At 38.5% G+C, this 144,179-nt stretch overlaps 4 protein-coding genes and 1 long non-coding RNA gene across 9 annotated transcripts in view; 2 read left to right on the top strand and 3 right to left on the bottom strand.

Moving 5' to 3' along the window:
- The first annotated feature begins 20,555 nt into the window (after nt 1-20,555).
- LOC136716061 (uncharacterized) lies at nt 20,556-25,651 on the top strand. Its single transcript, XM_066693543.1, has 6 exons — nt 20,556-20,713; nt 21,396-21,463; nt 21,731-21,839; nt 22,263-22,375; nt 24,081-24,192; nt 24,984-25,651. Exons 1-6 carry the CDS (start codon nt 20,662-20,664, stop codon nt 25,163-25,165), a joined length of 636 nt encoding a protein of 211 aa, XP_066549640.1. The 5' UTR covers nt 20,556-20,661; the 3' UTR covers nt 25,166-25,651.
- An 8,208-nt stretch (nt 25,652-33,859) lies between these two features.
- On the bottom strand, nt 33,860-46,759 carry LOC136715878 (coiled-coil domain-containing protein 172). Of its 3 annotated transcripts, XM_066693278.1 has the most exons (8): nt 46,532-46,759; nt 43,877-43,962; nt 41,425-41,541; nt 41,024-41,189; nt 38,982-39,083; nt 38,370-38,472; nt 34,701-34,788; nt 33,860-33,943 (listed from the first exon to the last, which is right to left on the bottom strand). In XM_066693278.1, exons 1-8 carry the CDS (start codon nt 46,668-46,670, stop codon nt 33,899-33,901), a joined length of 846 nt encoding a protein of 281 aa, XP_066549375.1. In that variant the 5' UTR covers nt 46,671-46,759; the 3' UTR covers nt 33,860-33,898. The 3 variants fall into 3 exon arrangements, with proteins under 3 accessions (XP_066549375.1, XP_066549374.1, XP_066549376.1); XM_066693277.1 differs by lacking the exon at nt 33,860-33,943 and having other exon boundaries at nt 34,440-34,788; XM_066693279.1 differs by lacking the exons at nt 33,860-33,943; nt 34,701-34,788; nt 38,370-38,472 and having other exon boundaries at nt 38,516-39,083.
- Nucleotides 46,760-49,415: 2,656 nt separating this feature from the next.
- Nucleotides 49,416-50,800, bottom strand: LOC136715950 (uncharacterized). The gene is made up of 2 exons (XR_010805104.1): nt 50,499-50,800; nt 49,416-50,275 (listed from the first exon to the last, which is right to left on the bottom strand). It is a non-coding gene; the product is annotated as an uncharacterized LOC136715950 (long non-coding RNA).
- An 8,931-nt stretch (nt 50,801-59,731) lies between these two features.
- Nucleotides 59,732-126,943, top strand: LOC136715819 (GDNF family receptor alpha-1). Of its 2 annotated transcripts, XM_066693195.1 has the most exons (10): nt 59,732-60,833; nt 61,535-61,837; nt 63,450-63,533; nt 74,694-74,822; nt 105,651-106,002; nt 108,799-108,908; nt 109,185-109,319; nt 115,797-115,987; nt 123,117-123,164; nt 124,085-126,943. In XM_066693195.1, the coding sequence occupies exons 1-10, from the start codon at nt 60,794-60,796 to the stop codon at nt 124,232-124,234; spliced, it is 1,542 nt and encodes a 513-aa protein (XP_066549292.1). In that variant the 5' UTR covers nt 59,732-60,793; the 3' UTR covers nt 124,235-126,943. The 2 variants fall into 2 exon arrangements, with proteins under 2 accessions (XP_066549292.1, XP_066549293.1); XM_066693196.1 differs by lacking the exon at nt 74,694-74,822 and having other exon boundaries at nt 59,736-60,833.
- Nucleotides 126,944-142,684: 15,741 nt separating this feature from the next.
- Nucleotides 142,685-144,179, bottom strand: part of atrnl1b (attractin-like 1b) — a 300,343-nt gene continuing 298,848 nt past the window's right edge. For both annotated transcript variants that reach the window (XM_066693672.1, XM_066693673.1), the window contains exon 30: nt 142,685-144,179. This exon is cut by the window's right edge and continues 2,468 nt beyond it. The gene's annotated coding sequence lies outside the window, so the exon portion shown is untranslated.

Raw genomic sequence — 144,179 nt, 5'->3', positions numbered from 1 at the left:
CAAATTATTCACTTCCATGTCTCTGGAAATAAGATCCAGAATTTTGTACACATCTCATGAAATATTACCATATATTGGCTGATGTTGACTCCAATGTGCTCATAACTGTATAACATTTCAGATTAGATGCAGCACAAAATCTCACTAAAAGCTCAGGCATTACTATACATACTTACATTCATACATACATGTATGCATGCATACAAACACACATGCAGCCAATCATAGAACAGCAAGAGATGTATAAAAAAAAAAAAAAAAATTAATCTCTACTTTTCTACAGATCTTTGCTTTCATAGACAGATCTCTTATTCACGGTTAGTACATCATGTTACAGCAATCCAGGAGAAAGCAGAGTCAATTCTAATGGCAGCCATAAAGTCCTCTTTTCACTGACAATGTATAGCTTTCAAGGACACACAATTTAAATAAACACGTATTATTCACCATTAAAATTATGGTTTATGGCTACCTTTCTCCTATAAGAGACTATACAGAACTCAAGGCGCCGTGTGTGTGGTGGTAAGCAAAACATGGGCTCGATCTAACTAAAAATGACAGCTCTGCAAGGTTATCTGAAAGAGGACAAGGGAAAAGAAATTCCTGTAAAAATTGCGTGTTCAAATAATGTAGGAGCTCAGGGAGAGAGGGAACTGTATTTAAAGGGAGAAAGATGATAATTAGGTGGGGTTCAGGGCTCCCACTAGGGCTGTACTTCCTAACAGGCTCTACATCTTGCTAGAGGAGCGTGAGAAAAAAGAAAAAAGAAAAGTAGGCCAGAGATCAAATGCCCAGTACTAATGTAAAAAGCAGGAACCAACCTGTGCATGCTACACAAAACCCCAGTCAGGCTAGTTGGGAAACACGTAGGGCCAGAAAAACATATACTACACATCACAAAAAAAAAGACCAACATCCCCAAAACACACACAGGAAAAACAAAATATACAAAGACATGCATGACAGGTACACTAAAATCACACACTGTGTCCAGTACATGATGTATTCATTAAATCCATAAATAATTTTTAAATAACATGTACAGCATATATAAGCCATCGATTGATTGAAAGCGAGCCCTTGCCAAACCAAATGAGTGCAAACACTGTTTTGTACACAACACAACAGTGGCCCCTGTGGCGATCGATTACTTCTGTGTATTCCAGTTTTATCGCTTTCTTTATAATTTACCGCAATTGTTAAAGCTTTCGGGATTTGCCTTGCGAGCGCAACGTCTGGTGTGCACTTGTAAATTTAATGGTTAATACGCAGCCGATTCTGCAGTGCACTAGCGCCTTTCAAAGCCGAGACTTAAATCGTGCTTTCTGGCATGTGGACGTTCAGGCTCGCACCCAGGGTCCGCGAGAGCAGGCTGATTTACTGATACATTAGCCTCTCCAGCCAGGGAGCAGTTAGCTGTAGTGTGCGCTGATGAAATACATCCCATCAATATGCAAAGACAGAGCAGTAATAATGCTTAAGAATCCAAGTGCAAGAGAAACAGCATTCAGTGGCATTTCAGGGATGGAGGGGGCAAGTGGAGATGGAAACAAAATAATGTATAAATACCCTACAATGTTAAACAGACAGCGGTTTGATTAGCTTGGTTTTATTTTCATGTTGTCAATTGTTATTTCCTTGGCCTGTGCATCCACCCATTTTTTTTTTGTCTATTTATTAAGTGAACACTTTGCTTTCAGTTTGAGAAATGCATTTGTAATATTGAAAGCCCCTGCTATTAAACTCTCATGAACCTGCTCTCCACAGAGGCGAAAAGGCTGGTGTCTGGAGGAAATATTCTCAGAAAGGTTTTTCACAGATGCAGTCAGATAATGTTTTGCCATCATTTTGTTTGGTTAGCACTTTTAAAGTTGTATTTTACATGCTGGTTTTTATTTTCCTGACTTTGATGGAGACCAACTGCAGGAGGCGGAAATTCCCATAGGTTAATTGTCTGTAATGAGAAGAAAAGTCTATATCGTGCTACAGGCTGAACAATGACCATTGATTTTTGCTTGAGCGCCCTGCCACTAACCTCATCTACAAAAAATATATAAGCACTGTAATTAAAGCGCTCGAGCATAATCTGAAAAGTCAATCAAAACACTGTGACACTCGTGACTTCCACAAAGCACGCCTGCTGACATGCAGATCAAAAGCGAAGGCTCCTCGGATACAAGATCTCATCCTGCCTGGAAACACGTGCACACACACACGCCCCTTTCGCTTTCACATCACCAATAAAACATTAAAAAAACACAAAGAATGGAGAGAAGAAAAAAGTGGAAAGACTGCAGATGACAGGGCCCTTGAGTGCTTGGATTTCAAAAGACATCCCACTGCCCCCTGCTGTTACTCAAACAAGAAGGATTAAAATGCAGCCAGTCACAGATTCATTCTTATAAGATTCAGTCTTATTCCTGTGCCGATGCATTATCTTTTAGCAGGCACTACATTCGGCTCTAAGCTATAGCTGCTCTGTATGCTGATAATTACCTGAAAACCAGCACAAAATCTTTCTTCCATTTTCCAAATCCTTAAAGATATAAAACCTAAAGAAAATTCAGAGATGGAATTATTACTTTTTTATTAATCTCCCCTGTTGCTTTTATTCAACCATCTCTTTTTTTCAGGTCTCTCTCTTCCTTTCCTTCCACCTCCCAGGCAATTCCCATTCAGCTCACTCTCATGCCTCCATAGCACCTTCACTGCATTAAATTGAACATCAGCTTTTAAAAAACATTGTATTTTCTTCAAACAGTCTTTCACATCACCTTTAATTAATCACCACTGCTTCCTGTCTTGCTGTCCCCCCAGCAGTTGTCTCCCACCCCCCCAATCTTGAATTCCTCCTCCCACACTTGCACACATATTTCTTCAGACAGCAGTTTGCTCACCTCTTTTTGGTGTCTCTGATTCGGGTTTCCCTCTGTAGAACTGTAAAATTGAGGCAGGTGGGATTCCCCAGTGAAAACTGAGCCCTGTACCGAGATAAGAATGCACACTTTGGATGCAATATACAGTGCCTATAGAAAGCCTACACCCTCTTGAACTTTTTTCACATTTTGTTGCATCAGTGCCTCAGAGTTTCATGCATTTAAATTAGGATTTTTTCCCACTGATCTACACACTATACTCCACACTGTTAAGGGGGGGGAAATATTGTGAAATGTACATACATTAAAAATACAAAACTGAAATAGCATTACTGGATAAGTCTCCACCCTCCTGGGTAATTACTTGGTGGACACACCTTAGGCAGCAATTAGAGCTGTGACACAGTTGGGATAGGTACCAATTTTGCATAACTAGATTTTTACAACACTTGACCATTCCTCTGTTCAAAACTGATCAAGCTCTATCCGGTTCCTTGGGGAGCACTGAGGTACAGAAATCTTCAAGTTTCCAAATGGATTTAGGTCAGGGCTCTGACTAGGCCACTCAAGGACATTTACCTTCTTGTTCCTTTGCCACTCCAGTGTAGTTCTGGCTGTGTGCTTCAGGTCATTGTCATGCTGAATGGTGAACCTCTGTCCCAGTTTCAGCTTTGTTGCAGAGGGCAGCAGGTTTTCGTGACGGACTTTTCTATATTTTGCTCTATTGGTTTTCCTTTCTAGCCTGACAAGTGCCCCAGTCCCTGCTAATGAGAAACTTGCCCATAACATGCTGCTGCCACCACCGTGCTTCACAGTAGGGAAGGTGTTCATTGGGTGATGCATTGTGTTGGGTTTGTGCTAAACATAATGATTTGTATTGAGGCCAATTTAATTTTCCATCAAAGTTCCAATTTAATTTTGTCAGACCAAATATCTTTTTGACACATGGCTACAACATCTCCTGAGTGTTTGGCTTAGCTTTTCCTCAGTAATGACTTCCATCTTGCCACCTTACCATACAGGCTGTAGAGTGCTTGGGGTATTGTTGTCCCACACTTTGACCAGTCTTGGCCATAAAAGCCTGTAGCTCTTGCAACATTGGTAGCCTCTCTAATCAGTCTCCTTCTTGCTCAGTCATCCAGTTTGGAGGGACGGCCAGATCTAGGCAGTACCTTGGTGGTGCCATACAACCTCCACTTCTTTATAATCGTCTTGACAAAGCTGCAAGGGGTATTCAAGGTCATTGATATTTTTAATACCCATCCCCTGATCTTTGCCTTTCAACAACTTTGTCCTGGAGTTCCTTTGAAAGCTCCATGGTGCTCAGGGTTGAGTCTTTGCTCTGAAATGCACTACCCAGCAGAGGGAACCTACAGGAACTGCCAAATGTATCCTGAAATCATGGGAGCCACTACAATGTAACACAGGTGGAGGCCACTTAACTTGATTCTGAAGGTGATTACTTACACCTGAGCTAATCCGGAATTGCGAAGGTGGGTGGACACTTCTCCAACCAAGTTCTTTCAGTTTAAATTTTCTAATTAATTTTTCACTTGGAAGTTGTGGGGTAGGACATGTAGAAAAAAATAAAACGAATACTTTACTGAATTTTAATTCCAGGCTATAAGGCAACAAAAGGTGGAAAATGTGAAAGGGAGTGTACACTTCCTATTAGCACTATATTTTCCAGATTGCCGGGATCAAATAGAGCCACTATGCTATCTATGTTCACCAGGCAACTATTACTAAGGATTGTTAAACCAGCTCAGAGCACAGACATTGCCAAATCAAAATTAAGGAATCATTGTTTATTTTCAGCTCCTTTCAGTCTTCATATCCCTTGACTATGGCCCAATCTAGTATTTAAACCCTGCATTAATTCAACAGTCCAAAGCTCAACAATAATAATGGACAAAAAAATGACAGAACAATAAATTGCAAATAAAACTCCAATCATGGATGGTACTACTTACAATAATTACAAGACACTGAGGTTCAAATCAAGACCATATTTCATGCACCCCACACAGGATGCGGTTTTTCATCTCTCCTATCAGTTTCAGCCCAATACAAATAGAGGAATGGAAAACAGGCTTGGTGTACATTTAGAGAATGCAAATTGGTCATTTAGTGCATGTGAAGCTTTTGACTGCTCCTCCATTGATTTGTATTATATCAACAGACCCCTTGTCTGAACGTCAGTCTGTTGGATTCATTACAGTCTTTTCCAATCAGTGGGAGACAACCTCTGAAAAGAGACCATTGATTTATAAGCATCTTTTTAATGGACACTATTTATCAAACTGAATGAATCACTGAATGGTTTTGAATAAAGGGTATGAATACAGTGGACTACACCTTTAGCCGTGTCTTTATGAAAACTGTTGCGCTGATGTAGAGGAGGAGCTTTAGATATTATTTTAACAACTGAAAAAATCCTAGAACGGAAGGAGGAGGATAGTGTGAGATCTAGTTATTTGCATTTCAGATCAGATAGTTTGACACATGAAAGCTCTGACACCTGCAACAGCGTTCGTCTGAACCGATCTGGCGAATCGAATGTGTTTCTGCGCCTTCTCATGTGCGCGTTCACTTACAAGAACTTAATGACACACAAGCCTGCATATAACACTGGGATGTGCCCATTTCACTTTCTGGCAACTTAACACAGGCAATTAATTAAACGGCATGGCACAGAAATTCATTTGAACCTTCCCCTCCTTGATTTGTTTGAAAGCAGCATCATGTTTCAGCACAGTGACTAGGGGAAGCTCTCTGACATTTCTCACTGGGAGACTCTTAAAAGAGATGGGGAATTTAAGAGCAGCTTCAACAGAACAGTAAAAATTGATCAAAGGAAAGAAAAATAATAGTAACTCCAACCAAAATGGCAAGGTATAGGGAAGCAAAATGGTTGGGGGAGCTCTTTAGACATTACGCTTTCACTGCAGTCCTAATGCAAAACACAGTGTTAAAGCTGTATTCACTTAAAAATTAAAAGCATCAGATAAAGCTTCAAAGTTGAAAAGTTCATTAAATACTAATTTGCCTCTAATAAAATATCAGATTAATATCAGTGCATTATACATTATGCAGCAGGAATGCTGCCCAAAGACATTAATGTCTCATCAGACAGCTGCAATGTTTCAGTTTTACTGCAAAACTGAAAAACAAACCAACCAAAAATGTATGTAAAAGAGAACATCAAAAGTGTGTGTATTGGCTACAATGTTGCATTTAAATTACAAATAAACAATTAACGCTACAGTGTAGGATATATCTGCAGTTTTTGATCATGCAGAGAATGTCTATGAATAATACTTTCTGCAGCAAAATCAAAAATATTGGACAAACTGCCAAGAAAAGAGGTATTTGTTGAAATGTATTGTGTACTACCGCTGTTTTTCCAAAGGCTTGAGTTACTTCAGTACTTTTTTCACTGAATTTTAGGTCACAAAAACTACTAATCTTTATCTAAAAAAATGGAAGAGGGGATCTAATCGCTTACTGAACACAAGCTAATGTTAAATTATTTTCTATAGCATGGCATTTTTATTGGACATTGTGCTTTATTCAAATGGGGTTCATCTGAACCTGGGTGAAGTCTGAAATTAAACCCATAATTCAAATACCCATTAAAACTAAAATTGTGAGTGTGGATATTTATGGGGTTTGGTTAATTATCATCAGACTGAGTCTAGCCATCCTATGGTAAGATCTATAGGTTCTGGGGCAGCGGGTTTATTGGAGGTTTTTTGCGTTTTAGTACACTGGCATTAGATTGTCTCATGTTACCTGTATGTTGGGAGACACAGAATAAATCCAGTGCCATAATAAATAAATAAAACGAGCTTTTATTTTTACGCCTAAAATGATATATAGCCTGCTTACTCAACCAGAGAGCTCTCCAGGATCGGTGAATCCAGTGTTGTGGTTCAGATTTGTTTTCTTCTTACTGTCCGACACATTCATTACTGTAAAATCCACACAAATCATTGTAGGGACTCAGCACACGTTCAAATCTAGTCTGCGTCTCATTTCTGCAGGCAATGAAGCCATCTACCACTCTGCACTAGTCGGAAATGTGGGATTTATTTATATTTTGTCTTTTACAGCTACCTTAGTTTCAAGAATCGCATCAGCAGTCATGGCAAGCCCTCAGATCAGCACTTTTGTAAAATGCTTCTAGACTGTCGCATGTGTTGCCTCTGTCTGCCTGTGAAATGTGGCGTCATGCTCTTATTGTGTAGACCTGATTACTGCAGTTGTCACAATATTGATCAAATCTTTCTCCCCCATTACCACAGATATCCACCTTAGATTATTAGAGCACTTTCTTATGCCTTTACATTGGTACTGGCCCAGGGTTTGCTGTCCTTTAAGGGCAGCAGGCAATGATTGCGGTACTGCCCTGGGGATTGGCAAGCAGGAATTAACAACAGTAATTCAAATCAATACTTTCCACTCTGCAGGAATGGCAGTCTATCGCATTTGCAAACTGGAACTTCAAACATTCTTATTATTCACTCACCACATCCTTTCTGACAGGATTACCATGTGGTTAAAATATTACTGTAAGCTGAAAGAGCTTCTTCAGCTCTGCCTCTGAGAGTGCTGGTTAGAACAGAAGCGCTGTGTTGTTGAGAAAATCTACTTTAGCGACAAAATAATCTGATAGGCAACATGTTTAACATTCAGACACCAAGCAGCAAGGAATAATACTATACACCGATCTTTAATATGACATGGTTATTTACATACCATTACAATGCACAAGTCAGCTACTGTTAAATATTCATGGATGTTCTACTTAAATCTTCCTATAGGTTTCTGCCACTAACAGCATGCAACTAAAATTATCTGTGCAGATACATAATATTGCTTAACTGCCATATTCTTATAGGTTTCAAATGAACTGAACAAAATCTCAGAGGTTCAGCTTTCTAGAATGTAAGGGGATCAGCCATTCTATAAATCCAGAACCTCTTTGGTGGTGGTTGGCTTCAGTGGAACAAATTAATCTTTTCCAAACATTCAGGGCATTAAAACTGCATTGCCCAAACCTTCAATTACACTCTAAAACAATATCCATCCTAATTGATGGAAGTTGTACTTAATGGGTTTGTATTTTAATAGTTTTCCGATTTTATTCCGAGTTACCATGTCTTTTTCAAAATAAAAATGTATCACTTACTATTTATTAAGTGATATTTAGTAACTATAACTTAGTAAATCTTGCTTTGGGACTTTGTTGGTTTCTATGAAATGGATAAATTGCAGGTTCACACAAAGCCAGCAGGATTTATGGAAAGGTACCCTGATAATTTATATAGTGTTGAATATTTGAAACACTCTTCATGAAGAATTTATGGCCATTTCTTGCCAGTGTGAGAGGAGAACTCAGCAGGGTTTTGAATAACTGGCCTTTACCTTTTTCAGTCTGCAGCAGAATGGACAAATTCACACTTCACCCCGCCATAACCAGTACCATGCTGTTGGTTATATTTTTGGATGTGGATGCTTATGCAAATCAAGGTTTTCTCCCAGGATGCTTTTTTCTGAGATAGGTGACACAATACATGTTTTTAAGTTTGGAATTGGCAGATATTTTCCTAATTCCAATTGTTCAAACTGCCAACTGTGACTCAGCTTGACTTGTGTAGTAAGTTGTGGGAGAGGGAATCGGCTAACACACAGTGCTCAAAACGGGCAGTGTCAGAACAGCTGAAAAAGATTAGATTTAGTGTGGCATTGTGGGAATCTGGTAAAACCGTGGGCTCATGGGCAGTCGGTCAGACACAGGAGCTGCTACTGTTGAGACATGTTGAGAAAGCTGATAACCTGGCTATATATCTCTCACAGATCTCAATATTTCAAGCAGCACTGTCTAGCCTATTGGGCTCCAAGGGGATGCCTTTACTGGGATCTCTCTAGAGTCTAATTATTTAATGGAACACATAAGGTATATATCTTCGCTCCAAATCAGAGAAATTAAACCTGTACCCAGCTGTAATGAGCTGCATTAATTAATCCTCTACATTTACAAACACTGCTGCTATTCATGCATACAGTGCTGTACATTCCTTCGTGGGTGGACGGAGGAAATGCACTTTGAGTCAAAATCCGTGGAACATGAATATTTATAAGCATTGAAATAATTGAAGTTCTCAGCCGTGTTGTTTGGCTTACATTGTAATACATTTTCACGCTTTGACAGCCTTGAGGAAACACTTTTTTTGTTTAAGTAGTATTGATTGCAGGAAGCCCTATGGAAATGGGAAAACTCTCAGCAACAGAAGTTTGACTTTTCACAGGTTACAACAGAAACTTCTCTAATGCTGCCATTGTATTGCACCGGATAAGTCCAAAGCTTCAGACCAGGGCAAGTCAATATCCCTTCGTGAGACTGCCAGACAGAGACAGCCAAGCCCTGGGCATTTACGTGGACTTTTCCAAGAAACTTTAGTTATGATCACTGGCATACCACTTGGCATTTCTGATACAGTGCGCCTTCATTGTGTATTCTCAGGGGCAGTGTCCTCCACAAATAATCTTACTTTTGAATTTCACTCCAACCTTGAAAGGACTCTGTTAATTTAAATACAATTATACAGCAGTGCAGAAGTCTTCACAAGGAGTATTTTACAGCTGGCTGAGGAGGGGGGCTCAGTATGAGAAATACCATGAGTCGTAGGTAGTAGTTACACGGATGGAATTCAGTGTCAGTGAAGCATTGGAATTGAAGAGAGCAAGTTTCTGAGAAACCCATTTGCATTTGCATAAATAATCCAAAAATGAATTTCATAATGTGGGGGAGAAAAAAAATCAGAACGGTTTAGTTCTTGTTGTAAAATTGATTGATTCAACACTTCAGAGGGTGTGCTGGATATGCATTTAGAAACCTCCCATGGATTTTTCGCCCTGACATTCCCAAGCTTTGCTCATGGGAAGATAAGGCTGTATGATTGGATAAATTAAATATTTAATAGAGAATGAGAAAACAGAAGCCCTTCTCCGTACAAAAGTGGCAGGTCGCTCTCAAACTGCAAATTAATTTCTTCAAGTGCAGTTTTGGAGCATTGGCCCCTGCTGCTTTCTTTGGCTCATACTATATGTCTAGGAGCAGTAGCTGTGGTTGATAGCGAGATACATTTTCATCTGGATTGGTGTCTTTAATCAAACTAAGGAAAGAAAAAACAACAACTAACCTCACACACACTACAGCATTAGAAACATGCACCAGATAACAGTGAAATGAGTAACATACAGACTCATTAGACTCAATAGTATCTCTCTCGAAGAAACACGACCGAATGGCTGTACAAATAAACAGATCTGGCTGCAGAAACCTCCAGGTATTCAGAGATGATTATCTAATGTTCAAATCCAAATCGCCGTATAAAGGATGCATTTCAATTATCCAATCCGACTCCAGGGAATTCATGATGATTTCAGATCACATAGCATTAACATCACACTGCAGAATGCACAGTTATATATCCACTATAAATTATTGTATCTCATAGTAAACCACAATTGCACAAGGCTTATCGGTTCCTTTCCACAGTGATGACTCCTATAGCTGGCATGTTTCTTATGAGCGAGTGATGCAAATTTGAAGGTTTGTAAATTAGTAATTAATGGAACAGGATCATTTTTGCAAGTTCTGTGCAAATCACAAACCTATCAGCAATCTGACCAATGTATAAAATGCTAATATACAGTATGACTGATGAATATATGGTTACACGTAGATACTTAATAATACACATTTCAAGCTCCTACTTGCCACTGTCGTAACCCACATTTCTTATTTCAATTTGCATCATGGTTTGTCTAAAATTATTTAAATTATTTTTTTTATAAAAAAAATTGTCACTATGCCAGAACGACTGCCTACAAATTTGCAAAAAAAAATAAAAAATAAAAAATAATAATAATAAAAAATAAGTAAATGCACTTTGTCGTTCTCTTTTCTCAAACAGTAATTGATGTTCTGGCGATCTGTTTGTTGAGGGGGTAATCTAAATAAAAGTATATAAGGAAAGGGTTATAACAGAAGTTGTTTTTATTCTATTTGTTAATTAAATGAGTACCCCATGTCTTTAGCTTTCACAATATTAGTTATTAGCCTCCAGTCCAATAGCACCACAAGTCACTGTGCCAGGGCTAATGCTGGAAGAGCAAATTAAGAGGGTAGCTAATTGATATGCATGTTTTTAGTGCTTGCTTGAATGCATCTGGATTTCAGATATTTGACTCCAGTGAAAAGGCTGCAAGAAAAGACATCTGCTCTTCAAAATTAAAGATGGATGGTTGTGATATGCCCTTCTAAAGGGAAACCATGGCAGACAGGATGCATAATGACCACTGGGACCATAACAATTACAGGGGATATAGTATTTAAACAAGTTATTAATTATTTAACATATTGACCTGTTACATCATAAAGAAATGCCATCTTCTAGTTTAGTGAATGTAATGTGGTGGTAGTGCTCCTTGTTTTTAAATGTGCGCTTCATTAAAATTGTAATCAAGAACATTTCAGCAGGACGTTTAGTGCAGCAGAAGGGTTGCCATGTCTTACTTACTGTAGACACTGACACAGTCTCTCACAGTGAAGGAATGAACACAACCAGAATGGCATCGGCTTCTAAAACATAACTCTGCTAAGCAAATTAACTGGGACTCATTTTGTATTACAGTTAGTTACAGCAAAACATGTCTGGTTGTTAAAATATATATTAACATGGGACATTTAAAAACATTTTGATTTTCATTTGAGTTGCAAATAATATATACACTCACCTAAAGGATTATTAGGAACACCTGTTCAATTTCTCATTAATGCAATTATCTAACCAACCAATCACATGGCAGTTGCTTCAATGCATTTAGGGGTGTGGTCCTGGTCAAGACAATCTCCTGAACTCCAAACTGAATGTCTGAATGGGAAAGAAAGGTGATTTAAGCAATTTTGAGCGTGGCATGGTTGTTGGTGCCAGACGGGCCGGTCTGAGTATTTCACAATCTGCTCAGTTACTGGGATTTTCACGCACAACCATTTCTAGGGTTTACAAAGAATGGTGTGAAAAGGGAAAAACATCCAGTATGCGGCAGTCCTGTGGGCGAAAATGCCTTGTTGATGCTAGAGGTCAGAGGAGAATGGGCCGACTGATTCAAGCTGATAGAAGAGCAACTTTGACTGAAATAACCACTCGTTACAACCGAGGTACGCAGCAAAGCATTTGTGAAGCCACAACACGTACAACCTTGAGGCGGATGGGCTACAACAGCAGAAGACCCCAACGGGTACCACTCATCTCCACTACAAATAGGAAAAAGAGGCTACAATTTGCACAAGCTCACCAAAATTGGACAGTTGAAGACTGGAAAAATGTTGCCTGGTCTGATGAGTCTCGATTTCTGTTGAGACATTCAGATGGTAGAGTCCGAATTTGGCGTAAACAGAATGAGAACATGGATCCATCATGCCTTGTTACCACTGTGCAGGCTGGTGGTGGTGGTGTAATGGTGTGGGGGATGTTTTCTTGGCACACTTTAGGCCCCTTAGTGCCAATTGGGCATCGTTTAAATGCCACGGCCTACCTGAGCATTGTTTCTGACCATGTCCATCCCTTTATGACCACCATGTACCCATCCTCTGATGGCTACTTCCAGCAGGATAATGCACCATGTCACAAAGGTCCAATCATTTCAAATTGGTTTCTTGAACATGACAATGAGTTCACTGTACTAAACTGGCCCCCGCAGTCACCAGATCTCAACCCAATAGAGCATCTTTGGGATGTGGTGGAACGGGAGCTTCGTGCCCTGGATGTGCATCCCACAAATCTCCATCAACTGCAAGATGCTATCCTATCAATATGGACCAACATTTCTAAAGAATGCTTTCAGCACCTTGTTGAATCAATGCCACGTAGAATTAAGGCACTTCTGAAGGCGAAAGGGGGTCAAACACAGTATTAGTATGGTGTTCCTAATAATCCTTTAGGTGAGTGTATATATACACACACACACATATATACATTTTCTCTACTTCACCATACCAACTTAGTCATTACTTTCAAACTGCATTACAATACATGCCCACTGCTTCACAGCAGTTCTCACGACGGGGCTGTGACACCACTGATCTGTCTTGCAAACAAGTTCAGAGACCACAACACAATTAAATAAATTAGGGAAATTCACACAGCCCACAATGGCACTTCCGTCTGGGCTTTTAGTGACGATGACTTGGCCATCATGCCTCAAGATTCAACCATTTCAGACAGTTCTAGGTCTTCCAGCTGCAGGTACTTTGCACTGTCATGCTCATTTGTAGACACTTAGCCCACCAGTTCAGCACATCCATTTGCATTTCAGTCCTTAAGGCACCTCAAATTTACGCCAATTTTCTTAATCTACTGAGAATTCCATTGATACTACTGGACAAATCTGCAATCAAAGCGCAATCTACTGAATCATTAAATAATCATTATTAATCGCACTGAATAGATAGCGTCGCTTAAATGTAAGCTTTGCGTAATTGATTACCGAAACATTTAAATCGTTGTTCAAATACTTCACATAGCATCACTCATTTTTCTCATGAAAACGCCACCAGTAATTCCTCTGAACATAATTTGAAACCCCATTAATGTACTAATTAAAGAGCAATTTCATTCTACTACCATATTGTAGATATCATGTCTGAGGGTATTGGGAGATAGTAAACTAAATGTACCACAAAAACGAATAAAAACAATTCAAATATTAACTTCTTAGGCTGCTAACTGCCTTAAGCAGAGTGGCTATAGAGCCCAGGCAGTGTGGGGCATGTTTAGGCAGATTGACGTTCTTGATGGAGCATGCAGTGCCACTAATAACTCTTCTGAAGGTGGACAATCTATTATAGATGCGATCTGTTGTGGAAGTGACAGTGGAGATTGGGAGGGAAGGTAGACCAATAGACCATTTGAACACATGCAGAAAGCGCATTGAAAGGGAGTTGTGAAAAACTACTGGGAGATATTAATCACTTTTCTTGTCTTGCTGTTGCAAACTCAACATGTATTACTCCCCATGTTGGAAGATTGAAAAGGTCAAGAGTATACAGAATGATATACTTCACATGCTTAAACACATCAGCAGACAACCTACTTGATTGCCTTTTCTTGCCCATGTCTCTTTATAAAGAGACATTGCGCATGAAATTTGAATAATTTGTCGTTTTATCTAATCAAACACACATACACACACATATATACACACGACAAAAATCCTTTCAATATTAATAAACCATTTTTTCTCAATCTTTGAATAATTTACTTCTCCCCTTCCCCTTTGATCATCCATAATAAATGTAATTTATCATGCATTATTAACACACTCATGTGTTTGTTACTAAATAGATCCCATTGGCCATTGCTTAAGTCAATTCCAGTGTCTCGCATCTTGACAGTTTAATGGCGAACCATCTAGATGGATATCGTAAATCCTTTTCTGGGCTGCTGGATATTTGGGTTGTTGATTTTGCATCCCCATCTCTGCAAAAGTGTGTCTTCAGATCTTTCAATTTGATTGGCAATGCTTCACAGCAGGGGTTCTGAATGAACATTCCCTCCGATACCTTACTTTGATGGGAACAAAGCAGCACCTTTTCCCAGTCTGGGTGAATGTGGATGTTGCAAAAAAGACAAAGGAACAACACACAATGCAGTTCATGCCTTGTACAAAGCAGCCCTGAAATTCTGATGTTTTTCTGTTTGTTTGTTGTTTTTCCACTGGGCCGCAGAATGGGCTGAGACCAAAAAGAATGTCCATCAAGGATAAATGGGCATTAAAATGTGGGTTTTGTACTGTAAACCATATACATACATTTTAAAAAATCTGGAGACTGCAAATTTCCCCAAAATTGCAACTCACTGCACAGACACAGAGGTTACAGGCAGGCAGGAGGCCGAGACCTCAGCATCTCAGCAGGTCCTGCCTCAACACATCAAAGAAGATCTTGTAAACATGTATGCCTTGGACAGATGCTAAAACAACAAAGCATTCCTCTCCAGGCAGCCTTTGAATGTCCAGTCATGTAGGTGACCGCAACCAGGATGAGTCTCACCAGCCAAGCCATTATCACCCAGAACGAGAACAGTCTCATCTGCAAACATTTCCCAACCTTAGAAACAAAGAATTGGCAATTTCATTTTAGTAGCAAAATAACCAACTACCAAAATTATCAGTTTAATACAGGTTCTCCTCACTAAATATATAAATTTATATAAAATGGGACAAGGTACCATGACCACCTTCATTAAAAACTAAAATGACAACAGCAACAACAAAAACTCAATCAATATTCAAACAACTAAATATGTCATGTTTAGTCTCGATTGAAAAAGCATTCAGCCAATCAAATGGTAACAGAACTAACAATTAGGCTTGGATTTTGTCACAGAGATAATTGTTTTTACCTACCTGGCATAAAAAATGTTTTCTTTCTTTGTTTCTCTCCAGTGAGAGCTAATAATTGTGACGGGAATGTATTTATTAATGTGGCTGCACCAAGCCTCCAGATCATAGGTGGACTGGCCATCGGGCAATTCTGGCAAATGTCCATTTTTTAGTTCGGTGAGCTCGTCGATTCCCATGTGGGCTGGTCGCCCCGTGTAGACACTCGGACCGCACATCGCCCCCAGGACAGTACTTGGTCGGCACCCAGAACCGCACTCTGGCACCCACACGCACATTTCACCACCAACGTCAGTTCATCACCAATTTGCATATTCATCAGCATTTTGCATATTCAGTTATAAAACTACACACAAGCACTGTTTTGATTTAGAAACAAATATTCTTTAATGACCTACGATTCCAAAAAAGACTTTTCCTACAGTTACAGCAGTTGTAGTGTGTTTTTCAAATCTTTAATTTCACCCATCCCTTAGTTCTAATGTTTTTCAACACTTTAATTTCTCCTAATTTTATCGATGAATGCATCACTCAGTCAGATTGTTTACACGGGTGCGTTCACGTCACACAGACGTTCTGCAGTAAAGTGTGAAGGAAGCTGTTTACATGATCTAAGGTTGGGGTAAAACATACTGGGAGGAATACTTACACATGAACCAGCATGTAAACATAATTTGTACACCTGGTGAATATTTGTAGTTTGCTGTCACTCGATGTAAATTTCTTTATTGCACATGTTGCATTTATTTTAACTACTTAGTTAACATTATTTTGTAAGTCGCCCTGGATAAGGGCATCTGCTAAGAAATTAATAATATTAATAATAATAATAATAATAATAATAATAATAATAATAATAATAATAACAACAACTACTCGTGAGAGAAAGACAGGGAGGACGGGGGGTGTTAGAATAGGGCTATAGCATAATTATTGACGTGTTATATTTTACAACGTAAAACAGCTTATACATATTATTTTATGAACTCCAAATTTGAAATACATCTTTCACTTTTTACTTTAAACAACGTGAAGCACTTTGAAATGGCTCCGCCTGTCTATTACAACGTCTGTTGGTGTTGCATTTAGTAACCTGGCAGTGTCTGTATTCCATGTGCCCGTCTTATACATGCTGAATTGTAATGCCAACAGCAGTCTAAACGCCAGCCAGCCTGCCCTACACCCAATACCAAAAATGTAATTCAAAAGGAAATTTAGAAAATTGCTGAACCAATCAGAGGACAGGCAGACGAGCTATATCACCTGCAATTCCTCAAATGTTTATCAAACTGTGTGCATATACAGTGAGGGAAAAAAGTATTTGATCCCCTGCTGATTTTGTACGTTTGCCCACTGACAAAGAAATGATCAGTCTATAATTTCAATGGTAGGTGTATTTTAACAGTGAGAGACAGAATAACAACAAAAAAATCCAGAAAAACGCATTTCAAAAAAGTTATAAATTGATTTGCATGTTAATGAGGGAAATAAGTATTTGACCCCTTCGACTTAGTACTTGGTGGCAAAACCCTTGTTGGCAATCACAGAGGTCAGACGTTTCTTGTAGTTAGCCACCAGGTTTGCACACATCTCAGGAGGGATTTTGTCCCACTCCTCTTTGCAGATCCTCTCCAAGTCATTAAGGTTTCAAGGCCGACGTTTGGCAACTCGAACCTTCAGCTCCCTCCACAGATTTTCTATGGGATTAAGGTCTGGAGACTGGCTAGGCCACTCCAGGACCTTAATGTGCTTCTTGTTGAGCCACTCCTTTGTTGCCTTGGCCTGTGTGTTGTGGGTCATTGTCATGCTGGAATACCCATCCACGACCCATTTTCAATGCCCTGGCTGAGGGAAGGAGGTTCTCACCCAAGATTTGACGGTACATGGCCCCGTCCATCGTCCCTTTGATGCGGTGCAGTTGTCCTGTCCCCTTAGCAGAAAAACACCCCCAGAGCATAATGTTTCCACCTCCATGTTTGACGGTGGGGATGGTGTTCTTGGGGTCATTCTTCCTCCTCCAAACACGGCGAGTTGAGATGCCAAAGAGCTCGATTTTGGTCTCATCTGACCACAACACTTTCACCCAGTTCTCCTCTGAATCATTCAGATGTTCATTGGCAAACTTCAGACGAGCCTTTACATGTGCTTTCTTGAGCAGGGGGACCTTGCGGGCGCTGCAGGATTTCAGTCCTTCACGGCGTAGTGTGTTACCAATTGTTTTCTTGGTGACTATGGTCCCAGCTGCCTTGAGATCATTAAGATCCTCCCGTGTAGTTCTGGGCTGATTCCTCACCGTTCTCATGATCATTGAAACTCCACAAGGTGAGATCTTGCATGGAGCCCCATACCGAGGGAGACTGACAGTTATTTTGTGTTTCTTCCATTTGCGAATAATTGCACCAACTGTTGTCATCTTCTCACCAAGCTGCTTGGTGATGGTCTTGTAGCCCATTCCAGCCTTGTGTAGGTCTACAATCTTGTCCCTGACATCCTTGGACAGCTCTTTGGTCTTGGCCATGGTGGAGAGTTTGGAATCTGATTGATTGATTGCTTCTGTGGACAGGTGTCTTTTATACAGGTAACGAGCTGAGATTAGGAGCATTCCCTTTAAGAGAGCGCTCCTAATCTCAGCTCGTTACCTGTATAAAAGACACCTGGGAGCCAGAAATCTTGCTGATTGATAGGGGATCAAATACTTATTTCCCTCATTAACATGCAAATCAATGTATAACTTTTTTGAAATGCAGTTTTCTGGATTTGTTTGTTGTTATTCTGTCTCTCACTGTTAAAATACACCTACCATTAAAATTATAGACAGATCATTTATTTGTCAGTGGGCAAACGTACAAAATCAACAGGGGATCAAATACTTTTTTCCCCTCACTGTACATAAACAAGAATAAAAAATAACTTTTTGCAATAAAATGTGTAAACTAATGTATAACTCAGTATAACAGCGGCCCTGAACTGCAAGTTACGGAGAGGGAGGGTGCATTGCAAAATATATTTGACTTATGCCATTGGACAGCAAGCAAGTCACGTTGGCCGAGCTTGCTTCTCCAGAAGAGTCAACAGAATTTGAGAAAGGGGCACCAACTGCGGAGTGCGCGAAGACTAAACACAAGTGGTAAGTATTCATATTAACATTTTTGTGATCTTCTGCTCTCTATCCACTTTGTGGTGACATATTAATAGAGTTAGGGCTGTCCTAAAATAAATTGTTATTTGTATTGTCTACTCCTTTTATCTGACCAATTTATTAATTGTATTCTATTGTGTGAATAAACTTTAGGGCATCATTTTGAATTGCACTTCAATATTCTTCCTTTAACCGAAGGGGTCCTGTGTGGGGTGGATTCAGAATTTGTTAAATACTCAATTTCCCTTATACACAACATCTTTTTGCCAAAATTAAAACATAAATAAACTAAATAAGAACTAAATAAATAGATGAATAAAAAAAAGAAATAAATCAAAATATATCCATTTAATTTTTTATTTCATTTATAAAAGTAGGACTATGTTTTTCGTTATTTATTTAGGCACAAATAACCCTCCATATGTATTTACTTAATTGACGGGATCCCACTTTCACGCGAGTCTTCTTAAGAAATGACATCAGCTACAATCGTTGTTAAAGGCAGGTAGGTAAACAATTATCTCTGTGACAGAAGTCGTAGCCCTACTCATTATCACTCCCTCTTAGGAGGACCAGTGACACCTGATGTCCAAGAGGAGGAGGACACTGCAACGGTTCTTTAACGGACCCAAACAGCCTTTATTTTCCAAATTGATAGATGGCCAAGATTTTAAGATTAGAACCCTGCTCAGCACGTATCTGTCTGAAGTCAAAAAGGGGAACCTCAAAGATAACAACTTGTCACGGTGAAACAATTACAGCAGCTAGAGAAGAAAAGCTAAACCCTTGTCATGATGAAACATGCCACTTTGTTTAATATCAAACTAAAGCAGACAACTGAAGGATAAATGGGATAAAGTTAAAACTAATTTGGGGGGAAAGAGATTAGAATCTCTGTCTAAAACATAAAACATGGTTATAAACTGGCAATTTGGAGTAGAAATCCAGGAAGACTGGAAGGCACCAAAGTAAAAATCCAGAAAGGAATCAGGACCAGAACTTCTCCACCAAAAACATCCTGGAAGCTTGGTGGCCAAGAGTCGACGCAGTCTGCCAGCCCTCCCCGCTATCGAACGTTTTCATAAATGAACCTCAGTAAACCAGACAGGTAGTACATGTCTGTGTACTATTCAAAGATTAAATAAATTGCTATACTTTTATTTTATTCTGTTTACATGTCTTGTGCCTCTAGTCAAACCTGGAGTATTAGGTAGATCTCCCTTTTAATCTTATCAGTTTTCTTTTCTTTTGTTTGGGTTTGTGTTCAGTTTGCAAAATGAGCTTTGGCTAGATCCGTGACACTAGGTGAGAACACAATGAAACTGACACACCAAAGCAGAAATGGGTCTCTTTTATAACAGGATAATGGCCCCTGTGCAAAAACTAACATTCCACTAATGAGGGGGAGATCAGTCTGGGACCAGGCCGATACCAAGAGCTTTTAACAGCAGTTGTAGACAAGCCTTGTTTTATGGAAGTAAGGGGAGGAGGTTCAAGAGGTCTTGTTCATATGTCGAAAAATTCACTGCGCTTACTGTATACCGATCATCGAACCTGTGCTGGAAATGCACTTCAATACACTGTCTACTGGAAATCTTTCACATGCTTGGAAATGCAAATACTTCATGTATAACAAAATAAATGTATTCCCGGAAAGAAAGAAAAAAATGAAAAAAGTGCAAGAAGCTCATTCTTGCACAACATCCATCTCTGCTGGCAGGACACACAATGACAAGAAAATAACTGTCGCTTGCCTAGCAGGTACACCTAGTTTCAAGGGTTATAAGTAGAGAACAGAGGTGTTAATTACATGAAGTGTGTGAAGGAGAAGCATGACTCCCATTACAAATCAGAGCTCTTGCAGCGCTGTTCCATTATTAGAAACATCATGACAAGATTCAGGAGAGAAGAATATAAATTAACATTCACTGGTACCATTTTCCTGTTGTTATTTTTGATGTCATTGAGCTCTTGCAACATTATTTACACAGACTTTATCTGTGCTTCTCTGTGTGAGCCAGGTTTTACACAATCCTGCTTGCTGAACTTTGGGCAACTTCAGTCCATTCCCGGCAGGATATAAAGTTAAATCCCCACACGCAGTTTATTCAACCACAACTGTTTTTTAAATAGAAGTGCTTCACACAAGTGTTACAACTGCTAAAGGAAAGCATGGCTCTAAAGGAGATCACTGGGTTGTTGGTTTGCATCTTCTTATCAAAAGGTAAGTACTGTTGTAGGTTGTAAGCAATAATAATTTAGAACATTAAATTACTTGATAATGAAAGTTTAATAACATGATCATGTTCTGGGCACCACACTTCAAGGCATTCAAGATGGAAAACAGGAGACACTTCTTCACACAAAGAGGCGTCACAATCTGGAACAAACTCTCCAGTGATGTGGTTGAAGCTGAAAATTTGGGAACATTCAAAAATAGACTGTATATTTATTTATAGACTTATTTATATTATGCAACTGGGTAAAAGTGAAGTGTTCTTATGGCATACATGTTGACATTTCATTCAAATACTTCTGACCTTACATTAACAATGTCAGCTGGTTGTGCTACTGCATTTCAATTTTCCTTTAGTATCATATTGAACTATTATTGAGTAGTTCAATTGCTTATCAATTGAATATGTATTTCATATTAAACAAGTCTCACAATCTAAAGCGATGCCTACAAAAGTTACAGTTTCAGGTTTGTTCCAAGCGTACTGTCATGGTACACCCAAATTAAGTGGAATCGGTCTTCTGGTTCTGTTTAGTAGCAAGAAACATATACCTATGAAAAACCTCTACCAGAGTCCACAATTCTACCTCCAAAAAAATGGCTCAATAAGGCAGGTGAGTATAAATAGTGAGGTATAGATTGTGATAAGGAACTTGTGCTTGAATTGCAGTTTTCACTTCACCTGCGGACTGCCCACCCACTTCCACAGATTATGAAAGCCTGTCTGCAACACTGAAGGTACATATATTAATGATATAATTTCCTATATATGTGTTCATTGTCAATTACAGTACATAGCGACTCACGTACAGCTCAAAGGCTGGTTTAAACTACACATTCACCTGTAACAGATTAGGCAACTTTAACACCAGGACCTGTGGGTACGTGGCTGTCTAAGAGCATTACTGTTCATAATGCGGTGATACACTGAGATGCATTTATGTATTGTTCAATCATTTTATTCTGAAATGATCTCATTTATTTATTTTCCTCCCAATCCATTAGAATTTCAATGAATGTTTTAAATCGGACACATGGAAGAGGAAAGAGATTGATTCTTTCCTGGGCACCCTGAAAACAGCTACTGATCTACTACAAATAGAGCAAGAAAAAAGTAAGAAAGCTATAAATGTGCCTGTAATTTATATCAATGCATATGAATTTTAAAGATATTATTGATATGTTTAAACAATTTAATTAATGAAATCCTGTAATTTAATTACAGAAAGTGTAGGACAGACAGGATGTTGGTGATAACTCTGCTCACATCCCAGCATGCCCCATTTTAACAGCAGCAAAAACAAACCATAGCTGAGCCTGATGTGCATTGTGGGTTCATGTCTGCATTTCCATTACTGTGTCCTTCTTCATCCAAACTTTGCTTGCCTTTTAAAAAATAAAACCCAGGAAGGCATTTACAAATGACATCTCAATGCTGTAAACCAGAGGAGCAAGGTTGCCATGACATAACATGCCCACAATTGATGTTACCTCTGTTGCTAAAAGTTGAAGCTAATTCCAGAATGGTTATGCTCAGGTTGTAAGAACTTCACTCCGGAAGAGTGCCCTGTCCCGCAGGTGCCCAGTGGGGGAGGCCTGCTGTGTCTCACCCTAAACAACACGCGCTTCTGCAAACCCATGTGCAATCAGGTATGAACACTCTAAAAACACAGCCAGGACAGAGAAAGCTACACGGACGGCTTTTCCAACACAAGCCCTACAGTGCCACCTACAGTCCAGTCCGGGAAAAGGGTCTTAGTTGAGCCACACAGAAGTAATCCTTTAAAAATAAATGTCTCCCTGCAGCTTTAACACGCACATTTTCAAGCAAGAATCAGTAGATGAAATGTCTCCCCACACCAGTACAATTCTTGCGACTTCTCCTCCGCTCTCGGCATCTTCATCTTCAGCATTCAGATAAATGTTTTAAGGGACAGATAGGTCACAGAGGCAATCCCGACCCCATTGATGGCTCTTTAGTATTACATTCAGGAAGACACAGTGTCTAGAAAACAGAAATAACACGAATAGCTATAGGGATCACCACCAGTGTTACATAATCAACCTACCAGCAGGCAGCCTAAGAGTAGGTCGGGTTTTGCAGGAGTATTGCAGTATTTTTTCAGACTCGTCTTTCGGTGTTTGTCAATAGCAACTGAATGTAATTAATAGACAGCACTAGAAACCACAAGAGGTATGTCCCCTTTCAGGCATGAGGATGGTGGGTGACAGATCTTCAAGATGAAGTTGTAAGAAATTACCGCTGTGAAGAACTGAAGTGCCTGGTGTCGTTTTTAGAAAACCCTTCATTTCGTGCTTGCTCTCGCATTTAGACTCCCCGTATAGACCCCTTAAAAGGTAAAACTAACCTCCTCGGGGTGCATAACCCCTCCAGGCTATATTTATTTCACTCAAAAGAACTGTAATCATGCATTCTAATTACACCTCCTCGGATGCCTTCATCTCCACTTCTATCCTGACAGCCAATCATCTGAAGTAAATCTTTAGTGGCCTTCACCCGCACAGGGTGGAGGGGAATACAGAAATAAAAAATAAAGAGATGAGGCAACAGCTTTCGACCGCTTAAGTGTTTTCTATCTAGGTATGAGTCATAATCGCTATCTGGAAAATAAGTGGCAGCTCATTATTAAGTGAATGGCATAATGCAACTGGAAGAAAGAGAGAGGTATAATTTGTTTGTATTAATGTGAGGGATGAGCTTTTACTGATCCGACACAAGGCTCTAATACTATTAGAAGGACTTCTCCCAGTAATGAGGAATGAAAGGGAACATCATTCAAGTGGCTCTCTCCTGGTTTTGCAACGTACAGGGAGAAGAAAGGGGTTCATTCTACCACCTGTGTCTCTTTTCCAAAAAAACTCTATCCAGGAAGGTGGCTTGCTTGTGTGTATGTTTTCACCCACAGCTTAAAATGAAATTGACGAGCCCATCTCCCTTGCCTTTGCGTCTGCGTGTTGACAGGCTCTGTGCAAAGCTCTCCTGTGACGATCTTCTCCATCACTTAATGATCTGCATTCTCTCTCTCTCAATTCAACAGTAAATGAATCTTATTATTAACACGTGAGGAGGGGTCAAACTTTTTCAAGAGAGACATGTGGCATTGCTAAATTGACAACGGTTCCGTCATTAACACATGTACAGAACAGCGAGTCAAGTGGCTGGTGAATCTGTTGGTTGGTTTTCTTTCGGCCTTAACCTCTAACTCCTAGCCAAACAGTGATGTTCACAGAGCTGCAGAGGCCAAAGCATATGATAGAAATGGTTTTGAGTCATTTCTGAGCTTTGCAAACATCTCATTGCTTGACAACTTGCTATTCTCCTGGCTGTTTTTAGGGCTATGACTTTTCATTCTTAAGAAGAAGCCGTCTGTACGAAGAATGTGGACATCTTAGCAAACAATGGACCACTCAGTATGTCGGAGGAAACACACTGGCAGTCTGTCAAAGTAGGTGTCATTAATATGCATTTTAAATTTAGGAATATTTATGCACTTTCCAAATTTTTGAAGACTTATTTTCTCTTGTAGCAAGGTATTTGTTAAGAGGGTAAACCTGCAATTAAATAGTGATTGTTATTTCCAGAAGAAATAAAATACCTTTGCAAAGAAACTAAAAATGAGAACTGGGTTTCTGGGAAGAGAGACAGGCAATACATACCAAGTCCAAAAAAATTACTTTTATAAGTTTCCAGGACACTCCAGCACAAAAGACGACGACAATGAAATAAAACTGCAATGCTTCTTAGCTGCTTTATAATAATACATTATTCTGGCAATACAATATAACATAATGCAATTATCATATTACATAAAAAGATTGACAAATGGCATCAATAATGGTCTGCACTTGTTATACTGTGTTATGTTCTCCTTGTTAAGCTGTTATTATTATTATTTTTATTTCTTGGCAGACGCCCTTATCCAGGGCGACTTACAACATAAGTGCAAAAATACAGAGAAGTACAAGGCATCAATCATTACAAATTCAACTTAGCTAAAACATAGCAATTCAAAATAATACATTTTACAAATTCCAATTACAATTTACACAAGTACAGTAAGAGACTTCCCTATGTTATGCCCTGTGATGTTGTGCAATTGTGAAAATAACTGAGTTATGGCTGCAGGTAGCATTTCTCTGAAGGTGGCAATTCCAGCTAACATACCACATTTAGCCTATCCCCTGAAATCATCTGCACATCTTTCATTTATGCATTGTACATTTCATTTCTATCTAGAGTCCGATACTCAAATCTCCGGAGCCAAAGGCAGCTATTTTCCAAAGGATCAAGACTGCCGGAAAATGACATTTGATAACGAGGCCCAGGAGAAGATGATAAAAAGCTTTATTGATGAACTAACTTTGAGCGGTATCAATGGGATGCATTTGGACAAATATGACTGCCTAATCTGTGGATAATTTAGGAGCCGCTGGCCAAAAACATAAGCCGAATGAATCCAGTCCATAGGGCATGTTCTGCTTTCTAACACATAAAGCCTGATAAAGCAAGGGCAAAATCAGAAGTGGGCTGAAAATATATTTATATATATATATATATATATATATATATATATATTAATGCACTCAAGCAAAGGGTTTATACAAAATGTACCCATTTCTGCAGCTTAAAAAAATATAAAATATAAAAAATGAAGCAATCCTATTAAATCACTTTGGCTTCACAACTCATTGTGACCATTTTATTGTGCAGCTTTTGCAAATCATGTTTTTTGTGATTGATACAGAGCAAATGCAACAAAAATAATAACCGTCAACTTAAGATATGTTCTCTTCTTTCCATATCCTCACCGCAAATCATGTTAACAGCCCTGCTTGCTTAGAATGTTATCTGGAGTTTGTATACTGAAATACAATATTAAAAAGTTGTAATATTAAAACACTAAATGGGAATACAGAGTAGTATTTGATGGATGTCCTTGAAAGCCTAATTGCACTGTAAAGCAAAGACTGCCAAGAGAAAGAGCACTCGACCTTGTGGGAGACGCCTGGAGGAGCTGTAAATGGCAGAACTGCAATAAGGTATCTCTGGTATCAAGGGAAAAACAAGAAATCTGGATAATTCACCATCGAGTTATGAGAGTCCGAAACACAGAACAACAAATAAAAAACGGAGCACAGCAAGACATGGACAAACTACAGCTGCATCTTTATAATGCCTGGATGCACAATTATCCTGACAAACACACTGGGCAAGGGCTTGCGTTTCCACAGCAATTTGTCTGTGTCTTGTAAAACAGTGTCAAATGTGGTTCTGAAGTAAGGTTCTTTTGCAAGTAGGATAGGATACTATGTAAGCTGGGCAGATTAAAACCCAACATGTTGGCATCAGGCCCATGCATCTCCACACATCTATGTACATTGTTTGGCTTTGCAAATCTCTAACTGCAAGTTTAGTGCCGATATAATTTACCAAGGAGGCTGCGCTTGTAAAATATTCAGCATAAATGACAACATATGAAAACGATCATGATCGCAGAAAAGTGTAAATGTTTAATGCCTCGCTTTCATTGTTCCAAGACTAATAAATGTTTCAGTGCTTCAGTCAGTCAAATGTTCATGTTAGGATCGTTGAAAGCAAGTGTATGAAAAAAGCAGAGTCATGTCTGCTGCGTTCAAGGCGCTTTTGTTTCAATCTCTTTGGACCTTCTCTGACACCAGCAGGAGCTGCAATATGCTCAGCAATAGCTTCCTTCCATATTCACATTCCCAGAAACCAATGTACACAGACTTAACCTGATCTAAATCTCTTCTGAGCAGCCTTATTCATGCTATGCAAACACAGCAGGAGTTTGTTCTTCTTTTCATGCAAATATGTAACAAATACCACAAAGTGACATTTCATGACATTTGCTCTCGTATTTTGTACAGATTCCTCTACATCATTAGGCAACAGATGTTTTAGTGCCATTTTCCTTTTCATCTTAAGTTTTTCCAGGGCTGACTTGCTCTTGAGAATTTGCTGCAAGACCACTCAATTGAAACGCGTTTCAAGACTGCTACAAACGTTAAATATTATTTTCACTGGAAACAGGCATATTATAGTCAGTGCTGACATACTATTAACCTCTGTTGTTCAAATATTAATGGCGGATAATTATTTTATTCTCATGTATATCCGAGACAAAAATTAATGTAATTCGGTTGAGATTCTTTAGTGCAATTGTCAGCCACGGCTTCACACCTTCCAGATCAAAATTAAAGTTAAACATTCAAATGATTTTACAGATTTGACTGAGATAATTGCTGTGAGAATTGAGAAACCAGAATTGAGCAATTCATGCTGTCTGCTTGACAGTAGCATTAGGTTATCAGGCGAGACAAAGGAAAAACCCTCTGAATGGTTATGCAGAAATTCATGCATCTAGTTTATAAATTATATGAATATAGAAATGAGTAACAAGGTTCTTTGGAAGAATATTTAAAAAAAACACACATAAAGCCAGCTCAAATTCAATCTGCATTCTGCTAGGCAGGAGCAATTCACAAGATCATGGTTTCTCTAACTTGGTTCCTCAGTCCATGAATATGTCTGCATTATAAAGCCATTGCAGTCACATATCAATTTTGTCATTTTCCAAATTGTGTTCTGTGTGGTTTACCTTCATCACTTCACCTTCCCTACTGACCGTGAACCTGACTCTACTGATGTCCTGAATTTTAATGTTTCTTTCCAGAGCATTTCTGTGTCTATAAAAATCTGCTGACGTGGACACTAATGTATGGAGATTCTCCACTAACGTTGGAGAATCTTCAGTGTATGCACATTTGCTGATGTCCTGCAAATATTTGGCCTTGTAGATTTCATTTAACATTAATTATTTTTAGAATTTTGCCCAAAGTTTAATTAAACCTCCTGCATCAACCAATACCCTGAAGTTACCGCCACTGATTAACTTACAGTGATGTGCCCTAGAATACAAATCTGATTCCATAAAACCAACAAAACCTACACTTAAGTGTATATAGTAGCTATTTTCTGTCTGCATGTGTTCTCCCTGTTGCACATATAAATGTGCTCATGTGCTCCAGGGGAACCTATTGCCTCAGGGAGCATCTTGTATAAACAGCTGAATGTACTGGAGAACACTTGAAAAGCTGCAGCAATGGGGAAGAAATCTTGATATCGGCCACATAGAATTTTAATGTTCCACAATGGCACGTTTTCTTGGAATGTATATTACATCTCAACTCTCAGCTGCCGTCTCCCTTTGGGTGTGAAGGACACACGACAGGTTATTTGCATATCATTTTGTGTGTCAGTGTGTGTGTGTGTGAGAGAGCAAATACATTTTGACACCTGGTAAGAATATAATATATGTTTAACATTAAGAAACTTAAGTGAAGACATTTATAGACTTGCTTTATAAAATTCTTGTTGTACCAAACAAAACTAATTAAGTCTGTTTAAAGAACAGGATGTTTTAATAGTCACAGTGAAACACTAACGTGTGTGCATTTAAAAGGTATATCTTTAAAGAATGCAATTATGCTGAAAGTGCAATGCCAAGGAAAACAATTAACTCTTATTTAACTGCAAATTCAATGCATTGTCTCCTATATATGCCAAGTGACAGACACAAACAGTTAATCAATGTTTGCTGTATGTATTCAATAGCTTCTGTATGTTCTGTATGCGTTAAAAAAACCTTCAGATTTTCTTATAGCTTTCTCTTCACTGGATTCTCGTAAATTAAGTTCATACTATCAAAACTGCAGAATTGTTGTATTTTAATTTACATTTTCAACAATTTAGGTAATCACATTTCACAAATGAAATACACAATAAAAAACACAATACATAAGCATGCCCCTGAAGAAGTAAAATCCACAATTAGGCAAATAATTGTAATTGCTCCACTGACTGCAGTGCATGAATAATTATTCTAATTGAGGGAAGCAGATTTATTCAGTAATTACTATAATCCGTACAAAATGTGGCACATTTATCATGTTTCAGTGAGTGATTACGCTCAATGAATTGTTCTTCAGACTATGAAGAATAAAGCTATCACCAGTGTCACCGATATAGCATTGTACTGTGTGTGGGGAGTTGCATTATGCGTGTCTGCAATAAGGCAAAACGATATGGGTCGCTTAGAGAGCAAACTTGGAATGCAAAACAGCATGCTATTTTAATTCCATTTATGTATTAAAAAAATATATTAAAAAAGGCTTTAGTTTAAGTGGCCAAGCACTACATTTATTTAACAAAAACACATCTCTTGACTTCTCCCCTATTTCTATAAAGGCTTTTGGAGAAGAGTAGATTGCAGTGTACACTATTTAATAAACAGCTAAAAAGTACAATGTTGTGGGTATTAAAATGTTTAAAAAGAAACAGCAATGCCCTACTAAACACAGTTTATTAGTACACAGTCCACAAAGAGAAACAATAACTGGGTTAGAAATTGTACAGTAGATTGGCATTAAAACAGCATTAAAAGGGAAGAGGATCGGGTGGCTGCAGATTGTTGATTTGAATTGTTACAAATATAATGAATTCCTGAAGTGCTTTGTAACAAGGCTATTTTGCAAAATAATGTTTAGATATCAACGTATTCCTCTATACTCAATTTCAGCTGTACTGAACCTTGGATTGAATCCAAGCAATTATACACTGCTGCTCCCTGCATGAAAGTCACAGACACACACAGGGGAACTTATACGTCTTCAAAAAGGTACCATTAATTTTCCTTGTCAATGTTCTTTTTTCTCTTTTCTTTTTTAAGAAGTGGTAAACTCAAACTCCATCACAACCACTATATTCTTTGCCTCCTAAGTTGTAAATTGAGAGAGAGAGAGAGAGAGAGAGAGAGAGAGAGAGAGAGAGGAAAAAAAAAACGGCCTGAACAGGAGACATTATCTCTGGAGATTTTTGCTTTAAGAATAAAACCAAACACATTTATATGGAGACAAAACTTGTTATCATCGTGTCACTTTTTCCTTTGTTAAATCACTTCACATCAGCACTTCAAATGACACCGATAGTGCTAGATTGCAAATCTGTTTCAAGTCAGTCCATGGGGATTACAAGAATCATTTCTCTGTGTGTTCCCATTCCAGGCAACAACCTTTATGCTATTAAACCAAGTACTTAATATGTCCACTGGATGGCAGTCTTGTATAACCTCATTTCCCTCATAGTTGATTTCCTGTTCTGTTGGGAAAAGTGCACCTAGTAATGTGAATACATAATACAAATGGACAATCCTGTGCAATATGGTGGCAAACTCCATTAACAACAATGCTGTAAATATCCTTAGTTTCCGAAATAACTGAATATCTCCAATGTGCTAATTCTTCATTGCAGACACTTAAAAATATTGTGTCCTTTCAAATGTACTAACTGAAACTTTCAATTATATATTCTACTTATATGGGTCAAGATGGTGAAAACTGCAAAATGCACCTCTGTATCAAAAAAAATAATGAAAAACACTCAACAGGGCTATTATTTATCTAATAGTTTTCTACAAAATACTTATTTTTTTTATCCCAAGAACAACATATGATGGCAATCAATTAAACAAACTAAAGAAATATCCCTCTTTTCCTGCATACTGAAGATATTTTCTTCCCAAGCAACCTGTAAAATACAATTTACAGTAATATTTAAATATGTTAAATAAACATTTGAACTATCTTATGTAAAACGATAAGAATAAGACTTTATGACTACCTGTATTTAGTTTCCCTGCTAAGATGGCTTGCAATTTGAATAGCTCGTGGAATACAAAAAACACATAAAATAAGAAATATATATATATACGATTTAATTGTCATAGCACTTTTGAATGGGAGTTTTTAAATGCTGAAAACACAGAAAGTTTGGTATTCTATAATGCTGCCTGCAATGCCAGCACTGTCCACAAGGTGTCTCTCTTCAACATACTATTATATGACAATTTAAAACATTCATAGCCATGCAGTACAGTGGAAATTCTCAAAGCAATAAACACCACACTTATACTTCAGCTTCAGTGCCAAAAAGCAAACCTGACCATTTCAATTTATACTTAAAAAGTTACTAACCATTAAAACAAATTGCAGGACAGAGCTTGTGCATTTCCTGACAACATTCGAGTGAATTCCTGCTTCAGCGTCAGGGCCACACAAGAGACCTATGTATAGCTTCCTGCCGGATCCAAACCACACAGAGACAGACTAATAGCCAGTGACCTTCTCCATGCATAACTCACCCTACATACCACAAGATACACCTCTGAGCATGCCTTGCTCGGCTTTCATCTTACATTCACCGACTCCTGACCAGCATGAGACGCTATAAAGCACACGCTGGATGGGGGCACGCTGAAAGTCAAGTTAGGCTTCTGTCGTGTCACTTAAAATAGACCCATGCGCTGCCATTACTTGGAAAGTCAGGTCTACACAGCATTTCAAAATGGATGCTGTGGAAAATGGCCTTGGTATGGTTCTGCACAAAATTGCTAAGGATTTATAGTTTTATTCATAAAAAGTATCCTTTGAAATGGAAAGGAATTGGATTTATTCCAAGATAATCAGTGAAAAAATTCTGCTGCTCAGAATGAGAGTGGCTAAACCAATCAGTTTTATGTCTGTGTTATTTAAATGTATTTATAATATTTCTTAGCAGACGCAACATACCCAGCAGGATATGTAATACATCACATTATTTTGACATTCAATTAACCATGTATACAGCTGGGTTTTTACTGGAGCAATCAAATTGCATACAACTGAAGTGTCCCCCACCTGGAACTGAGCCCACAACCCTCTGCCCAGGAGATAGCCCTGACCCTAGTCTTAGTCCCAATTATCTCAAAAGAACATTCTTGCTCACTAAACCAAACAGATTCAGAGTAATAATATAAAGGTTTTTACTCAGGTCTTGGCTTCAAGAAAAAGTCTCTCTATCCCTTCATGGTCACAAACGAGTAATCATCAAGGAGTTCTCTCACATTTTAATAATTTCTTATGAAGTCATCTGCTGTCTGTCTCAATATTTTATTATGACAAAATAATTAATGAGCTTTCCATCTGGAAAATAGATAGAGTGGAGTTTAAAGAACATACCGACATTTAAGGTAAGTAAAATTGTAGTCTTTCTACATGGTCTTTCCTGGGACTACATATTCATTTGAATATTTAAAGTCTTCAAGTTTATGATATTAAATAAAAGGCTTTCTCACATTAAAAGAATATATATATCATAGATATAGATAGATTGAAGATACACATAGAAGATGGGAACCTTAAATAATAAACTTTGCAGGTGTGACATTTTAAAGAAAAGCCATAGATTGAAGCAAGTGGAAACATCTTGTGGAGGCCTTCATCCAACAGGGGATCAATATAGGCTGATGGTGATGATATATTATATCAATATAGATATTCAAATATTATATTAAAGGTATGATAGTTTTAACATCTGCATTAACTGCTGCTGTCTACCATGATTTACAGTGGGGGAAAAAAGTATTTGATCCCCTGCTGATTTTGTACGTTTGCCCACTGACAAAGAAATGATCAGTCTATAATTTTAATGGTAGGTGTATTTTAACAGTGAGAGACAGAATAACAACAAAAAAATCCAGAAAAACGCATTTCAAAAAAGTTATAAATTGATTTGCATGTTAATGAGGGAAATAAGTATTTGAGCCCTTCGACTTAGTACTTGGTGGCAAAACCCTTGTTGGCAATCACAGAGGTCAGACGTTTCTTGTAGTTGGCCACCAGGTTTGCACACATCTCAGGAGGGATTTTGTGCCACTCCTCTTTGCAGATCCTCTCCAAGTCATTAAGGTTTCCAGGCTGACGTTTGGCAACTCGAACCTTCAGCTCCCTCCACAGATTTTCTATGGGATTAAGGTCTGGAGACTGGCTAGGCCACTCCAGGACCTTAATGTGCTTCTTCTTGAGCCACTCCTTTGTTGCCTTGGCTGTGTGTTTTGGGTCATTGTCATGCTGGAATACCCATCCACGACCCATTTTCAATGCCCTGGCTGAGGGAAGGAGGTTCTCACCCAAGATTTGACGTTACGTGGCCCCGTCCATCGTCCCTTTGATGCGATGCAGTTGTCCTGTCCCCTTAGCAGAAAAACACCCCCAAAGCATAATGTTTCCACCTCCATGTTTGACGGTGGGGATGGTGTTCTTGGGGTCATTCCTCCTCCTCCAAACACAGCGAGTTGAGATGATGCCAAAGAGCTCGATTTTGGTCTCATCTGACCACCACACTTTCACTCAGTTCTCCTCTGAGTCATTCAGATGTTGGCAAACTTCAGACGGGCCTGTACATGTGCTTTCTTGAGCAGGGGGACCTTGCGGGCGCTGCAGGATTTCAGTCCTTCACGGCGTAGTGTGTTACCAATTGTTTTCTTGGTGACTATGGTCCCAGCTGCCTTGAGATCATTAACAAGATCCTCCCGTGTAGTTCTGGGCTGATTCCTCACCGTTCTCATGATCATTGAAACTCCACGAGGTGAGATCTTGCATGGAGCCCCAGACCGAGGGAGACTGACAGTTAGTTTGTGTTTCTTCCATTTGCGAATAATCGCACCAACTGTTGTCACTTTCTCACCAAGCTGCTTGGCGATGGTCTTATAGCCCATTCCAGCCTTGTGTAGGTCTACAATCTTGTCCCTGACATCCTTGGACAGCTCTTTGGTCTTGGCCATGGTGGAGAGTTTGGAATCTGACTGATTGATTGCTTCTGTGGACAGGTGTCTTTTATACAGGTAACGTGCTGAGATTAGGAGCACTCCCTTTAAAGAAAGTGCTCCTAATCTCAGCTCGTTACCTGTATAAAAGACACCTGGGAGCCAGAAATCTTGCTGATTGATAGGGGATCAAATACTTATTTCCCTCATTAACATGCAAATCAATGTATAACACTGTTAAAATACACCTACCATTAAAATTATAGACTGATCATTTCTTTGTCAGTGGGCAAACAAACAAAATCAGCACGGGATCAAATACTTTTTTCCCTCACTGTACTTGTGCCACAACAGCCCATTGATATTGCGCTGTGTAGCCCAAAGGTTGATTTCTGGAGCACTTTTCTTTTCAATGTTTTTGCTATGGCTGGAATTCGACACAATGTACAAACCTCTTTTTCATCTGGAATTACGCCAATGTATCTTCAAACTAACGACAGCTGTTCAATGACTGAGGATCCCTTTGTGAAAGTTTCTGCAAATACAAAAAAATGTGAAACACAACACATATTTTAAAACATCTGAACATATTGAAGCTCAGACCAAATCAACATTTTAACACTCGCACAAATTTCAATTTTTTGTATTATTTGCTATTGCCAGGTGGGTCCAAACTTTTGATTTGGTATGGACAGCCAAGACATCCAAGAAATGATTTTCAGATGTCTTGGTACAAGTTCTCTCAGGTCTTCAGACTCCACATGTAGCATATCAGTGTCTTCTCGGAGATAAAAAAAAACAAAAATGAGCTGGACATTCAGATGCTTTACACATGGAAGTGGATTATATTACAATAAACCCTGGTGTTAATAAGGGTTCTAATAGGTAACACTATTAATCTAAAACTGGGCAGGAGTGCTCTGGAGCAGGTCAGGCTGTGGAATTTAAGAATGGGATTAGTCTGGAGGAAATGAGAGCATTCTCTGGCTTTAGTAGAGAGAGAAGCATTTGCAAAGGTTTATTTCATCTGGCATATTTATACATAACGTGATTGCAGATATGCCTTTCTAGTAATTCCTCCAATTTCATTTCCTAATAACACTCATCTGTATTTCAACTCTCTTCTGTTTATAACTTTACTAGCCAAATTGATTTTAACCATCGAGGAGTCACAGCATCCTTACAAGACCAGATGTAAGATCATATACAAAACTGCACCTTTTTGATGCATGTCATGTACTTGTTGGGTTACATTTGTTATCGGCCATCGATCTTAAAAGAATAATATATACCATTTGCAGGAAATGGATTTCAGAGTGAAGAGCTTCCCTGGTACTCTCTAGTTCCCCATCCTTGTACCCCTCCAGCTCCTTTTTGAGCCTAAACAGAAACAGTAGAGAACATGGACCATTATCAGATGAAAGAAAATATGGAATACATATTAAAAAAGGGGAAGTACTAAAAACACTTATGATTCCACCACATACAAGCATCCTGGCATAGAAAACCATTGTGTATTTTTCATGTTTCAAATTTCAAATTATTGTCCCTGGCTAGCAATCTTTCTGTCACTTTGCTCCCTTCCATATCCAGAACTCTGCGGCTCGTCTGGTATTCTCTCTGCCCCGATTCGCACACGCTACTCCAATGCTCCGCTCCCTCCACTGGCTCCCGATACCGGCACGCATTCAGTTCAAGACATTGACTCTCACCTACCACTGTCTTGAGCACACTGCACCAAGCTACCTTCAGACACTCCTCTCCATACATCCAGACCACTGCGCTCTTCAGGTGCCAGAAGACTAACTCTGCCTCCTCTCCACTCTCCTTCCTCCAGAGCCGCTCCTTCTCATCCCTGGCCCCTAAATGGTGGAACGAATTGCCCACCGAAGCCAAACCCGCAGAGTCCTTGACCTCCTTTCCGGCGCTTACTCAAGACACATCTTTTCCAACAGTACTTGTAATATTAGTCCTTTATCCCTGCTAGATAGCACTTCACAGTTTTATTATGCTTCTTGTGTTTTTGATTTGTTTTCCTCCTTGCTCCCTTTCCTGTAGCCCTTGACTGTGACCCTACATCTTGACAGCACTTAGCTTTACCATCCAGGATGTAGGACCTCACTTACTGTACTTGCCTGCGTAAATTGTAAATTGGAATTTGTAAAATGTATTATTGTATTATTGAAATTGTAATGATTGTTGCCTTTTACTTAACTGTATTTTTGCACTTTGTTTTACACTTATGTTGTAAGTCGCCCTGGATAAGGGCGTCTGCCAAGAAATAAAAATAATAATAATATCCAGTCTTCCTTTATAGGTACCACCATGGCCGCCTCAGAATTCCCAACAGGCTTTATTATTGGGGCTCACCAGGCATGGGGCACCACTCAGTCATTACTGGACTTTTCAAATGGACCCTATTATGGATACATAATTAAATCTAGGAGGATGAAACATGGGAACTGGTCAATTCTACATGACTACACTACTAAGCAAGGACTGTGAGAGCAAAGCAGGATTGCATGTGCAGCAGCCTTCAATCAAGCATAGGAGGCATTTCTACCTTAACTATTCTCAGGAAGACAAGTAAACTATGGTTCAGCAGTCCTAAGCATCTGTGGATGCTGATCTCACAGCATGCCTACAGGAAAGGAAGCCACTTGGGGCCAAACATGTCTATGTGGTCGTGTGACTAAGAATACAAAGTGCAGGTTTTTGAGGAGGGGACTGAAAAGTGGCGCTATCCGTCAGCAGTTCAAATAAGGCCAAAATATAAAATCCACATTCTTGATTGTCCATCACACTCTCCAGACCTGAAAATAATAGCTCACAGTAAAGAAAATGGCTCACAAGTGCAAACCAAGGAACCTGAAGGATCTGAAAGGCTTTATTTTTTAATCTCCCCAGAGAAGAACATTTGAACGCAGACGGACATGGAAAGCCAATATTCAGCCTGAAGGAACAGTGATTCCAATAATCAATACCTTAGTTAAATGATATTCTGTTTAGTGCGCATTATACCTGTGATTAATGAAAACACTTAAAAAGAGTTATCATAACATTACGGCACACATGCTTCACAGAATCTCAAACTTCAGCACAACCTGAGGCCATCCCAGTAATACAGAAGATTTGTGAGGCAGCTGTACAGAAACTACCTCTCTGTATGATTTAAAAGGACAGGCTTCATTTACTTCCCACTGCAAATTTAGTATTGATTTCCCTTTCATTATGTTCTTAACATGCTACACGAATCTTGTTCTTTAAACTAATATGCAGGCAACACATCAAACACTTAATTAAACAGATGGAGCTAATGTTGCCTTTTTACTTGCACATCCTGTTCTTAATTGCGCTACAAAGCTGAACATTTAACACTGCAATTGCAGAAAGTGCTATTGAATTTTTTTAAAGTGTACAGTATAGTCTCATGTACATAATTATCAATAACCTCACAATAATTAATTACTTAAATTCAATGTAGGCCTGTCAGCTGCATAAGACAACATTTTCCTTACTTACAATGTCTGCCTGTATTCTACTTTAATTTTCTCAGATGAAGCTAAATGCATCAAAACACGTACACGGCAAACATTTACACATTGGTAATTCAAAGGGTTTACAAGAGGGGTTTCCCAATGTCTGGTGACGGAAAGCCAATTTCCAGAGGTTACGTGGGATGGGGGGGTCACAGTTGAAAATGAACCACCGATGAAAACCAAATATGTCCCAAATCACACCATTTTATGAACTTCGTTGTTTTATTATTTTCCCCCAAATTACATGTGCAATTTGTAACAGATAATCATCATAATCTGTAAAAAATTTGTAAAGATTCAGAAAGGGGTGGTTGAAGGTTGGCTTTTGGGGGACGGCACCAAACATCCTCAAGGGCCGCACTTTAGGAACCCCTGGTTTAAAACTACTTATCAATGCCAAACTAAACAAGTAAAATAATGTAAATGTCTTTACTAATGTAAATGTTTATGTCTTTACATTTTAATAAAAAAATTGAAATTAACACCAATTTAAGCTAACTGGAAGGAGAACTTCTCTATTTAATCCATTATGATAGAATATACCTAAAGAGACCTAACATTATTTGATGCATTTGTACAGTTAGCATATCATTGTCATGTTCATTTCATATTTAAAGAAAGTATTTTAACCAAACATGAAAGTGCACAGATTTTTGTGAAGCACACGGTATAAAACAAACTATGCAACCAAAGACATGAACTACATGAAAATATATCAAACGCATCCATGATAGTAACCCTGCTGCGCACCTCAAAAGAAAACTCAACAGAACGTGACTTTACTACTATAAAAAGCCCAGGAAGAGATGCTGTGCTTATAGATAATTAATGTAGCAACTCAACTGGCAGCTTAGTGGCAGGCGACACATTTCAGAACGACTCAGAAAGGGTTTTGCTTCAGTGCAGCACCATCTCCAAACATACTGCAGCTCATTTGACAAAATGCGATTTCATGCAATAACTACAGAAAAGGAAAGGAGGGGAAAAAAAATGTATTTTGAACAAGCTTTTCACAATGGATCTGTGAATTGATCTGGGATTCAGAAATAACTAAAAAGCTACACCCGAAACTCACAGTGAAGGCTTTAAAATATTGTGTACTTTATGTATTAATAAATGCCTTGAAGAGAATGCTGAATCTTTTGATGTGAAAAATTACAAATTTAACAAGAGAATAAAATTTATTTCAAAATGTTGAACAAAACTTCAAAAATATGAAATGTTCCACCCTAATATATATAAATCATCATCACTTATTCCACCATTACTTTACATTACATTTACCAGTAATTGTGTTTAAGACCTACGAATGTTAAAAGGTTTCAGTAATAGAACAGCTTTATCAGTCATCATAGTTGGAAAAAAAAAAAATCGCACTCTTAATTTGCTGAATTGCTGTTGAGATTAACTGTGCCTTCTTACCTTACAAATTCACTGTCTATCTGTGGCCTCCGGCTGATTTTTAATTCTTCAGCTCGCAAAGATTCAGTGAACATTTTTGCTTCATTCAGTTTTCTTTCAAGCTCTGACAGTGGGAGACAAATCAAAATAATAGTGTGAACAGAAGGTTACTTTTCCATTTCTTTATTCAATGCTCATAACTGCTGAAATATATGCATTGGACAGTCAGGATGAAACAGAGCACTAGAAGTGATTCTAAATGGATTTACACGCAAGAATATCAGACATTCTCCCCCAAACTGAAAAACCATAGGAAACAGTTTATTGTAAGATAAACAATGAATAAATTAGCACATTTATATGCCTGTCTGTCTAAGAGCAGGCTTTTCATTAACACAGGTTGAAAATTGTTGTCAAGTGCAATAAAGTCATTTTTCTCTCCTATTTTATGATAAAAGCTACATATTTTTCATGACTTGGTTTGCTAACCATAATATTGTTGCATTACAGCAAACGTGAGAAGAATGTTTCTTCAAAGACTGTACATGCTCTTCATAAGTTATCATACAAATTGGATTTCTTTACTCAAAGAATCATTCAGGTCAGAGCCCAAAAACCTGCAAAGTCAATCACCTCTCATTTGGTGTTCAAGCCCCGCCAGCTGTGATTGAAGCGCTCGCTTTTCTGCCTGCAGAGAATTCAATTGAATATTTCTCTGTTCCATGCTCTCCATTTCTGAAACGACATGGGAAGAAACATTTTACTTGTTTTGTAAAGTACCTATCACATAATACCGTTAAGGTTCATTGCATCATACTGAAGTGCGTAAGGTGTACCTCAATCCAAAAGAAAGTACACAGGATAGCATTCTGTGTGTGGATATAACAGACACCCCATAGATTAAATATTTCCCCAATGCATATGGTATTATTTTATATACTGGTGCATTTCAGAAGCACTTTTCTGTATAACCTTCTTGCTTTAGTGTACGACTGTCTGCTGCCTTCATTCAGCTGGGTTTTCCTTTAATAGTGTATCAAATAAATGCAGTTTTTGAATGTGGAAAAGGTTAAATAGCTTCCCCCTTTATTTTCTTTACTACAAAGAAAATCTTATTACTGAGCTTGTTAGAAAAGAAGCCATTTAGACTGTTTTTAATACATTTACTGCTGACATCAAAGACAATTACAGAATATCGAGGGGAAATATGGAATGCAGTACCATTAGGTAGACCTTTATAGCATGTTGGACCAAATTAATGCTTTTTCATTCAAGTTTGCACTGTTGATTTTCCTGAGCATTTCAGGTTTATAGCGTGAAGATATTTGACTTCCTTTTTAAAGTAAGACTGTAAAGTATTACTATGATTCATTTAATTACATTCTCAATGAAAGTGATGAAATTGCTATTTTTATGACCAGGTTTATTGTGCAAGCATGCATGCTGATCTACAACATTACTGGGGAAATGTAATCTCTGTTCCCCAACAGCACTGGCATTCTCAAAGCCCTAATGCATCATCATAATGTCATCTAACCACCACATTTTAACTGCCTTCTTACATGACCTTGCCACCCATCTCTCCCACTGGCAAACCATACCTATCACTATTAACTGTTATTTCATATGCTACACCAAATCTATGGGAAACAAATTCATTTCTGGAATGCACTTGCTCTTGACTGCAGTTTTAAATATGACCTCTTCAGGACAGATCCTGTCAGTGTCTAAATGTACACATCACATATGGCCCTTGAGACAATTATTCATGTGGTTACAAAATGGCCTTTGTTACAAAGAGACCAACCCCAGCTCTTGGGTTTTCTTCAAGAGGAACGATACTAGATGCTTCACGAAATAAAAGCATCTTGATTGCTGCTCTTAACAGGAAAGTGAAGTATTGTTACCCTCCAAAGCAGAAGCAGGAATAAGGCCAGCACACAGACGTATTGAAAAGGAAACTCAAAAATGTTCTTCATGCAGTGCAAATGTTTATTCTGCTAGAGGTGGCAGGATGCTGCATCTCCAATACCCCATGCTAGGAAACCAAAATAATGAAGCATGAATGAGCACTTGGATACATATGGCTTTAATGCTGTCTGTTGGAGGCAATGCATGAAACAGAAAAAAATTGCCATCATTTATCAAAAACGGTCTATTTAACGTGAAAGACATTAAATCTGAAAGCACTTTTTTGAGATTAAAAAACTGGCTAATTGAAAAAAAAGTGTGTGTGTGTATATGTATTTGTATGTAGATGCATACTAAAGTTGTTCTAAATAAAAGATTATTGTTCGAATCAATCATCTATTAAATGATCATCAAATATTTTAATCGCATGGCAGCCCAAATAAATAGTGTTGATACTAACAAGTCTCTTAATTAGTTGATCGAACATGAAGAGCAAATAAGCAAATAGCAGAAGTTGAAAATACATTTGCCTTTCTCCTCTTGAAATATTTGAAAACGATTTTTTTATGAAGGGTAGCTATACTTCCCATTCTCTCCGTCTACAACAGGTGCCTCCTACCATGTAAACTGGTCTCCATTTTAGAATATTTGTTCAGGAAACAGCAAGATATGCAAGTTGTAATATGAAAGTGCTGCAGCTTTCCAACTCTCTTCTAATCTACAACAGGTATTCTTTAGTATAAATGTAACTAATGTTGGTATACCCGTGTTTAAAGAGCGTTCTTCCTGTTCTAGCCTAAGTATCTCGGACTTGGCTCTGCTTTCAACCACGGCTTCTCTGTTGCTCAGCAGGTTGTATTTGTTGTTGAAATCTGTGATCTCCTTAAAAAACTTCTCCTTCTCCTCAGAGGTCTTCTGCCTTATTTTCTCCTTAATAATAAATAATCAACATAGGTTAATACACATAAATACAGGTAAATACAAATTATTTATTTAAAAAAAAATGAAGTATTTTTCCAATAGAATGCAATTCCTAAAACTCAGATTTCCAATAGTTTTACCTTTGCCGATTCTTTTGTTTCTTCGCTCAGGAAAAGCTTGTAAATTGAAATATGAGGGCTAACATCATATATATGGAGGCAGTATTCAAACCGAATAAACATACCAGTGTTTCTATGAGATTACATTGCTGGTTTAAAAGTTCGGCTTTCTGCTTTTCAGCGCTATCTTCGTGTTTCTTCAATAGCTGAAACTGGAGGACAGTCTCAGATAGGATCTTGTCCTGTAAAGATAAGGATTGGATAAGTTACAGGTGCTGTATTGTAGTGTGTTTTCTGGTAAGGATAGTTTTGGCTTAAACTATTACATTTATTAATATTAAATATTGGATGTAAAATCTATTGTAACTTTAGAGCATAGTAATCCAAGATCACTAATTTAACTGTGAGGAATGAGTGAAAATGACAATCTAATGGATGAGCATAAATATAAAACTGTACACAACTGAAAGATTAAGCCTCACTTTTCAAAACAAAATGTGGCAAAAACTAAGAAAGTATAGAAGAAAGAAATGTGCATGTTTGTTTAGATTTCATATTTTCTAGGTCATTCGGTAATTACTACAATATTGGCATTTAAACTCCACTGAATATTTCACCCTTTTTTTTTTTTTTTTAACAACTTTCTTTTTAAGAGTGTCCATCCAGCCGTGAAAGGCAAATGTTATCATTCAAGTTCTAATTACATGCTACCTGGCTTCACAGAACACAAGTAAATTAATATTTGCTAGATGCTTTCGTATGACCCCCAAGCAATCTCTGTGAAATAGCTGTCATAAATATTGCATTCAGGACTCACGTTGAATATGAACCTGAAAATAATACTGTTCCATTTGTAGCATGTTTCTTGCATTCATTTGCTCTGATCTTTTATGCCAAAATTGTTTTCCGTATAAGCTGCCGAGCCAATAGAAATGGATTAATATACAATATCTAATAGTCAAAGGCAACTGCATTGCCCTGCCTGGAGAACAGAAATGACAGGCATCAAATTAGAGATGCTGCGATGGCTTTTCTCATTAGAAATATACAATAATTGTTGCTACTTGATGGGACTCAGGAGTGGATCGTGCAAGACAGACGAATGAATCAAAATGTTTCAGCAGTGGCTCTCAGTGTTAAAGCAATATAAAAGCCTTTAGTTGTCATAAATTAGCTTAGTGAACAAGACCACAGAGTATTAGCCTAACTGGAATGTAATGAATAAACTTTCTTTACGAACAAACAGAAATCTGTACTATCTAGTTAACCGTGCAGTATGGATTGTGTTTTGTTTCCTTGGTCATCCATTGCTGCATTATTCATAATTAAAGTCAGTCAATCACAAATGCAAACATTTAAAAACAGCCATACCATGGCACATTACAATAAAAAAACCTATGAAACCCTGGAATTCTACAAAGTTAGTTCAGATCCAGATCCATTCAGATAAGATAGTTATTTTAGTTCACGAAAACTAAAATAAAACATGGTTTGTGATGAGAAGAAATCAAGTTCCTTAGTTTTACATATGAGGCCTAGCACAATATAATCATTAATTTACCCTTGACAGCTATCCTCCACACAAATTAAAACTTCCGATTTCTGTCAAACATCAACAAATATATAGTGGATAAATATTACAATAAAGTCAAATTAATCTAGCCTCATCACATACATTAACCTGAATTTAAAAGGTTTTCTAATCCTAATGTAATGCAACGGAAATCTGAAATTGATTTTGCAGTCAAGCTTGAGATTGATCCACTTGGTCTTAAATGAAGCCCTTCTACAAGATGGAGAGCTTTCGTCAAAAAACAAATCATCACTTAACAGTGCTGAAGAGTATCAATACTTCATTAGCTTTTAACAATATATGAAAGAAATTAGATTCTGTGTTTATTGGAGAATAGAGTCACTATTAACTCCAAATTGCAAATGTTCTCTCAAAGGCTCGTACTGCATCTGAATACTTCAAGATAATGTTTCCCCATTATAGAGCAATGTTACTGAATTTGTGTGTTTATAAACCATCATAAAAGAGCTCTTAAAAAACAATTAACATTAGATAACTTATCTGGCACTGGTTAGGACAATCTGAGGTTTGTCACTGCTCCACACATGATTTCAAAGTATATTATGAGGATTTTCTCTTGAATTCTGTTCAAATATGTTGGATATCTACGTGTGCCCTCTTGATTTCTTTATGAATCATAAGTAATTAAATCAGGCGACATTGTATTAAGCAATCTTTTGTTTTAATTCAATAAATGATGCCTACTTTTTTCCATTCACTTTACCTACTACAATCAAAGACATTAAATAAAAACAATGACATAAAATGGGTACTGAAAACACAGTATACAGCCTAGATCATTAGTACTTTATTATTTAGTATGTGCGTGTATCAACTACTAACTCTGTGAGCTACAGTAATAATACCAGTAATCATTCTGAAGTAAGAAATACTGAAATACAGTAACGGCCCTGAAAGATAGTGATGATATGCTTGCTGTGTTAGTTTATTCTCATTTACTCCAATGAGGACAATGAAGTAAGAGTTCTCTAGACTTGCCCTACCTTTTCATCCAGGTGATTTTTTGCCAAGTCTAGATCTTCTGTTGCAGCCTTAATTTGTTCTCGCCACTTGTTAATTTCAGCTTTAACTGGAAAAATAAAAGTTAATGAGTTATGTAGCTTTAATTACATAAGACAATTTCATTTTCATCAAGAAAATTCCTAAAAAGGAAGACATGGTTCATAATACGAGTTCCTCAGTGCACACCAACAGTGACCAACATTCAGTAATAGATATTCACATTCTGGAGTTCTATAGGTTTAGGCACATGGTACTTATGAATGATAAGGAACTTGTCCTAAAATAGCCTACAATAAACCCTTGAGGGATGGGTTTTGGATAATGCTGGTGAATTGGCTTCATAAGCTTTTCTTCCCGTCTTGAGAAAAATATGCATCAGCATTTATGTGGTGATATTATCAGTATAACATTTGTATTTTCTTAAAATTTACCACATTTTCTAGGAGGAACATTAATCATTGCTGTTCAGTGAAATATTAATTTCATACCTAAGCCTCAATCCCCAATTATGCAGATAAATGAAAAGCTGTATAAAAATAACACCAAGACGGAAGTACAATGTTTGTCCAGGGGGGTCAAATCTCTACGCTGATTAATGGGTACTTGTCAGCATGCTTAAACATCATCAAAAAACAAGGGGGAGGTATAGGGTATAATTTATATTTACTGACAAGTATTAGGCTACCTATACTGTCTAATATGATAAATATATGATTATGTTCAGTGCAATTGATAAGGACTGAAATCTATAGGATTGTGGATTTCTATACTAGCCCCAGAAGACATCAAATTTTAAAACATACTGAGCAGAACTAGGCCGAATGCAAAATATGCAAAGGAATTTACAGTTTAGTTTGATAAGTTATATAAATCAAACTAGTTCAGTTGAATATTTTCTACATGTAAAGATTCAAATCTTATGACACATAGGCCTAAATTCCACCATTTCCTTCAATTTCAGCCACTTAAACATCTCCAGTACATCCATCTATTTCTGTGGGCTGTACATTGTCAGAATCATTATTTGGATGCATAGGAAAAAGGCACTGGTATTTTTGTTAGTTTGTAAATGTAAATCATTTTGTTTAAATCACACGGAGAAAGGCATCCTTTACACAACTAGGTTAAATGACTGTACTGTGAAGGAACAATATCCACCCTCTGTGTTTAACCCCAGTATTTACAACAAAAAATAATATTTGTTTAATACAAACAGAAAAAATGCATAATCCAGCAGTTATGCAGGGTCTCATTTTTAAAATATTACATTATCTGCCCCCATGTGGTTTTAATGGGTAACACTGCTATTTTATCAACTTGCTTCCATTTCACCCTGACATTTTTTTAATTGTCTTCATTTTCTTTGTCAGATCAGACAGGCTATAATCTTTTTCACACACACAATTAGGGCAAGGTGCCAGGATCCATGTTAAAAGCAGAACTAATATGCTTAGATGTTAAAAGACAATTAATAAAATTGAGGCTGGGGTGTGTTCAAAATAGATGCCGGACACCGTTTTTCATATATACTGAAATGATTTAAACTCTTTGAGCTGTGCCAGTTAATCAACAGGAGTCAGGGCTGTAGTGGGTCAAGAAAAGTCACAAATATGTTCTTTCCAACAGGCAAGTGAGCCAAACCTACAGTTCACAATGAGGTCATGCTGCACATGCTAGTTAGAAGATTAATTGACAGCATTCTCTCTCTTCATCAATCTGCATTATGTAATAAGAGAACAATGAAGACCTCCTAGGGCACGTTTTAATAGCATTTTTTCCAGGGGTTGTATACTCCACAGTCTCTTTAATGCATCAAACAGAAACACAGCTTCAGCTTCTGATTTAAACCCATGAAGAAGGCTCTCCAGTAAGCATGCTAAGCCCCTCTGCAGCCCGCTTCTTTGGGCTCCTGGCCTTGCTCCCAGCTCAGTCCATTGCTCCCTTGACAGAACTGCTCACAATACAGATCTGAATGATGTGCACTGAGTTGCACTGGCCCCCACATTGTTATGGTGACTGCATTCTAGCTTAGCTTTGAACCCTTGCTTGCCATAACAAAAGGAGAACATAATTAAGTTTCGTCCTTAGTTGGGTGTGTTGTACTATTTCCAAACTTAAAGTGCCTGAGAAATTGCGTTATGAAACAGGTCAGTTTATTGTTACCTCAAAACGTACCAAAACTGTGAGGAACTCCTGATTTACGCGAGTCTGCTGCGCGCATTCGTGTTGCGCAGATGTCCGCAGTTCTGCGCAGGTGTGCGCTGCTCCACCAATGGGATCGGTGGGAGTCTCCAAATGTGCGCTACGCATGAGGCGAGTTTCACTGTTTTCTCCAATTTATTCGTTTACATCATTACTAATGTAAAGCACAATAGTACCATGTTAATTGTCCTGCTACGATAAACCTTTCTTTAACTCTTATTGTATCCTGTTTTTAGTTTTTTTGTTCAAATCCACTGTTAAAACTGTTAAAAGCACAGCTGGTGTTGTTAAACAATTTCGTTGTAGCAAAGAAGTAAATTATAACCGACTACACTATCAAATATATAAATATATGCCTACCCAGACAAAAAATACAAAAGGTGTCTGATTTGACGGTTATTTCTGCTGCCATAAAAAACTTCATTTGTAATTACCTTCCCGTTGGAGTCGTCTTTTCTCTGTGGCCTGCTGTCCTGTGAGCAAAATGTGGCGACACAGAGAATCCAGGCTCATTTTATTAACGTTTTCGTATATATATTTGTCACAAACCTGTTCAAAGGCTTGCCTGTACATATGTAAATAAAATAAAATAAAAACTTCCCCTGGCGGTTTCCCGGATATTCAATTGTTGTGGCGCTGTCCGCCCTGTGAAACTCACGGAAGTGCGCACAACCTCCCCCTTCATGAACAATAGACTCGTCCAAACAAATAAAAACGAGCACTGTAGATGTGACGTAACCAACGTCGTAAAGCCGAACGGCCAATCAAAACTGAGCTTCTGCAAAAAGTTATTTTTGTTTTAATTATGGACAATGCAGAATACATTGTTACAAATTAAAAACACAGAATAGATGCACTGCTACAGGGTTTCTAGCCCGAGCTAATTTGCAACCCCTTCCCATGGTAGATAAATAAATAAAGGAGTTCATCAGTACAAAACACGGGGATTACACAGTGAATTGATTTATAATATTCTCATTAATTTGCAAAAACGTGAGTTGGTAAGACTGTATTTGATGTATTTTTATTCTATTAGTATATTCGCATCCCATTTCATTGGATAGATTTGTTAGGACATTACTCCATATGGAGTATTTTTTTTTTACTATGAAGCAACTCTAATTGATGATAATATTGCAATATCCTACTTGCTACGAGTTTGTGCTGGAGCATAACATTTGAAATACAGCTTACAAAGCCAACTCGAGTTACCTTTTGTCTCCTTCTCCTCTGTTTGACCTTATCTGTAAGATAGCTTTGAAATTAATAACACAACTAAACATGGGCTTGGTTACATAATACCCACATATCTGAAATGCCAACACAGACATAATTTCCCCTGATTTCATAGGGATCCAAAATTAACTTCTATTCTGTTGTTCAGGAAATAGTCTTAGGAGTCAGTAATCATGCATGTAAACTGTAAAAGGACAATTATAAATATGCTATGTAAATCAGTAAGACATTGTACATTCGTTTTTATTCTAAATACATGTGATATACCTTTGTAAAAACAAAAAATATATATGCATATATAGCCAGTACTGTCTCTGTGTCTTGTAATGGTATTTCTGGGCATCTGAATAGAAGAACATAAGAAGAACATAAGAAAGTTTACTGAGACTGAATGTCCTCTGACAGCCTCAATGCGCGTCTCTCTTCCAGTCAACACTTTGCGCCTCATTGATGATCACAGCAACACAGATCGGGAGGCAGACGCTCTCTGTGTTTTTCAACAGTACCTGGTCAACAACCCTCAAGTGAAATCCTTAATCACAATGTGTACAGTTTGCAGGAAATGGAAAGACTGATGCCAAAGACACAGATCTAAACACCCACAATCTAAAGTATAGTCTATATACACACGCACATATTATTTCACTTGACTGTTTTAAAGAATGGGGTTCAAATGAAGATGACCAAAGATGAGATGTCATCAGTCATTTCTCCTGGACTCTCTGAGGTGACCATGGCAGATGTAAGCAAACTTTTGTTTCTGTCCTTCAGTGATAGGATTATTTCTGTTTATGTCGTTTATGGGCTGTAATAAAGAAATTATGACATAAATATAACATAAATAAATATGATTACAAATGTTAAAGACCTTTCTTAAACATCTGAAACACATATACTGTACCATTGTTTCATCTCATCGATTTTTATTTATGTTGGTCTAGGGAGTGTACTCTTTTAGTACCAGTTACAATGGGAAAACAACTGATGCTGAACACCTGTGTCTGCAGGTGCCATTGGTTTGTGAGAGGCAGTGATATACAAACTAATAGGGACTGCTGTCAATATTTTGATTTCGTCAGTGTCCCAGTGATGCTTTCATTTTATCCTACCTTTCCAGCACAGTTTAAAATCAACTTAACATCTCTATATCAGTCATAGTCTGTGTCCCTTACTTATAGAGTTCAGACCATACATGAAAAAAGAGAGAAGATTCTTGTGAGATTAAAATAGTTTGTTTATTCAGTTATCGTTCACTTCCTTTCTCTCCGCCCCCCATGCTCTCACTCGTGCTGTTGTAGTTCTGGTGGGCTTCACAGAGTGGAGCGGTGTGACTCTGTGTTTACATGTTGAGTTTTACCTGGTGGGCAGGTGTTTTTGAGGGTGGGATGCTGGGGCATGAAACTGGTCTTTTCATTGATCTCTTCATGGCTGTTATTCTCTACAGGTGCCAGGGAGCTTCCCAGCTGGCACACTGCTGACATCCTTTGTCCCGCGGTGCTGTGACCGGCGGTTAGGAAGAAGGCTGAGAAGAGCATCAGAGCACTTGGACAAATGGCTGCGTGGGGAAGGTAACGGAACAGCATCTGAATGTGTTGCTATGAGGTGAACAGCTCAGTAAAGTATGTACAGCTGTAGACAGCATTCAATTCGCACTTTACATTGCAGATAGTGAGAGTGAGTGTGTGTGTGTGTGTGTGTGTGTGTGTGTGTGTGACTAACATTGTACACAGCATAATCTTTAGGTTAAATGTATGTTTTTTCTTGAAAGGTCGGGACTTTGATGCCAGCTATGAGGAGGTGGAAGACCTGATCCACTTTATTGATGTGGATGAGAGCACCTCTGTCTCAAACACCTGTGCTGCTCTCACCCAGAAAACTGAAAAAGTATTGGATCAACAACAGGAACTCTTAGCTGTCCATGTTATGAATCTGAAGTCTGCTTCACAAGGTCATTTTCATGATCAATTTGAACAAGGACCCTGTTTCCATGTCTCACTGACGAGCATTAAATACGAGTGTGGGCAGGGAAACCGTTTGTGAATTGTGAACTGCTCTCTGCTGTGTGCATATCTAGTTTCCTCAAGTGCTTCATGCTTTTCTGGGCCTGTCCAATGGTGAAGAGTGTGAGGCAGAGCATGAGGTGGGCTGTGGTCCAGCTGGTGTTGAGGGACCATTATACTAAAAAACAGGAAGGTCTTTGTTTCATTGTGCATGACACAAGGAAGTGGCTCACTGCATAGAAGCTGATCTTTCTAAGAGCCACATAGATGACCTTAATCTGGCTTCTCAGCACCTTCTCCATGATCTGCAATATGGAGATCTGATGTTGATAAACCACCTGACCAGAGGAACACAGGAGAAAGAGCTCATGAGCGTTGTAACAAAGCACCCAAGCACGGAGTTCAGTATAACTCAAACGAACCATTACAGAATTGACAAAAGGCCTCGTGAGGATCTATGTCTCTCTTCTCTGCATAATTGACAGCGTTATGTCCTTGAACCCGTTGTACACAAGGACAGTGAAAGTCTTTGAATCCTTGTCTTCTAATATCTCCTTCCTTTAGATCATAGCATTGAGTAAGCAATTGTACATGACTGACTTAAAACAAAAGGACAATCTTTCGTGAAAAGCAATTTGTCTGTCACTCTTCCTATTCCCCGCTCTACTCATTCAAACTTTTCCTTCCACCTCGCCTTCTCTCACGTCACACCCCCACCCCCACCCCCGTCTCTCCTCCATACAGCTCCAATCAAAGGCTTCAGACTTGAGTGACAGCTTGACATTTTACGTCAGCTCGGAGCCTCTACTTCAACTCAGCCGTCTCTGGCTCCCTTGGCCCTTTCTATTTCCTCTCGTTATCTCTTCTCCCAGAATTACCATCCGGCATTTTTGGACCTGCACAGGACTGCACCGCACCCCCAAGATCAGGCAGCCACAGCAACTGTAAAACACAGACAGCAGGTAAGTGCATAGACTAATCATTCAGCTCTGTATAATCCAATGTTTCTCTTTCAACAGGTATGGAGGGAATCACAATTAGCAGTGGGGCAACAGGGAGAAAGCAACAGTCCCCAGCAACAAGGACACAAGTATCTTAATTAACCACACTTCTTATCACTGATCTGCTTTGTTATCTAAAGCCCTCTTCCACAGTGAAACTGTACCTAGCCTTTAGCAGCGCCGCCGTCCTCTGGCTTCTCTCACCCAGGGAGCCCTTCTCGGTTCACAGAGGGATCGCACAGCCACAGTCCAGCTCTGTGGATGAAGCGTGGATGAAGCGTGGATGAAGCGTGGATGAAGCGTGGATGAAGCGTGGATGAAGCGTGGATGAAGCGTGGATGAAGCGTGGATGAAGCGTGGATGAAGCGTGGATGAAGCGTGGATGAAGCGTGGATGAAGCGTGGATGAAGCGTGGATGAAGCGTAACTTTGCTTCAGGTGCTCCCTGCCCCCACCCTTGATCCAGCCTGAATAATGTTTTTGCCTGCTATCTATCTGCTCCACACCTGTTATATATGCAATCTAGCAGCACTAATTGGGACAGGCAACAGGTGAGCAGCTCTGTAGGGCATGGAGAGGCCGGCAAGGCCCCAATCAGCACAGTTATGTCCTTTTGGTGTACTTGGGTCATTAACAAAAAACAAAAGCAAAAAAACAATAAGGAAAACAATTAATCAAACCACTCAATTAGTTAATATGAAAACAAGAGAAGAAACAATAATAAGTTAGTTAAAAGAAAACAATTAAAGTGAATATAGAGATATTGAGCATTTTTTAATGATCTCTATAAAGCCAGGTTGTGTTGGAGACGATGGAGAAGCTCAGTGCCGTGTGCGTCTGAAGCAGCTGATAAGTCTCTTCCTCTTCCAAGGACTACTTGGCTTTGCTCTGTTGCAGCCAGTTCATGGAGACAGTACAGTAGCCCAGCACCTGAGCTGCGCAGCTCCTGGCCTCCTCACTGGGATCCTCCTGCATGGCCAGCTTCAGACCTGGGGAGAGGACAGGCTGAGCAACAGCACTGATTGTGTCTGAGTGACAGAGAGAGCAGCAGCAGGCTGCTCCAGGCCCAGCAAAAACTGGCTCTTTACACACAACCAGGCCCAGAGGAACATAACCCTGGGCTTCAACACCACAGGGCATTGATTGGTCGCTCCACCTGAGCTCTTATTGACCTGATTCAACTATTTCCTCACAGCAAATAGGAGACAGTTTTCTTCTCATAGGTTTTGATTTTCTAAAAAGCCTGCAGGACTGTGAGCTCTTGGGACCAGGCCTGTACACCACAGTCATATAACCTGCAGACGATCTATTTGCTTGAGGGCTGGACTTTGCATATTTGTTAAGTTTAAAAGCCAAAGCGTGTTGATAACAGATGAAAGCTGTAGTCAACAGAAGGAATAAAAGGAGAGACAGAATACAGTGGTGGCACAAAACCAGGCTTTGCCAGGCCCTTTAAAATAATGGTCAATGCCACAGTAGCAGCCTGGGAAAAAAATCAGATTGGTTGTATGAAAATTCACTTGACGAATGAAGAGTTCAGATGGAGTGAAAGTCAGAGACACTGCAGGTCCACCCCCCCGCCGCTGTACAGCACTAGATTACAGGTGTGTGGAGGGAGACCGCACCAATCGCAGCACAGCTCCCTCTGGAGGTAGAAAGCAGTACCATCCCCAGAGACTCATTCTGAAAGCTGTCCCCAGAAGGGAGAGGCAGGCGGGTCAGAGATGTGGGCCACACACTCCCCAGTCTTCACTCCTACTCTCACACTGATCAGTAGTAGTAGGTCTAGAGTAGTAGTAACTGATACTCGCTCACTGCTGCATTACCTTGGAGGATGATATCCAACTTTTAGACTTTCGAGGATGGACTCCAGGACGTATTTAACATTGTTGAAACCATCAGTCAAAGCGTCAATCATTCAGCCTTTCAGTATTATCACATCAAATGTTGCTCTCGCTTGCAGCTATTGTTGTTGCCCACACAGGATTCAAAGCACTGGCATTGGACAGTGCAGTAACTTCAATCATAATTTATGACGGGTTACATAACTTATATGGCTCGGTCCTCAGGGGTATTCAGATCAGCAGATTTCAGAGACAGTCATTCTAAAAACACATTTAATCTGTGAAACCTGAAAGAACTGATCTCTAGTTCTGCACTTATGCCTCCACAAACCTGCTTCCCACCAGATCCCCGACCTTTGCCCTCCATGTCATGCCCTATCCTTCTTGGCTGCAATCTAAACACCAAACAGATAAGCGCATGTCCCCCTGACTGCTCTCACCTCTAAGTACAGGAATATATTTTAACATTAGAAAATTGACAAGATGACATAATGCTAAAACTAACCTTTTAGTTAAAACATGAAATCTAAATGCTTTTTGAATAATGAAATGCATAATAACACTTTCACATTTGTATATATTTCTCACAGTGGTGGAAGAATCTCAATAATAGAGTTACACAGGGCAGGTGGATTTATAAATATTGCCCAATCAACATAAGCAAGAAAATGATATTGGTAAGAAAACTAAAAAACTAAAATATGTTGCTTGAACCCCCCACTAATACTTGGTAGACGTGGTGTGATGCAGCTTCAACTTCTCGACTACTGACCCAACTGTGCTCACTGGATTATCCAAACACTTGTATATTATTTTGTACCCTTTTCCTAATCTATGTATTTGTATTGCATTATCTTTAGCTTTAACTTCTGTGGAATGCAATGGTAAGGTTATTGTGTCCTCTTTAGGGCAATTTCATTCATCTATATTGCGAGCTTCCACATCACAGGGGTTGAATACTTATGCAAGCAACTTATTTCAATTGAAGTTTTTTACTTTTCTTACACATATTTCCCAACATAAAATCAATGTCACCTTAAAATAATTTATTTTGTTTTTCGGTGTTTTAAAATAAATCCTTAAACATAACAACATTTCAATGTACCATTTGTAATTCAGTATTATAAGAGAAAAATTATCTGAATACTTTTGCAAGCACTGTAATATATATATTACAAACATATGTATGTATTATATTATTCATATTATGTAATAAAACCCCTCAAAAACTAGTTTCTTTCACAATTTCAGAAATGGAGTGTAAAATTGGCATCAATAATTTAATTAGATCTTAATATCTCAATAATTTCATTAAAATATGAATTAAAAAAACGAATTATGAAAAAGATTTCAAGGGGGTTGTAAGTTACATAAAACACTATTCATGTTAATCATATTACAGCTTTATTTGATGAATTTTGAAAATGCTCATGTAGAAATTGATAAAAACTAAAATCAAACAGGGACAAATCTGCATCGATCACATTCATTCTCTGACATGATTTTGCAGAATTTATATTTTCTGCCATTTGATATATATTCACTTTGGTACATAATACATTTCATTTTGTTATTTTTGAATTTAACAGCCCCTCACAGTAAGTATGATTAATTAATGATTTCAACAATATACATTGTAGGCCTATACATTTACAAAAACAAAACAAACACCATATTATTAATAATATGTCTAAACAATCACAAAGTCATCTGAATAGATTTCCTCCACAGTAAAAAACAGTGTTAACTTAAAATAATTAAAACAAATAATGAATTAAAAGATGTATTCATAATCTAACACCAGCTCAGCTATACCACATCACAAAGCACAGTTTTATGTAGATAAGTAAAATACTTACAGATATTGCTTTAACAAACGTCAAGGTGGCAACTTCAACACTTTTGCTGCAGAAATAGTTTGGTTGATCTAAACTTGCAGAAGGCTGTGTAGCCTCAGAGATTCATCCATTTAAATGAGGATTTATTCCACTTATCTACACACCACACTGATAAGGAGGAAGAAGGGTTTTATTGTGAAAAAAACACTCTCGTTCACCACTCCCCCGCTTGTTTGCTATGGCTAAGCCCCAGCTGGAGTGAGAGCAGGGGTCTCCATCAGCCCTGGAGCTCAGGGACCGGGCCTGTCCAGGGCGGGGGGCACACGCCTGAGCCTTCCAACTGGACTGGGACAGCTCCTCCACAACGGCACTGCAGGACACAGACAGTCTTTCAGGGTATGGCACAGCAGTGAGCTCAGCACTCTTTACACCTGACCGAGGGCCGCAGAGAACGGGCCGGGCTGTCTGACACTCAGCAGCGACTCCATGACGATCACTGCAGTCAAATCAAAACACACAGATGAGCTCTGCAGCTGAACGAGTGTCTCTCACTCGAGGCACACAGACAGACCCACATGGCTCTGGAGCTGGATGCGTCTCTGTGAAGGGAGGGACATTGTTGGTCAGCTCTACCTGTGCATGTAGAAGAGGAGCTACGCCATCTTCCTTACCTCCTACAGCACAGACGCCTCATCCATCTTCTTCACCTTGTGGTGATCAAGGAGCAGCCACCTCCAATCCATGATACTATAGACATGACTAATAATGCCCTGTGAGGGGAGAAGAGGCGAGATCAGACTTCTGACTGCAGCAGATCTATCTATCAAACTGTGTTTACAGGCGGTGTCATAGAGTGTGTTATTCAGTAGCAGTTCTGGCGCGGTGTGGGGGGTGTCGGTCTTACCAGAGGAGGCGGTGTGGCCATCATGGCAGGGCACAGTGACCAGGCAGTGGGGCAGTACATTGCTCTGTAGACAATGGGATTCTAAAATAAAAAAGCAGGAGCCTCTACAGGTCTTTAATCTCTGAACAGCAGTGGATGTAGTGTTGTGTGTGCAGCCCAGGGAGGTGTGGCTGTGCGGTGGTACTGTCCAGTCAGGGTCTGTCTCTGGCCCCGGTCTTCAGTGCCTGAGCAGCTCCGTCCTCCAGGACTCTTCCTGCCTGAGGAGGTCTCGGCAGAAGGTGGGCAGGCCGAAGAGACACTGCAGTGTGGAATTTAAATAGAAGGTCTGGCTGAGGGCCATAATACATTTAATTAGTTGTTTTTGAATTTAATTCATATTAAGTGTGATTAATTAATGATTTAAATAACACACATTGTATAGCTACTGTACATTTAAGAAACAACAACCACCATATTATTAAAAATAGGTCTAAAACATCACAAAGTCATTTGAATACAGGAACAGGAAAAAACAGTGCTAACTGTTCAAATATAAAAAAAACTTAATTAAAATGCACAGTTTTCTGTAAATAATTAAAACACAGATATTGCTTTAACAAATGTCAAGGTGGCAACTTCAACACTTCTGCTGCAGAAATGGTTTGGTTGATCTAAACTCACGAAGTTGTGTAGCATGGAATCTGTATGTAAACAGCAGGGCTGTTTGTTGCTGAGGCAGCCTGGGTAATAAATTCAAATCCAAAACAAATTGCAATGACCACCCCCTTGTTATTCATTGATAAATAGGTCTAAAACATCACAAAGTTGTTTGAATACCTTTCTTCCACAGGACATAATTGTGTTAATTAACTGTTAAAAGCATTACAAAAATTAATTGATTAAAAGATTTTTGGGTGGAATGCATGGATTTTAGGTTTCAGGTATATCTGCTGTGCTGATACTGACAATAACTCACTGAGTTGCACCACATGCACATAGGTGCTAGTTTCTGGTACTATGTACTGTACTAGTACCTGTACTGTATGCTTAGGAAATTGTCAAGATTCTTATTGCAGCACTATAATATTACTATTGAAAGAGCCTGCTGCATCCATCAGTTATATGCATGTAAAAAGTTTGAATTGTTTGGTTCCAGAATTTCTCGCTAGTGAAGAAGGCATACATCATGTCATTACTGTTACTGTAAGCAAGTGAACACAACAGAAAGCTCAATAGGCAGGTAAAACACTCACTAAATTTCACTTCTCCTCCAATACATCACAGATGCATTTAAGATAACTATTAGAGGTGCCAGCTAAAGTATCGTTTGACGTGTGTACGCAAAGTCAGCAATCAATAACTTCAATTCTGTGCCATTTGGTCTTTTAAGATTTGTCACTTTATTCTTTGCTCTATTCAATTTCCTCCCTGCAATGGAAAGAATGGTTTTGAGTCAGTGCCATGAAGCACATTAAAGTGTGAACCAGACCTCATTTATATAGCAAAGACTATATCATTTTGACATTCATTTGCAAAATTAATAGTAAATATTGATTGACGCATTTCATAAAATCCAGATTTATGGTGTACACCTTCATAGTGAGGTTGGCAATCTTGTCCGGTTACACAAATGTGCAGTCTCATCAAATTACATTGATATCAAATGAATGTATTATTTTGGTTAACATATTCCTACCTGACCCTTAGCCTGATTAAAATGGATTGAGCTCATCTCATTTTCACAAGTGTAGTCGGCGTGGCAAAGACGATTAAATATGCAAATTCTATCACACCATAGTACCACGCTAATTCTGTGAGTTGAGGACTTCTAATCTTGAAATGGAACCACTTTAAAGAAATCATTTCATATTCATTTTCCAAATGATATGCGTTTAAACTGCACACCAGAGCCAGCATTTCAGAATAGATTTATGGGAATGTTGCATTTTCCAGGATGTAGCTGTAGATCTTTCAGCATACATTAGGTTTAAGAAAAGTCTACATATAGGCCTGCAAAGACTTTAGACCAGTGTTGTTCAGGTTTGGTCATTGAGGGTCAAAGGTTTGACTGTTTTTCAGTCAACATAAGATACTTGAACCAATTTAAGGCATCTAGTGAAGGTATGATTAACATATAACAAAAACAACAACAATTGAACTGTAGTAACAGGTCCGAGGAGTCGTGTTTAGATCAGTGTTTCCTAATTCTGAAAAGCAGAGGGTACATATTTAAGGATACAGTGTTCAAATTAGTGTTTCCACATGAAAATGGCTAGGATTCAAACTCTCATATAAATAAGATGTATACTGTCTTTTTGTTTGTTTGTTTATTTTAGCCACAAGCTTTTCAATGAAACATGGACACCCATCCCAACTCTACCTGAAAATTACCACATGGGAACTTGTGCAAAAGTATGAAAGAAATGAAATACCAACTAGTTGTTTTAAATTTGTACAAATGTACCTATACATCCCATATGAGCTTCAGTCTAATGTGCTTTTACATGAGAGGGAGAACACAGGGAATATTATTAATTTTGAAGGTTATATAGGCTATATATGTATGTGTGTGTCATTACTTTTCCTCTTCTAAGGGTAAACCTGTAATTTTAAGAGGCGTTGCATATACGGTGGCGTGGCTTTTATTGTAATTCAGAATGAATAAGCCCCTCGGCTCATAAGCAGTTACTTTGTCACGTTTTCTTCTGTAACGCTTTGTTAACTTGTGACACTTGTCCTCTGCTATCATGACCTCTTGTTGTATTTGTACAGTACTAAAATGTCACATTTAACAGACGGGGATGAGGCTGAAATACCCCTGGAAACAGCCAGGTGGCTCCACCTGCCCATGTTTCTTTCCGAATAATGCCTTGCTTAGTTTCAATAAGCACACCTTCCCTGGGAAAATGAAATGGATTACAACAGTCTTTTGCAGCAAAGATTGCAACAAGTTTGCACCATCGTATCGTTATATATTCACTTTGATTAGGTCTGTGCAACCCCCACAATTAAGGGATCGGTTTTGTTTACTACTTAAAAAACGTCTTCACTTCCCAGGTAACAATTTAACGTTGCAGCAATGTTGTAGCGACTTTACAGAAATAGTGTGTCAACGTCGAAATGTCCTGCTGTGACAGTGTGAATTTGTAGAGTTGTCACACCGTTACTTTGTCACCTAGCATACTACAGCTTGCAGCAACGTTGTTAAATGTTGCATAAACATTGTGTTAATAGGGTTGGCCTTCTTCCTCTTCTTTGTGTGTGTGTGTGTGTGTGTGTGCAAATAAACTGAAGAAAAGTCATCATATGACATAGCATATACTTTGTGTATTTATTTGGTCAAGGAATCGATCATAATTTAGTTTTGCATCGTTTGGATTTAGCCTGTAAAGTACATTTCAGATATTACCCATGTTTATCATTTAATCTCTGTATATTAACTTGTCATTAGTTTACACATATGCCCACTGCAAATGAAAATATGTAGCCTACAGCTATTATGAAAGTTTCACAAGCCCACATTTCTATTAGGTATGTGTTTCCATTGGGAAAGATCATTCAGAATATGGTGCTTATTGAATTGAAGGGTTTAAGATGACCATTAAACAACATGGAAAGTCAATACATGATTATACCTCTAAAAACCAGTGCACAAGCAACACCACAGTCACAATAGTATTACATAGTATTTGTATTTTAAATACATTTAAATACTATTATTTAGGCTACTTTTCATACATATATACTTGTTCTAACAGGATTGATTCAACCAAGTAACAGGATTACTTGAGTTAATAATTAAAATGACTTGCAATTATTAAAATGAAATGCTTTTTTAAGTAACTTCAATTATTATATTAAAAAATAGCACGTGTTGTGTTTACTGAACATAAGTAATAGATTTACTTCATTTCGCATTACTAGTAATTGCTACCAAATATTGCACATGACTAAAGACTTGTAGACTTGTTTCTTCATTACTAGTTATGAGGTTATGAGTATAATTTGATTAATTAATTATTAATTGAAGAACAAGCAAGTATTTTTGGTGGTGGGGGGTGCATAAAGACGAACCTATAAAGATGAAAAACATATGTTACTTTATTATTCACAGCACAACAACACAAGATATACATTGTTCCCGAAGTCATGATTATTCACTATACCTTAATATTGTGTTGGACACTGAAATTCACATTTGTTGGAGCTGGTGGAGATCTGCTTATGAAGACAACTCATAGGGCAACTCATACAACTATACTATGACATTGTGTGTGTGCCATCTGTTCCTACACTTTATGGCATATGCCACAGATTTGGAGACTCAGACAAGCCTGATATACGCAATAATAATAGACTAGAAATGAACGCCAACATCTAATCCCACAGTGGGTTATAAATGAACAGCTACCACACTGACCTTGCCTAAAAAGTGGAAGGAGTTTTAGCCCAATACGTGCACTTGAAAAAAAGAAATAACACATATTTAACCTAAAATAAGTTTTCAAGACCTCGTGTAACCCTGCAAGACCTGCTTTATAGCCTTATAACTCAGATAGCCTATTGAATAGTTTTCCGGCAGATTATGTTGATTCCTGCTATTGTATTATATCATGCACATTTTCCACTAACCTATGACGGTGTGAATTGTATTTGGCTAATGTGGCGTCCTAGCTTAGTTGAAGCCTGAAATGGAAAGGGTGGTTGGTAGTCATAGGATTCAAGGCAGCGGAGAGCTTGCATTGTTATACCCCCCCCCCCTCCACTCAGATTAGAGTCATTCTGCACCCACCATCAGTGGGGAAAAATGACGTCAGAGCTTTTGTAGAAACGGAGATCTGATTCGGTTTAGTAAAGTAGAAGGGGTCAGGCATTTCCCAGGTTGAAGTAGAAAGAAAAACTAAAAAACAAACCGAGAACGGACGGAATCGGAGCAATACGCTATTTTTGCGCACGGTCCAGCACAGATCTGGTTGATATATACATGTTTTCTTACTATTTGGGGATTTAAACTGTGTGGGATTAAATACAATGTGGATTGCTGCAAGGATACAAGGAGAGGAACTATAATATTTCACATATTACAAGTTGGCACATTTGTTTCGTGCGCAATCCTTGCTTTGGATATTTTACACGGCACCTGATCCTTTGAATAAAAAAGAGTGTTACCAAGAGTGTTTAATCATTTTATTAACTTTAAGTTGCTTTAAAATAGCAAGCTCAATATCTGTCCCCAACTGCTTGGTTGTGGGAGATAACACAGCTGCGTAAAGTACTTCCCAGCGCAGTGGGTACCGATTGCGCAGAAATTGAGCGAACAGAATAGTGCACATTTTAATTGGCACAGTCAGACGTTTTCAGTATTTCTCTGTTGGCACAGTGGAGATCCGGGAGAGGGTAAACAGAAAATAAAAAAGGGAAAGCAGCCCGATCTCTCATCTACAGATCAGCACTGAAGAGCTGAAAGGGCTTGGACTTGGAAGCTGGGTTGGGGTTACACTGCCACTGGGTGGACGCATCAGTGTGCGCTCAGACTGGAGCAGGCAATGGTGTGAGCTCTGGTTTGGAGACCGATTGCATGCTTATTTGTACCTGGCACTTCATTTCTTTGTCTTGGTGAAGTGTTCATTCTCTGCAGACACGGGACATCTTTTTTTTTTTTTTTTTTTTTTTTTTTTGTGTGTGATTTGTTTGCGAATGGACACAACACTGGATTAAATTGGGTGGGGGATCAGAATTGAACCAAGTCGCCTGGATATTATGTGGAGGGTCGGTTGCTGCTGAGAACTCAATGGATCTGACTGGGATTTGCGTGGATTCTTCTGGGGAAACAAATGTGTCCTTCTTTTTTTAATTTTGAAACAATATTTGAAGACACCAAGGATACGGGACGCAATGATTCTTGCAACTTTATACGTCGTGTTGCCTTTGTTGGGTAAGTTGAATGGCTTTTATAGATCATTTTCTTAACACAATGCCCACTTTATAATCAAGATTGATTATTGCATTCGTGAACTGGTTAGAGCAACGCATCCACATTACGAACCAAAAGAAATCCGTCGTAAAACCAACCTGAAATAGAAATGTAACCATACATATTGGGATAAATGCAAATAAGTGTTTGTGTACTGTATTTGATTCACTGCTGTCATCTACTCTGCATGGTCCAAACTGCAGTAGGCATTATAATGTAATATAATGTAACAGCTTGCTTACTGTGTGGTGTAATTCAGAGTACTACTTTATAGTAGTAGTCAATGTCAACTCCAAAGAATGTATTGCACTTTTAGTAGGCTATATTTGTTTGTTTATTTTTGTACATTACTCGTTTGCAATCTGTGTACTACTTTGCAGTGACATGATGGCATTGGCTTGTTTGATAATATACCGTTATCCTTTGCCTTCTGCGTTAGTTTGTCTAAATACGTTTGTTCTTGTTTCACAGCAAAAGCATGCATTCCCCTTCATATCCAATGCACAACAGCACATTTCTCTGATTTGCACATGATCATTTCCAGCAGCTAAGTTTCTCGGAGCTATGCATTTGCACGATTGGGAACAGACTTAGGGACCCCCTCACCTCCCACTCAAGCGGAACAGCCGCAGATTAATACAGGGCTTTTATTCCTCCTACAGATGTACTGTGGTCCGCAGACGTGCATGTGTTGTCTGGTGCTAACCGGCTGGACTGTGTCAAGGCCAGCGAGCAGTGTCTGAAGGAGCAGGGCTGCAGCTCAAAGTACCGGACGATGAGGCAGTGCGTTGCGGGGAAGGAGAGCAACTTCAGTATGGTGTCAGGACTGGAAGCCAAGGACGAGTGCCGGATTGCCATGGATGCCCTCAAACAAAGCCCCCTGTACAACTGCAGGTGTAAGCGGGGCATGAAGAAGGAAAAGAACTGCTTGCGCATATATTGGAGCATTTACCAGAGTTTACAGGGTATGCTCTCCAGTACTCCTTAAACTATGAAGTAGCCCTGCATTTAGGAGACAGTGAACTTATTTTGAGTCAGAAATCCTAATGTAAAAAAAAAAAAAAAGAAACCCCAAACAACAAAACCACGTTACTCTGGCAATGTTCAAATAATCCTCCAACAGAGATGAACTACTCTGAAAGCCAACCCTGAGTGAAAGGAGTTTAAGTAAGCTCTTTCTTAGCTGCAGAAAATAAAGTAAGCACTACACAAACAGACACACACATATACAGCCATATATATATACACACATATACATTTGTGCAGGCTGTGATCTTGTGTGTAGTTTCATAGAAGGATCACAAGTTAATGTTTGCCCTGCTAATCTTTTCTTCAGATCCTCTTTCCCTTTCAAGTGCATTTGTTTATTTATATATTCATTTTCACATCTTGTCCACTCTTTACCCCAGGGATCATACAGTCCTGCATTAAAAAGATTCCTTCAAATTAATGATGTGTGAACCCATTTGGTCACTTGCTGGCTTTGTTGAGCAGCACAGTGCTAATCAGACACGGGAGCTGGTAGGCAGGCAATGCCAGAGGGTTAGCATGCGGCCAGTGTTGCGTGACCTGCCCAGTGTGCGTAATCATCTATTGATAACACAATTGCCTAATGGGAAACACACACAAAAACAAACCACAACAACTATTAAGATAAAATAGTTCCATTATGAAATCTTCAAAGGATCTAATTTCAGAAGACATCCTGCCTGAAAGGTTATTAGTTCCTGCTTTTTTATTTCCTGGAGATTAGAGCATTTCTCACTTTTCACTCGCAAGAAAACAAATATATATATTGAGTGCCACTCGCACGCATTCACCTTGTAAGTTGGAAAAGTGCCTTTTAAATTATATTTAACATTTCTATTTCCAGCAGGGCTCTGGTGTGTATGTGTTTCTGTTGAGTACAGTGAATTGGATACATTTGCTATCAACCTGTTAGGTGTGCCAGAGCTAATTAGTGGGTACTCCTTTTGAGCCAATAAAATACAAAAAAATGAATGGGCCTGCCAATACTTTAACACAGTTATAAATAGCTTCCTGTAAGGTTCAAAAATACTATACAATCCAAATTCAATACAAGCAATCAGTTGAATCTATGTTAAAAGGTAAAAGCAAGAAAATGCATTCCTGGCCTCCCCTCCCATGGCACCAGTGTCCATCTCAACATAGGGATTCACCTAAATATATGTGGGTTTCATCACTAACCAGAATTTAATTAGAAACAATTAATGCTAAAATGAGATTGTAAAAACTGTTTCAGCTTTTTGTTATGATTTGTATCTGAAATATGAACATGGCTGCAGTTTTAGCTTGGCCATGTCCTGATGAAGCTTTGTATAGAAAGGGTTGTGCAGGTTTTCAAATGCAAGGAATGCTGCTTTATGATATTTCACAGTATTACTCGGCTCTGATAAACCCGGGGGTCAGACAGCTGAAATGCCTGATATATGAGCATGTTTTTGTTACAGATAACAACATACTGTAACGTACCTGCAGTGCACAATCAAATACTGACACATCCTGGGAAATTGATGTGCATAATGACAATTTAATCATCTGACCGTTTCATTTCAGGAAACGATTTACTAGAAGATTCTCCATATGAGCCAGTGAACAACAGGCTTTCTGATATATTCCGTTTAGCTCCCATCATATCAGGTAAGAAAGTTATGCTTATAATGTAATTGTATTATTATTTGTAAGGGGAATTAAAAAAATATGCTAAGGTCAACATTTGAATACATGACTGAAGAGAACACTACGTCCTGTTATGTTTCTGTAATGGAGTGTGGTATTTGGACGTCAATGTTTGCTGTTTGATTTTAGCCATCTCCCTTTCCCCCCAGCATGCTCACAGCGATGGAAATGTCTTTGAAACTGTTGCAGACCTGCACAAACAAAAGCATTGAATTAGCGTACTTAATACTGGGGTCCAAAATACTGTAGCAATCCCGCAGAAGCTTTATACATCAGAATCACATTTCACATTTTCTCTATAGTTCTTCATCTACCTATGAGGATGTGACAAATAAGAGGACATGCTGGCGTAGTGCAGAACTTAAAATGGCGAAAATAAATAATACATTGGAAAAGTAATAGAAATGTGGATGTGGGCAAACTGTATCTGGGGAAAACTTCAGTAGTTTGGACTGTGCCCACACACAACTGTGGTTTAACAAATGCCTACAAGCAAGACCGGAGGGACTTAGCTGCATTGCCACTGGCTCTGAATCCTGTCGGAGTTGCTCAGACGCAATTCCGGGTATGCCTCTAGGTGGCAGTCTAATTCCCTGTTTAGGAATCTTTAGGGTCCAAAGGCAAAAAATAGAAATCTGATATCTTTAATTACCTGCCAACTGTATTATGGAGGGATGGGAAGACATGGTGTCAAAAGATTGGGCGTGGGAATTGCGTACGAGTTGGGATGCTTTCACATTTGGAGTTTTGTTCCTTCAAAGTGCTTGTATCCCCCTGTGACCATTATTGGCTTCAGATCGCAGAAAGTTTCTGACATATCAAGGACATATTTGATGCACACCATCAGGCTGTTGGGATAATGTGCCATTGTTTTTCTTCCTAGTGTGGTGAATTTAAGTAATTTTAAAAGAGTCAAGCTTCGAAAAGAAAAAAAAACACTTGTCTTCTTTGTATCAGATCTTTGTAAAACCAAGTTTTTTTATTTTGGTTTGTTTTTGCATACCATTATCTAAGAATTTGCTCTGAATGGATGGTTGGACCTTTGCGTTTGGGTGTATTTCTCAAATTTCATACAGTCAAAGTCATACAGTTAGTGCCATCGCTTAACAAGATGTTCTAGTTCAGAATAGAGTTCAGTTTACTTTGTGTAAGGATATTGTGTGTCTCTTCATAAATATGAGTGAAGTTTAGTTTTTTAATTTTTAGTTTTTCTTTATAGATTATTAAATAGATACATATATGAGTAGTTTAATTGTATGTTATGTTGCTGTTTTGATCCAGTTCAAATGCCAGCTGAATCTAGTACATGAAAGTCACACGTTGGGCAAGAGTCATTTGATTTTTTTTAAACTCATTTTATTCTGCAGCCTGATTTCTATGTATGGCTCCAAAGCAGAAGCTCCATAAATCTAAAATACAATTACAAGTCGGTTCGTATTACCTTGCACCATATCACATTTTATTGAATAAAAACACAGAAGACAAGTGAAAGAAGCTCTGTGTATTTCTGCATTCTCCTGGGATGTAATTCCTCCAGTAATTGCATGCAGCCGTGTAATAGTGGAATAAGACAACCCAATCTAATTTTATGTAGCCGGAAACAAATAGGATAAGAAACCAATAATTAAAAAAAAAAAAAAAAAAGTACCTTGCTTCGATGGCTGTGCTTGGCTTTGTATTGTTGCCAATCAGATGATAAATCAGAGAAGTGTGTCTCCTTTAATTAACACAGAGTTAAAGAGAAAATTAGTACCTCAATGAAAACAGTACTTGTCTAGGCGGTTTGGCTGACAAGACTTTGGATTTGTGATGCTGTAGTTTAAAGTGGAACTGGTGAAAAAAAAAGCATTGTTCTGGAGAAGGAAAGACAATTTTTGGGGGGGGGGCAGTAAATTAAGTTTAATAATGACATATTGACCATAAGAATATATAAATATATATGCATTAATTGTGAGGTTGTTTACTGAATTACAGCCCCCCCCCCCACCACCCCCGAGAACAATAGAAGGCTTTTCAGAAAGAACTGCTATAAGCAACCTAAAGGCTAAGTCTTGTGTTTCTATTATTTAAAAATACAATGAATATACTTTGCATCCCATAAATTGTGGTTAGAACAACACTAAAAAGCCAATGCGTGCTTTTGTTTGAATATGTAAGATTTCAGCAGATTTATTTATTACCACTAATGGGATGCAATCACACTTTTAGTTGTATAGATGGCCTCTGCTGTTTAAAATAGTTGTTCACATGCTAGGATCAATTTTGTATAGTTACCAGGTCCACCCTAATCTTTTCAAAAATATGACATATTTTATGTTTTTACTTTTCTGTTACAATGTTATTCCTTAAAAATGTGTTGTATTTCATTTGTATTCCTCTGCCAGGCTAATTCAATACAAACTGAAAAAAATATATAATATAGTGTTAAACTGTTAAAATATTAACATTAATATTAAAAATACAAAACACTGACATGTACAGATGGCACTGATATTGTTTATAGTCTGTCTGTACACTTTATAGAAAGAGGCATATTTAAAAGGAAGTCCTGGGAATGTTTGGTGCTTCCAGTTCCCAGAGCTCTTGTCATTGATTGACTGCCATATATATATATATATATATATATATATATTTTATTTAACTAAATGCCGACAGGTCATACATTTCTGCACTTTCTGCGGAATTTATGACACCTCTACCATTCAGAGAAGCTGTAAATTGAAGAACGGTAAAGGTAGTATATTATGGCAACTTTGTGCACACACACACACACATATATATATATATATATATATATATATATATATATATATAAATATGTGTGTGTTTGTGTGAGTGTGTGTGTGTGTGTGTGTATAACCATTCAGCTCATTAAAAGAGATCAACGCAGTGTAGAACAAGAGTAATGAAATCAGGGCTTTAGCTGAATTAACATTTTGATACCCTGCAGTTCTTCATTTATAAAGGAAATAATTATGAGCCCCTTACTGGAATCACTGTCTAAAAGAGCTCACACAATATTCTAATTACAGACGGTATATTTGTCTTTCTGCTTTCTGACATTAGCTTTGTCAAGTACTGTACAGTATATTGTACTCTTGTAAACATTAATTGGATTAAGACATTTGTCAGACGTATAAAGCATAAACAGAACAGAATGCTGAGCCAATCTGTGTCTGTAGGTTTATCGTTTTGTTCTTTTCCCGGATGACCTCACTTCAGTAAAGTGAATGAATCCTAACAACTGAAAGAAATTTGTCAGCAAAGAGACACACAAAAGTGAGTTATGTGAACACGCACAGTGACAGTAAACCATTGGAGTTCTTGAGCATCAACCTCTACATAATAAGACCTGACCACTAATTGCCAAACAGAAAACACCTCTAAATGCACAGAACGCGCACACTTGTACTAGCATGCACACGGCACAGCGGCACGCCTGACGCAACATGCATTCTTTACAAACCTAATAATGTTTTACACCTCACGTTGAGCCCTGACATAATCCTATTCATTATGTGCAAACATGTGCACTCCTTTTCCTCTCCATTTACTTATAAAGAGTTACACACTCCCTTAATGCCTCTTCTATTGATGTCTGCATTTCCACTTGGTTAACCGATTCATTTAATCTATGCAGGTTTACCCGGCCTATAGTGTCTACATGTCATTTTTCTTCCATATTACAATTTGAATTATTTGCATTTATTTTGATTGCTGGATTTGTGAATCTTCCAAAACATTATGCCCTTTCATCTGCACTTTGGTTGATGGGATTGGTTTTAAGGATTACAGATAGACACTCCTGGGATTTTAAATCACTGATGTAAATTTTGATACCTGTGAAATAAATTATGCTATTAATCTGACATTCTGATCAACATATCCCACCTAATAAACACAGACAAGACAAAATGCCTTTCAGGTAAACTCAGAACAAGGTCAGTTGACTAAATATAATTGGACTGCACCCGGAATAACAGCTCTGACAGTTTCAGACGACTGGCCTAGGAGAATGACTCCGCTAGACCCACAGATGGAGTCTACATTTACACAACATTTGTATGTATGGTACACGGACAAGACGATTACTAACATTGTCTGACATCTTACATAACTTGTTTGAGAAGATCACAGAAATAATTTAGACTGGCCAGTGAGGACAAACCGTTTCAGGTTTATTAGAATATTTCCTGTGTCAGGTTCTTTCAAAAGTAAGACTTAAATATCTAAGAAATGGTGTTAGACTGCACAACTGTAATCTGTTCTTAAGTCGCAGAATGTGGAGCATTTATTCAGTGTAGTTGGGTGTGACCTTTTTTTTTTTTAGTTAACATTTAAGAAATAGCTCCACGCTGCAGTGATTTTATCATCTAGTAAAGCATTGATCCAGAAACAACAGTCAGAGCCAATTTTGGTAAAATTCAAACTCATTTTGCATTTCCGCCAAGTTATTTTCTACTGTCCAAAATGTAGGCTAAATAAACAGGAAAGGCAGATTCACAGTCTGAAAACAATAAATTGTTTCTTTTCACGTCAGCTTTTTAATTTATATTTTTTAAAGACACAAACTGGGTTAAAAACAAAATCCACGCAGCAAAAAAAACTGAAAGTGAAGGCAATGTTTTAGGCATAATTCAGCAGCGTAGACAGGCTTAAATACTTGAAAGGCAGGATTTTACCTTCAAACAGCGTGAACGGTGTAAAAGATTTACACTTTTGAAATTCCCTGCTTATCGCCGTGGAAAGCATGGTGCAATTGTTCAGTCTGTAGATAAAACTCCTTTAATGTCAGGCCATTGTCATTAACTGTTCTCTGCTCAGACGAGAAAAATGAAACATGAGGAAAAATGTGACACATAATGTAATAGCAGACTCTGTTAGAGATGGTTCTGGCTGTGCTGAAATTGTGCAAATGATAGGGTAGGAGGGAGGGGGGGAAATAAATAAAAAAAAGCTGAGGACATCAAACAATTTGGGAAGAGGAGCCATGAATAAAGATGAGCCTTCATATAATTTCATCATTCTCTGATGTCTTTGGAGCACACTTCCCAATAAACTGTTTGTCATTCCCACTGATGATGTGTTACAGTTCAGTGCACAAAAAGTACAATGACAAAAGGGGAAAATAAATGTTGCCATAACAGAGAAGGATATTTTTTCCCCATCCCAAACCTTGAAAGACTGCTTGAGACAACTACAACAAATATATGTGAGAATTTGTATGCAGTGGTTATACCTGGGATTGACAGATTGACCTATTTATTGACTGATTTTCTTAGTATTTTCTTGTTTTTTAAAGACACAAGCATAACAGTTTCAAACTATGAAGTATTTGCTCAAGCACCCTGACAATTTGACATCTTTGAAAATCAGCAAGCGCTCTATGTAAAAGTGATTATAGTAATATAGTAAAATAGGCCACAAAGAATTAAGCACAGTAAAATGAAAGCAGTTGTGCTATATTATATCAGATTATCTGTATGCCCTCTAAAATGTGGGTTGAATGTGAATAAGCTTGGTATGATGATAGTCTTTAAAGTTGATTTTAAAGATTCATTCTGGGCTAAAACCCAACTTAAAATTTACAAGACAATTAATTTCAAACCTCTGTCCGCTACCTCATATGTAACCGATCAATTTTGAAGTGCTTTACTCTTGACGAGAATCGAATGATGGACAGCAGTACATGAAGAGAGAATATTCCGCGATCAGTAACCAAGACTAAATCAAGCCTCACTTCACATAGACCACACAGCGCTGTAAATCCCAGTTCAGTTAGTCTGCGGGAACGTTGTCAGCACTGCTTAGGACTTATAAATTACCACACGTAATTAGCTCCATGCCAGGCAGACACTTTCGGGAGGCGGTTTTGGCTCAATCGAAAGCAGAGAATTGTGGGAAAAGGGCAGTATTTCCATCCTAGATAAGGCCTGCTAGTGGTGTGCATAGATTTGTATTACAACTCCTTAATATGAGAGTGGTTCCTTCATTTTGTAGATTGGCAGTTCTTCTTTAAGATCCAAAAAGCAGAAACAACTTCCCCCGAGAGAGTCCCTGAAGCCAGCAACACATCCATTAAACTCCTCAACTATTTGTCTTGGCAGCTTTTATATATTATTGTTATTATTATTATTGTTATTATTATTATTATTATTATTAATTTATTTAGTATGAAAAGAAAGGCATTCCACATAACACACACAATACCACAGCAAAACCCTAGTGTCCTCCCACATATCAGATTGCATTTTACCAAAACTGTAAGCGTCCTTGTAAGCAGTCATTCAAGCTGCTTATTAGGTGAAGTAACTGAATATTTCACGGTTCGTGTTTGACTAAAATTATGTAATTCATAGGGCACTCTTTGAAGTTAGGGATACAGATTTTTTTTTTTTCGACTTAAATTTCCTTTTCATATCATTTGTTTGTGCTGAATGCACCGGGAGCTGAATAATGTATTTTATGGTCGGCTCTCTTTTTAAGTATAAGCACTTTGCGTTGCTAATGACACAAAGAAAACATTGGGGAAAAGCCCAATCTGAGAGTTAATCAATAGACACCATGTTAAGGTAGAAACTTGAGGCTATATGTACAAAAAAGACCATTGATTTTGTAAATGGCAATCCTTTTTCCTTAGCTCACCACATTGGATAGATCAAACAGATCTTTCAATAATGCAGATTAAAAAATAAAATAAATGCTTTTGTGGACAATGTTCTGTTTGCTATAGTTCTTTTTTTAAATTATACTGTTTTCAAATAGCAGCATTTTGCCTTTAAATGATTTTTGTGTGAGTTACACATTAGCATTAGGATGTAGAAGAAACAGATTTTATGATCTTGAGAGGATGGTTACCTATATTTGTGATTTGGAAGCTGCAGTCTGTGTGACATGTTATTGTTAATCCTTAAAACCAAATGAATTTTGGTTGAAAAGGCAGCAATCTAGTATTTCTGGATGTTACTAAACAGGGAAGCCACATTAAGATGACAAAGCAGCTTTTTCTCACAGTCACACCTGGTTTAGTAAGACCAGTCGTAGTAGCAGTAGTATTAGTAGTAAAATTAATAAGAATACATATAGTATTTAACAGAAAATATGTTGAAAAATGTAATAACTTGGAAAAACTAACAAAGGAATGGCAAGGGAAGAAGTAAAGCACCAAACAGTTCAGAGCCAGATTAGAATTATGGTATGAAACATATTCACAAGGGTCATTGTTGGCCGAGCTCCTGTCAGTGTTGGCAAGATCGAAGAAGATTCAGTGTGCTTGAAGGTGGGCCTGCAGAGACCTTAGTGCAATAAAAAAAAAGCTATGAACTTAATTACTCTTCATTTAGATTAATCTACCATTTGCAGTCAGATCTAGTTCTTACTGCTGTAAACCTGAGTCTTAAGTATCTACTTTGTACCTGTTTAGCTCTTGGAAAGCTGGCACAGGAATTTGGCAGAGGAGGAAACCTGGAAACAGGCACAGACAAATGCAGTAGAAACAGAAGGAAAGTAGGTGCATTGTGGGAGATGTAAGGGAAAGCTGTCTCTGTACTAGTATATGAACGGACACTTTCTTATCCCTCTCTACTGATATCAAGACACACCGGCACCTGTTTGAAGCTTTTGTTTGCATGCAGACTTTGTAATGCATCCCTCAGTCTGACAGCTAGCAAAACAAAGAGAGACAGAGGGAGAAAAAGAGAGGAGAGAGAGGAAGAGATAGACACTGAATAAGAGAGAGAATGAGAGATCTTCATCCAGTGAAAGCAGTAAGTAGCCTGAAGGTTCGGAAAGATGTGTGGAAAAATATGGAAAGATAAATGAAATAATAAACGTGACTTTGATATAAACAACAGCCTCTTTCTCGGAGGCAAGGAGGTGTGAAGCAGGATGGGACTGTGGATCATAATGTGAAGATAATTAATATAATGGCTCTTCAAAGCTCCAGCAATGCAGTCAAAGACCATGTCAGATGAGCTGAGGATTGATAAATATATATTTTTCATTCCTAATTATCTCCCTCACTCTCAAGGACTTTTCTTTGTGCCGTGGCCTTGTATTTGAGTGCAGCAGCAGAATATCGAAATGTCATCTCCTCCTAATCAATGTTTTTCAAGGGCTTTCTCCCTGTACCAGTTCTGTTTTTTACACTCCGGAGATTGTTTCCCTTGAGGCAATATATCTGTACATCTGTAACTGTGTTTTGATACCAGGCTATAACCGTTTTTGGTTTTTGGTAACATCTATATATTACACTTTTCAAGTCTTTAATTTCACAGTTGTAATGGTGCAGTCTCTATCATACTGAATGGAAAACACCAAGAACTAATCAGATTTGAACCCAGCCCTGGAAAGGTGAAATGCTCAAACTTTCCCTCTGAAAATCATTTATTCAGTCGTGAAAAAGAAAATGGGGAAAAGATGAAAGATAAATGAGTCTAAAAAGAAACAATCAATCAATATCTGTAATTAAACTATTGTAATCAAGGAAGGAGACCAAGAAAAAGAATGAGTGGTTTAAAATATCAATGAACCCCAGACCATACTGGTCTAATTGTCTTATTCACTGTGCATTAAACAGCAGAGCTCAGCAACTCTGTAAGGGTTCAAAAGAGCGAAGTGCCTGTATCCAGCAGCACTTACTAGAATTTTTTGTACAAATTAATATTGCATGAAGTGTAAACACAATTCTAAGACTGAAAACTCAATCTCTTGTGAACATCACTTTATAACACTCAGTGACACTGAAACAGAAATAAAACAAAAATCAAGCTTTGGAAAACACAATCTTTCTCTCTATCTGCCAATTAAGCACACATTTGGATACACGGTTCCCTGGAGATCTTTTGTTCATACCTGTGACTTTTCTGGGTTTTTTGTTTGTTTTTTGTTTTTTGTTTTTTTGCATTTTAGACAACAATTAGTGTCACCCATTTGTGCAGATCTTCCAATCTATTTTAATGCCTTACGCTGCTGCAAATATGAAACACACAGCTGCTCTTTAATCACTAGATAATGCTTTTGATGCCAGAGGGATATAATGGTTCTTAGATTTCAACTGGAGCTTTTCATATTGAAATATTGTGTAGGGCAGGTGAACAGACTTCCAAGTCCTCAAGCGTGAGTCAGGCTTGTGAACAGCATCTTTTGGCATTAAGAGGCATTATCCTAAATTCACAACCTCTGTAAAAACACGCTCTGATTACAATTTTATCCAGATGTGAGACTTGTTGCACCAGTGCCAGTATAAATATTACTAGTGATTATGTAGTCAGAAAATAAAATAGAATAACAAAAAAACATCAATCTCACTACAAATGTAATCTCTTTCATATTACAAAGCAGACAGTATTTGTCTCGCAGAGTCTGCTCTGCCATTGTTTCCAGTAATTTTTCCAGTATGACATGACAGTCACATTTTCTCCGTTTTCCTCAGGACAATTCCCTGATTTCTATGAACTCTCTGTAAAATCTCAGTCTCTTCATCACAGCGCAGGAGTGTCTCTCAGAAGCAACTTTTGTAATACATCCGAAATTCATCTCATACATAATACATCGCCAGCATAAAACGTCAATTTTCAGCTGGCGTGCCACACTGAAATAATAGCACGTGGTCAAATGTGTGTGTTGCTGTTATTGAAATACAGGAAATATTTTAATTTGAAACCTGATACTAATTGCATTTTTACACAGAAAGCACCTGGAGCCATCTTGATCAAGCAACATAATTGTGTGAGGAAAGCGTGGTCAATTTTAACATGGTTATCAACCGAGAGCATGAGCTCAGCTTTCTTAGAAAATGCATAATCCTCTCACATATAGTTTGTGCACATATCTTATTCATCAGTATGTATTTCCTATTGATTGAACAATGTTTAAAATAGATACTGGAGTTGATTTTTGTGCTGACGTTCGTTATTAATAATGAGTTCATGTGATTTGTGTGTTCCAAGTTGAGGAGAAGTTATGGTGGCAGTGATGTTTCAAGTTTTCCTAGAAAAATCACTATATTTATTGACGTCTGTGCTCCTTGGGAGGAGAATCTATATCTCTGTGAGGCAGCTTGCTCTGATAGTAGTCACACTTGCTGGGCTTGATTTATCTGGGAGTCAGATTGGAATATCATGACAAACTCTGGGATTTCATTATTGATAATGGTGCGCTGTGCTTCTGACCAAAAAGTGAGTGATTCTGGCATATATGTTTATATTATATCATTATGAAGATGATGATGATGATGATAATATTATGTTCATCCATTTTTTTTTTTAATTACGTGCATTCAGAACAGGAACGATAAGTTTGTTAGGCGATACAGTATTTAAGGATTCGTCTTGCATTGTTACTTTCCCTTGGATATCTGTAACACATCAATAGTGAGTGTACAGTAAACTCATCCCCATCTCCGGATCAGGATGTATCGGCCTGCAACACACTGCTGTGGCTCAGTTTTTGGTATCGACTGCCTCGTGTCAGGATGTGGACTGATAAGCACAGGGTGATGCCATGTAGATTGATTTCCCGGTGTCTTCGGCATGGAGGAGAGGAGGGTCCTCATAAAAGAAAGTTGTGCTGGAGGAAGAAACGAATGCGTTGGAAGTTATATAGTGACAGGGTTTGAGGGATGGCCCAGCCCTTTAGAAACTGAGCACAGAGCAATGCCAGGCTTTGTCTCCACCAGTTCTGCATTGTGGTACAAGATCAACATTTTAGACATGCACGTGAGTGAACAGATCACTTTGATAACTTGTGAGTCTGGGGTTCAGTGCTCAAAGACAAGTGTTCCCAACTTCCCTTTGAAAGTCTTTTCTTCTCCTCTGTTCCACTTACCCCCCCCCCAAAAAAAAAAACACACCTCTCTCCTGATTAAAAAAACAAAACATATGGCTACCCAAATAATTAAGTCTTCAGGTTTATATTACATTAATGGCATGTATGCCATTAATGGGATTTTTAATATAACCTCTAGACTAAAACCTAAAATCAGACCTTTTTCTGTGTTCTTCCTTTTGTCATATTTCAAGATGCCCACTCCCTTCCCTCAGCCCTCTGCCTTGCCCTGTAACAGCAAGAGTACTGTACTGTACATTCTCATTGAGTCCTGAATGAACCCATGTCTTGCAGAGGGAGGGGACGGCAGTCACTGGAACAGCACAGTACCCATTGGGAGGGGTGTCCAGAGCAGGGTTCGAGCAGTGGAACCACAAGACCCCACTAGAAACAGGAGGGCACATCCCAATTGGGCTATCTTGGGTAAATAATCTCTAGAGATGGTTTGATGAGGTGGAAGATTGGGTATCGGGGTTCTGTAGCTGTGAATGGAACACGAGAAGATTCTTGACCTCATGTTTATTATGAACAGTCTACTGGTGACAGGGTACACTGTTTGAAAAGAGATACTCAACAGTAGAGGAGTAGGAACTACTAAATACCCAAACAAATACATAAAAAAAAATCTAAAGTTCTCATTAACCATCTGATAATGACTTGCTTGAAAGCCTTGTGCTAGTTAAAAAATATGTATGTATTAATTGTGTTAATTAATCACTGGGGTATAAATGTGTCTGTATATGGCATGTCAAAAGATGAATAACTGCGATAGATTAATTGCCATCACTTAAAATCTCCAAGAAAGGCATTGGTAAGTTATTAATATACACACTTTATTGTATAGGCTTTGTACTTTCAGCTGACAATGTCAATTTTATGCTTCATTGTTGGATTTGGAGGAAAGAGGATGAGATGCCAACATGCCCATTCATCTGGCAGATTTTGGTGCAGTGCTGTGATTTGTTGCCAGGCGGTCCAGGTTGAGTTCAGAGGAACCTCATTAGAGATCCCTGCATTGTCTCTCTGGGGCCTATATGAGAATGCAGTGCCAGGCAAATAGGATATGTCTGCATCCCCTGATGGCTATGAACATATATACAATTTTAAACCACTGTTTAATATGTAATTAATCCCTGGAGACACCAAGCAGTCACATTGTGGCTGCTCAGTATTTCAGATGGTGTTTTACAATTTAAAACAATGCACCAAAGTGACACGTTCAAGCAGCCAGTTAGCCTCTCCCGTAGTATCCTCCAGCTAAATGAAAACATAACATGATAGCAAGTGTCTGCTGTTGTAATTCACATTTACTACAGGGTTACAGTGTCCTTGGAAAGAAATGTTTAGATATCAGGTATGCTTGGCTTAGCCCTGGAGATACTGATGACAGAAGAAAAAGGGAAATTGAGATTAGAAATCACACCGTTTTCTCCGCTCAGTGACCCACTGCAGAGAGGAAACTCGAACAGTGTGACCAGAACCATCTGATATGTTAGCAATGATTTTTTTCAGCAAAAAACAGGCTGTAAATATTATGCCCTAGTAATTGAGAAATCATTTTTTCTTTTTTTTAATGGGGAAAATATTTTCAAACCTCTGTTTGTGATTAAATATACAGTAATGGTTCCCTGATTCCACATCTGAAATGCTGAAGTCCACAGGCTTTGGGTAGAAACTAGTTATTATACCTGTCTCTATGGCAGTACTCTAATTTTCCAATCTGTGCATATCCATCATCTCTCAGGAGAGACTGTGATCGCATTACTGCAGTCCTGTGGTAACTTTACAGTTAGTTGCAACTTTTCAAGTTTTTGGTGTGAAATGAGGTTTTAATACAAATATGAAAAACTGCATGTATTTTTTGTATCAGTTCAGGTTTTGACTTTGCTTGCACATTGCAAGTCTTTGCCACTATAATGAAAGAACACCAATTGGTTTTAAGAAAAAGCTTCTTCAAATACCTTGGTGGAAGACGGGCTGAAAACTCCTTCCTATTTGTGTTGATTTACCGTTGTTACTTGTACTCAAACATGTGGCTTTGACAGCAGTGTTAGGCTGGACTACCAAATATCATCCCTCTTGCAACTTCCTGGAGCCTCAGTGCTATGTCACATGGAAGACCTTATTGACCAGGTAAGCCTGGATTCATTACGACTTTCAGCACTTACAGCCATTGAGATGTTGGCTGCCGAAGGAGCTGTTGCAGTTAAAGTAATGGCTGTTCAAACCCTTCGATTCCCTCCAGATGTAACGTGACATTCATGTTTTAAACTTATCAGCACATTGTGTTAAAAAAGCACCTATATTCATGCAAGTATACCCTGTACTGCAGGTGTTAATTGGTATGATAAAGCCTACATCTGACTGAGCCTTGTGCAGGTTTGTGTCAGACGGCGTGAACTTCACAGTCACGGACGAAGTTCACTGCAAGTTAGTTATCATCTTGTTACATAAAACAGTGTTGGAGTGTATAAAATCAACCACATGCTCAATAACATCACCTTTAAGAGGTAAGGAGCACTCGAGATCAATTCTGAGCTAGTGTTTGGTTTAAAGCCCTTGCTTTGATAAAAGATCATTTTTTTTTCAATGCTGTGTTGAAAAGTCCTGAGTAGATCTGGAGAACAGAGTAAAAATGACTTTGCAGCTCAATCCTCTATCCATTACAACTGTAAGAGCTTGAAATAACTGCAGAGAAATCCTGAAACATAGTCAACTAAAATAAAATAAATAAAACTTGACTATACAGAAATGTGTTAATGGCAATTTCTAGAATGTGCTGATTCGGCAGCACATCAGTGTACCTCCGTGCCATTTTGAAATATGGAGTTAGTGCGAGTTCAACACTTCTGTAAATCCCCCCCAAAAATAATCACAAAAAAAGCAATGCAAGCCTCTATATGAATCACTGAGCAATATAGCCAGACTCGCACATCCAAGCATTATGGAAAGTGGAAGGCAACTCTGATCATATCAATGAATTTTAATAAATTTTCACAACAAAACGTATTCCATCTCTCTCACAACACTATTGAAGAAATACAATCTGAAAACATTAATGGAAAATAAACTGCAGATAAGGACGATGGCATCGTTATTCTTCTTTTCAAAGGTCCTACATACATTTCTTTATGAATAATTCATGGCTTCTATCCGGCTCTAAGTAACAAGTCCCATTTGGCGAGAGTCTAGTAGATGAAGAGAATTGAAGAGGTGCTGAGACTGTTCATGTAATTTAAGTTCTACTGTCAATTAACATTTCGATCAGAAACCTTCAATACCTCCAAACTACAAGCTGGGCACTTATTAAATAAATTAAATTGAACAAATATCCCCTTTCTTCCTCCATTGTACATTTAACAGTGGAAATATATGGTTCTTATTTAACAACAATGTAATAATTTAAACTTAATTAAAGCCCTTCATGTTATTTAAATTAAATTAAATTATTTAACAGCCTCAACCTGTGTCACCTCTTTTCCCCCCTCTATCTTAAGCATAATCACAGTTCAGGTATTGTAATTAATGTAGTCTGCGCAGTGATCAATTAAGAGATGTAAACAGAGCTTGAAAAATGAACTGGAGAGGATTTTCTTAAAGACGAGAGCCTGAATCAAATTATCCTTTAATTATTAGTTTCAAAATAACAATATTAGACAGCATTTTCAATTCATAGCTCAACTGATATGTTAGAATCACGTAACTGGAAGTGTATCCTATTTAAATATATAATAAAGCACTACTTGACGCAGGATGGCATTTGCATTTACATGTATCTGGCAGCACGCATAGCCAGGCCGTCTTCGTGAAGACTGCAACTGAAACCTACAGCAGAATACTGAGCAGCTTCTTCTGCGAAAAGCTCAAAACGCTCAGTGCATTCTCTCGCTGTGATTCAGATATCAGAGTTCAGCAACACTGTTGAGTATCAGAGTCCTCAATTGCCGTGACACAAACTCAGTGAGCTAGATTAATGCACATTCCAAGGGCTGATAATAACGCGAGCATTTTAACAGCCTGGGCGCTGGTAACTGGATGCTTGTGCTGACACCAGGGGAATTATGGGAAACTGTTAGAAGATGTCTGAGTGCTGGATTGTCGCAGGGCCCTATTCATTTTTAATTAACGCCTCTTTTGTTTTGTCCCAATACGGGAAAAGAAACACACAAATAAGGCACATAAATCGTTTAGGTACAGTTTTCCAGACCCAGATTAGCACTAGTCTAGGAAATGTTATTGTAGGTCTGTTATTGCTGTCTGTGATACCGTCTGCTAGTATACTAGCTTATTTAAACAGAGGCAAATGAAAACTGTATTGCCATTATCTGAGGTCAAGCCCACAAGGATCAATCAGTCGATCTTTATCTGGTATAAGGCCCTCCACAACAAGTTGTCACATATAGACACGTAAGTATGGATACTCCCAAGACTCAGAACAGCAGCTCCAGTGATGTGTGTGTGTGTGTGTGTGTATGTAAATGAACTGGCCTACCTCACTGCTTTTCAGACACCACCAAGTTCTTTAGATTTGCATACATCCAGCGTCAGAATATAGCAGTGGTTTCTGCAGCCAGCCTTATTGCTCAACGTAGCACTGAAATGAACACTTTTCTTTAAGCTGCTCATAAACCACACCACGTTCCTCCTTTTATAATTTGAAAAGCATTTTCAAATCTAGGACATGCAAGTGATTGTAAACGAGTGCAGATTTCTTCAATAATTAGGTGCCTGTTGGAGGGATAAAAACAAAACAAAAACAGACCTTCAAATACATGGTCAAATAAGAGAAAATACTAATTTCATAACGGCACAAGAAATTCCCTGAAATATATTCGTACAAAAGTAATGGAACTAAAGTTGAGTGCCAATACATCTCAGAGGGTTTTGGACTCCACCCAATCACTTCCCTTATCCTTGATGTGACACGTTATCCCGTTCCTCCATTTTTATAAGAGATGTATGGACACAATTTCCTTCGGGCAACCCTTGATAAAATGAGAGTGAAATCTGTCATGAATTCGATCGCAGCTGTGTCCATCAAGCAGTGTGTGCACCATAGGAGCCATTTCAGTGGTTCTTACAGAAACCAGGACGGATTTGTACATTGACGTATGATAAGCATTACCCAGGACATAAATCTTCCTCCTCAGAGTGCTGCCTTCCCTAGCTCAATTTATGGAAGTAGAGGAAAATTCTTAGACAAAATTTGATCATTTCCAGTAACTACATACTTAATTGTTAGACCATGTTTTGTATCTATTCACCACCATGGATATTAGCATCATGGAAAGCTTGCTGAAAAAGGCAACTTAATAGTGCAAATTGCTGAAAAAACATGTATGTGTCTTTTTTTCATATCATAGTTGTGCAAGTCTGGTTTTGGATTTTCCTGAATTGATTCTCCAGAGTAAGGCTCAAACCTTGGAGATTTATTTAATTGCTGGTCAGTTTGCTGTGCACAGATGCTGGTGTGTTGTGGTTTATTTGAATCTCTCTGCAGTTTACCTCCTCTCAGAATACTGCAGAATCACTCCAGGTTCATACATTTTCCTCTCAGGTGCTTGGCATCCTATTATTTTATTTATTTATTTAAAGTTTTCAGCTCTTACTCAGAGAAACACTTTTGCTTATAAACTAATTAAAAACTTAAATCCCAAAGAACAATTGTAATTCATTGTTGCATTTAATATGAAAGGAACTTGGGGGTTGCGTAATCCTTCGCTAAAATACCAAGAGTATTTTAGTATTGATAGTATTCAGCGTTATCCTTAGTAAATAGTTATTAAAAAGCATTCATGGTCTTTAATTCCTGGCCCAATGCTGTGTAATTAAATCTAAACATAAACCTCTGACTGATACAGGGGGGAGGGGACGACGACACAACAACAAAGAAAATATAAGAACCTTTCCTTGCACTGAACGGGTATTGAACCATCTTTGACAACTGGATAAGAAATACTGCTTTAATACCTTGTGCCTTAACACCCACATGTTTCCCTGACCTTGCATTCTTGCTTTTCTTCCCCCTTGGTATGATTTGTTTGTTTATATGTTCATGTTCATCTGGGGTGAAATAGATTTCCATTTGCAGAGCGTCTCTTGTAAAACAATATCAATAACAATGCCTTTTGTTTTCTGAGGTCTCGCAATCTGCAGGATGTGCAAAAGCCCCAAACCTGTGGCTCAGTGGAGGCTTGCCACAGTCTTCACCATGATACTGTTGCGAGATACTTTACTACAGTTTGTTAAGCGTAAAAACTCAGAAACCCAGCACTGTGGAGGCAGTACGATCTGTTTATTCTGCTGGTAAAGCATTTAATTTGCACGTCTGATCTGTGTGTGCTTTTTTTTTTAACGTATTTCAATTCGTTGCGTGTTTGTAATTTACACTTAAAGGGGGAACCAGGGGATCTACATGTTTTGGTTAAGCCTTACAAATCCTTGGCTAGCATCAGTCATGCCTGCGTCACTCCAGTCAAAAGCCTATTATAGGTGCTTGTAAAACAAAAGATCTATATTCCACAAGACATGGCAAGTAGTACATTTTCATCTTCGCGCATTATCTCCTGACCCCGCACGACTCTTCCCTTGTCTGTGGTGGGTGATCCCACACTGCCACCTGCCTGGGTCTTATCACAAAGAGGGAGAAATCAGAGATGAGCAAGACAACTGTTTTCTCTTTCTTTCTTGTTACCACCTACAGCTAGTGTGGACTAGGCAGCTATAAATCACTTCAAAGATCCACCCTCCCCTCTACCTCTGGATATTCTTTAGACCCTCGGCAGCGTGTCCTGGAGTGTAATTTACTCTCCGGACTGGTGGGCTCACATTCAAATGCAAGGCACTCTCTCAGAACAAGCAATTTAACAATGAGAAACACTCCTGCCCAGCCGGTAGCTGTGTATAACATCCTTAGCATCAGTGTACAGTTTGGGGGATTCATTGCACGGGATGGTAGTGTTGGAGTCTGTCGCTTCAATCTGCACCTTCAAAGAGGCACCACCACAAGAGTTTCCACCTTCTGCTTAGGCCTTTCAAATCCTAATTTAACCCTCAATATCAAGTAGCTTGAGATCAGTGATATTTCACAGTGATATTTGATCAGTGATATTTGAATATTGCTGTAAAGAAACAGAGTCACGGTGCATTTCCACTTTTCCACACGTCTCCGTAAGACTGGCGGCCTTTTCATTCTCCTCACACTTCGGATTTCCATAATTGATTACTTGTTTAGCATTCTTCAGTGAGTGGTCGGCAGGGGCTCTGCTTGTATCCCTCGGGAAAGGGCAGCCTACTCCGCTTCCATCTGATCAGTCAATTAAAATTACAATGCAACACGATTAAGGGGGTTGTTACACATGTTGATGCTTTACGGACGCCAATCAAAATGCGGCCTGAGGTAGACGGATTACATTAGAGCTGGTGTAGAGTTTATGCTGTGGACCTTCAAAAGGGAACGTTGACAAGTTTACATAAAATGTTTTAAATTCTGAACAGCATGTACAGTATAACATTTTACTACATCATCGATTTAACCCTGGATAGGACAGGCGGAGATTAATTCTATGAGTTAATTACTTTAATTTTGTTAATCTAGCAGACAATGGAAAAGACAACAATCTCCAAAACTGTGAAAGAGCTACAATTATGGCTCTTAGGTATGACATAAACCTTATTGCCCATGTGGTCAGTCTTCTATAAAGATATAGACAAACAGACAGAAAGTACAAAGTATAAAAAGACATTAAGATGTCTTAAACTTAAATGTGAAGGAAAAAACATCATTAAGAATCTAAAGTTGATTTTATAACAAAGTTTGTAATTGGCATTTCTACAAGAAACTTCACTATAGAGATCTGTATTGATGCACAGCTCTGCCAGGTCCACCTCAGCTGAGAAAAAGTAATGCTTGTTAGTGGCTAGTTTTATTGTGAGTGTACATATGCATATTACTGCCCGAGTGTGGCAGCGAGACTCCGGCCCTGTCGGGGGTCAGACACGGGGGTCTCCCGGCGTGTGCTGCTGCTGCTGCTGCCGTCTTTCACTGTCAGAACTCCAGCATGGCACCCGCAGCTCTCCCCATTTAAATCATTTATAGCTGCACACTCAATAGAGTGCTAACATACTAGTTTTGTACCTTTTTGCTGACTAAATGATGGGCAAAGCAATTTTCAACAAATGGTTCCCAGTAGGCAGCCATTGCAGAGTGCCTGTAATATTGCCTTTTAACCTTAGCACTGGCAACAGTTCAGAAAGTACTATATTGATGTTGGACTGTGTTGGATTATGCACTTAGCTTTTTAGCGACATGGTGCAGAACAATCTTCTGTGGAAAACGTATGAAAATAACAAAAATAAAAAGGTTTACAGGAAAAGGGGGCATTTAAAGGAAATTGTTGTTGAGCTTTTTCTACTTTTGGTTTTAAATTTGGTATTAGACGTGTACAAATTAATGGTTTCATTACATTAAATTAGTATTTCTTCAAAATTAAAAAAATCATATTTGTTTTGTCTAGTTGCTGTGAGCATCTCTATATATATGTTGTCTAGGTTTTTCTTTATATGGTAAGAATACCAAACAGCATGGCATAAAACCCCTATAATCTGACAGAAGTCCCAGAAACACATACAAATGGCTCTGACACATTTCAGTTTAAAAAGTGCTTAAAGGCTCATAGAACCTAAGCTTTAGAAGGTGTAAAATAATGGTAATTTAAAATTGCTTAGCTTTTCACTTCAGCAAATGGTGAGGGCAGGTGTTTACTGTGCCTGGTAACTGTCATGCCAGGAGAACGCTGGGACAGGAGGATCAAACAGGGCATTTGACAGCACTCGGAGATGCCTCCTCCCGTCGGTTCTGTTCTGTCATTAAAACTCTGCCCCGCTGAATGGAATTAGCAGAACAAACAAACCAAAGCCAGGAGTGACCTTTGGACGGCGAATGTGTTAACATAATTGGAAAAGCCCAGAGCAAAACAAAGCAAGCAGCATGTTGTGAGAATGTGGGCTCCCAAGAGGAAAACAAAGCTGTGCAAGTGTTTCAGTGCAGGATTAAGTTTTCCTTCTGGGAAACGTACACCCTGCACCTGTTCCTGAGGAGAGCAGGCGGCTGCATCTGCGCATGTGTGTAAGAAAGGGCGGCAAGTGTCCTGTCACCTTTTCTTTTTTTAACTACTTTAGTGTCCTGTTAATTAGGTGTTCCTTATTAAACTGTTTCAGTGTAATCATACCATAACAAAAAATGTCCCGGTACGGCAGACGGGGCTGTAAAGAAGTAATAGCCGAGGCCATTAAATCATTTTGGAATGTCTCGTTAGCAGAAATACAGCCTCACTCATAATTTTTGCTCCATTTCCATGACCATTAAGGTGTAGATGACTCCTGGCACAAAACCACACTCTAAAGACTCAAACTGAGATACTGAAGTCCTCTGGGGCAGCTATTTCCCTCATCCAGATTCCAGTGTTTCTCTCCGAGGATAATCGCTAGAAGCCCCACTTTGTAGAAGCACAAGGCTTTGACAGGAAAATGGAACTCAACTTGGGGCAAAATGGAAACTGAAAATCTGCCAACGAAAATGATCACAGATCCGTGAGGAAATCTCTGAGTGTTGCCGTGCCAATGAAGAAGCTCTGTAAAGCCCAGGGTATTACCTGTTTAATGGAGAGAAGCAGACTAATGGAGAAACACGGAAGTTTCAGAGAATTAGACAAGTGTGGATGACGAGACAGCAACCACAGACAGCCCGGGCTGTCACAGGAGTTACACTACAGTGAGCGCCCAACAACACAATGAGGGAGCAACAAAAACTGGAACACCAAAGGAGGAAAAGCCCAGGCACGAGACAGAGGAAGAAAATGACAGATTTAGGAAACAAAAAACTTTACAGCAAATCTGTGAAGCAAATTAGAAATAAGCAGGCTTCTAGAGATTTTCAAATGAGAGGGGGGCCATAATACATCATTGCACCAACAATGTACAAGATGTAAAGGGATTACACCAGAGTAACTGCGTTTTCTCTGCTTTAAAATAAAAGGCTTCCATCATTGGTATCTGGGGAGGCTTTTAATTATGGGTCTTCAAAGTGTACAGTTTCTACAGAATATAACGTTGCATTCATTTCTGTAAATGTTAAGTATACTTTCCAGAATATACTGGAATCCCTTACAAGACAAGACTAGTGTCGGGAGGGACTGATAGTAATGCTGATAGCTTGGTAGCTTTCAACCCCCATAAAGCAATGCAGTTGCTCCAGAGCTGCAAGGAATGTTCCCCATGGAAATTCACTGTCTGACGCTTGGGTTATTGCACCTGAAGTCCGCAATCCCTTATGGTTGCTTAGGGGAGCAATAGGGTACTGTAACTGGTGCAATATGTCTCTTTTCAGATGACAAGCTTAACAGCATACACCCCTTATTTATGTCCTGCTCCCCAATGCATGTTCACCTCTGCGTCGTATGTACACATCCATCAGCACATGTTCGTAAGCAGTATGAAGATGTATTTCTCTAATCAGAAAGGGAGCGCCAAATCCCACAGCATTTTTCCGGACCTAATGCCTTTCACAATGCATCTTCATCGGCTGCGCCATTTTCTTCCGTTGGAGGAGCATGTTGAGAACTACATATTAACGCCAGCACTACCACTGGAAAATGTTTACTAATAGCAGGAACGTACGGATGCATTATATAAACAGTTTCTAATTAGGTGGGTTGGCTCTGGGAAATACAGCTCACAACACGCTGCGTTCTGCTGTCTGCTTTTATCACGTTTTCTGAGCGGCTTGGAGGATTATCTGGAGGATTGTTCTACCTGCCATCACTGTCTGAAAAGAATAGGGGGAGGAACGCTGCGCAGTGAAGTTTGCCTCACCCCCCACCCGCCTTAACATCACATTGTTTCAACATCAAATATTCAGATGCAGAAAACAAAACAGATTAATGATGAATTTCTATTTTTGTTACATTCAGAAGGCAATTGCTGGTACAGTTAAATGCATCTACAATACAATACCTTTACTCTACTGAGGTCTCCTATGACTTTTGTTCTTCGTGAGAATTCCAGTCTCTATGTAACCATTTTGCCATTTCAGGGACTTTTCATAAAACGAGGAGCTTAGTGTGATGGGCCCTTCGCATTTTTGTGCCACAATACTGAGGTCAAACATAGGGTTCACCGTGAATTACCCATTTTGCCATCAGGTATTTCCTAAGATTCCTGACCTTGACACTGCCGGAGCAGCTTGTGAACTCTTGGATGACTAAGAGGAAGGATGGAGATGGAGTAATTCTTCCTATTAAATACATTGCGAATAGCTGTATTTCGGTATTTATCGTCTGACCCAATACATTTGTTAACACAGTGCAAAGTGCAAATGTGCTCAGTATTTCCCTGACGACAGACAGCTGATACACTGTCTACATGTTTTTATAAAATGTTATTATTATTCTGAATAATTCGGTTGCTATACTCTCTCTCTTTGTCCAGTGAGGGTTAATAATTGCAGCTCATCATATTTCTAATTTAAATCTCTAAACAATGAAAACAACTTTTACAAATCTGATTGTGTGCATGCTTGAACATATATGGCATATATATATTTTTTTTTTCTTCCAGAATCCAGGCGAAAAGCTTCCCAGTGCTTGATCAGATCCATACATATTTCAGGCACACACATAAACACACATACAGACACACACAAAGTTAGCTTCTGCATTGATTTTCCGGTGCTATTTCGGCTGTCAAGGCAATTGAAAAGTGTTTCTGCCAGCTAAAAGTTATGTACGTTATTAAGAAAATGCTCTGAAAAGGGTAGTTATAAGAACAGTAAGAGAATACTATTCTTCAGCTGGGGCACCTGATGGATTGAACACCACAGCTTTTGGAGATTGACCCACTGGCAATAAAAATGTATATGCATTTATGAGAGACGTATAGTAATTATTGTAAATATCCCTCAAGAGGAAGTGCTTTTGTCGAATGGCCGTGGTGCCATGTCTGCCGCAGGAAAATGAAATGCTGAAATCGTCGGACTTATTTCTTCTTGAGGCTATTAACCCTGTCAGTGCTGTTGAGTAAGGGAGGTTTATATAAAAAGGAACTGGGAACACTGGGATCAAGTATATTTCTCTAACAACACTTTCTAAGCACACATAATCATTTCAGCCTTCTAGATGAGGCCAAGCTACCCAATTCAGTTGTGTTTGTGTCTTTTTCGTACTTGGCATTGGGCTAGATACAGTAATATATGTTATCTTGGGTAATTTTAAAAAGGTAGGGCTCCATATTTACTTCAGTTCTGACCTGCTTCTGCCCAATTGTGTTGTTGTTGTTGTTAGAAATACATATATTTATAGTACTTTGGCACATTTCTGTATACTTGTACAACAAGTGAGAAGATATGGTCCATGCACAAGGTTTTCACTTTTATTTTTGTATTTTGTATGTATCCCTGAAACATTATTGTGGTTTTTAAAGGATTTGAAAAACATATTAACTTGACTATTATTTCCATATACCTTCTTCTTATTCCTTCAAAACACTTTTTTTTAGTCCTCGGTATATATAAATAGACAGCTGGGAAAATAGAAAATACATATTTTTTCCCCGGTAATAGGTTATTAATCATTGATTTTCACAGGATTAAGAGTCATTGTAGGACTAAGCACCTTATTAATTTCACACAGGGTCTCTAATACTGTTAGCAGCTTTGCAGAGTTTTAATTCCACACTCTTTGTGTACACACAGACTAACACTGCTTCTCAGTGGCAAAACAGCTTTTTTAATTAACCAATGTTATTACACCACACAGTCAGATAAGAAGGCAAACAGAGAAATAAAATATCCTAAGGGGCAAGATATTTAACATAGTTGCCCTAGAGAGGAGCTTACTATTTGAAATTAAATTTGTGTTAATTTTTTTGTGTGTGTGTGTGTGTGGTGAATAACCCCTTAGCTATTTCTGTAGTTCTATGTATGAAGTCAAAACTAAATGGGAAAGAAAGCTTTGTCTTTCTAAGGTTTGTTTTTAAAAATGTTACCTCCTTTAAACTCCTTGCTGTCTAGCACTGCGGGCAGGCAAACGGGGCCACGCAGAGAAAGTGGTGACAGTGATAGGAAGGGATGGGGCCCTAATGAGGGCTATTGTATTTGCGTGGCAGGAGTCAGAGGACTGGGTTTCAAATCCCAGTATAGCTTCCCATTTAACACCCAGCCCCAGGGCAGGCCACGGGGGTCAACAGTCCTCTTTCAGGCTGTGCGGGCTGGAGACCAGGCAGCCAACTGTGATTAGGAGATACAGTGTCCATTTGACAGGCCTTATTTAATCACACTTCATGCAGCAAGGCCACCCAATGAAAAAGAGGTCTAAATCAAGTCTAAAGCTTGGTTCTATAGGTTTTGATTTTATTAGGAAGTCGAGAAGGAGCCTTTGAGGGCAGGGCATGCTCGTTTTGCATTCCGGTTTTTCGAGCCTCTTAATAAATCATCCATTTGCTGTTTTTTAATGAGCGCGGACATCTGGGGTCCTGAGAAGGGATGATTATTGCGATCGGTCCTGTGATTATTGAATCGACGCACTTGCCTGTTCAGCTTGAAGTTCAACTAAGCATAAATCTAAATGTAAAGAATTTCAGATAGAACAGTTCTTTTTTTTTCATTCTTCTTCAAGACATGAACAACCTACAATGTAACATATTTCACAGTGTCGATAACTTTAATCTTTTCTACGTAATTTAAAAGTCTAAAACATTCATATTTTTAGCAATACACGGCTGGCACTCTTTTACGTCATCTGGTGCATCACCTTTTTAATGGGTAATAAATGGCGGCTTGGTCTCAAATAATTTCCAGCACTGGATTTCCATCTTCTTGTAATACCCACTATAGCCCCACACAAGATGGGCAGGGAAGCGACCCTCAAGCAAACACATTTAAAACCATATTAAAGATTAAGGGATTAACAGAGTCAGACAAACAGGTACGCTTCCTTTCAGAACGTTGCCTAACATTCTTTACAGCTGCAGAACAAATACCCGCAGATTTGTTTTTTTTTTCCTGTTTTTTTTATCATTTCCTTCTCTCCACATTCTCAAGCTAACCAGCCAATGTATTAGCTGACAACAGCACTAATAAACTGCAAGCCAGTGGGCTGATGAGCAATGGCCTATCGGCGCAATGACATGGAATGTAAAATTACTTCTCGAACGGCCACGCACATTCTCCGCAGAATAAAATATTGGCCCATCTGGATTGAGCGGTGTTGCGGCTTGGTACAGTAAAGCATTTTTATCTCTCTTTTGGTGAATGGGGGTTATGAGCTTATAAGCGTACAGAGCAACCGTAATACACATGTGGCCCGAGTGACGGACAACTCTGGTCGCGTTTGTGTGGCGCTTGGGCAGTAAATTTAACTCCGGTCAGTTGATGCACTGGGGATACGGATAAGGCAGTAGATGCAGCAGGACAGTGAAGTATGTCCGACACTGCAAAGCAGATTCAGGAAATTATAGGATAATGCCGTCTTTGTTCCCTCTAAAGCCATAGAAATAATAATGTTCAACGCAATACATGGTGCTTTGAAGTGCTTTGAATTAAAATGGTATTTTAGCAAAAAGTTAATATTGTCCCCAAACAAAGTTACTGAATTCGTTTTTTTTATATATTGTGAAGGAAATCATTTACACACAAATATATTTTTTGCCTGGACCATTTTATTGGTACTAAACGCTCTAAATTATTTTACTTCACAAGTTTGGGGGACATCATATTCCGACTAATATCCTAATTTTAATGTAATATATTGCACATTAATTTGCCTTTTCATTCTGTTTCTAAAATTTAAACTGGAACTTCTGCAAAGTATGTATTTGATGAAAATATTATTTTTCAACCTCTCACATTTGCCAAATGATGAAAACAATGTTTTGTTTTTCCACTCAAAGGACACTAAAAACAGCCAGGGCATGGGGAGGGTATACAGAAGTATATCCATAAATTCTCTTAATTAGAGTGAAGGGTCTGAAGAAGAAGCTCTCGACACAAAGCCACTCACTATAACTCACGCTACAGCCACACTAGAGTACAACTCAGTAGTTAAGATGAAAATGGACATCGAAATGTACAGGATTACAAATAGATATGGCAACATTTTTCCTAAAGTCATAGAGCCACTTGTAGCAGTGATGGTGTTAAAATTAGAAACTGCCCACTGCTTTGCCCTTACTGGCACCCTGTCCTTCCTCATTAACCGGTGTGTAGCTTCAAAGAGATCCAGGACCTTTTCATACAATAATAACTTGAGTCGGTAATGTCCCTCGGCTCCTGTATTCAGCTGTGTGATTAAGTGACACCTCAATCAATACCCCAGTTTCAAGGGTTATTCAGAAAAGAAAAAAAAAAAAAAAAACTGAAGTAGTTACAGTCCAGCAGACTACACACTCGTTTTCTTAGGAAATCAAGAGATCCAATGAACTTTTGTATAAAGTTCCTTGTGTTAAAGAACGAGCAACTTGAAGCATTTCTACTTCATGTTTTGCTTCAACTGAATCAGTAAACAGTATCGGAAATGTGTGTCCCATGGTTCATATTCTGAAAAAAATCTCAATCGCGTTTCAAAATGTTCTCTCTCACGCTCTGTACTTTTGGCAGCGGGAAGCAGCGTGTGCTACTGGGGTTCCCTTTGACCTGTGCTAGAAGACACACAAAACAACAAAGTGCTGTCTCTTAATATTATGGCCAACATCCCTCCAGTGGTATCACAAAAATAACAACCCATGATTTTGTAAGGAAGCCAAAGAACTTGTAATTATTCTTGTCTATTGTTCATCCAGAAAGGGACAAAGGGAAGACCAGGGGAGTTTACACACCTCTGTACTGACAGCACTGTAAATAAAGAAAAATATTAGTCTAAACAATTGGCAGAGACTGAATTTGTTCTTTTACTCAGAGAGATATTAATCATGAAATCAAGATATTAACCATGCAATGGAAAATGAGAGGTATGCTAGTTAGGAATAAAACTAGACCAATATGTGATGAAGTGTGTGTGTTTATGTTTTAGGAAGGTGGCTTATTGTTTCAAAATGTCTAGGTATGTGGGTCTGGAGAGCCCCAATCCATTGAGATGAATAGGTGTCTTCTATCAGTCATGTTCTTGAATAGTTATGTAATTATGTAATTTGGAGCTTGGTTGACTGTGTAGCCTGTCAGGAGCAGACTGGCCATTCCTGGACATGTATAAATTATAACTTATTATGGGCAGAGTAAATCCTTCAGGTTTCTTCTCCTCAGAAAAGGGCACATTTGTTTTCTGGCTTGACTGTAGTGACAAATCAAGTTTTTCCTTCACATAAAACAAAACAAAAAATCAACACTAAACAACTGAAAAAACCTGTAGTCATGACAGTGCATTTTGATTTATAGTTTGACCACCTCTGGACGTGCGGAATTACTTTTCTGCAGGTTGTCTTAGCAACATACACACAGAGACATATACATCCACAAAGATGAGTGATGCCCCTTCTCCCTGTTTACACTGCTTCCTAACAATCTTGATCAATTGTCTGGTCAGGTACTTCAATTCACATTGCGTCTGGAGGCTACACAGAGGTAGAGCCATTCTTCTTAGCCGAGCACCAATTCCAGCACTGGCTGAAATACATCAGAGAGTGCAAGTTTCTACAAAGCAAGTGTGACCATGTTTAGTGTGCGCCAGTATACACTCGACTGGTATCTGATTTCAGTAGCACTCACATCTTGCTTTTGTGGCTAAACTAAGTATTATCACATGAAACATTGGGATGCAGATTATAAGATGGCAAATTAAGTTTTCATGTGGTTTTGTTCCGACTGCTGTTTAATATCCCATAATCAAAGGGAGTATTAAGCATGAAGACTTGGTTAGCAGAGGCTGCCTGCTAGCCTTAAACTATCTGAAAAAAAAAAAAATCAATATCTGTAAGAGAATTAACCAAAAAGGGATGCAGACAAACCTCACACATATCCAAATAAGAGTTTCTCCAGTTAAACTCCTGTGGGTTATACTTCTAGTTATCAGCATTGAATGATTCCACCTCCATTATGAGTTCTGTAACAAAAAAGTACTAAATGACAGCCTTGCCTTATTTTCCTCACTGTATTCATAGCTCTGAAATGAGAAGGGGAATCATACAATGGCAATATTATCAGTCAGGAGCTATGAAAGTCTGTCGTCATAGTGAAGAAAACCAGGTCATTAATTCAGCACAGTCAATTTTTCATCCATGGTTGTGTAGAGTTACAACTAATTAACTATTGAGAGCCTTATTGTTCACTTTTAAGGATTTCTGAGAGAGATTAAGGAGGTTGCTTGGCGGAAAAAGTTTTAAGAGGGTAGACCATTATCCACTACGTTAAATTTGTGTGCTCGGCAAAACTTTTAAGAGCTTCAGTCCTGAGTAATGCTTTGCTTCAGAAAGCCTACATAGTCAGTGAAGCTCAGGATATATTTAATACTGCAGTTCATACATCACGCAGTCTGGCATAAGTACTCCTTCAAGAGTTCATTTATCTCTGTGTTATATAAAAACTAGATGGGGAAGCATGTGTGTTTGGACCCCTGCATTAAACCTGAAATCACCCATCAATCTTCTTTGAATCGTAGGATAAATACGTGTGAGACACCGTGTTGTAGGGAGTGTGTTTTTTTTTTTTTTTTTAAGAGATTCTTTGGAATGAGGCGAGGAGGCCTCATATTTATATTCTTAACAAATCCTATGGATTACCATCTACTGCCAACACAACATTTTCAGTTACACTCACAAACATGAATGATATCACTTTTGTGGGAAGCAGCCATTAGAGAAATCAGACTAACCAGGAGACTGTGCTGAAAACTAATTTAACATAAAGGTGGAGGCAAGGGGAATGGGGGTTGGGAGGTCATAGCTAATTAACTTTTACTCCGATCCTATTACATATATTTAAACATTTTATTTTCCCTTTGCCATCAAAATCTCAAGTACATACCTATAAATGTGATATACCTATATACCTTTTGAGCGATTCCACATTTCTGTCTGGAGCTGTATTTGTTATACAAGTTTAAAGAAAGGGTAACACTTTACATTAAGTGTCCGTAATTACTGTGTACTTACACTGTAATTACTTGGTAACTACCACTGTAATTATGCCTTTTTACACTGTATTTATGCTGTAACAAAGTAATTACAGTGTAAATACACAGTCATTCAGGACACTTAATGTAAAGTGTTACCAAAGAAAGATAAAATGTTATATAAAAACAATATAAAAACTGGTGGTCACTAGTTGTCATTGCACACTGTCTCAGGATCCCTGCAGGCTTTATATAATACAAATATCCCCAAGGTTTGTGTTTGGATTGCTGCTGAGGATTAAACTGCTTTAATATGCTCCATCACCAGTGTCACTCAAGCACACCTTAGGAAGCTTTTTAAAAATTAATGGAAAAGTACAACGTCGTGAGCAGGAAGTGCTGAGCTGTAGCTTTCATTTGTTTGGAAACACTGACTAATACTCACATCGATAGAGCTGCACACAAGGCCAATGATATGGCCAGATGAACCTCACTAACTGTACTTCAGTGGCATAGCAGGGCCAGAGATTGATAACCCCTTTCAAAGCACTGCAGCTCCTTCTGCTCTCACACACAAGGAGAAAAGACCCAGTGGGCCGGCCAGTCACAGTCCATGCACAGCATTATTCCAACTCATTATCGCTGATACATTGAACCACACACTCGATTTCTGAAGCTCTGTACAAGGACCAATCCTTCGGTGGCGTGTAAAGCAGTGGGACTGGAGATGTCGAATCTTGAAACCAATTACCAGCACTGGCCGCAAGTTTGAAGACAGTAATGCTTTCAGTTTTCATGTATGTTGATGTATTTTATTGGAACTTGATAACTCAGTGGATCACAGTACTAAGTTGTACAGCAGGGTCATAGATGGAGGCGAGTAGCTGTGATTTTAGCTGAATCCACAGGGGGTCAGAGGTATCTGCTGGCGGAAATCCTCAGCGTGGTGCACAGGTTGGCTTCTATAGTCAAGAGATCACTGGTTTGAATCTGAGCTTTTTCATTAAACCCTGGCATGGTGTTCTTGATACTTAGACAAGTCCCCTAAGATTTCTGGCCTCATCTCTGGTGTTTAAGCTGTGGATTTGCACTGTGAGAAAGAAGCCCAGGGCCCAAGAGTACATGTTGCAGAGAAAGTATGCTTGTATGTTTAATCTCTCCCATACGTGTATGAATGTTGTACAGCTTTGTACATGTTGTACATGTGTCTGGCCCATTGCCATGTTTCAATGATGACACATTTATGTTTGTTCTTGGATCCATTCATTTCTTTTTCTATCTCTTCTTGTTATTCCAAGCATACATCTTTCCATGCTTCTGTTGTCTGCAGCTTCTGTAACATCTTTGCCTTCATGCCATATATCAGGTATTCAATACATTCGCTAGACCAAGACAGAAAGTTTTATACGCTTTTAATTACATTAAGGAAATAATACTCCTCTCACACCCAGAAAATGCCAGGTTTAGTTGAATTACACAAGCAGAAATACCACACCTTGTTTAAACAGCCATTTATCCAGGATGTGGGCTATACATGCATGTGTGGGGAGCAGGAGCTTTTAAATTGACAACATCTTCTACAATCACTTGAGCTATAGCATAATTATTCAGAGCAGGTATAATATGACTTTCAAGCTGCAATGAAACTTAGAAAGGAGTCCAAAGTCAGCTTCTGTTCCAAACAGAATGGACACTTGAACCCCAACCATGTAATCATGCAGAAGTGAAAACGCTTTTAATTTGCAGTGCATTATCTGCACCAGGTATGAGGAATAATCGTTGCTTACTGGTATGCTGAGTGGGCAATGAACATCCCAAATGTGGCTGGAAATGGGGATCCTTTGTGCACGCACAGCAGGGGATGGAATCAGAGCCTCATACAAACCTGTCACTCTCAGGATACCAGCATAATGATGTCTAAATCTCCCCCATTAATACAGTTAATCAGCTTGTATTTATTTATTTAATTGATGTATTTGCAAATCCGACATGTCTCATTGTAATGACTTCATGGTGGAGCTTCACGGAGATTATAATATTACATGGTGATGCAACTAGGGCAACTATATTATTAATGTAAAGAAGAAGGGTGTCTCCTGAGGTATGAGGGATGTCATTTCGAGAGTGAGGACTGCAAAGTGATGCAAACAGTGAGAAATCACATCACGTTCTGTATGAGAAGCCATTAACATGCAGTTTTAAATATCAATATCACATCTGTCCAGAATAGTTACATATATTAATAAATGCACATTTTTTCTTATTGGTAACATTGCAATCAGTACATTGTGAATAATTTGTTGTTACTATTATTTATTTATTAGCAGACACCCTTACCCTTGGCAACTTAGTCTTCCCCTCAGTTCCTGTCTTTAATAACCTGGAGGAACTTCCTGAACCCTTTTAATAGGTTCATTAACTTTTCAGAAGGGCTAATCCACTCAGAACATCTCCAGCTCCTCTGGTTGAGGGGCTTGTTGCTTGTGTACTGCTTTTTTCACTTCATAGCACACATTTAGATTGGATTGAGGTGTGGAGGTTGTGGTGGCCAAAAAAATAAAGGCCTACACAGAGACACACATATATCAACAGATACTCAAGAAGTAAAAAATATCGTCTACCTTGGATAACAAATCAGTGCAGATTGAGATATTATGGAACAAATCAAAAGAAGAGTGAAAATGGGATGGAGTGCATTTGGAAGAAACAGTGCGCTGCTGAAAGGAAATCTATCCATTTGCCTGAAGAGAAAATATTTAATCAATGCACACTACCAGTGCTCACTTATGGATGGGAAACCTGGTCACTTAACATGCAAATCAATTTATAACTTTTTTGAAATGTGTTTTTCTGGATTTTTTTGTTGTTATTCTGTCTCTCACTGTTAAAATACACCTACCATTAAAATTATAGACTGATCATTTCTTTGTCAGTGGGCAAACGTACAAAATCAGCAGGGGATCAAATACTTTTTCCCCCCACTGTATATATATATATCACATACACACCCACACATAAATATTTCCTATTTTTCTTCATTATCAAACACAAAAATACCAAGAAAATAGAACAGAATTTATATTTCTAATTTATATTTTCTCTTTCGCTATTTTCTTTCTCTAGAGAGAAAGAGAGAATATATAATATTTTTTGTGCTCTACTTTGATGTGAATTTAAGGCACAGTTACTGCTAAAGTTGAATTTGTTCTGTTCAGAAGGAAACCATCATTTTCAATGCTGCATGTTTGCTTATAGTTCAGTCTAAAAATAGGAACTCTGCCAGTTTGAACTCATTCCACTCTATCTGCATCTTTTTCACCTGGTTCTTTTGGCAGCTTTGTATCTAGTAATCTGTTAAAATGTTTTTCAGATCCTCCAACTGTTTATACCTATGGCAATTACATATTTTTAAGCACCAAGATTTAAATTGAAATACAATTAATTAATCATTCCATTCATGATGGAATTGCTTGTAATATGTGATTGATAATTAACACCCATTAAGAATATATATTTAAATACTAACATATGGGTGCAGTAATAGCAAACCTCTTAACTAGCCTGGTTCATGCTGTTTTTATTTATTTCCTTCAGCAGGATTAAAGACAGTTAAAACAAATTTGCGATTTTCTGCCATGCATCTGGTAATCAAAAAACGAAGAACTCCAGATATGAAAAAGAAAACAACAATCTGCGAATCTCCACGTATCCGAGAGAAAATGGTTTTGCTCATACCAAACATGTATCTAGACTAACTAGAGGCTCTTGTTCCTGGGATGTACAGCACAGATTTGAAGCTGTGGATGAACAGAGACCAAAATGTAAAGGTGCTTCTAATGGTCCACATACTGGAAAGAGTGCTTCTTTTAATATGGAGACATTTTAAATCGATACACAGATCTTTAAAAATACATCAGTGGGACTCGACAATTAGCCTTAAGTAAATATCAAAGCAAATTGACTTGTCTGAAATGCTCTGCGGCTCAATTTAAAGCCCTGGAGCACTTCAGTAATAGTTTTTCAACTTGAACTGGGACACCTTTAGACTTAAAGAGAAACAACTAAGAATGATTTTGAAAGACATCCTGTTCTGAATCTGAAATGTTTGCAGTGTCGGCCTTATTTAAAAAGTGCCAGTCTCGCCTTAGTGCCAAGGGATAGAGCTACTGCAAAACTAAAATGCTGAGTTTTAGGAGTAACAGGAGTTACATTGTTTTCCAGTAAATGTGTGTTCCGTTAAATAGCAGGAATTGAAAGTTCAAGATGGGTTCCTTGTGGATATTGGTTTCTAAATGAGAAGTAATGGAAACAGAGAGCCATTAAAATACTTATTTGCAGTTATTATTATTATTGTTCTCAGTTACTGGGCCATTGAAAGATATCACATTCTCTTGTGTGTAACGGATTGTTGCTCAATTCAAGTCATATCTTTAGAAGAACATTATTCACTCCTTTGAACATGTTAGCTAGCAGTGGAAGCACTCAATTACATAGTGCCGCTTTTATAGTTACACAATTACCATCTGAATATTAGGTTCTCACCAACCCGGTACTGTATGATTGATTAGTCTCTGGACATTGACAGATGGTTTTGTTCTTCGCTTGTCAAATACAATGGACATCTGTACTTTGGATATGTAAGAAATATGTACCGCATAACATTTACATTTCGAATCCTTCGCATTGGATTACCATTGGGAAAACACCTTTAACAAAAGCAGAGTTCACACTGATGAACGAGATTCTCACATTCCTTCAGCCTCAAATACTTGTCTGCGCTTTCTCTCCCGGGGCACAAACTCGGGAGCTACATTTTTAGACTATGTAACTAGAAGCTGACTGAACTGATTAGATGAAGCTCTTGCCATTGCTGAATGGACTGTCATACTTCAATGATCAATCTAGATCAATCATGGAGTTCATATTGACATGAGATGCAGTTTTTCTGTATTCGTGTTGCTTGTCTGCATGATCAGACTGGGTACCAACAAGTCTCTGGAACAGGAGGTGTGTTAAGGCCTTTTGTAGCACCAGTAATGGCACGTATATTGTCTCAGAAGGTATCTCCATTAAATACGTCAGTTTCAGGTGCAAGTTAAGAAGTATTCATCTTAAATAAGACTGAATCACTAACTGTTTCATTATAAACAGTTCACTTTTTCTTTGGAATACCAAATTGTGTTTGTGAATGTATTTTTTATGTTCACTTAAAACATGTAATATAAGGCATTGAGGGGAATTTCAAACAGAATTTGAAGTAGTCACTGGTCCAAAAAAATGAGCTTGTGAGGTAATGTTGAAAAAACATTACAGGACTAATACATTCAACAATGGTGCTACAATAGGGAGTAAGTACAAATACAAGATAGTAAAGAGGCAAGCTTATTATGGACAAACTGGATTGGATACAATCAGAACAACACAAGGAACAAGACTTTGAAGTTACTATTAAGATTAAATTAATTAATTATTAGATTAGATTGAGAGTTGAACCTTTGCAAAAAGATTTATTTGATTACAGTGAGCGACATGTCAATGAAATAACACATCACCCTAAATTGCACAGACTGACAATCACATATGTAATCTGCTGTGTGCTGATCACAAATGAACAAATTAGTTTTGATCTGGAAAGGCTGTGAAAATTAGGGCACAATGTTATTTATTTTAATTTTCCCAATATGGATAACCATGAATAAGTAAGCAAATGGAAATATAAAATTTGAATAAAACTCTTCTAGATGCTTCCAATTTTTGTTTCAAATTCATAGAAGAATATTGTATTATCATACTTATAGCAAATTGTTTAATGTGTGCCTCGCCTCAAAAACCCTGTACAGGCGAGTTCAACCGTAATCAAATAGAAAGATGGCTGTGGAGCTTCCTGCTTCCCTCTTAACCACCCAGCCAATGCAGTGTCGAGGTTGGCAGCCTTTCAGAGTAAACCCATATTGCCAATACGGCATCCATCTCTATCTGACCCCCTTGATGTAATGTGCATCTACATCTCAGTCCTATTTCTGGACCCTTGTGGCGTAGATTGCTGCTCTGTTCCTGTTGGATGTTTTTTTTTTTGCATGTTAGACAGTTTAACGGGGCAAGAACACTGTTGTACTAAGCTGGGATCATTTGTCATCAGAGGAGGCCATTTGTGTCACAATGATTGTATTAAACATGTGTAGCTGCCCCACTGCAGCACCAGCTGATTTGGTCCCCAGTGAATTGCATCTGCTTCCTTTGAACTGCAATTTACATGGAGATAATCTCATCATTATTCACTTTATTATTAATTCTGCATGTTCCTGGGAAACGTCTTTAATTTAGCTCATGAGGAGGCTTTCTGCAAAGACCTCAGAGCTGCGGAGGAATACAGTGCACTTTCACAGCTCTAGATTTATTGATTCATTTATTGATTTGATTAGGAGCCCTTGCTTCAAATAGATAGTGTTGCAGATTTGGCTGGAATTTGGAAAGATAAGATATGGCATCTACTAAAATATGGTACCGATTCACAATGTATGAATAATAAGACTTTGCTATCCCACTGGGTAGATATATAGCACTCGAAAAGAAATACCAATCCGAATTAATTGAAAACCGGTTTTGAAGTGCTATTGTTGCCTTTTTTTAAATTATTTATAGTGTCTAGTCTGATATTGTTCACGTAACGGAGCTCCGCCAGACTGTCAGTATTTATTTCAAGACGAAACTGTATGCCATCATTCATAAAGGCCAGCCCTCTCAAAAGCAGGTTCATTCACCCCTGCCATAGTTTAGAGAGATTAGGTGTCAGCATGTCGCACTATGGAAATGTGCCACCTTCTAGTATCGATGGTCAGACTTCTGTATGAATGACAAATGTGCTGGAGAATTCGCACAGGAATAGGAAAGAAGTGGATCTATTCTAAACTATGATGATCTTTATAAGAAGATGACAACAAAATAATAAGAATTTTGTTACGCAAAATAAAATCTATCAAGCGTTTCCTTTAAGCACATGCGTTACTTATTAAAGTAATAATTTGTTCATTATAAAACAGTTAATACAGATCAACAAAAAAATCTGAATAAATTAGGCTCATAATAAAGCTCATCAAGTTGCCAGAGGTTGATTTTTTTTTTTCCTTTAATTAAAGAGATCAGGGCGTACACTGAAAGCTGAATCCACATTTTTAGACATTTACCATATAGAAACAAGTGCTGACATAAAGGACTGTTGATTTTTTTTTATTTTAAACTATAGGTTAAAGTACACTGCCTAATTCAGACTTGTTTAATATTTGTTTGCGACTGCAGGAATCTGACTGAATCCCAGGTAACCACGATGCCAGGAATTCAGTCTATTTAGTACACTCTGAGTTTCACTTTAACAGACTGTCCAAAGCTCAATTAAACTACCGCTATAGCCATTAATCTACACTAAAGCCAAAGACAATCTTAATAGCACTGCTATGGGGTGCACCTGAGGCAACAGTGACTAATTAAAATGTAATGATAAGTTTTGCTGAAGAAGCATAACAGATTGATTTCCTAGTGTCGCGCTGCCTCCGTGGTACCTCGTGATCTTAGATGTAAACGCTGCAGGTTGAGTGTGCATTTATAATACAGCCATTCTGAAGTGGGAGAAGAAAAAAAAGAAAAGCCAGGCGTTAGACTCATGCATCATCATCCATCTACAGAGGAGGAAGTCGGTGCGTGAACAGGAAAGTGTTTTATTTGTAGGTATTATTAAAGCAGGCCTGCTATCCTGCTGTTTCTCCACGCCGACCCCCAAAGGAGGCTCTCTTTACAGCCTGAGCTCTGTGCTGCTTGATTGATAATGAAAAAACAGACAGAAGAGATTCATCACAGTGTAATGCAATATCTATCTGCTAAAATACTTTATATCTTCCACAAAGTTCATTCCCCGGAGTCAGTGCACACATTTAAATGCAGCTTTTGCCATGTCAAACTTAAAGAGGAAAAAAAGAAAACAAAAAACAAAATCAAGCAATACCAAGCAAACAAACAAACAAACAAAACGCCCCAAGGATCAATTACTGGGGTCACGGCCTTGTATTATCTGATTTGCCGTAATGCCATGTGGTTTTATTGGATCGGGGGTGTAGTTCTGAAAAACAGTACGATTATTAAGCACCAGCAGAAACCCAGGGCCTTCTTCCCTATGTATCCCTCTTACTTTCTTTTTGTTTACTTTTTTGCTTCCCCTGCATTTCTAGAATGAGCCCATTAAAAGAGACAGTTGTGTTTTGCTGTTATGAAGCTACCATATCAACAAAGAGTATGTAGGTTTAAGACCTTGGTGAGCAGCTATAAAAAAAAAGGAAATGCCCTTCCATACCTGTTAGGATGCTGTTTTATGTCAAAATTATAATGGCCCCCAATGATCTTTTTAAATGCACGGATTTAAACAATGTCCAGGAGACACATTGTCTTCACTTAAGCTTGTTTTATGGTCGGTGCTGCTTAAAATGAAGCCGGTCTCAGCACATTCGTGATACAACCTTCCAAATTCTGACTGAGGGGCAAAAAAATAAATAAATAGCACTTTACAATCTCAAATTAAGCGGACACGTGGGAAATTGAGTTCAGCATTACTTGCTTTAAAGTTTTTCTCATCTAATCCAACACTTTAATAAACGCATGCTTACACCTTATATTAGTATCAGCTCCTGTTGACTATATTATTTAACACATTAATCCTGTTATACTTTGTGGCAAACTGCCCACTCAAAAGTAAATAAATCAGATGGGTGGTTGTTTGCCTACAGACATAATTGTGGACATTATTTTTTATATATATATAAAAAATAAACAAAACAGTTTTCATACCATACAGTTACTGTAAAAGAATGTACTATGAAAAACTGTATTTGCCATTTGCTTTCAACTAAACATACAGCATCTGCTCTACACAATCTGTACAATTCGGGGCATTTTCTAGCTTTTCTCCATGCTCGATTTTCCATGTATTTTTCTGTATGGTTGATTTGAGCCATTTCCAGCCCATCTTTATTCAACTAAAAAGTCATGCCTGCGAACATTTTCTAAAGCTTCCAGATGGCTATGCAAACTGGATTCATATTAGAAATGTTTCTTAATGGTTCCCTTCTGTTCGTTTAAAGACATTAGCTATTTGTCAGCTGGTTATTTATTAACAGTGACCAATTCACAACTGCTCTGGGAGGCGACTGAGAATAACTTCAGTGCGATTGCCTGCTCTTGACAAAAAAGTGTGATAAACCTAATCCAGTTCAAATTTAAGAGGGTTGGTCAGTTTTAGGATTTCAGAATGTTTCCAACGTCGGGTTTGATGTGTTGTGAAGTCAGAATCAAGTCTAATTATACTACGTAGAAAACTCACCAAACTGCCAACTTGTCAGACATCCAATTTTATACAATATTAGAGGGTGTAGTTGCTAGGATCGGTACAGGTTTAAGGAGCGAGGGACCGAGGGAAGTGGCGACACATGCAAAACCATGTCATGGACCGATTGTCCAGAAGGACGGATCTATACCGGCGCTTGGGGTCCCCAGCTCCACTGATGAGGTCTTCCAGATGGCTTCTGCCAAATTAAAGATTCAGAAATCTCAGCGTGGGTGGGAGAGAGGGACCACTGTGCATTTCTGAAGAGGATGAAATTATACGTAATAAACATACATATGCAGGGCAGCCAAGGGCTATTTATTTAGAGAATGCACGGGGCTCGGATAGAAGAGACAGCCGGCCGTCATCTAGCTTCTGAATTCTGACCCATCTGGCTGTGCATGGTGCTTGGGTTCACCATATGGGTCTTAAAGAGCTTTTTGTGCTGTGCAGTAAGGCCAGCCTCTATAGAAAGTCTCTGCCAGGAGACGGGTGCCTGGGATGAAGATAGATGTGTTGTTCGAAGAAGCAGAGAGCGTCTCAGTAGAGGTGTTGTTGCAGACGGAGGCCTGAGGAGGAATCCCAGGGAAAGTTTTATACAGTTATTATTAAAGTTTAGGGCTTTGGCTGAAAGTGACTAATACAGCACAGCCACATTCATTTTTAATGTGCTTTGAGGCACAGAATGGCACATAGTGCTGGGGCCGTGTTCGCCCGCCTTGCACATATTTATTTCCCAGTGACAGATCTAATGCTGAAACATGTTACTGAGCTGTGGCAAATCTTTTTGAGTGGGTTGTCAATTATCATGACTGCTCTGAAGAAGGAGTGAAGATGAGTTATTTCCTAATGTTCAAATCAACCCCCGAGAAGCACAACACTGTTTTCGCCGAGCAAAGTGCATCTTTTTCGTTAAATACCTACACAAAAACAAAATGTTGTCAGATGTCTTATAAACCACATTCAGTCAAGCCAATTTTATATTAGATAACTCCCGAATTCACACTTTTCACAGGCTGATTTGTAAATCAATAATTATTAAGAGTCCATACATACACATTTATCTCTCTAGTCTTTTACTGGCCATGTCTAGGGATAAGAAATTGAATAAATAATGCATTACCCTGGTTGTAGGTAATAAACTCTCAAAATCTAAGTAGATCTATTGCATTTAAATGCGCATACCGTGTAGATAGCGGTATGACATTATAAAGCTATTTTAGGTTCCGTTTTAGGATATGCAAATGTAATGTTATTGAATATAATCAAACAGGACTCTTACAAATAAAACTTTATATATTGTGACATGTATGTAAATTCAGCAGGGCAGATTTTAGTTTTTAAGAATTACAAATAAAATTGCCTTCTAAAAATGTTGTACGTTTAATCGACGATTGAGTGATAGAAGATGACAAGACCAGCAGATGATTGTGCTCTGTTTAGTAGAGATAAGACTAGTTCAGGGGTAAAAAAGTTCCTATCTGCAGCTTGCTTTTTCCTGTTTATTTTTAGCAATTTGAGATAAGTTACTTGGTTTAAGCGGAGATGCCAGTATGTGACTGTTTTCACTTCATGAGTTACATGTCAGAAACCTTGCAGCCATGAATTACAGCATGTACGTAATTTGCAAAAGAGTTGTATACAATCAGTCTTGAATTAGTGGGTGTACAAAAAACAAAAACAAAAAAGGCATATGCTGACAAGACCCCAGCACGCTCAGAAAGGTGAATTAAGGAAAACACACGAACAAGAGTCAAGCACAGCCAACCTTGATTTAGTACACATACACACAGTAAGGCAGTCATACTGAAATAAACTCATGTACGAACATACGCAAACGCAATCAGGCAAGCTGTTTAGATTAGAGCTTGTACAAGCAACCATACTTCCTCAGAGACATTCACATAACACGCAAGCCTGCAAACACATGTGAAGTACCGGTGGAGAGACAAATTGGATTACAAAGCAAAGCCAACCAAAATGTAGCGTTATATATTTCCCTTGGCAATGGTATTGCAAAGTATCTGTCATTTGTATTTCAGTTAACAGCTTTATTTTGGTTTATTTATTTATTATTATTTACTGTGAAAGATTGAGCTTTTTTTCAATCCATTTGTAGGATGTGTTTTTGGTAAGAGAGGGTGTGGGGTCTCCTTTAAACTGCTGCAGAAGAAAGAGTTTCAAAAATCATGAAAATCCAGTACTTTGGTTTGTGGTTAATGATAATATCACATCCCTCAGCTGCTAACTCAGCAGTAATGGCCCAGGAAGGCACAGGGCACAGTAAAACAGTATTTTGCATAGCCTGTTTTTAATTAATCTTTCTTTGGGAACGGGTTAAAGGGCACACCGGCAGTACATTCTGAGCTGTGCCATACTACAAACACAGTGTCTGAGAGAATGCCTCTTACAAACAGAGATAAGACTTTTAACCTTTTCGTGTCAATATGTTAAGTATGAGATGCTTAATGACAGATATATTACTACTATAGCAAAATGTCGCGAAGTAGATCCCTTGGTTCCCCCAACACTTGTTCTTTAAAGGAACTCACTATTGAAGCTTCAAGTCCTGCATGGAGCTCCAATCCAAGTCTACTAACCGAGAGAAGCGGCGAGGAACTCTTTTCACAAGCTCAGACATACCAAGTATTTATAGCAAGAGAGAGTTGTCGTGTTGTTTAAGCCAACAAACTGTGTGTGCTTGAAAAGACGTAACTAAATCACCATTAAGGTGCAACTTTATAGATAAACAGACAAGATAAATGATTGAGTCTCTCACATTAAGTTCTATTCTGGATGCCATCAAGTATCACAGCAGTAGTTTCCACACCACACCACCCACTTTTTGTGAATTGAATTGGAACTCGTTAAAATAAAAAAATAAAAATTTGTAGATGATCTGCTGATGATTTGCTGAAAAGACAAGTTAATTAACCAACCTTCAGCATGAAAGCTTCTAATTAGCAAGACCTGCTGGAGGTAAAATCTTTGACTGTATATTATTCAATTATTCCATTTTCCGGCTCCATGTATTTTAAAGAAGTGTTGCCTAACATTTAATAAGAATAAAAATAAAACAAGGAGATAATGTATATATATATATATATATATATATATGGATGGATGGATAGATAGATAGATAAAAATATTTCTGCCCTCAATCCATCTTGTCTGAAAGGGACACCGAAATAACACCGAAATACAAACACAGAAATTCACCACCTCTGTAGACAAAACTGCAATTAGCTTGTCTTTATCCTGGCTTCATCTTAAGTGTCCGAAAAAGGAATTAGAAAACAAAATTAAATTAAGCTGCGTTTAAGTGCTGTGCAAGTGCTCAGCAATCACTGTGGTGTAGTTCTGTACTAACTTTGATTAAGCAATTTAAACCTTTTTAATCTCTCTGTCCTCATCAGTGGATATTTGTAACATCAGTGGGGTTCATCTTCAGAACTGAGGAAAGAAGCTCCCCTAGAGAATGTATTTGCTTTTTCCTTTTTGGTGGATGTCCAATGACTTGCGCTTTCCTGTCAAGTTATGTTTAATGGTGGGGGGGGATTTGGGATTAAACTAATGTATTTTGTGGCGAGATTCATTAGAAATGTAATATGCCGGAGATATTGATGAAAAGTGCAGGTCTGACAAAAGAGAAACCTGGCAGATTTGGATAACCTTAGAGTCAGGTTAATTGGAATTCAGATTAATTAAATGCAGCTTTTTACATGCTCATGCCAGCTTAGTTTCCCAAATGCCCAAATGCCAACTGACCCCTTTCCTTTGCTGTTACAGGGGAGCCGGCCGTCACGAAGGAGAACAACTGCCTGAATGCCGCCAAGGCCTGCAACCTGAACGACACCTGTAAGAAGTACCGCTCGGCCTACATCAGCCCCTGCACCAGCCGTGTCTCCACGGCCGAGGTGTGCAACAAGCGCAAGTGTCACAAGGCCCTGCGTCAATTCTTCGACAAAGTGCCTCCCAAACACAGCTACGGGATGCTCTTCTGCTCCTGCCCCCCCGTGGACCAGTCGGCGTGCAGCGAGCGCCGGCGGCAGACCATCGTGCCCGTGTGCTCGTACGAGGACAAGGAAAAGCCGAACTGCTTGTCTCTGCAAGTGCTGTGCAAGACGAATTACATCTGCAGGTAAGATAGCAGGTGGCAGCGGCGTGATTAATGCGGGAGAGGAGGGAGTACCTTTTTTTTTTTCTTTATTCTTTATGAGGCGGCTGAAAATTAATAAAGATTTGGGTTTCCAGTTTCTACCAGGGTGTTGGGCAAGTTGGAACAAACAGTTCCTGATTTCCTTTTTTTTGTACAACGTATGTCTTTCTACTTGTCCATTTAACACTAATGTAACTCTTCCAGCCGTATGAGAGAAGATGAGAAAAAAAAGTTTATTAAAGGTAGGGTGTGCAATCTTTTCCAGATTTTTTTTTTGTTATACTGGTTGAAAGTCTCTTCACATCCTGATAGCAATCAATAATTGAAGTGCTCTAAATGTAAAAAAATATATATATATATCTTCTGTGGAAGGGACAGGACTAAAAAAGGATCGACCAATCATTGCATTCGGTCTGAATGTAATGATAGGATGTCCTTCCTGTCTGTCAATCTATATTTGAATACCGCCGTGCAACTTGTTCGCGCAGACAATCACACGTCATCAGCGCGGGAACCTTGACGCTGTGCTAGACGCTGTGATAGAGGGGGCGTGGCTTTGGAGATGCCTCTGAAGCGAGGGCGGGCTCTGTGCTTTCAAAACAAGCTTGCTAACTGCTGGCTTCTCAGGATTGCATACCCTAGCTTTAACCTCCATAGGATTCAATTTAACTGTCTTAATCTTAACCCGTTGGATTAGAAAAATAGAAACGAGGGCTGCTAAAAAGTAGTAGGTTGGCAAATTTAAATATCCATTCAGTTCACAGTCAAGACATATTAATTCTTCCCCTGTGAGAAGTCCTAAGCTTCAAAATGCCTGGCGCCCATAAATGGCACGATAAGATATAAAAGTTATTATTCCAGTGAATTTAATCATCCTGAAATGTGCCTTTATCTGTCCCACATTACACTGCAGCAAACTAATCCTTAAATATCAATTAGGTTGAACGAAATAAAAGTTATTAGCGGCCTGAAAGAATTCTCCTCTGCTAGTCCCTTCCTCTGTGGGATCGGTCTCGCTCTCCTGATCCCTACAGTGAAGTCTTAAGGAGATGAGTGCCACTTCTATATGAAGGAAAGCCTGATGTTGTATCCTCAATGATGGTAACCGATGTGACACAAACATTTGAGCCCTATTAATGCAGACGTCAGTAACTTTCTTCTGTCTCAGGTTCCTCCCGGTAGAATGGCACAGTATTACTCAGACAAACGCAATCACATGTATGTACACAGCCCCTAGACTGCAGTTCCCTGTGTCCTGTGAAATTGACATAGACTTCCTGTCTAATAAATGACCTCCTTACTTTTATCTTCTACAGCCTTGGGATCACTAGAGCTCACTGGCAAAACCAGAGTGTCACCAGGAGCACATGTCTAAACAGGAAACTGCTCTGCCAAACAGTCTATGCCAGTCTGAAAAAACAAAATGCTGTATTTCAGGATGTTAAGACATGATTGAAAGCAAAATATGACAAAATTACTTATTTATTTAATTGGGGGGGGGGGGAACAAAACATATGATGTTTAGGGTCTTATACACATCAGACTGGAAATCCCATTTTCTCTATAGTATTCTCAAAAACAATTAATTTAAAAATAAACCCAGAGATGGACACCCACACACAGAAAGAAAAATCTGGATTACACACATGATACAGTGGCATTACAAACAGAGCAAAGTATGCAAACTCCATTTAATCAGATGATAAACAGGCCTGTGGAAAATTCAAAAGTACAGTTTTATGAGGGATTCAATTAAATAATTCACAAACAGAATAAAAATAATATAAAAGTATGTTTGGATAGTACAGCCCTGGGGTTCTTTCAACATGATTGCATGGAAATTGAACAAAGGCAGTACGTTTTGGCAGGGGAAAGCAGCAATCCAGTGAATCCTCTTCATTTCCAGTGGTGAAAGTGCAGGGATCGAAGTTCACAGCTGATGCCAACCCTGGAGAAAGTTGGTGTCAAGGCTGTAATATTATAGTTAAGCCATTGAAGGGTTATGGAAAATAAAACCTCCGCTGGAAAAAGAAAGACTGACTGAAGCAGGATTATATCTACTGTCAGGAGTGTTGAAAACCTGATTATCCTTATTTAACTTTGTTAATAGTTGAGTGCAGCCAATACAGCAAAGTGGAGTATCAGATAGTCTTTTAGTGATGCTGCTGAAAGAGCATTTAGTAGAAGCACAGTAAGGACACAATGATATTGAGTGGTGACTTCACTGTCCTTTCACTTCAGCCCTTGGTGTTACCATCAGCTAGGTAATAGTTTTTCAGTATCGGCTATATCCCTTTGTCAAAGAGCAAAGAGCTTATTACAAGGTGAAAAACAGGAAAAGTGATTTGAATTTAAAGGGCATTGCAGTTTGGAATAGCAGGAAATGTGTAACCAATTTCCAAATGAGCTTTAAGATTAAGTCTGCTTTTGAAATCCATAAATCGCAGGTAATAAGTCTGAAACATGCATCCTTCAATAGTGAAATAGGAGTCGATTGCAGCCTCTGTAGAATTCAAATGTTTATAGATGGTTAAATTAGATGTTGAATATCTATGGATTAATTTACGACAGTATGACGGTGTATAGTGTGTATATATATATTTCATCATCATCAGCGTATATTATTGATCCACTGCTGGATGAAGGCCTCCCCAAGATGTTTCCACTTGCTTCAGGGATAAAAATGAAATCAATTGTATGTGCTTCATATATGAAACACGTACCAGAACTCTGAGGGGCCTGATTACCTTTCATTTTATGTTTTGGATTATTTTCCAGGTCACGTCTTGCAGATTTCTTCACAAACTGCCAGCCGGAGCAGCGCTCTGTCAGCGGCTGTCTGAAGGAGAACTATGCCGACTGTCTGCTGTCCTACTCAGGGCTCATTGGTAAGACATACTTCTCTGTTTATGGAAGGGCAGGAAGCTTCCGGTTTCAACACAAATGAAAAACTCCCCAAAAAAGGATTCCCCCTTAAAGCTGCTTTAAAAATGTACAGAACAGTCAGAGAGAGAAATATTACATCAGGTCCTTATGATTGGATAGAGCCTTGCATTCCTGTACAGTGATAGGACAGTACTGTCTGCCTCTGTTCCAATCACGGTCACCTTTCCATATTCAAGGGCGGGGCTTGTGCTAATCCCTTGGCTTTACTTCTCTTTCAGGCACGGTCATGACCCCAAACTACCTGCGATCCACCCAGATCAGTGTGTCCCCGTGGTGCGACTGCAGCAGCAGCGGGAACAACAAAGAGGAGTGTGACAAGTTTGTGGAGTTCTTCACCAACAACACATGCCTGCGTAAGTACAGCTACACCCTTTCAGACCCTCCCGACAGCTTCCTTCTAATCTGCCCTTTTTACGAAAACACCACCCAAAAAGCAAAGAGATAAAACAAGTAGGCTGTGGAATTTTCCAGGTCCAGCTGAGGTGCAGCTCCTGTTTTCTTGCTATCACTTTCATTTACATTTGGCGTGAAATTTGGCATAAATGAATTAAAAGTTGCTATGCATTCTCTTTCCCCAATGAGCATTATTGGCACAGTCGATGCCTGAACATTTGTCTTTAAAATTATGCTCCATTATTACTTCATTAATTCTGTACGTAAAATTTGGCGTACTGTAAAACCATTCAAACTACCTATTATTACAAATATTAGTGTACTTCCAAGGTTACCACCATCTAAGGCAACAGATTCTGGAATTGAGTGTTCAATTTCATTGTTAAAAATGTTGTGTGTGGAGGGGGAAACTTTTCATTTATTTGCTCATTTACCAATACATTGAGTGTTGACATACATTATGTAACACTACATGCTGACCTCGGTGAGTCTTCTTGTGTGCACTTTGACCTGCAGTGTTGTATGTGAGCAAGAGAGTTAGTGGGTTCGTTGGTGGACACATCCTGAATATCCTTTTATCACACTCTCGAGGCGAACAAGGCCCGCGACTTTCATTTCTGCGTTAATGCCAGCGAAAGTACAATCACTTCTGCTCACTTGCTGTGGTCCTCAGTGTAGTCTGTGGATTTCTCTTGGATTCAGGCAGAAAGGAGGCGAACGCTACAGTGGAAGCCTCGTACAATTAAAATCCTTTTTTTGCTAATGGCTGTTGAGCGATTCGAGGCTCCTGTCAGCACTTTCCCGTCTGTTGAAAAGCAAAACCTTGATTTATCTTCGGCACGTCAAGGGGCCGTGTCTATACATGGAACGGTTAATCCGGGTGCTTTGGTCCCAGGCCCTCGATTAATCAACACTAAGGTTATTTTTGGTTAAGAGCAGTTGAAGCTGACTGCTAATAATTGCTCACTCTGTTTTCCAGTAACAGTCAAACAAACCTGCTGTATCTTCCACATCACACCACCGTTTTGGGGAAGGAGAACAGATTCAGGGAAATAAATAATAATAATAATAAACATAACAATAATCGTAACAATAATGCAAAAAAAAAATCATGTTACTTACGATCTGCTGTTTGTAATAAAGCAAGCCCAGGTTGCAGTTTAATAATACAAAAGCAATAAAACAAACAAAGACTTCAGATGGCCAAAACACTTTGGTATTAAAGACATGTATTGTCTTGACAGTGAGTTATTTAAAATATTAAATGATTTCCTCCAAACTGCATTTAGGGAAAATGGGATTTTTTTAAAATATATATATAAACAGTTTTCACTGGGCTTTGGGGGGTTTGAGAATGCTTAGATGTGCTATTGAGTAATAACATTGAGCATTCATATTGCATTTGTATCCTACATGAAACATTCATGTGGATGCAAGTGAATTCATTCACATAACTGCTGCCACACTTTGGCACAAAAGTTTTACCTCTAAAATAGAGGAACTTCATCTACTTTTTTACCCTCAGCTTCCACTAACCTTAACGGTGAACACACAGCAGCTGTTAAATTATTTGATACACTACAATTGCCTTCAACTTCAAGAGAAAGCTTTCATTCTCGAGCAAGGTATTGACATACTGATATACTGACATACAGTAGTTATTTTGTTCCCCAGAGGTGGTGAAATCCAACTTCAGTTTTAGTAGCATACTTGTCACACAAGCTTTGGTCATTCAAGAAGCTGTGAGATATTAAATACCAGTTGATCGGAAACAAGGTCCACAAACTGGCCAGATTCAAATGGTAAAACTAAAACACTTCTGGAAATAGCATGGATCTATATTGTTGCTAAATATAGGGTATAATCCCATTTCCTTTACATACACACAAAACAAAAACGTATGAAAGAGAATATTCCACATTTTGTCAGCAATCTGCATGTCATCCCTAAGATTCCATCACATCAACATCAAGGTTTAAAGTAGATATATTTCCAAAGAGCAGTTTATCTTTAGCATCCTGTGAAAGACTAAAAACTCCAGTGATTCACAGACTAGCAGTATGTAAGGAAATTGCCTGAGGGGAAAGTGAATCAGTCAAGTAAATAAAGGACCTCTAGTTTGTGATGCAAGCACTAAATTGGCTGCAGGTAATAACTGTATTAATCATTCTGTGAACTACATAATTGCGTACATATTTTCTGTCTACGCCTCACATATTACTGAACACTGATGCACAATGGTATTGCATTACAGCAGTACAATGGAACTGAGCAAAGAGTGGTTTTCTCCCAACTCCTGCCATAAGCAAGTAGATCACTGACCAATATTTGGAAGATCATGATGCATAGGCAGTAATACACAACACTAAATATGAATACAGCCGTTTGTAATGAACAGCGGACAGAATAATTGGGCTGAACAAAATCAAGTAAGGGGGTTTTCAAGCTGTTCAGGAGAGAAAAGGTTACACACACCTCCACTGTAGGTGGGAGAGACAGCAAAATAATAGATTCCAAAGAAAGGTCAAATTAACCTATCAAATTGCCATTAATACAGCAGGGGGCGTATTAATTTTTGTTACCTGCGAACTCAACAGGAATCTAATTATGACCCACTTACTTCAGAGAGGCAAAGGAAACACTGACAGTGTGACGGACACTAAGTGGAAAGAGGCAGGAGCCCATGCCTAGCAGTGACTGGAGAAATGAAGGAAGGGAAAAATGCCCAGCTTGGTTGCACACAAGAAAATGCATCCACTTTTGTCACCTGTTCAGATACAATGCTCTGCACATTGTCAAAGTCATTTACACTTTGCATGCATATGGATTAGGATCTGACTTCCAGAGGTACTACATCATAATTGGCATCAATAGAAATGGATACATATCATTTAGAGAAATAGAGAGAGATCAGACTTTCAGGTTTAAGAGGGTTCTATCAATTCACATATTCCCTGTGTTGTGTACATATTATGTAAAAGCAATGGTCAGATGATCAGAATCCAATGGTAATATGAAGACAAAGCGGGCAGCTGTGCATAGAATTGTATACATTTGTATATATACATTGTTTGTTCTTCTTTAATATCTGCAATGTTCTATTCATATGCACATTTGTTTTTGTTTAAGAGAAGAAGACTGGTTATCAAAGCTACATGTCAATAATTCAGCAAAAATAAACCTCACAATACATCGGTATCATGAAACCCTATTTACCAAACTAGGATTTGCCCATTACTAGCCGGAAACCATTAAGAGGCAGTTTTGTTCGTGTTTGCACTCTACTACTCTTTATGGTGGCGTATGTGCAAATATTAGTTCATTTTCTATGGATTTGCTGTTTTTTCCTGAAGCAAAAAAAAAAAAAAAAGAAAAGTCCCATTCCTCATTCGATTTGTGGATATAAAATTCACTTTACTGTGACAAAAAACTGTAAATGAAAAGAAATGCAACTAGGATCTTGTTTCATGTTAAAAGATACTAACTTAAAGATGTAAAGAGGCAGAACTTTTTCTTGAGCGAGTCAGTAACCAGTCCAAACGATGTACATAGGTTTAGGAGTTATGGATTGAAAATAAGGGCTCTGTATGAAAACAGATAAAAGCACAGAGCTGGCACACAAGCAAGAAATGGACATGGCCTCCAAACCTACAGCCTCCATTTTCACCTCCCTTCCTCTTGCAGCTTTTATCTGCAATAAGTGATGTATGTTTGACTCCTCACATCTGTTTGACAGAGTGCTCTTTAGCGACGTAACCTAAGGCGGTGAATTTAGACACTGTGCATCAAGCTACTACACATTAAGGCATCTTACAGCTTAATGCGGATCTCAGTGTGGACTCATTAGAGGAGTCATTCACCAATGCCAACACAAATTATACCGTGTACCCAAGCAGGATATGCACTGTGACTAACAAAAAGGCATCAGATTCAAAACAAAAATGGAGACTTCCAGTGTGGGCAGGGCTGAACATATCAAATGAAAAAAAGAGACGAACAAACAAATAATAAACACAATCAATTCAAGACATTTTATGCTGATTACTCTAACTCTGACTGCCAAACTATACAATGTATAATGCCAAACAGTATAATGTTTCAGAGCTTTGCCAGGTCATGGAAGGCCTATTGGAAATGAACATCAGAAGTTCTCCCGGCTGGCAGCTGTGGCCAGTAGGCTAGAGCCCTGCAGATCTAACTTTCATCAGCAGGCTGCGGATCGGGCATTAGCCTGGCGCGATACATTAAGGAAAACGTGTGCTTTGAATTTCACATGTCTCTTTCGCATCTGCTTAGCTTTACATTTAATCACATCTGATGAAAACGGCTATTTATCAATAGCAACAACAGATTGCCAGGCCACTGGCTTTAACCCAGAGTAACAGTATGTGGCTGAAGGCCAACTGCAGCCCTTGGCAGAAAGGGACTGCTCCCCACTCATTTTAGGAAAACACATTCAGACAGAGCACTTTGGTTTGGGGATTTGCTAATGAAAGAAAATAAAACAATGTCATTCACTCCAAATCTCATAATAAATCTACCTTATTGCTCAGTCAAGACGAGTTTAAGGTACAGGAGCCTGTTTCTCAGTTGGGCCTTATGTCAGACTAACCACAACAATGCACAGTCACTATTAGATTTCTTCAGTAGTATTAACAGTCCTAAATACTTAAGCAGATTAATAGCACTCCTGTCCAAACCCTTAGGATTAGATTTTTTTCTAAAAGTCCTTCATAAAGCTCTCCTACAATGTCCCATGTTCTCTATTACAATTATACCCGAACAATCCAGTCACATACATCACTCTCACTTAACCTTAGAATAAAGTGTTGATTTTTCCATCAACACAAACACTAATCAACCTCTTCAGTTGTATGGGAGGCCCATAAACTAGCGTATCTGGGATGCCAGCTCACCTCGCCCTGGTGTCAGGACATTGTTGACTAAACCAAATTCCAGGTCCTTGATGTTATGTACAACTATTTTAATACAGAAGAAACATTTTAGTCATGCATCCTGTTTTTGGACTTTCCTCCACCACCGAAAAAGGCATCTCCATGTGATGGAGCATGCTTGTAAGATGAGTTAAAAATAGGTAAAACTGAAAAGCAAAATTAATCAATTTATGTATGTATCTCCAGCAACCTAAAGACTTCAGCAATGAGTTACACAGAAGAAAAGACTTTGCCGTTTCTTCTCATGTGAAATTAAAACAGGGCATACAACTAATTATAGTAATAATAATGAAATATCCCAATAATTGTCTCTTTGGGATAATTGAGAGGCAGCAGAGAATATTTTTTGTCGAGTAAAAAAAGGAAGATTAACTTTAATTTATCCCAGCACTGCAAGCTCTAATATAGGTCTGTAGATAAAGCAACACTTAAAAGATTTCTGAACAAATTGAGCTGACTAGTTAGGAAATATGCCAGGCCCATTTTTTCTCCACTTTATATTTCTTCTATATGCTAAATCTAGTCAGTGACCCGTGCCGAGAAGGTGTAATTATTCTCTCAGAGCTTTACTTACTATCTTCGGATCTCCCTATCTGTTCAACTTCAAAGGTGAAAAAGGTCTATTGTATGCCCATTAACTGCTACTGTAAATAGCTATGTCATCAGTTTAACTTAGTCATTATTACTGTTAAGCTATTCTTATCCCACAGCCAAATTAATAGACTTACAGCAGACTAAACGTTTATCATTTGTTGGTTAAAATAAAAGAGGTCTTGGAGGTTGTAAATACACAACTTTTATTTGTGTTTGCCTTCTGTAGATTTTGAAAATGACATTTGACTACAGTAAGGTCTCAGCTTAAAGCGCACAGATTTCATGAGCCCAGTGCTTTATTTCACAATGTGCAGCAGCAATTCATATTCATGCACTCTATGGATATGTCCTGAATTCCTTTGTATTGAGAATTGTGCCCCATTAGTTTTCCACTTATAACAGCCTTTCACAGATAATACTAGAGAGCAAATATCATAGCATAAGTGAAAAAACCTCGATACTGTTATTCTGTTAAATGAAAGATTGTCAAATCCCAGCCTAGCATATTGAAAATACTAGATTGCCTTACCTTAACATGCACCAGTCTTCCCAGATACATGCTTTTATACTACAGTGCCTACTTACTGACTAGCATTTTCTCATTGAACAAGATGTTCTGCCCCCTGATACTTAGAAATATTAACCTTTAAATGTTACTTTATAACAGCATGACCTTTTGCTGTGTTACAGTCTACTCAAATACTAAACATAATCCATCTATGCAGTGTTGAAGATGGCTCCCTGAATTAAGGACCTCTCCTTTACTTTTGTCTGTGTGTGGCAGTTGTTTAGTCTCTTCAGAACCCAGTAACTGTTCACTGCCACTTGTAGACCGTTTTCTTCTCCCAATTTTCCCATCTCACTTTTTATTGTGTTTCCTCCCTGCAGGGAATGCTATTCAGGCCTTTGGGAATGGCACTGACGTGGGCGTGTGGCAGCCTATGACCCCTGTCCAGACGACCACTTCCACCACCACACCATCCAACAAGGCCAAGTCCTCCAACAGTCTGGATTCCTTCACTCACAGCAATGAGATCAACACCCCAGACGAGGTCTACCCCTTCTGCAGCAATTTGCAGGTATGGTTTCAATCTGCATGGATTACAAAACATGCACAAAACACACACCTGTCCAAGTGTCCATGTGGGCAACTTGCCACACTCAGAGCCCCTCCACCCTGATGGAGAGTTGGGGTTGGGCCTTCCCAATCGCCTTCCCCATGACCTGTAGTCTTAATGTAAATTGAAAAATGTGGAGAAAGGTGTGTTGTACATAATTATGACCTTCAGTTGCCCTCATTTGAACGAGACCAGATCTACTGTTGTTGTGTTGCTATTATTTGAGAGCTGACAGTATTTTGCAAGGCCTTCTGTGCAGTTAGGCTGCCTAAACTCCCAATGCAGGCCTTGTAGAGGACTGTGCAGAGATTGTGTACTGCGTCCTTGTCGAGTGTTACTTATTTACATGTGTGGGTTAAGCTCAGACCAACTGGGACCAGCATGAAGAGCAGGTCGTGGTTTGCAGACTTTCTGATGAGTTGGGTGAAATGCACTCATCCTCTGCTTCCAATCCAGCATCTGCCAATGCTTTCAGAAATGTTTGCTGTTCCTCACATCCAATTTCCAGTACTTTCAGAGTGCAATAGCAGCGATGTGAAGTGTATAGAAGTGTCTGCCTATTATGTAACCTTTTGGAGAAGTGCTTTGATGTACTGCGCAGGCACTGCACTACCATTTCAGAACAATCTTCTTAAAAGCCGCTGCCTCATATACAACAGATATAAAAGCAGACAGAGAAATACCTTAAAGCATTAACTGATGCCACCTTTGTTTTAGCATAATGGATTAATGAAAATGTAGCACTGTATGGAAAGCACTTTATCCAGAGGCATTAGCGCCGGCCCTGAGGCATGCTGATATTGCAGACAAAGGCCGTTTCCCAGAGTGAACCTCGACTGACATGCAAAAAGAGGTTGTCATCAGCCCTGGTACAAGTGCTCAATCGAGTCAGAACTGATCCAAGTGTTTTTCTCCCATTATATAAAAACAAATGCATATAAAAATACTGTTTTAGTGGTGAATTATATATTTATACATTCAAATGCATGCAGTCATACACATTAATTGGTAAAACGTTATAATAAGGTGCTGCTTATGATTTAATAGATGATTAATAGATACTTTATTAAGTATTAATAATGCATTATAAATTAGTTATAACTCAGATAATCAAAAACTGCAACATCATTTAAAAGGAATCTGTCAAAGCAGTAGAGAAGTGTGCTTTATAACCTGTTCATCAATTATTTGAAATATGGACATGTTTTAGCTACCTGTTCGACTTTGTGACCATTCCATGTATTGCTAGAACGGAGTTACATATTTACAATGCATTGTTAATGCTTTATAAAGTTATATTAATAATCTATTAGACATTAATAACACATTGATAAGTAGCACCTTATTATAAAATGTTACAAATGAATCAAATGTTAATATAATTTCTAAATACACACTTAGCCCTGGCTAACAGTGTCCAGAAAACATCCATTCACAGTCTTAGGACTAAATTAAATGTTTATTGTTTCCTAAAAGTTTGCTCTTAAAATGCTGGTAAATATTCACAGTTCAGTGTTTAATGATGTTTGCTATACAGCATGCCTAGGCAAAAATGGCCTTAGATTGATTGATGGGTAAAAATGTCACTGCAATAGCTTACTTGGAATCCCCCTGCGGTTCAGACTTGGGATATTAAGCATACTGCCATTCTGCCATGTCAGAATTAATTGGCAGACATATTAACATCAACATTGACACCTTTTAGCCTTATCGTACACATGTGAACATGTTGCTGCCGTCTCACCAAATGGCCAGAGGAGAGTGGAACTGACAGAGCAGAGATGCCAGCTATTCTGGCCTGCTCACACACGCGTGCTTTCAGGGCCAAGAATGACCGGGCATTTGTGAACTAGACAATCCTTTCACCTAAAGAAAAGCTGTGCCAGTAGGAAAGCTATAACCGCCAGTCAAACTTTGAATCCAATCTAGATGGGTCCCTGTAGATCCCAACATATGTGAAAAATATACGATTTATAAACGTTGGGGCAAAACATAGTTCAATTAAATGTATTATATGTTTAATGAAAAATATTGACTATGGCAATACTGCAGCTAAGTTTCAGCGATGTCTTGCTTTGTTTTTGTTTAACTAAAGCAACCACATAGAACTAAATTATGCTCCTGAGCCAAAGTGACCACAGACTCCCACTTTCCTGTGCTCATCAGAAGGAAGTGTGAGAACAATGTATGATATTGATATTGGCAGCTGTTTTTCTGTATTGTAGCATGAACTGGGATCCCACGGACAATGTGGCTTTTGTTCTAGGTCGGATTATGATGCATCACAGCATTTCTGTAAGGTGTCGTCAAGAGTAGGAGACTTTTGACAGCCTCATTTCGAAAACACCACAGGAAGCTCCTGATTTAAACAATTTCAGGTTGGCAAAAAAGGGAACCTTCCATCTTGTGTACTGCACCTTTGTTTTGTAATGGAAGACCTGCATTTGTTTCCTGTAGTTGATTTAAATCTCCTGTCTGCTGACCCCTAAAATGGAGGTTAGAAACATTTTCACTGTTAGCACTGCAAAATGAAACCAACAAAAAAGCATATCTGGACATTCATGCCTTTTGTGAAGTTTCGAGAGAGAGGTTTCAACACAAGAGACTGGCTTAGTTTTATATAGCGGGCAAGTGGCTCACGCAACGGCTGTCTGAAAGGCTGCTGGGTTTTCTTCGTGAGATGGCAATTTAAGAACTAAAATTTCAGCACTATCTGCTCTAGCTTTGAAAATTGTTTTTTTCAAGTTTGGACGTCTTTTCCTGTAAGATTAATTTAATGGAAAATGCTTTGGGCACATTTGCAGTTATGTTCTGAGTTCCTTGTTTAATTATGTTGTGTTCCTGGCTTACAGGATATTGTTTTTATTTTTTTATAAACATCAGCATTAGCCTTGCTAACTGCAGCACCAATTAATGTGAGCTAACCTGGGGTTCTCTCAAGGTACCACAGTGGATTTAAGTATTTCACTTGGAGGCTTATCTTCTGGTACAGAAATACTCTGCATTGTAGGTTAAACATATTGAGGATTTGGTCAGTAATATGTATTGTGTTGTTTGGGATGGCTGAAATCCAAAATGGCAAAAATCTACATGTTTTAAGTGCATAACTGTATAAGAAATGAACAACCAATAGAATTGTACATTATAAGGGCATAACGAACAATTTGAAATTGATTGATGTATCGTAATGATGAAAACAATGCAGGAAAAAACACTTGCCAATATACTGAACAATGTGCACAATTCAAATAAAGGGATGCAAGGTTAATTATAACACCTGTAGCATAAGGTACACTTACAAATTTCAATTTAAGAAGTGAATTTATAGTATCACCTTATCACGAATGCTGGAATCTTGTAGAACTCAATTTCTGTAATAATTGGACACAGACACCAATTCCAAAGATATAAATTGTCAAATTTATTCAAAAACAAAGACTAAATGTAGCACTACACTAATTATACAAAAGGGAAAAACTAATTAAAATTCAACTCTAGATCAACAAATCAAAGACAAATCACTTCCGTGACCAAATCAAAGACCATGGGATCGCATATGATAACACAAATCGTTAAACAAAAAAGGTTATAAACACATTGACTACAATACCGGTTAGTAAGACGAAGGTGAGTCTCTCGTTAGTATTATTAGTCAGACATTAAATAACTACGCAGGTTAGTATTTATGTCAGGTAACTTCTCGTTATATATATATCAGTCTCATTTACGTTTAGGTGCCGAGAAAGATCCTATCATTACTTGTTACCACAATTTCCCATAACTGATTATTATTCAATGATTAAGGATAGGCAGGGCCACCTATAACCTGTTGTCTATTAACTTGTGTCAATTTCACACTAAACAGTTAACAGGAATGAGAAGATATTTCTCGGCGTTGACAGATTTTATTTCTAAAATTATCAACAAAACAGTTTAATGCAACACACATTTATATTTAAGAAAACTAAATGATATTACACCTTCTAAAGTTATGAATCACAGATTAACATTTCTAATTGATTTCTCAAATGTCATGAATCATGAACTCCAAACTGTTAAACTTATGTGAACTTCTTCGCAGAGTGGCCTCTCTGGCATCGGGCTCAGATAACAGCACACGACATGAGGTCCGTGTGGTTTGGAACAAAGGCAGTCCGGTTCGGCTTTGTCCAAGAACTTCCACTCAGTCGATGCACCTGGAAGTTGGGGTTTCGCGAAAGTAGAGTCTTTTCCAAACAGATTTTCCACTGGTTTGAAGGCTCCAAGGTTGTGCACAAAATCTTCTTTGTAAGCAGGGTTTCCACCGTAGTTACTTGAAGACAAAGTCTTTGAGGAAAGCAGGGCCCTGTTCGTTCCAAGGGTCAAGTTTCTTAAGACTCAAATAGCTATTTAAATGACTGACACTTTCGTATACAGTCGACTTAGTCAATTGTCCAGCTGTAAAACTCCACTGATCAGGTGGGCACAGGCGGGCAGCGCAGTCTGTAAAGTTCTTTATTTGATAAAGTCCTTTAAAAGAATTCTTCGTACGGCCCAATCTCCTTCTCCCAGTTTAACTCTTTTGTTGCCGGCAAAGACTTAGTTGGTTTCTGGTTCCGGTTCTGGCAACAGAGCTACAGGTTGAGCTGTGGCAGCGAGTGAGAGAGAGAGAGAGAGAGAGAGAGAGAGAGAGAGAGAAAAAGGCCGTGCGCTGTTCCTTATAGTCTGTCAGATCAATAGGTGATTGGTTCCTGAGTTCTTGAGATTGGATTTCGGTTTCAGCCCCCAGTGTCCTATTGGAGGGGGGCTTGATTTATGACTGATGTCAATCCATGCCATCTTTTGGAAATGCCGGTAGGCCTGGGTTCGTAGCTCTATGTCGGGATTTCGGCTCTCATCCACTTCAAAGAGTTTTTATCACCTACAAGCCCCTTTCTCCAGACATTTCATAGCAGAATTCCAAACTATTTGGCCTCTTCTCGGTGCCATCCTCCCCAAAACTGTCACTTTGATGCAAACCAGTTCCAAGCTGATGAGCTAAGGAAATCTGATAACTTTGGGGGGGGGAGGTCTTCTTTAGATCAGTGCTTCAGCTCAGAGCCCAAATTCTCTTATCCAAATACACACAACATAACGCTACACACCAAACACTCATATGACCTACGTTTAACAGTAATGACACAAGATGCAATGGACCCAAAAACCAATTTACCTGCCTTGAAAAAGCGTTGCATGTCCCAGTACCACACCAGCCGCTTTCCAGGGAGATCACTGGCCACTTTTCCACGAGGGGATGGTCCACATTAACATATGCTTATGATCCTCCTGCAGTAGAGTTCAATAAAAATGTATGAGAATGCTTACCTGATTAATTCTGACAACCTACAGTGGGCACAATTGGGGCTTGATATGTAGACTCCCTTGTGGTTGCAGAAGGTTAATCAGGCAGGGTCACCCACATTAAGCTACAACCTATGGGTGATTACATCTAGGTTTCATTTCAGGTGGGTGTCCCAGACTTTATTACAGAGCTCTGCCGCTGCTCATCTCACTATGATAAAAACCCACACGTTGTTACATAATTTACATTTAAAATAACACCCTGGGAACAGTCTTTCTTCTTTATGTCAACACATATTAATACATTGATGTGAGTGATACAACTACAGTATACAGGTTACACATATGTACATGTATTTGCATTTAGAGAAACAGTCCAGATTTTTTTTTTTTTTTAATGAATTAATATTAAAAAGTATATATTTTTAAATGGTTTCAAACAAACAAGAAAAGCTGACGGAGCCGAAGTGGATCACAGCCAAGTTGCATCTATATTTCTAACAGAACGGGTTCTCTTATTGGCTCAGTAATAATAAGGTGATTTATGGCGAAGCCGAGCACTTAAGAAGAAAGGGCCTTGTGGCCTGTCATTAATCATGCATTTTGGGAGCTTATTCCAGAGCAACACAGCTTTTCTGCTCCTATGCCTTAGCAAGTATATTATGACTTGAACACATTCTTCTCCCACTTTATCATATGAACCATCCCATTTCAAAACCACAACCACTGGGGAAATACAGACAGAAACCCAGAGCATATAAATGTAACATGCATTTCATTACTCTACTGCCATCTCTCTCTCTCATATGCATTTGCATTTTATCACAATTTTATACCGCCAAGCAGAAGTTGAAAGGGAATTACATGGTTTTCATTAAAGAGGTGTGCTGTTGTTATTGTTTTTTTGTGGTGTTGCATTGATCTCCGAAAATTCAGGATGTGTAAAAAACAAACAAAGCAGGTCTGGAAAATAGTCAGTGACATTAAAGCATGTGCTCAAGCATGGATTCATATGCTGCTGGGGTAACAAGTTAAAGGAGTTTGTTTCTGCACCTCCCAAGGCATGAGAGTAATGTAATTCAAAACTGGAACAACGCACACTTAGTAGAATGAACTATATGCACAGAAGCTTTCAAGAGAAAGGCCGGGGAATAGAAACTTACTGCGTCAGCATATGTTCCCTCTGTGCTGCTGGTGAAGAAACGTTGGGGAGCTCATCTACTGCTGACGGTGCTATAACTGGATGCTATAAACTTCATTTTCCAGCGCTGTCCATTGAACAGTTTATAGAAGAGAACCTATAAGCGAACAAACGCAATTAAAAACCTGCATAAAAATCAAACTTATTATCTTTTTGACTGATCAGGAACTGTTGATAATAATGACTGAATTGATGTAACAATGCATTCTATTTCTGTCGATATGGGTTTTAAATCGCATCTTTCGCCACCACGTTTGTAAATGCTAAACCAGTGCAGGTGACTGCAAGTAGTGATTAACATGCCCCCTTGAACTCCAACGTCTAATAATAAACACAGCACACAGACTTTGGGTTGTGAACTGTGGTGTCCATGTCCACACTGCGTTCCCTTGGGCCTAATGCCGTGTTCCGGACTCCCAACTACATGGATTGCTGTCGTCATAAAGGCCCTTCTTTCACCAGGCCAGCAACTTGTGTAGGAAACACAGGACAGAAATCTGTGCTTTTCAGAAGAGTTGGAGCATTACCAACACGTGACCCCTTTTCTTCCCCTCCCTTTTCCCTCTGCAGGCCCAGACACTGAAATCGAATATATCAACCCAAGTCGCCCTGTGTGTGGTAAGTATTTCGACTACCTCGCCATTGTCCCCATATCTTTGTTTCCAGACCCGTTCTAAATGAGTGTTCAAACTCAGCCAAGTTCAACGAAGCAGGACCAAACTAAGTACAGACAGTAGCAGTCTGGGCTGACCACTTCAGGCGGCCAAAAACCTCAATACCTCGTGGAGTGCGGTACCCCATCTGCGTTGGCTTTCCTCCACTCGGTGACTGCATCAAACAAGTTACACTTCGAAGGAGATTCTGCTTCAATTAACTCCTGTTCGTGTTCTTTAAAAGACAAGACATGAGAAAGCAAACATCTATTCACAAACAACAAACAGAAACAATTACAGATATTGAGAAAAGCATCCTTTTTAATTCCACGTAGATTAAACACAACTGTCTGACAGGCGCTCAAGGGGCCCTGTGTCAGTGATGCCTACAGTGTGCAATTACCCGATTGTGTTCACGCAAGGCCACGTCCAAACGGGCGTTTAAAGGGAGACTCAAGCCTGCCATTTTCCCCAGACCTGTGTCGTCACTGCGTTGGCTGGACTTCAGTTTGTTTGTTCTTTATCTACGGCCATTTAAAGTTCATTAAATGTCATGCTACATAATAAATCAGCATCAATCTATGGAGTGACATTTAGTAGTCTGCTTTCAAGTCACAAGTGCTACAAAATAGGTGAACCCTAACTGTTTAGCAGTGTAAAATGTTCTCATTACATATAACCCCCCCACTTTGCCTACAAACACCACCCTTTCCTTGTGTGCGTGTGTGTGTGTGTGTGTGTGTGTGTTTATATTCAGGAAGATAGGGGGTTAATTCGCAATATGCAACCTTGAAGAAAGGCTATTAATATTCTTAAGCTGCCGCGATGGTCACTGGCATTATTAAATGTTTAATCATACATTTTAATTTCTTGAAATCTTCGCAGGATCCTCAAATTGACGACCCAAATACAAATGCCATTTCCAAGCCCTCATCCAGCACGCCGACAGCTTCCCTTCCCAGCAGCTTGGTCCTCACTCTGGTTTCAGTGGTCTGCTCAACCGTCCTGGCTCTCAACCCCTCTGAAAAATTGTAGCCAAACACGCAACCGGACTTGTAAAAAAAAAAGAAAAAAAAAAGAAAAAATAAGAATATGTTCCCAGTCTTCTGCTGTATTTTGTTTTTCTTTAATTCTGGTTCTAGAGGCATTGTTGAGGCTCCATTTTGAAGTGATTTCTTTGTAACTGGATTTTTTTTTGTTATGCTTTTCTTTTTTAAAGGAAGCTTCTTGTGTTGTTTAGGGGCGATGCAGTGCTACATTCCAGACCGAAATGGCTTGTGGGCATTTGGAGTTTTTCAGAGGAAAGAGAAAATACTTCAAAACAAAAGGGGAGATAATGGGGAGGGAGGGAGGGAGAGGGAGGTTTTCATCATTATTGTACAGTATCTTGGTTTAAATCCCTGTGCGGGAAGGAGGCGACATTTTCTTGTTGAGAATCTTGTTTGTGGTGTGCATATGTAAAATGTCTATTTTCCGAAACTGACGAGGGACGGACGTTCGTGCCGGGGTTGCTGGGACAACTTGAGGCCCAAGCAGGGTGCAGACGGGCTGGAGCCACAGAGAGGAGACTTCCTGAGGCTTTACCCTTTTTGTACTGGATGGATTGTTACAGATGCTTAAAAGGAAAAAAAAAACCTTTTACCTGTACTGGTGTTCGCTCACTGTTCTTGTTCTCGTACGTGGTTTTCCTTCTGCTGCAGGTGCCCTTTCTGTCTTATACATCTGCTGATCCGGCTTGTATTTCTCCTCCATTTTTGATGACCACAACAAGAGTGCACATTGCAGTTGAAAGGTTTTATTTTATTTTTTTACAATAAGCTTCAATTTAGCAAGCCTTTATACTTGCAGTCGCACTAACCACCTGTGTATGTAAAACTTAAATTCAAAGTTGTGTAAAATAGCTCCTCATAACAAGGATGTTCCGAAGTTACTTTTTTTTTTGGTTATTTTATTTGGATTTTAATCCTTTTCTCTTTGTAGTCAGCCCATTCCTAATCAGATGGCAGATCATGATAATTGGCTGTAATGGTCATGCATTTAATGTATTATAATCTGCTCAGTGTTATTAAAAGTGGCACGCATACTGTTACAGTTCAAAAAAGGAAATTAAAGGGAATTTTTTAATGATAGTATGTTATCTGCAGATTGAACTGAAGTTAAAAAGTGCTGGCAATGTCTGCTTGAAAAAGTACAGTAAGTGCTGTGCTGTAACAGTTTCAGAGAACATTCAATCGCATATCTGATTCAATCAGACATGGATTAATATAATGGCCACTTTATATAAGTGTTTCTCTAACTGCACATAATCACAAAATACAGCCAGACTGCTAATTCAACTGCTCTATTTAATGCCAGATTACATTTACAATGTGTAAAGGAAACTGTCACTTGTGTTTTGTTGTTTTTGGTCTGTAAAGCAGAACCGTGTCAAGCTACGCTGGGGATCAAAGAATCAACTATAATTCTTGTGTGAGTTTTTGTAATTTCGTAAAAGTGCTGCTAAGAAAAAAAATCACCTTCGCAACCGTAGTGAACATCATATGACACTCATGTCTATTGACAGAAAGAGGTGGGGGTGTTTAAGTAATTGTAATTAATCACATGAGAATTTACCATTAATCAATTAAGAACATTTGATCCAAAACCGATGATTTACAGAGAATAAAATTAATCGCAAACAAAGGGATTTTATATATAAGCTTGTGCGGAAAGGTGACTCCTACAATGCAATGCACATAGTTTACTGTCGTTTGTACTGTGGTGCTTTAGTTTTTCAGGCTTTACGGAAACAAATACATACATATATGTATGCATGTGTGTGTGTGTATATATATATATATATATATATATATATATATATATATATATGCCACGTTCCAGGATAACATGTTTGGATCACAAGCCACTATAATATACTAATGTACCAAACTCAAGACAAGAAAACATCATTGTTAAAGCCACTAATAATGATGGAATTCAGTAAATGGGACTATACGCTTTCTTTCAAAGATGTAAAAACTGTTGACAGTGTCACTTTCAACACATTGGAGAATGTGTTTTCTTTCGCTGATATACCACATTATATTTTTCTCCAGAGTCATATGTAAGTTTTCAGACTGAAGTGAAAAGTATAAACCAGATAACTTACAGAAGACTTTTTTTATTACTATTATTGTCACAGTTGACCTATCTTAAGAAAAGTATCTTACAGTATTTCAGCTGTGGCCAGAATATAACATTGTTTTATGGTAAACACTTATTTTATTTTTCTAATTGTATTTCTGTTGACATCAGTGTAATTTTCCTCTTTGATTACTTCCTCCCACGCAAACATGCAGCACAGAAGTGAATGAATGAAATATTAATAAATACAATACAAATAAACCTCGCATGGATGACAATTAATGTAATTAATTCTGGTTTATTCTGTTGGAATCTGAAAGTATTTAATTGACGATTTAGAAGGGGCTCGTTAGCAGACAGCCACGCAAATTGTACCAATTGTCCTATTCACGGGAGCAGAAGCAGTCTGTTTAGGACTGGGATTTGGATCGTCTCTGTTGAATGCTCTGACAGGAATGACAGTCTGAGACACCAGAATGTGCTGCAAGGAGGCTGGGTTTGGGAACATGCAATCACAAAACGCAGTGTAATAACACATTCATTATTTGTAATCATCCAATCCATACTACTTTGGTTGTAAAAAAAAAAAAAAAAAAAAAAATTTATACTTATAAAAGATCCTTCAGCTATACACCACGTTACTACTTAGCTTGTGAAAATGTACAACCTATTCTACAAAAAAGATCATTAAAAATGTTGACTCCAGCAGAGTGTCTTATTTTTCACCCAAGAAAGTGCTCTTGAATGAGCCCATGAAAAACAGATTACCGTACCGGCCTGTTAGGACCCCACATTAGCAAACAACTAGAACAGATTTGCAACACACATTTCAAAACACATGCAAAAATATTATGGTTATATTATTGTCATTGAAAATACTGAAAACTCTGACCCTAGAGAGGAATAAGAAAATAGTACTTTATTGCGACTCCTAACAGCTCTCCTGGGAACATGTTTTCAAAGGGGCTTTCCTTAAATCATTTGATGAGAATTTTCCTTCCAGTCATCTAGTCACATTTGAGGCTTTATAAACCCATCTAACAACGGCCCTTGTACTGCAGCTTGGGCAGAAGATCCACGCAGTATTTCTTTCAATTAAAACAGAACAAGTGAACTGAAAATATCCAGAATATCCACAGCCTTGCTGAGCACAACTACATTTCAGCCACAGAAGAACAAAACAAACAGACTGTTACTATGAGTTATTGCTTTCTTCCTTCTGATGTAGTATAAAGTACCCAACAGAGCGAGCTTTACCCTCTGACTTACATGTTGAGGTGAAGAGCGCTTTGTGAATCACAACATTAGACACGTTGCTCGAGTATAATGACATCAAAAACACTCCAGCTCTCCCTTCCAATTTGCAATTAATATGCTGATTGTTGAAGTGTGGAAAATCTTTCAAATAAATGAGCGTATGAGTATTTATACCTGTCCCAAAAGAGCAAACAACGAAACAAACAGGGAACATATCGAATACATATTCCGAGTTGTGTATGTTTGGGCTCTTCACTAATATATGTGTTTGACATTAGTATTATGAAAGCATTTGCCCATGTATCTTGTATTGCTTTGAAATACTTTTTGTGGAAGATTAAATTGATTATTCCACTATGTCCTTCTTTGGAATGAAACTCAAGGCACTATGGGGAAAATTCACAAAGAATGTTTTAAAACTATATATGAATACAATTACCATATTTGTTATCTTCAGTTAAGGCTAAATATGCTTGAGGTGTTAAAAAACTAAAATCAAACATTTGCTTGAAGTATTTCTACACCAAAGGCTGGTAACTTCATTAAAACATTATTATTTGTTTTTAAGCAAATAGAAAAAACAATTTAATGAAACTCGTTCTCAGATCACAAGAGGTGAGGAGGATGCAAAAGTCATCTGAACAGCCAGTAATTGATGTTAATTATAAGCCTAAACAAAGAGACAGCAATTACAGTGCTTTGACATTTTGTAACAAGCAGGCTTGACACAGGAATACTACAACTGTAATTAAACACTGAGCCGCACAATAGGACATGAACACATCTAGGTTTAGTAGCTTACTTACAGGTGTCAGGTAGGGTTTTATGTAGATTATCCTGTAGATTCTGAAATTCATAACTCATCGGGCCCATAAGCATTATAGAACTACAATCCACTATTTGTTGGGGAAGATCTTTGTAATAGGGAGGGGAACTGTAATCTTACTATTATAATAACATAGTAATAACAAGTTAGGATACACCAGACAATGCTGAAGAAGGTTTAAAGTTTCACAATTAGGAGAAACACGTCTACTAGTAGTTCAGTTGTGATCATTTTTGAAAAGGCCACACTAAAGACAAGAACACAATCTCTTTCTGCCAATAATCTCTCCATTCACAGTTAAAATCATAGTATGGGTTTAAGGTAGATTGTATAAGGATGTATAACTAATAAGATAGTAGGTATTCCCTTTATACAAATCGAGTTTGATTACAGATACATTTTTAACATTAATGCCTAATATTTTCATTACATGTATATATACACTTATGCAATCAACAGATTTCATTTTTTTCATATCTGTATCTATAGATCTATATACATAATAAACTTGTCTACAGATGTGTCATCACGTAACTACAGTTAGTTAGAAACAGCCTGAACAAGATCAACATGGCTAAATGACCTTGTCAACAGTTATTTTATGCAATGCTAATGTAACCAAATGTTGCTTTTTTCCCTGTGTAATTAAATCTACTTTGGAAAATTGTTCTCACCAGGTAAAACTCTACACAAGTCCCAGATTTCCTGTTATTGTAGTAATTGTTATTCTACAAAGGTATAACCTGTCTAGCGTGAAAAATGTAAATGTTCACATGCGGATAAGCAGAGCCTTCTCTAACTACTACTAAGCCCATTAAAGATATATATACATACATGCTGTGATGCCAAAACAAAACAGGTCAGCGATAGTGAAGTACGTGTCATTCAATTCTCTCTCAATGTCACTTGCTGGCCAAATGTTTATTTTATTTCTGACAACCTTTGCAATAAGGAGTGTCACTTGCTTTATTAATACCTAAAGTGGCTTGTCTAGTGGAAAATAAAAAAGCGCTAGAAAGGAAGAAATTGCTCGTCTAAAGCCACTCCGTTCAATGTAACCCCATTTACTCTCCCCTCACATGACTGAAAAGCCGTGCTCTACTGATCGGGCGGCTTGGTGCAGTTATTTAATACGCGCTGGCGAGCCAACAGCTAACACCTGGCACAGAACACCTTCATGACATTTTGCAGCGTAATGACCTAGCCTTGCAGAGACTTTGCACAACAAAACGTCACAGCACATACTGTCCGTGTGCAAAGAGGGTACATACCTTGATCACATCAACAAACAAACTGCTTGTGTTCATCATGAACCGAAATGTACTCATTTATGCATTATTACACACGAGTGAGCAGACATTCACAACAGCAAGATGGGACTGGTGACGTTCTTAATTTTACTTAGTGAAAATTGACCAAAAATCGAATTAATCTTTAAGCCTCTGCAACAAAATAGATGTAGTATTTTAATGCAATTTACAGATCGTTTTTTGGTGGTGTGCTCTAACAGAGCTAAGAGTCGTCATTTTGGAAGTTTGAGACATTTATTTAATTACAAGTCCTCCACTATCTCCTATTTATTCTTTAGCCCCGCTTGCTCATTGTGAAGAAAATAAAAAGGATGTGAATGCCGGGGGGGAGGAAAAATAAATAAAAAGGAGAGTTTATCTCATATAGATAAGGAAAAGCCCAATATATATGGAAGATTATGAAAAGGAAGTATCTGCAATGGACAGCAACACAAAGGTCACCAAAGTTTACTGCAAGTAATTACAAGTGTAAGGAACAATTGGTTACAAACAGCGCTGCTATAGCAAAAGTACAACTTATTTCATATGTTTTCCCTGGGGGTGAGTGTGTTTTCCTGCCTGGCCTGGAATACACAACGTGCCTTTCTAGATCAGTCACATGTAGCCGTACAGCAGGGAAAGCATTTTATTCACTTTGCGCAGATAACTAAACGTCTAAAGGTTCTTAAACAGGGGATCAGTTACCAGTATATTCAAATTCAAGCAGCTGTGTCCTTGAAATGTGCAAACTAAAGAATTAAAAGACAGCTCTGGCTCAAATCTAACACTGTAAGAACAAAACCTAATCAAATATAATTAAAAATGGGTTTGGGAATGGGACATAACAAATACCAATAGGCAACTGGCACACTGGAGTTGATCAAACCTCATACATCTCCAGTGACACATAAAAGTGACCTGTTTCTATTCAGACTGTGCTGGAAGCTTCAGAAGATGAATTAGTGAAAGATCATTGGTCCTGGGGTTAGTTGTTTTGGCAAATGCAAGAACTTCAGATGACTCCTTGGGTTAAATCTACAGGCATCTGTTGCATGAGCTCGGACATGTACAGCATAAGCTTCGGTAAGAGGTTCATGTCTCTTCTTGCAATTAAGGCAAAGACTGAGCAGCTGCAGTCAACTGGAAAAGATGGGAAAGCAGCAAATGAAATGGTGAGCGGTTTTAACAGAACTAATCTGACATAACTGACTAAATGTTCTGGTTCATATCAAAGTAACGCAGGCGGTCATTCTGCTCCATGGGATCAGCAGCACCGAAAGGACCTACAGTGAGTCAATGTCTGGTGCATGTATCACTTACAGTTGTAACATTCAAACAATAATGGCCAATACCTAGAGGAAGTTTAGGGATATGTATCACTTTCAGGTGACATCTTTTTCATTTATTTAACTACTGGCCTACTAGCCTGGTCACAGGTACTAATTTGTAAATTAAAAATATAAAAAGATAAATGGTGTGAGCCTTCTAGTATACTGGAACACTCTATAGTACTATTCATTATGAGTGAAGTAGACTGACAATGAACACATTTTGTCATGCATATCTAAACTTGTAGTGCACAGGATTAAATGTCAATAAAGTCAATAAATGCCCACCCTTAGCCATAAAAAAACAACAACTTCAGCCTGTTCATGCTCCGATGCATTCTTATCTTTTGTAAAGAAGAATGTTAATTAAACCTATTTCCATTCAAGGCATCTACTTCTTCAAGAGGAAAACTCATGCTGACCAGGAATACAGTTAACCGAAACTTTCTGCACATGGATTCCAGAGAGTGAGTCATCACAATCGCAGCTCTCATGCTTTCAGACACCGGGACCTTTGAAGCGGCTGATATATAAGCCGTTTTCACAGGGTTGTGTGCCTCCACAAATGAAGTCGGAGCGAAAGTGGCCCTTGTGTGTAATACCCAGGGAGTAACGGTTTTATCAGATTTGGAATTCAATCACAGAGGGAAAAAAAATTAAAATCATTCTCAGTCCGAACCTTTGGAAAGATTCTGGGGACTCCTGTGTAGCTCTGACAACACAATCTGCTCCCCCGAGAGCTGGACGAGTGCTGTGACGTGTCGGTGATGTCACTTATAGTGTGGGAGCCCATCATTGCTGCATAACAATTAACTAATTACCAAGGGGATGTAAGCAATTACCCAAGACTGATCAGCTGTTGTGGTCGAATCAGTGAAAGGAACCTTCACACATTATGAATAAATATTGCATGCAATTAACATGTATATTAAATTATTGAGACAATATCTAAAAATACGCAGGTATCACCAGGACAGTTGGCAGCCCTCCATCAATAAATTACTGTACTTGAGAGGAAAAAAAATATTATCTCACTTCCCACATGTTTTCATATTCTGTGTTGTTTCTGCAAAATAATGCCATCTGGAGCGCAAAGGGGTCTTGTCTCAAGAACCACAAGCAAAGCTGCATCATTAGCGCCTGCACCATCTCAGCCAGTGCCACGCTGAGGGCTCAGCTCTGGCGCTGCATCACTGATCAGATTTAACAGTGTGTTAGTAGTGTAGCAGTAAAACCTTGACAATAAACCGCTCTTCTGGAATCAACAGTGGCATTGCATGTGCAGTAGGGAATAATCGTGACAACGTGCATCTTGCAAAACATTCCTGTCTCCTGCTGCCCCGGGTCAGTATTTGAGAGTGGTTGTGCTGTCTGAGGTTGAATAATCTGCAGTTATAAAATATGGTCAACGGGATACATAGGGCTCATTTCACAGATCCAGATAAGCACTAGTGTTGAATTACTGTTATTTTACGTCTGGCTAATCCAAGACTAGAGCTAATCTAGGTATGAAATGATCTGATAAACTGTCAGCTCTTACAAAAAATTATAATAAATGCGGATAGTTCTTCCTAAAGCAATGAGAGTGACGCTTAGAGTAGTTTAGGTACTGTGCGAATGTGTTGAACCAGTCTGTGGAAATTGGCTCTCACTGTGCAGTTTGATAGCAATAAGATCTGTCATTAAACACAGCATAAGAAAACACTTTAAACTGGCCTAGACACGATCCCATGAATATAAAAAGCAAACAAACAACAAATAAACAAGCAAACAAACACAAAATGGAGTGACTTGAGTGGCTATTGATTGACAGTTGGAAAGGATGTGGATTTTAATGATGGCTTTTCTTTTGGGGGCTTTGTGGTACAGTATGTTTTTTTTGTTTTTTTATAGTAATTGATAGTTTGCCTGTAAAGTTGGCAAAACTGACAGGTTGAATTTCACATTAACAGCTGCTTATCGCCACAGTGTTTTTCATTACTTGAGCTGTCAGCCCGAGTTCCTTGCCTGCTGGATTGATACGCCAGTTGGCTTTTTCTCTTAACTTGTCTTGGCAGGTACCATGAGATAATGTAACCAGAGTGACCCATGACTTCAGATGCTCTTGCTGTCAGGTTCATCTTTGACTGCGAGGGACACGGACATGCTGTGAGAGGAAGCATCTTGTAAGGAGGGCCCTCCTGGACTAAGGAGTAGTGGTGACGACAGAGCATATGTCTGGTTATGAAAACATTACGATGTGTCTGAATACATCTACCCCGAGCTGTGTTTGGAAGCTAAAATCTTAGGTAACATTTGTTTATATCTTCCAGGTTTATAGAGACCTTTAATGTATATATTTTTTCTCCCAAGAAAGCCTGACATATCTATAGAGATGTCCCTCATAGTTGCTGGAACGTTACAATACAATACACGTTGCCTTGGATAAAGACATCAAAGACATAAGATGAAGGAGATGAGGACAAAGTCAATCGAAGAGAAGACCACTGACGTTTAAACTGCATTGTTAGCTCCTTAAGGAAACTTCCTTCAGAGCAAATAGACCTTGATATCGAATTACTTCACCTTTGACCTCTATTCACAGATGTCCATAAGTTGTGCTGCAAGAAACCTCTGTTGAGACTAAGCATTGAGTGTTCTTAGATAAGGTTTGATTCTGCAACATTACATGGTAAATATATTCTTATTTTGTACCAAAACTAAAATGTCAAGGGCAGACATGGGGTGCCCCTGACTGACTCGGCAGTAATGCTTTTTTTTTTTTTTTTTTTCTGTACACCAAGAAATGCACATGTAAATGCTGAAATAAAATGACAGCTGTTTAAGTGGTAGGATCTGGCACAGTATTTCAGGTCAAACCACACAGTGTAAATGCGAAAACACAAGAAGGTTCAACCGCTTTGAAAAGACAGCACGTCAGGCACAATTAATGCAACAGCTGAAAATTACAGACCTCTGGCAAACTCAAATGTAAAAAAATATTGAGCATTAGTTCACAGAGATGTGGGAAAAGGACAGCTCAGTTTGACACTAAGTGACACAGCCATGTCATACATTCAAAACACTGAACAGACTTCAGCACCAATGTGAATGGAAATCTATTTGCTTTTTCTGTCTTTGTAGGTAAATGCATAACATAATACTACTGGTAGAAAACCGGCTTCTGATTGATGGTTTATGTAAAATATATCCAGATTTGTTAAATAAACCAATAATAATATGTATATACACTCACCTAAAGGATTATTAGGAACACCTGTTCAATTTCTCATTAATGCAATTATCTAACCAACCAATCACATGGCAGTTGCTTCAATGCATTTAGGGGTGTGGTCCTGGTCAAGACAATCTCCTGAACTCCAAACTGAATGTCTGAATGGGAAAGAAAGGTGATTTAAGCAATTTTGAGCGTGGCATGGTTGTTGGTGCCAGACGGGCCGGTCTGAGTATTTCACAATCTGCTCAGTTACTGGGATTTTCACGCACAACCATTTCTAGGGTTTACAAAGAATGGTGTGAAAAGGGAAAAACATCCAGTATGCGGCAGTCCTGTGGGCGAAAATGCCTTGTTGATGCTAGAGCTCAGAGGAGAATGGGCCGACTGATTCAAGCTGATAGAAGAGCAACTTTGACTGAAATAACCACTCGTTACAACCGAGGTATGCAGCAAAGCATTTGTGAAGCCACAACACGTACAACCTTGAGGCGGATGGGCTACAACAGCAGAAGACCCCACCGGGTACCACTCATCTCCACTACAAATAGGAAAAAGAGGCTACAATTTGCACAAGCTCACCACAATTGGACAGTTGAAGACTGGAAAAATGTTGCCTGGTCTGATGAGTCTCGATTTCTGTTGAGACATTCAGATGGTAGAGTCAGAATTTGGCGTAAACAGAATGAGAACATGGATCCATCATGCCTTGTTACCACTGTGCAGGCTGGTGGTGGTGGTGTAATGGTGTGGGGGATGTTTTCTTGGCACACTTTAGGCCCCTTAGTGCCAATTGGGCATCATTTAAATGCCACGGCCTACCTGCGCATTGTTTCTGACCATGTCCATCCCTTTATGACCACCATGTACCCATCCTCTGATGGCTACTTCCAGCAGGATAATGCACCATGTCACAAAGGTCCAATCATTTCAAATTGGTTTCTTGAACATGACAATGAGTTCACTGTACTAAACTGGCCCCCACAGTCACCAGATCTCAACCCAATAGAGCATCTTTGGGATGTGGTGGAATGGGAGCTTCGTGCCCTGGATGTGCATCCCACAAATCTCCATCAACTGCAAGATGCTATCCTATCAATATGGGCCAACATTTCTAAAGAATGCTTTCAGCACCTTGTTGAATCAATGCCACGTAGAATTAAGGCAGTTCTGAAGGCGAAAGGGGGTCAAACACAGTATTAGTATGGTGTTCCAAATAATCCTTTAGGTGAGTGTATTTGAACATAAAATGACATGCCCATGATCTGCAACATCACTTTACAAATATGTATTAACTATTAACTCATGTTTTATTTTATGCTCATTAAAGGACAATCAAAAACATGCATGCATGTTTATAATATTTAATTATGATCTAATACCTTGCGATCGCCACATACAAGCAGTAAGAATTATAGAGCCTTGAATCTTTCAAAATAAAACTGAATACAGAAATAAAATCTGAACAAAATAATGACTGGAAACACATTAACCAGTAAAAAAAAAATAACAAGAAAGAGCAGGTTTTGCTTTTTGTGCCCTGAGAACTTCATGAAATCAACCACCTTGTTAGCCATCACAAGTGCCCACACTTGAGGGAGTCTAGCACACAATTCTGGGAGAGTTTTGCAATCTATTTTTCTCCCATCATGGTACTGCATAGACCCTATTAATGCCGATCATGCTTTTTTCCACTCTCGTGAGAAACTGAGCCAGGAACATTTCGGCAGGTCAAATTTGTTTGTTTTCTGTTTGATGTTTTTGTTCTGATGTAAGTAATTTAGGTTAAGCCTGCTGGTGGGTTTAGGGTCACCTTCCCAAGGTATTGTATGGCATTGAAAAATAGAAGCACACTGTTTCTTTACAAATAAATCCTTTTTTTAAATCAGTTGCGAGTTCAGCAGCACAACAGCTCCAAACCGGTCTCTCTCTTCTCCTGTAGGCTTATAAAGTACATCATCTTTCCCCTGAAGCTGGGTTTCCTCTTGGAGCTGTATATTTATTATCATAGCTTCAACTGGCCATAGCTCTTCTGATCACTTTTGGTTTTGGTTGCTCTCTCAGGGTATTCCTGACAATTTCCTCATCGGAGCAAAGGTTTTTAAACTGAAATGCTACATCATACCATTTTCTCATAGGCATCACTGTTTACATTGATTGCATTGTTTACATTGATGATACTTTACTGTAAGTTATTCTCTCCTATCTGCCTCAATACCACTTTTTTACCACATTTTGTGTCCATGTCCAAAGTCAAATGCTGAAATAGCTCTCCTTGAGAAGAGTAAGAATGCACATATGATAATCTTCTTCCTTAAAGCAATAGTCTCTCCAAAAAAGCTGAAGTATTTAAGAAACAAGTGTCTTGTCACAGATTTCCACCCTTATTTTGTCTTAGTTACAAAGACTCATTCAGCCTTTGGCCGGTGAGGGAAAAATACCAGGGATGATAGTTTAGTGGGGGTACGGAAAGTAAAATGGGATTCAAACATACATCTGCTTTTGAAACCGATATTACACTTGCCTAGGCCAATGTTATATACTTTTCACATCTGAGCTGGAAGTCAACAAGAGCAGGTGGCCATATAATTGACTCAGTCAGTGTATACATTACTGAAGACAATGCCAGAGTTTACACAGCTCTTTCAAACAATTCCTTCACGTCCCATTCTTTAACAAGCTTCCATTTCACGCGTTTCTGTCCTGCAGCGATCTGGGTGTGCCTCATCTGTTCCTGTTGATGAGCAGTAGCATCTCTGGGAGGGAGAGTGACAGCTGTCTCCTCAGGCAGTTTGCATTAGGAATTAGCTTCCCAAATTCTGGGTCTTTAGTCTCCAAAGATCTCACTACACATCCCCTGGCCAGCTGCACTGCCTACTGGCAAGACTCTGTCAAGAAGACAAAAAAGACATCTTCCAGCAAGATCCTTTATCACAGGCCAATAGAGAACAATTGAGAATTGACATTGTGGCGCTTCACTACAAGAATAGAAAACATCTTTCCCTTTTCTTCCAGGTGTTCAATACCTGAATTGATCTTTAGGGAATCCCTGACACACAGCTGATAGCTCCACGAGGCTGTCGGCAGAATTACTGAAGGACAGAATATTAGATCATGGTGAATAAGCATAGGAGCAAACCGCATCCGTGACACTGCTGAATTCAGTCACCATAACTGTCCTTTTTCAGTAAGACGTTAGGGCACAATAAAAGCACAGACAGTTTTTCCTTTTTTATTATTTTTTTGTTGTCATTGTAAAGGGGGATTCTTAAAAACATGCCACCCAAGTATATGTTGGGATGAAACAAGCTAAAATCACATAGCAGTTGGCAGAAATGCCTGGTTTTATATCAGGTGGAGCAAACATCTTCCATTATAATGGTTTAGAAAAAAAGAGAAAAACAAAACATTGCCATCGCTATCGCCTCATTGTGCAGGAGCTCTTCATCCTTCACGGCCTTGTGTCCCAAGAGTGCTCATCGTTGTGAGTCAGTTGCAGTTATTGGACAGCCTGCTGCAGCAGCTGGGGGAATAATATTCATGACGCGTCCCGGGCTGGCCGGCGGACAAGCCGATTGAACGCAGCATATTTTAATGATGAAAACAACAGACTTTTGGTAACATCTCTCCAATTTGCCATTGCAGCTTAAGCTTGAACGCAGCCGTGTCAGGGATGGCATCCACTTAAATCACATCACACTCGTACATGTTGGGAAAACACAATCCTGAATTTATGACAAGCACTTATCCACTTTTCATTTGGAATGATTACACAGTAAATATTAGGGAAACAGAGCCGTTATTATGAGTCAGCCGTAATTTTAACTGGGTTATGATTCATAAGTTATCAGTTGAAATGAAAGGTCAGAGATGCATCATTGTCATTGTTATGTTTTTGAGCTCGAGACAAAAGTAAGACTCTCTTTGTTATAATTGAAGGCAATTACTATAATGATCAGACTGCAAAGCACAACAGTGGTACTGTTCGCATGACGTCTGCACTTGAGAACAGACAGTCCTCTCTCAACCACAACCGGTTTCTTTTGTAATCCGTTTAATAAAGTTACAAAACACAGAGGAAACTGCCCATAAAATGTCGTTTCCCCATCAGTTCAAATACACAAATACATGTTTCTGAGAGACTTCAACTTGTAATAATTTATATTAATTTCTAAGCAGACGGCCTTACCCAAGCAACACAGTTGTAACAAAATCCAGAAACACGGTACAGTAAGAGATTACAAATATGCAACTTCAGTCTTAATAAGGGGGGAAAATCTGAATGTAGACAGTAGAAAGTAGAACGTACAAGACCTACATGTTCTTTTTAAAATGTACATTTTGATGACTATCAATTGTTATAAACACAAATTTAGTCATTGATCTGAGCTCAGTAAATTGTCATTACCCAATATTACCCACACTCACCATCCCATTTCAGAAACAGAATGTTTCAAAGTTTCAAAGAGCCACTTTTATTGTGGACCACACATTTTTTGTGGTTGTTGTTGGATTCCAAAAAAAATCAACTAACATTTTAAATAATTGGTAAATATGCCTATGTCCACCTGCATGGTCAAGCTGTTGGGTGAGAAAGAGAGATCTGCAGATCTGATTCTATCTCTAGTGTTGACTATTTCAATATTGAACCACATCACAGAAGCAAAAACCTTAAAGCGAAAATAGAACCAAAGTAGAGAGATTGGTTTTGCTGATGAACTTTGATGGCTTTGAGTGCTACTTCACTGCGCAATTCAAATGGTATATATATATCTACCTAATGATGGAAAGATGACTAGACAAACTGATAAAAACATGGCCTTTTAATATTCATCAATAAGCATTGTTATGGTCATACAAAAACAGTTTAGCCTTTGTGTTTTTCTGACTCATTCATGCACAATGAAAAGATATTAGGACAATGAATGGTTCCACTACTATTCCACAATTAAACGATATGACTACAGAGCAGATGTGCAATTCTGGAAGTAACTATTATTATTAATAATTATTATCATCATTATGTTACTTAGCAGAAACCTTTGTCCAATGTGCTTTAACAATGTTTGATGTTGATGTTCAAATCAATCCAATTTTCATTAGGCGTAATGTACAGCGTGTTCATTATTGCTGCTGAAAAAGCTAAACTTCATCACATCAGCTTGATCATGAAACAGTATCTAAACTTAATTTGACAGATTAAAATCAGCCACGAAATGGAGCTGTGTTTCTCCTTCGGACATATGCCAAAGAATTAATAAAACACGCAGCGCTATTAATCAACAAAACTCTCTGCCTTACCTGTAAATCACAAAGTCATTAATATCTCCTAATGTTCGAGGTAGGCAGGTTGATTTATAGTGGGTTCAGTCTGCCAAGTTAAACCTCTAACAGGAATCGCATCTTTCATTTGCAAGTTTTCTTATATCCCAATAAAATATATTGCACCTTTTAATGAAATCATCTGGAATGAGATCTGTTTTTGAATCTCAGTAAGCAGGTAGATTATTTGAATGACACCCAGTGATTCCACACTGTAATCCACCATAATGTCAGATGTGTACAGTAAACAAGAAGTCCCCAAATTCACACAACTGCATCAAGGTTTTAAAAGAAAAATAATAGCAGAATGCATGATTCAATTGTGTTTATTTACATTTAACTCTGACAAAAACAGCACAAACGTTTCAACATATGCATTTGATCTTGATGTCTTAGCTCCCGCACAGTCAAGCACACTGGGCAAGGAGAAAGGACAAGGAATATTTCCTTCTTACAGGGTTTAAAAAGCAAGGTAGAGAACCTGTCCTTTGTATGATTAATGCAGTTGCTCCCGCTTTTAGATGTACAGGGAGGAACATATTGCCAAAAGCAGAAATCTAAATAAACAGAAGGCCTCAGGAGAGCCTAGCGCTCCAGGTGGAAAATTAGCTAATTGTGAACAATGACAAACCTGCGCGGCTGTGTCCTTAATCCATCACTCACCTCGAGAGGGAATTCTTATCCACGGCACCGCAATCACCGGGATATGACACTTCACCTGGAGAGGGACTCTAAACCTGAAAACTGCCAGCTTTTGTCTTAATTTGTAGGAGGCAAGAAATGTCCCAACTGAGCTGTCATAATTGCATAACCAGTGTGACACAACAAGGTGTTGTGCAGGCTTCTCTTCATAACCTATTCCTTACATGTGTTTCAGTCACATCAAAATGAGCGTACATCTGCACGGCTACTCACTCTCTCCTTGCCTAACAAAAGCAACATTTAACTGAAAAAGGGCATTAAACAGTTGGTATGATTAGTGGTGGATTCCTTTTGGTTGACCAAGGAGACATATAATGGTTAGGACAGTTAGTTTTTATACATCTGCTAGGTATTTAAAAGCTGCTTCACAGTATTAATAGATCCTGATACATACAGTATCAGAGCCCTTTTTAATTATTCCTATAGAAAACAAACATTGGTATAATTGCCTTAATTGCCAGTAACTGAATAACATGCATGAAATGTTGTCTTTACAACACATGCGAACATACAGTAAACATTTGTAAACTTAAGGTTAACAAAGTTTACACAGATTGTAAACACAGTGAAGATGTGCAGGTATATTTGAACAGCAAGTTTTACACATTTGCAAAAGTTTAGTTTGCTTAAGGTTTACATTTAGTTTACTTTTCATTTGGAAACATCCGTTTTCCAAAACAATGTTTACTCACATGCAAAATGTTAGTTTATAAATGGTTTTATACATGTTGTACAGTATGTTTATAATGTGTAACCAATGTGAATTGTACATTTTGGAAATATTCTGCAACAATAACACAAACTGCAGTAGATTAACAGAGCACACTGTATCCGTAACTCCTTTCACTGAAGTTGTTCCACTGAAAATAAGCAGTAAAACTCTTTTTTAAGTTGAAAAAGGGCATCAGAAATGTACAAACTGAACTTAGCCAATTAAAAACGTCAAATTTATTATTCTTAATTCATGCCAGGCACTTCTTGTTTTATGGAGTATTCGAGTAGCAACGCATCAGCTGCTCCTCTCAGTAAATAAGCTCCACCTGGGTCTTTGGGGGGCAAAGCCTCATGGGGCCATCTCTCATTATGCTGTCGCAGCATGGCATGACATAACCGCCCTCCCCCATTACGGCTGGTGGCAGGGCGAACAGGGAGTAGCTGGAGACCGGGGTCCACAGGCAAGGAATGGGGGGATGGAGGCCGACCAAAGCGACATCTGGGCCTGGGGGGGAAGCAAAGGAGGTGCCCTGCGGCTCATGGACTCCATTTTCATTATTGAGGTTTCGTTTCCTAAACCACAAACACCTGGCCGCATTCGCCACCAAGTTGTGGCACCGTGGGGGGTTATACCCGGTGTTGTGGCTCAGGAAACACAATTGCAGGGTTACACTCTTAGACTACCTAATACCAGGTAAGGAAGTTCAAGACTAGCGCTAATCTGCCCATGAACCCAGACTATTGATTCAAATATTTTAAACGAGTAACAAAACTAAATTATTAACAAGTTAATTTTTTTAACAGTCATAAAGAACAGCTCAGATCCGCATCCATCACATCGTTGTTTTTCCTGTCCGCTATTGTGAAAACTCAGGCAGTGTGGCCACCCATGAACATTTGAAATTCACAAAAATTATTTTGTCATGCTAGGACAACAATATAAAACAAAAACAAAAAAGAGAGTATGGTAGAATATAAGAAAGATTAAAACAAATAGTTAATGAAGCAAAAAAAAAAAATCTGGAGCATTACAGACACTGTATTATTGTTCCAGCTAAAATAAACACTTCAGAAACTTAAGCCTGGAGCTGACTACTTTCCTTCTGTTGAGCAATTTATGCAAAACAGGAGGCAATATACCACATAATATGAAACTGATTATTTTTTTGGTCGTCCTGGGTTTTAAACTGAACAAAGTAAGAGAATTAGTTTTTCTCTTCCAAGTGCTAAATGTACACTGTGACCTTTAAATAGGGTTCGGAGGGATTCACAGTAAAACTAGGCAGTAATAAACAAATTACTGCCCCTTCCCCCCGATGTACCAGACTAAAAACACACCTCATAAATTAAAAATAAATACAAAATAATCATTAACAGGTATGATGTACATAACAAACTGATTTGTTGTAGTTTTGTTGTACAAAGATAATCAGTGAATTACTGACACGTGAACCCACTTTTCGAACAAGTTCAAATTGGCGATGATGCGATTTCAAGCAATGGTATTTTAAAAGAATTGGAACTGACTTTACAGGCAGGAAAACTATAAACCGCATGTTCACATGAACTGATGAAATGCTGAAATAGTTAAGGGGTGTGCAGCTGGCCTATTGACCTTTGAATGAAGCTTGATGGAAATCGATGACATTTCCCGCTGAGAGCCACAATCACTCTGTGTGACATGAGACCAATGAGAGACGGCACAGGGTGTGATGTACGTAAGCAGAGGTTTCTCTTTATTATGTAGAAGCTTCAAAACATTTTTTTTTCCTTATTTTTAAATTATGAACTTTACATATGCCCATATGAACAAATAAATGATGTGAGCTGCTCTTTATTGATACAAACTTGAACATTTTTTGTTTGATTTTGTTTTTTTGTGTAAAATACTTCAGTTTGTGGAATTCACCTGACAAAAAGCCAGATTTCATATATTTATATATTTATATGTACATATACAAGTGTGTCCGTTTTACAAGTTAATTCTCAAGACAAAATAAAAAGGAAAATAAAGAGAACAGAACTTAACAGAAACACTAAAAACAGCCAAAAAAAAAAAAAAAGTAAATGCACAAACAAAACATTCCTCCATATACAAGACTTCAAAGTGGTATAAATTTTACACGCTAAACTCTTGAAATGTCATTGATCAGTGCAACAGAATGCCAAATTTTACATAAGAGAAAAACAACAAAAACACTTTGTTTATATACAGGTGGGAAACGCCTACCGAGATGATAATGAGACTGATATTTGTAATGCAACTGAAGATCAGTCAGTGACCTTAGAATAGCTTGAAGATCAATAAGGAGCATGATTCTCTGAATAAATGTAGCTTATATAAGAACTTTTGGCCCTTGGATTTGACAAAGTACCGCTCAAAAAGAAAAGAAAAACTTTAATGCCTAAATATAAAGAAAGTAAAGAATGATAATGTAAACTTAAAAAAATTATTCCAATAAAATACTGGAGGTTCACTGATCAATCTAGCTGTTGACATGCAGTGAATAAAGGAAGAGGTGTTTATTCATCAACAGCTACAAAATACAATAGTTACAGCGAAAGCACAGAGTGTGAAAGTTGTGAAGTTGTCTGGGCAGCTGGCAGTACTGAGCACGGCTGGCAGTCCCGATACGTGCCAATTATGTTTTCAAATGCGAATCCATAATAACAGTTGTGTAGCTGACGTCCCAAGGTTGGGCTTTGCCATGTATATCAGTCTACCCTTAAACAAAATTGGTCGACTTTGTTTAGCTATAACCAAGACACAAAATACCCATGTGTTGCAGTGAAGATTTAGAGCACACACAAGCTTCCTGGGATACAGTACTATTATACAGTTGTTCGTTTTGTTAATCTAGAACTGATGAATAGGGGTCAAATTGCATTTAATAGAAGTGAAACTAAAACTCAAACGACTTGCTGTTATGTGCACATTATTTATTTACTGATGTATTATAACTAAGAAAACACAACATAAGTTTAGTACTGTTGATCAAAGTGGGATTCGTGTGTGAAATTTGTGGTATGCCTATTCTCGGTTTCTCATCATCGCTCACCCTTATGTTATTGGGTAGTGACTCCCAATATATTAGCTGAGATATAATATTCAGGAGGTGAGAGAGAGAAAAACTAATCAAACAAGCAAAATAAAATAAAGACGACACTACCTGGACAACTGTCACAGATTCAGAGACCATAATAT

Source organism: Amia ocellicauda, chromosome 20 (genome assembly GCF_036373705.1).
Source record: "Amia ocellicauda isolate fAmiCal2 chromosome 20, fAmiCal2.hap1, whole genome shotgun sequence".
In the NCBI taxonomy this organism is placed as follows: Eukaryota; Metazoa; Chordata; class Actinopteri; order Amiiformes; family Amiidae; genus Amia; species Amia ocellicauda.
Note: the sequence above shows the minus strand (reverse complement) of the source record. Positions and strands in the feature narration are given on the sequence as shown.

What these genes read in the sequence shown, in the direction of transcription:
- LOC136715819 (XM_066693195.1), top strand. Translation starts at nt 60,794, where the DNA reads ATGATTCTTGCAACTTTATACGTCGTGTTGCCTTTGTTGG. An exon ending in CATTTACCAGAGTTTACAGG is followed by an intron (nt 61,838 to 63,449) that starts GTATGCTCTCCA and finishes GTTTCATTTCAG; the next exon opens with GAAACGATTTACTAGAAGAT. An exon ending in GTCCTACTCAGGGCTCATTG is followed by an intron (nt 108,909 to 109,184) that starts GTAAGACATACT and finishes CTTCTCTTTCAG; the next exon opens with GCACGGTCATGACCCCAAAC.
- LOC136716061 (XM_066693543.1), top strand. Translation starts at nt 20,662, where the DNA reads ATGGCTCTAAAGGAGATCACTGGGTTGTTGGTTTGCATCTTCTTATCA. An exon ending in GCCTGTCTGCAACACTGAAG is followed by an intron (nt 21,464 to 21,730) that starts GTACATATATTA and finishes CCAATCCATTAG; the next exon opens with AATTTCAATGAATGTTTTAA. An exon ending in GCAAACCCATGTGCAATCAG is followed by an intron (nt 22,376 to 24,080) that starts GTATGAACACTC and finishes GGCTGTTTTTAG; the next exon opens with GGCTATGACTTTTCATTCTT.
- LOC136715878 (XM_066693277.1), bottom strand. Translation starts at nt 46,670, where the DNA reads ATGTACAGGCAAGCCTTTGAACAGGTTTGTGACAAATATATATACGAA. An exon ending in AGAACGCTCTTTAAACACGG is followed by an intron (nt 39,084 to 41,023) that starts GTATACCAACAT and finishes ATGTCGTTTCAG; the next exon opens with AAATGGAGAGCATGGAACAG. An exon ending in ATAGACAGTGAATTTGTAAG is followed by an intron (nt 34,789 to 38,369) that starts GTAAGAAGGCAC and finishes GTTTCTGTTTAG; the next exon opens with GCTCAAAAAGGAGCTGGAGG.